This window comes from Lytechinus variegatus, chromosome 6 (genome assembly GCF_018143015.1).
Source record: "Lytechinus variegatus isolate NC3 chromosome 6, Lvar_3.0, whole genome shotgun sequence".
In the NCBI taxonomy this organism is placed as follows: Eukaryota; Metazoa; Echinodermata; class Echinoidea; order Temnopleuroida; family Toxopneustidae; genus Lytechinus; species Lytechinus variegatus.
The window spans coordinates 15,742,914-15,878,795 of record NC_054745.1 but is presented as its reverse complement, the minus strand read 5'-3'; the positions used below and the strand labels follow the sequence as shown (position 1 = coordinate 15,878,795).

Below are 135,882 nucleotides of genomic sequence, written 5' to 3'. Positions count from 1 at the left end.
CCCAGAGCTCAACACAAACTGCCGAAAGTACATCGACACTGTACTTCAACAACCGAATTGTCCTTTCTTAGCTCTATGTATAAATTTGAATATTGGTATGTATAGACTTAAAGAAAAAGTTTACAAAATTCCAATGTTATATACATAGATAATTGTCATTGTAGATGACCAGGGGCCCCCCTAACACAAAGCTTAGCAATGATTGTAGAATGTTTTTCTATGATTGATTGCATAGATTACAATGTACAATCAATCGTGAGAATGAAGCGTACGAGTAATTGCTAACATTTGTGTTACGGGACCAAGATGTAAGTTTCTTTATGTAATTATAAATGGTAATCATATCTAAGTGCAATTGATACGTGCATTGTGTGTATTTGCAAGATTCTTGACCAGACTATTTTCATAGATTATAAAACATGTCTTAGTTGTAAAAAAGTATATACTCAAATGTGCTCTCAAGAATAACCAATAACCTGTGACTTCTGTTTCTGTTTGTGGTAACTCCCGTAGGAACTCGGCAGGACAGCATTTTGCTGGTAAACGCCAAGCTGGTATAAAACCAATTACCTATGAAACATTTTACGTCTAGGTTAATCAGTCATAGTGCCTGACGTTATAGACGACAGATATCACTCTAGGGCCTTTTTATCAAAGTGGAGACAATGGCAGAGTTGGGATTCGAACTCACAACCTTACGATTATGAGTCCTATGCTCTAACCACTGGACCACACGACCCTTGACTTGAAAGTCAAAGTCTAATAATTTGGTGGATTCACAATACGGTGCGCCACTTGACGGTTGTAAGGGACAGGACAATATTTGCAATGCATCATGGGAAAAGTCAAAATCGGTTGAGCGCGCTAGCATAGTGCATGCATGTGATAATGCTATGCTGTCCGACGTGGCTTGGCTGGCTTGCATAAAATTATGCTGCTTTATCAGGATCTACGAGATGGGAGCGAAATTTGCCACATACTCAAGACCATTTTCGATGAATACTCCCTCCGCTGTTGCCATATGGTTTTCGTTTTTGAAGCATCGCAGTCACATTACAGTACACTAGCACTGTGCGCTGCCTCCACCTGCACGCGATGTTGACCCCATATTTAGAAATTGGCCTATCCGTTGCAACCAATAGATGGCGCATCATCGGGCCTGATGATGGGAAATCATATGATTCAATATGGACTATAAATATAGTCAATGATTTTAACTGGCTGTTGGTATAAGCTACCAACATTGTTGCAGATCTAAATGCTCAGAGCAATTTTTTTTTCTCTCATTGAAAAATGAATGACATTGTTCCATGAAACACTTGACAGATTTCTGTGTATTTTGCAATACATAAGATTTTTTTTGTTTTTTTGTCAAATTAGTAAAAAAAAACTTTGGAGCCATGTAAAATATTTGTGTGATTCTTTATACAACCATTGTTTATTTTAACCTCTTTTCCTCTTAACCCTTTGAACCTGAACCACCAACGCGCGTATACCGCAAAAGCCGGAATACTGGCTTCAAGTCATGTGATTCAAAAAGCAAGGGTTTTAGATATCAGGTGACCTTTTAGAAATGATGTCAGTTAAGAGATATTCAGTCGATAACTACAGTTTGTGATTTCATTAACGATTGGCTTTCATTTGTAAGGTTTTAGCATGAAAAATGACCAAAATATACTCCCCTACAAAGGAGGCCCGTGCGATAATACATGGCAGGTCGTATACTGACTATGCGTATAAGCTATTGATGAATTTTACTTCTGTCAAACCGGTGATTTTGAGATAAAATTTGAGATAATCGTTTGTATGATAAGGTACACAACATCAGCCGAGCAAGGCCTGGTACCAGTACCAGCAGAGAAAGGTGCCACTTGCATGACTGGGCTTGAATCATGAGAATAGGAGATCATTTAATTAAAATGTCATGTATTTCTTGATTTGCCGATAATTATGATATCTGCAAATGATTCAGGGTGAGGGTCACGACCTTCCTAAATAATTCAGGGTTCAAAGGGTTAATAAATATATATACAACTGGAATAGGAAAGAAATATATTGGAGGATTAAAAAGATGTACTTAATGAATGAGAAAGTGGCATAGATTACCAACTTATTCATGTTTACCGTAATTTTTTTATCTAAGACCCAAATTCACAAAAGATGTTTAAACGGCTACATAGTTGTTTATAAGTGTGTATAGATACTGATAATGATCCAATAACGCAGGATCTCTAGGTACACTCTTGGGGATCCTGCACATCATTTAGTATGCTTGAAAATATAATGGGTTTTGTACCGTTAGTTTAACCTCTTGTTAATTTGGGTCCCAAATTTTTTTGTTTAATTTATTTTCGATGCAACTCATACATAGAAATGTATCTTATGTTTTGATGTTAATACATATATTTATACTTCTTGGGAATATGGGGTTCTTTACATATTAATGTAAAGGAGAGCTTCGTTTAAAAAATGATGTCTAAATAAATAACAAAGACTATACATGTATGTATTTTTTTTCAGGTGTCTGCATTTTTATTGCATCTCTTTCAAATGTCATTTTCAGATTAGCAATAAGCATATTTCTGCCGTATGATTTATCATCCCATAGAAATATGCTGTAAAGAAATCATTGAGCCTTGTCCATTGAAGAGTTGCTATTAATCTGAAAAATTTATCTTTACCTTCGGGAGCAAAGCTAAATCCAGCGTAATTTAATAGTGGTTTCACAGGCCTAATTCATTCCCCATAGACTCATGTGTTAAATTGGCACTTTAAAAAATTCATAAAAAATAAGGATGAAATTCGGGGGTCGAATGTTTACTACCAGTGGATAGGATTTATATCTGGCAATCCATATCTGACCAGAAAAGGGTCCCTCGACCGGCTCATTTTAAAAATAAATTGGCGTGTTTGAAGACACCGTCGGGGGGAGCAGATTCATCACCTCAAACAGCAAAATAGCCCTAATCCTTCCGCCAGTCAAAATATAGTCCAAAATTGGTGATATTTCTTCCCAATTTGGGAAAAGGAAGTTCAGTAATTACCAAAAATAGAATCAGTGTTAGATGGACAATCATATGCATCCACTTTGTCAATCAGCCATATCAAAATAAAAAAAATAGCAATGGGTTGGCTCAAATGAATATTTATGGCCTGCCACTAGTGATTAGGCCCGTGAAACCTAGTGTGCCTCTGAATTTCTAGATAGATGGCGCTATTTAAATGCCGCCTATTTATATAGAGGATGATATCTAACATACAAACACCCTTAGGAAAATTCTGTGACATAACCTGTCCCTTTATATGTATATTAAAAATTCAAAACTTTCTCAGTTTGTCTGATTTTATCAAAATTTTCCATTTACTTGTCTGATTTTTCGTCAGATATTTTTATTTGGGTTGGATTCCCCTTTAAGGATGACACCTACCATACATACACTCTCTCTGAGGAAAATACCATGAAATAACCTTTTTTTTACACCTGACCCACATTTTTCTTTGACTTCATGATATTAAAGGGGAATCCAGCCTTGGCCATAAAATGGTATGTTGGGAAGGAGAAAAATAAATCAAACAGAATGGTGAAAGTTTGAAAGAAATCGGACAAGCAATAAGAAAGTTATTGCTGTTTTAAAATTGAGATCACTAATACTATGTAGATTTCAAATTGGCAACTTGGTAAGTAAATTATGACAAGGGGCAAGGACAACTTTCCCATAGGCCATGTACTTTATTATCAGTGATTTGTGGTTTTCTCGTAAAGTACCCATCCCCTGGGGTAGTAATCTAAATATAACTCAGATAGTATATTGTTTTATGTCCTCATGAAAGAAAAATATAATTTGAAATTAAACTTTTGGGAAAAATGACAATTTAGCCATAATATGTATTGGAGTACATGGAAGAGTAGTCCTTGCCTTACATCACTATGACATCCCATATGTGGCCAATTTGAAGTCTCCATGGGTATAGAAGAAATTCTTAACTTTCTTGTTGTTTGTCCAATATTGTTCAAACTTTCAGCTATCAACTTGTCTGATTTTTCTTTTCCTTATAAAAACAAATTTTTATTTGGGTTGGATTCCCCTTTAATAGCCATGATAAATTGGAAGTATCGCAACTATTCATAAGAACCAAAAAACAAGCAACACGTCATTTCAGGAACGTTCCAGTGTTGCTCAGGTTAGTGAACCCTACCAGAACAAGAACATATTTCACCCTTAGAGTGCCATAGACACATTTTCGTGCAATTGTATGTACTACATGTATCTGTGCAATTGTAATTCATTTTCTCTTAAATGACGACAGTACAATCTTTCCAAAACAACAATGCCTCTTGTGTTGTGTATGTTCATTAGTTTCCAGTCAATCACACAAGGCAAGGCTTTTCCATATTTTCCTAAACTTCAAACAGAAAATTTACTTTTTTCGATAGAAATTATAATATAGCACGTCAAGAGTTAATGGCCTGTATTCTGATAGCAGGCTTAACTTAAACTCGGGTTTAAAGTTGTGGTTAAGTATGGACAGCCAATTGTTACATAAATCACAACAGTAGAGATATCATATTTCAGCTCATTTGGCTCTCAAATCATTCATAATTGTCTAGGAAGTGTAATTAGATGATCGTCTTCACCATCGATGAATCAGGAAAGAGCACACTAAACCTAAGAAACATACATCTTAATAAAAATTTTGATATTTATGGCTTCCCATACTTAAACCACAACTTTAAACCAGAGTTTAAGTTACACCCGACTTCAGAATACGTGCCAATGTGTTCAAGTTCTGCCATGTGTTAGATACATATATTTCACTGGGAAGTTGGGTGAGCATTGTAGTGTTGTCATCTACATTCAACACTCGACATGAAGGAGTGCATTTTGTGGTAGGGTTCAGTAACTATGGAGCACTTTGGGGGGCGACCATTTAGTCCACACACACCGCAATCAATAACAAACCACAACATAATAAAATGTTTTGATTCTTATATTTTATTATCATAGCAATGAAAAGGAAGCAATTGAAGAAACTAAAGATGATAAAATATCAAAGAAAATGATAGAATTATTGAAGGTAAATTAACTATTTCATGGTAATCTATTTTCTGTACATGTACATCAATATGTTAAATGCATTATTTGATGTGCAATTAAAAGGGCCAAGTACAAGTACATGTAAGTGTACAACAGCAAAAGTCATGAGCAAATAAAAAAGAATAATTTTTTACCAACAAAATTACAAACCTCAGATAGCCTAAATACAAGGTTAATCAATACAATCTATTTCTTTCATTATATGTATATAATAACAAAATAAATGCATTTATAAGATTTTTCAGAAGTTATTTACAGCCATAATCTCTTTTTATCCAACTAATCACTGTACATAAAGTGGAAATCACCTATTTTCTGATATATATGCAAAGAGCTGATGCACCAAATGAACTGCTATACAGACTATAAATCTAATGGATATTGTGTAGATAAAATATACAATACCAATGCATCAATCTGGGTATGAAGTAAGCTAGCACATGTAAGGACATGCTCAAGTTTTTTTAAAGGCTATTTGAGAAATACATTCATGTTTGTCGTACATGCAAAAAAAAAGTTAAGATGTCATTCATCGTGTTCATGAGAAAACAAAAACTTAATTTGAAAGGAAGGTCTAAAAACAATCGTATTCGCATATTGTGAATGAATACAACGAAAATGTATAGTTTTCTATTTTTCTCGCTGGCTAGTGAGCAGTTGTTAAAGGAAAATATAATCTTTGGAACAAGATAGCTTGTGCAAAAACAGATAAATCAAAGAAACAGATCAACGAAAGTTTGAGAAAAATTGAATAGAGAATCAGAAAGTTGAGCATTTGAAGTTCAGATCATTATTGTAATGTAGATCCGCCCATTGGCAATGTGACAAAAATGTGTGATGTCACATTGTGAACAACTTTCCCATTACTTTTCAATACATTAAGTATGCCTCTTTTACCACATCAGTAGATTCAAAGATCAGTTGATCTTACCCTTTGATTTTCTGTTCCAAAACAAGCACACTTGTTCCAAAGGTTTCATTCCCCTTTAATGAAATAGTGAGATTAGAAAGTCAATCATGTAAACGCTCTCAATAATAAGAAAATGAAACAAACTTTTTCTTCCAAGGATAAGAGTAAAAGCAAATGATAATTACGCTGAATGTACATCTAACAGCTCAAATTGAATAAAAATTAACAAGTGGAAATTCAGCTAAATATGACAAAAACTCTTCAGGTGAAAATTTTTCTTTTTGGTCACTCCAACAAATTCATATATAAATATTTTCATTTACTTAGATACAGGTTTTGCGTATGAATAATTCCCTCCTATAATTGCAACCCTTAAAAAAGCAAACTAACTAAATCTTTTTTGAAAAATAAGCTTGAAATGTCTGTCCCAATAAAAACAACGATCATATATACATAGAACATGTTTGTACTTGAAATTATTCCTCATTAAGTATTGATGCTGGTATTTTTACGAAGAATAAAAAGAATGATTTTTTATAAAAGAATTATTGAAACAAAATATAAACACTGAAATTTATGTTTAATTGCCATTATTTCGCACCATAATAATAAAAAAGCACAATAATCCAAATCTTCATGATCAGAAGTGTAAATCTAGCACATCTACTTTTTTTAAGCAAAAATCAATGGCCCATTCCAAGTCCAAACGCTAATTAAAGTGTACCTATTTCACAAAATCTGAATTGTTCAAGGTCTACATTTGATGATGATGATGCACAGCATTTGTATAGCGTCATATATCTGTCACAGACATTCAAAGGCGCACTGGAGGAGCCAGCCAATCTGGGTTTAAACCACCTTTATGAATTTCAACCTTCAGATTTATGCCGCCTGCAACCCATACTTCGATGCCTATTCCAGGTTTTCTGCAGAAATATAAACTATTCTCAGAACCTAACCAAAACTTCGTGCCATGGCTGAGTACAATAGTCTTAATTATATGAAATATCACAATATGCCTTCAACAAACTCACGATTTTATGATCGATGTACCGATTGATGATTAGTACTTAAGAAATAAGACACCTGTTATAAGACTGTATTCACACACAGTAATTAATCATGCATACAATATTCATTCAAAGGCAAATTTAATGAGGATTAATAGAAATCTGATGTATACATATCTTATTGAGCAAGAAATGTGACTTGCACAGAAAATATGCACAGTTGATTGATGGGTGGGGATTTTTTTACCTGATTGCTAAAGACCACCGCGCACCTTACGACTGTTCGCGATCCGATTTTGGAACAAATCGCACTTTGCTCATTTTCTGAAGATGTGAATGGAACATATCATTTTATTTGAGGTTGAAATTAATTGAAAGAATAATATTATAACCATTTTGAAAGTTTTCACGCCTTTATTTTGGAGTACAGGCCAAATTAGTTTAAAATCGTAGCCAATCGTATGACTGCTATGACGTCATTACGACTAACTTAAGTTAGATATTAAATTCGCTTTTATTCTAAGAAGGGTGATACCATAGTCACAGATTTGAACATAGGTATTTGTACGATTATTTAGAACATTACACAGTAAGATATTCCAAGTCTCAATATTAGCATCAAATTCTACTACATTTTATTCTGAAATCGGGTCACAGACCAGTCGTAAGGTGTGCTGTCGCCTTAAGAAAGCATAAATGATAGTAAGCAAGCAACCAGAGGACCAATGGCTTAAGGTCCTCTCTGATGGACCTGGTAATGAGCATTAATGCCTTACCAAAGCGCACTAGCCCACCAAGTGGGAATCGAACCCGGGTCACCGGAATACGAATCCCCCGCTCTACCGACTGAGCTATCGCGCCTCCACAGCCGATTTGTTAAGTCTGTCGTAAGTCACACTGTCATAAATACATGCAGGCATAGTATCTGCACAATCTTTCGTTTCAGGAAGGGTTAAAAATCTTGAGGGCCCTGACAGAAAGACCAATCATATATTTGAAGCCCTGTGATTAGAAGCCAGCGAAATGTATAACTAATCACATGCCAATTGATGTGGGAGAACTACACCACACGATACCCCTCAATGCAAATCTGAAATTGTACGTTCACATAGATAGGGCGCCCTCTATTTCTGAAAGAAGATAATGGGGCAATAGTACTTGCTATGCCACAGGAATGTAACATCCCCCAAATATCTTCTCATCTATGAGAGGGACTACATAAATGTCATAGCAGTCAGATTTCATAAACTTACGTGTACATCCATTCTTCACAGATTACATGTATACAAGGAGTAATTCAGAGGACATGAATTGAATTTTTTTGCAATACATATTCATATTTTACAAATTCTAATTTGTGACTGACTTTAATCCGTTTGATACCATGAGAGTACAATACCCAAGGAAATGAATAAAACCAATGTTACAAGATTGTAGACATTCAATAGTGTAGTTCAAATACCAAAAAGATATTTTTTTTCTACTTGGTATCTTTGGACACATCATGAAGACTGTGTTTGATGCAATGCCTTTTTCGACACAAAATGTGATGGCCTTTCAGGTAATTAGCATATCCGCACATTACATACATGTATTAAAATTAATAACAAAAATAATAGTCAGTTCTTGTATAGCACATAACACATTATGTAGAAAGTCTCTATGTGCTTCCAAAGGACTTAGATATTGTTACCCTGGCTGTAGCTCAAGCAGCTTTTACGCACTCAGCATTTTAAGGAAAAAAGTCCTGCCAGGTACCCATTCACCTCACCTGGGTTAAGTGCAGCACAACGTGGATTAATCTATTTTATTAATTTGAAATGTGTGGAGCGTTGTGGCCCAGTGGATTAGTCTCCGGACTTTGAAACAGAGGGGCGTGGGTTCGAATCCCAGCCATGGCGTAATTTCCTTCAGCAAGAAATTTATCCACATTGTGCTGCACTCGACCCAGGTGAATGGGTACCCGGTAGGATTTTTCCTTGAACGCTTTATATGGCAGCTCAGCTACAGCCGGGGTAATAATATGATACCAAGTATCAAAGCGCAGTTGAGTATATGCACATAGTAACTGCGCTATATAAATGGACATATTATTATTTAATTCCAGTACCACTGTTTTCTTCTCTTTATTTATTTTACATATATAATAATTTCTTAATGCACCATCAATATAAACTCAGCATCCATTGAAATCAAAACTCACCAGTTTACAATAATAGTAATTACCATGGTAATAGTGCTAAGAAGCCAATTGAATTCAAGGTTTCCATGGTAATTTCAATACCAATTGTGTCAAAGTTACCAAAATAGTAAGCTTTGATGCATTCATTCCACTTTTTCTTTCCTTTCATATCAAACATTAGAACACCATATATATCATATTGGACAAGTTACATGTAATATTACATTGGATACATTTACTGCTTCAACCAAACTGATCTATCCCCATATATATGATAGAAAAAAGGTGAGTACATATCCAAGTACTGCAATTAATTATTAAGAAATTATTCAAATTATTTCATCTAACACTAACAAAGGCTGCAGGGAAGAAACAAAAAAAAGGTGGAAAAATAGTACTTATTCATGATCCATAGTTTGAATTTGTAGAAAAATATCTATAATTAATTATAACTTCGTATTGTCATATACAACTCTGTTTTGTAATCAAAACAATTACATGCATCGAAAAATCACACTTAATTGAACAGTTAACACACATATTTCAAGAATTTTATTTTTTTATATAGTTTTTACATCTATAGACTGTAAATATTATATTTTTCTATTGCTTAAACTGTGTTCTAAATTTCATATATATATACAGTGCAGTCTATGTCATTCTATATGACTTTACTATTGCTCGAGTACTAAAGGGTACGGGGAACTAAAAACAAAGAACTGGATTTCTGGATTTTTCACAAACACTTTTCATAAAACATTCATAAGTCAAGCAAAACATAATATATAAATGCCTTACATTTACTCATATCTTGCTTTTTAATTTCATAGGCTAATAATATTCACCCCCAAAAATGTCAAAAACTGATTAAATGTGAGGAGAGCTCACTACTCCTATATTCTGATAATCATAAAATTCAGTAGATTGATAGAATTTTAGGCAGACAGAAGTAAAGTCTGTTGAGTAGAGGTAAGATTCCCAAAGTCATGGTAGCAAATATTACCATAGCGCCCTCTACAGTTTCATGCAAGTTCCTAATTACACCAAATGCAAACAGCATGCGATCACCTGTGGCGGCAAACACAAACACGAAGTAATATTTTTTATGCAGATTTGTAGATACAGTACACTCTGCCTAAGTTGACCTTAGGCAACTCTAAAACTTGTATGAGTCGAAAGAAAAGAAAAGTCCCAATTTTCCCCATAGACTCATGTATTTAAGTTCAGTGTATAAGCCGACTTTTTTATGTCGAAAAATCACCTAAGTCGATCAACTTACTGGACAATATACATGTAAATGGCACAGAAAGAATAACTAAAGCATACTAAAATTTCATCAAACAAAAACTGATGTGAAGGACATCGTTCCCGAAGTAGATATGTAAACAAATGGTGCAGAAAGACTAAAGGAAACTAGAATTTCAAACAAAAATTGAGGTGGAAATTGAAAGGAATGCAGTTTTGACACATAATCATGTCTATTTCATTGCTTTTTTTAAGAGGTTTATGTACATTTCAATAGCATGCAGGGTTAAAGTTGCAGGAAACTATGGCCCACATTCTAAACTGAGTTTAATCTCAAGTCTGGTTTTCAAATTGTGGTATGACTATGGATAGCCAATTGTGAAGCACATCGCTGACTGTAGAGGTTAACATTATCAGCTCATCTTTCTCTCAACTCATTCTGAACTATTTCCGAAGGGTAAATAGGATTAAGCCTGAGTCATATCGATTATTTTGAAAACCGGTGTTCGACAGCTCTAATTCGATCGAACATCGATGCATCGAATATTGAAGGCGGGGAAAATTTAGTCTTGTTTTTTTGCGTCGATGCGATGCGCTTTGCATGTGCACTATATACGCACTGACGGTATGCGCTGGCGTTGGCTGGGTGAGCGTTGCACAAGCAGATGACAGAGCAAAGTTCGTTTGTATTTTCCATGATCACAAAAAAAAAAAAGGCTGGGGACCAAAGCAGAATTCTTCCCAAAATATCTTCAACAATGATATTTGCAGATGACAACATATAAGTTTAAAATGAAACAATAATAAAGACATGAATCACGCAGAGTCGATCCGAATGATTTTCGGTCAACTAGCATTCGCAGTCCATTCACCAGCCCCGTCCGCAGCTCCGTACACTACTCAGCTCACTCTCAGCTCCCGAAACGACAGGCGTGCATGACGTCAGCGACAGCAAACAAGTGCAATCAACGGAGAGCGCTGTAACTTGCCTGAGATTGTGTAGTTGGATCCAAAATGAGCTCCAAATAAATTTATGGGAATAAATACGTAATTTTCTCTGGATGGTTATTTGAATTGCTATTCAATGCTGATATAACGATTGTGAGGAAAGATTGTGGAATATGAGTTATGACGATGTTCGAGAATTTATCCTGATAATGACAATCCAGTTTTTTAGACGCAATTGAGCATGCGATCAAAATAAATATGAATGGTTCGAATCGAGCCCTAAATTCATCTAAATTATTACGATTTAACAAGATTTTATGGTCATACTAAGAATATTGACGATGTCAGCAAAGTATGTTATGTTCATATGGAAGAATTAATACTGGGATTATTTCTATGATTCCATTTCTGGATGTCTCCTCCAAGCTCCGAGAAAATAAGTACAATACGCATGCGTGTTCGATGACGTATGACATTTTCCCATTCATGAAATCAGAGCCCAAAGTTGGGCACAAACTAGCTTCAAATTGATGGGAAAAAAAATCAAACGCAATTTTCTCTGTTTTGTCATGTAAAATGTTATTATATGGTGATATTACGAACTTGAACAGAGTTTTTGCATGTACAGTGTTCGAGAATCAATCCTGACGTGATGATTATTTTTTTTAGACAAGTGCACTAGCTCGACTCAAGAAGTCAAGTCGATCGTCATGAGATGTCCGCCATTGAAAATTGAAACGAAATACAAACGTTTCACATCAAGCTCTAAATTTATATTAATGATTATCATATGCAAATTATTGTTAAATATTACGATTAAATAATGTTCTATGGTCATGATATTAATATTGTTCATGAAAGCAAGATTTATTTTACGTTGATCGCGTAAATTTCCGGCCATTTTCTGGTTTGATTAAAGAACAGTACTGCGCATGCACGATCGATGGCCATGACCAATTCCATTCATGAATTCATCGTGCATAAATTATCTCGGCACGAGCAGACGAGTAAGACTCGAACTATGATCGAAATAAACTTCAAATTAATGGTGAATAGCATCATAATTACTCAATCAGTTTCATTTTGGGGGCAATAGAAATCAAGTAAGTAGTAGTAAAGTTGGACATTGCTGATATTTTGATGATTGATTGTGTAAACCAAACGAATCGGCCGGCCTTTTTTTTGTTTTTTTTTCGATGCACCGATTTTGCAAAATCTGCACCGGTGTTCGATGACATCGATCGAACACCGATTTTAAAATCGATTCGACTCAGGCTTAAATAGGATAGCTTTCTTCACCATTCCTGAGTAAAGGTAAGAGCAAAGTAAGCATATGAAACATACAATGTAAGGAAAATGTTGACATTTTTTGGCTTTCCATAATTTTAGCACAAGAGTTAGACCATACTCAAAGTTAAATCTGACTTCAAAATACAGGCCAATGAACTAAAATACAGTACACAGACTAAGGCCAATATTTTTATCTATGTCCATTTCAACTTTATAGCCCGTGATCCAACCCAGTGCTAAAAGTATGGGAAGCCAAATGCTGTCAAGATTTTGATAACGTTTTTTACTTGTTATTCCTTTCACTGTGCTCTCTCTTCACGTTACAATGGCGAAGAAAAACTAATTCAGTAATCATTCCTACACACTTATGAATGACCCGAGTACAAGATAAGCTGACGAATCGAGCCTGTATTGTTGAAGATTTATGTCACAACTGGCTACCCATAATTCAACCACAAATTTAGGCCAGGGTTTAAATTAAACCCAAGTTCAGACCAAGTATGGGGCATTTAATTAAAGATTTTTTTCACATGAATGCTAAAGCAGCAAAGTGTAAACGCGCAACAAGAAAAGCGTGAAAAGATTTGCAAGGCTGATGATCCAGTATTAAATAATATAATAGAAATCACCTCGTAACCAAGTAAAATGCATGTAAAAGAGAAGGGAACTACAGGTACTTTTCATAGATAAAACCTAACGAATGTCATCAAAAGGTTTTGACCCCTAGTCTAGTCATTTGTACAAAGCTCTACATAATAAAACTAAATAGATGTGTATTTCTGACCATCTCCTTTGAATAAAATATGCTGTAAAATAGTTCTCAACTATAATATATAATTCACAACAAGTATGTTTTTAAGTACTGTGATATTGTGTATGATATGTACTAGTTGTAATCTGAATATGATGTACTGGGCCCCATTTCATGAAGCAATTTGCAATAACAGTTAAAAGATACTGAAACCCTTTAATCTGATTGGCTGATACTAAATTTGTTATAGAAATTCTAAATTTGTTACTATAACAAGTCTTTATGAAACAGGGCCCTGGTTTTCTGACAAAAGAGGGCGCTTTTTATCAAAGGGAAATGTTCATTATCAACTAGAGTATAGCAAATCCTGGGGATGGTTTCATCAATATTTTCATCCAACAAGTTGTCAGATCTGACATCTTTCCATGATTTTGATTGGCTGAGAGGCACTGTTCCTTTGGTAACTGTCGGATAAAATGGGACTTGTCGGATAAAACGTCCGACAAGTCCTTTCATGAAACGCCCCCCTGGATCTGTTGACCTCTGTAACATTGATTGTTTGTCATCTGGGTGCCTAAGGAGAATGAAGTGTTGCAATCAATTGCAGCTGGTTCTTCAACCAATCAAATGACTTGGCTTTCACTTCAGGTGACTAGGGATGATCATGTGACTTAATTTTCACATCAGGTGACCATGGATGATCACTTGGCTTAGTTTCTATATCAGATGACTACATGACTTGCTATTCACATCAGATGAACTGGAATGAAAACATGACTTGATTTTCCCATCAGGTGACCGTGGATTAACACATGACTTGATATTCACATCAGGTGACCTGGGATAAGTATGTGACGAGATTATCACATCAAGCATAATGAAATATGACTTGATTTTCATCAGAGGCCCTGGGATGATCATATGACTTGGCTTTCACATCAGGTGGTTTGGGATGATCACATGACTTGGTTTTCACATCAGGTGACCTGGGGTGATCACATGACTTGGCTTTCACATCAGATGAACTGGGATGATTATCACATGACTTGGGTTTCGCATCAGGTGACCTTAGCTGATCATGTGACAAAGTGATCACATGACTTATCGGGAAAAGATGCAGGCAGAGTCGGTGGTGAGCACATAGTGGATGATTGGAAGCATGAAGTTATACACCTATATATACTGTCAAGAAATCAATGAAACAAAATAAAAAGGAAAAGATAAAGATAAAGGCATACATGTTGTACATGAATAAAATATCATTACAAATTAATCTCCTAACCTCTAGTTTTAGGGGTGATTTTTGCTCTGTAGGAAACATTTCCCTTTGGAGTGTAGTATAAAACTAAACAAAAAATAGGGAAATAAAATCCTAAGAAAAGCCGAGAATTATCAAAATGTGATATATTGGTGGTACGTCAAACTAGTTTGGGGGTCTGAAAAAAAAATGAATTCTATAAAACTTAAAAGTATCTGCAGAGTTATTAAATAACTTCAAATATATCTAGCATTTACCTTTAAGACAATAGTGGAGATTTTGGTTCAAAATAATGTAAAAATACGGATTAGGGTTGAATGACAATTGCTCCAATGAAAAATCTGCATGTTAGATCAAACATAAAACATTACCTCCAAAGCAAAATCAAATATAAACGCATGTGCTAAAGGATGTCTGTTTGTATAAATAAAAAGCAGTTATGAACTACATGTAGCCCAGTATGTAGTTCATAACTGCTTAGACACGAGAGTTTGATCCATAAAGCTGTTTGTAATATCTCAGTCACATTTCCCTTACGGCAAGTCGAAAACAGCCGTCTTATTCATTTCAATTCAAACAACCTACATGTACAATATGTAGCTGGTTAAAAAAAAAATTATAAAGGCCGTTTTTGGCTCGCCTTAGGGAAAATGTGACCGTAGTATACATGTATAAGTTACGAGCAACTGTACAAATGCCTGTTGATCCTTTCTTGAGGTAAATTATTAAAAGCAAACCGAATTTTCTATAGTGTAGATATAGCTCCTAAGAGAGGCTCACCGGTTACTTGTAAATTTGTATGTAACTTTATACAAACAACCTATGAAACACCAACCAGGTTTCCATAACACAAAGGTTAGCAATTAATCGTACGCTTGATTTTTACGACTGATTGTACATTGTAGTCATTGCAATCAATCGTAGTAAAATATTCTACGATCATAGCTTGGCTTTGTGTTACGAGTCCAAGGTGGGTGTTTCATAAAGCTGTTCAGAAGATACGAATGACTTTACATACGGCAGGTGATCTTTTGTTGTACTGTATGTGATTTCCCTATATAATTGATTTATGGTCAAGAACATGTTCCAGTCGTATGGAACTTTACCAACATCTTTATGAAAGACCACCTTGGCGTATTGGCACTTATTTCAATGGGGCTAGGATGGTAATCATACAGGACCCTCTTAGGCGCCATGGACCAAATCCGACCAAAATATGGTAGTGGAGGTTTTTCATCATGCTCTGCCAAGATACGATGCCTAAATCGCTGAAATGCAGAAAAGGGTTTTCTTTGTGACACCATCACTTTGAAAAACCTTGGAATGCTTCAAGTACTAACCTGTTACAAAGTACAATTGAAACCACTGCAAACCAACTCCCTATAGATTATTAAACGCTGCAAATTTATCCTCCCAGTTTTTAGCCGACGCCTGCTTCTTCTTCTTCCTCCCTGCGGCCAGTATCCTTGCCTTTTCCATCGTGGAGAGCTCCAGTCCAGACTTGTTGCTATCGACGTTTAGACTAGCTTGCCTTGTAGTGGGTGGGGCGGCGGGTCTGGCTGGAGGCATAGACTCAGACTACACAGGAGAGGAAAAAAAATTATCAAAATTATTTGAAGATAGTGTTTTCACGTAATCAGTCGATAATATATGGTGACACCAGCATCATCATCAGTATCAGCAATATTATGGGTTGTACTAGTAATAACGTTAGGAGTACATGTAGGACCAGTTGAAGTAGTAGTAGTAATAGCAGCAGCAGTAGTAGTAGCTGACGTAGTAGTAGCAGTAGTAGTAGTAGTAGTAGTAGCAGTAGTAGTAGTAGTAGTAGTAGTAGTAGTAGTAGTAGTAGTAGTAGTAGTAGTAGTAGTAGTAGTAGTAGTAGTAGTAGTAGCAGTAGTAGCAGCAGCAGCAGCAGCAGCAGCAGTAGTAGTAGTAGTACATGTAGTAGAGCAGTAGTAGTAGTAGTAGTATTAGCAGTAGTAGTAGTAGTAGTAGTAGTAGTAGTAGTGTAGTAGTAGTAGTAGTAGTAGTAGTAGTAGTAGTAGTAGTAGTAGTAGTAGTAGTAGTAGTAGTAGTAGTAGTAGTAGTAGTAGCAGTAGCAGTAGTAGCAGTAGTAGCAGTAGTAGCAGTAGTAGTAGTAGCAGTAGTAGTAATAACCGCTTTTTATATACATCGAAATAACATGTCTAAGCGCTTTACAGATTATTGTAATTGCTCTTCATCAATAATTCATAATACTCTGAAAATGAATCTGTACTTTCTTCGGTTAATTTGCACATTTGTCCGATATTTTGGAGCTTCTTCTTTCATCATTTGCTTTCCAGGTTGGATGGGGGGATTTTAAACTTACCTATATCTCTTCCAACCGTAGTAATAGCAAGCTCGCGGGGAGAAGAATTTCATCTTTTCATAAATCTCTCTCCCTACCCCAAATAATCACCACCCAAACCCACCACCGTTTGAACCATGACATTTCACATAGGAATGGAGAGGGGGAGGGTTTTTTCAGTCAACTTTGATACTGTATCTATTGAAATGATTTGTGCATTTTCCACACCCAAATAAAAATAAAATGTTTCCCAGACAATCATACCTACAGAAATACACCTCTTTCCTTCACTATGAATACACATACGGTAAAATAATGTTAAACCAATACATTTTCTATTTAGAGCTACAGTATGAATGATATGGTATGTTGATAAAGGGAAATCATGAAATTTCCTTTTCATATACCGCTAAGAATTCATTGAATCATGTCAACAAATGATACACAAATAAGTCTGTTGGACCAACAATGTCATACTTGCTTGTCACACGTATATGAATGAATATTGCTAAAATGTTCCAAACAAAGAACTGTGAAAAACAAATCAAAATAAATATGGAAATTTATTTGTTTCCTTGTAAACGAAGCCGTGTTTACCCATTAACCAACTACGCATCAAATAAAAAAAAGACACAAAAACAATAATGAAGAGACTTCATTGTAATCCCACATCAAAACCAAACTATTAAACAAATAAGACTGATTGACAGTCCTTGATCCCGTAAAACAAAGGATAGTGATTAATCGTCCGTATGATTTTCATGGTTGATTGTACATTGTAGTCGATGCAATCAATTGTAAAAGAAATATCCTACGATGAATGCTAAGCTTTTGTGTTATGGGCCTCCGATGGCTTATCATATCCACATCAGGTGCCCGTAACACAAAACTTCGCAATGATCGTACATGTAGAACATTTTTTTTACGATTGATTCCATTAACTACAATCCACAATCGATCGTAAAAATCAAGCTTACGATCAATTGCTAACCTTTGTGTTACGGGCCCCAGAAGTCAGGGCCATGAACACATACTGTACAAGTTTCATGCAGAAGTTCTGCAAGTTTTTCAAAGCTAATTCCCATTCTTATCAGAGATAAAGATGTATAACACAAATAGGTACAGTGAAAATGGTACTCTGCAACTTTTTAGTCCACAGGCACAGACCTTACACTTTGGTTTTAGCAATTTGCATGGTGAATACTGTATAATGTAGAGTCTGAATTAGTGAGACTAGCTTCATTATGGACTGTTGCACTGCATCTACACTGACAGAGTTTGGTGTCTAGTCTTCACTCCAGACATGGTAGTCTGGGTTTAAAGTGTCAAATTTAAGTCTGTGCATGCAGACTAGCATCTTTTCATCGCAGCTGTCTAGTCTCCTGTGCAAACCCATCACTCGAGCTAATGGTCTGAATGTGTAACCTACTCAGTCATGCCTTGTGTACTGATGGCCTCTCGAATTGAAACAGCAAGTTTTGTATGTGTTAGTCTTTGCATGGAGACACACTTGTTGATTTAATTTTCAATCAGGGTCTGTGCCTGCAGACTAGCAGGTGTACCCATTATTTTGCCTATGACGATGAAAAAGAGGATCACCCATGATTCAATAATGTTTGGATCATCATTCTAAATTGCATATATTCAGAAATGTATAAAATTTCACTGTTTTGTTATTTACTCTTCAATGAAACCAAAAAAATATATAAAGATGCTTATGGGATTCACCAAGTGAAAGACGCTCAATCAAACTTTTGGTATGGAGCCTAAAATGACAAGCATGCATACAAACAATGCATGAAATAAATCATGAATACATGAATATTGTACAGAATACAAACAAATAATGGGGATTCCAGGCAAGCAGAATCACACACATACAATGAATATATGAATGAAATGGAATTTCTCTCAATCCAAAAGTATGACAATATTTTCTGAAAGAAAACTATCCAATGTCATGTAACTGTAATCTGGTTCCATTTCTTCACTTTATCTTTTTCTGAACACATTATGCCTATGATATTGATAACAAATTTGCGATAACACTTAATCTGAAAACCCTCCATTTGATTGGCTGACAGAAATTGTCCATTTGTTATTAAAACAAGTCTTTATCACACGGGATTATTATCATTAATGTTCATTCGTGGTGATCACCCGTAAAATTTTCATTCGCTGCACTGTGTTGTAGGAAATCTTTCATAAATATGATTTTTGATAACAATGAAACCAATACGATGACGGTAAGTGTGACGAAAATAGCTTTAATAACCGGTCCTCTGGTTAAGAATTTCTTCTTTTTAAAAGAACAACAACACTGAGAGATGCATGCACAGTATGAATAAGGAAAAAAAAGAGTAGAGAAAAGGAGAAAAAAATATTACCTTTATATACTTGAAGTAAATATATACATATTAAGTACACAATATTAAGTACACAATAATAAATATTATAAAACGGGTTCAAGGATGTAGCCAATGGTGAGTGCGTATTCAAGTCACGTGTTCATGCTTTAATTATGCGCAACCTTCCAGTCGTGCATTTTTCGTGCAGCACTGTGCATTTTTTGTGCAGCACTATGCAATTTTTGTGCAGCATTAGTTCCAATAGCACGTAAAAACTGATACGCGTTCAGTAAAAGAGGCTGGCTAGGATTTTGATGCGCTTCCTTGGGGGCGCATAGTAGATACGCCTGTGATGTCATAATTGATAGTCTTGTGATCTCTTCGTCTGTGCGATCGTACACAAGTTGGAGGGATTTGAACAAGATTTCCATGAAAAATTATTTTTGCCGACCCGTTTTATATAACAATTAATGCACATTTCAAGATTCGTGATGTTAGTGACGATGCGAGCAACTCTCGGGCATTCACAATATTATGCAAAAGCACTCGGCGCAAGCGCCTCTTGCTTTCGCATAATTGTAAATACCCTCGAGTTTGCTTCATCGTCATAACACACTCATAAATGTGCATTAATTGTATAAAAGAGCATGCATGCTGTAATATGATTGGAGCTTGATATTCTATCAGGGACATCAAGAATTTCTTAATCACATCAAAGAATGCAATGTCAGATATAACAGGGAAACAGAGAATGAATGTAATGTTTTATTCATAGCTCGTAGGAGAAAAGAGTGATCGAGCTATAAGGATACAAGGACCATGAATTACGAATGACAAATCAAACGCAAACACGCTGCATTGTTACTATGGGATAGCATGATTTTTCATCAACGATGATGCTCGTCAATTTCAAGGCATGCCAACATGCATCACTTCTCAGTTTGATCTAGTAGGAATAACTGGTGAACGTGGAATGCTTCCTATCCAAACCAGGGTGACCAGATTTGGAGTCGAAATAAGGACACATCAAGCCAAATCAGTGGCATAGTGAACCAAAAATTTTCAGAGTGTTAAACACAGCATAAGTGGCAACATTTCTATACAGCTGCAAGCAAACGAAGGGTGCGACTATAAAATATTGACCTATTTTTTAGACAATAATTTTAGACTTTGACATGATAAATAGTCGATGTCATATTTCACCTTTTTTCGTACTATGCATATTATGAGAAATAAAAAACTAATGCTTGAATATTCTCACACAAATGTGTTCAAAGTCCTGAAATATGGAACTAAACGGCACCCCGGGCAGGGTCATACGGTAGGGGGGACAAATTACTGAAATACGGGACTGTCCCTTGAAATCCTGGAAGTCTGGTCACCCGATGCGAAACTCCAACTTGAAGCAGCTCAATATGAAGTGATTTCATGGAATTATGAGAGCAAGACTCAGAAACATAAAAGCTTAATGACTGATCATGAAGCCAATGTCTACGATTGATCATACAAAATCATACAATCGATTCAGCACTAGAATCAATCGCTAAAGTTTATGTTACAGGGGCCTGTTGCATAAAAGTTACGTTTATTTTCAAATGGTCTACTGCCAATTCGTCAGATTAAAAACATGTCCACTATCATTTGGTTTACCATCAGTTCGTCCACTATCCAGATGCTTTACTTTCCATTTCGTCCACTCACCATTTCGTCTGCGAATCAGTTGGTCCAATAGCCATTTAGTTGATGTACTATTTGGTCTAATTGGACTAAGTGTTACTTGGGCGAAATGAATGAAAATAACATGAATATTAGACCAACTGGTTACGAGACGAAGTGGTCATAGACGAACTGGTGATTAGATGAAGTGATGATTGGACCAAACGGTTGTTAGACGAAGTGTTGATGGACGGAATGGCATTAGACTAAATGATGGTAGCCCATGTGGGGAGTGGACGAGTTGGCAGTAGACGTATTTACCAAAGTTACCATTACGGTAACTTTGCCATCCATAGGTATCTTTCATGGAATCCTTAAAGATAAATTCCAGTTTTGGTAACGATCTCAAAATGACTTTTTACAGAATCTAATATAATGACCACCCAAGTGTCTGTTTGTATGAATAAAAAATATGTGCCAAAGGATTCTGGCAGAAATTGTGTAATTGCTGAGAAATAAGCAAAATAAGCGCGGATTCGGTCACTTCCGTCGGGTCTTCATTCCAGCAATAATAATACACTGTCCCACGTGTGCCTATCTGTGTTGGTGATCTTCAGTGTGAACATTTTTCAGCGTAGATTTCAAGATTTCACAAAGTTCAGTTTATGTAACTGTACCAGATCTAGATCCTCGATGATATACTGACAATTAAGCCTGGTTTTACAGACTTTCTCATGAAATCAGTGTTTACTGCGACTACTGGCATTTCTCTTTAATTTTAATTGGCAGATGAGCCATGTTACCACATAGTTACCATTGGATGGCAAAGTTACCATGATTATAGTAACTTTTATGCAACAGGGGCCGATTGCACGAAAGGGTCTTTGCAAGGACAGTCTTTCGTGTCGCCCATCTTTTACGATGCGCCATGTGAAACGTATTTTAAATAAATCATCTGCAAACATATTTCATTCGTCCATTAAAATAAACAAAATATTTCTTTGTAAAATGATGTGATATATCATGAAATTGTATAAAATTTGATTTACACGCAAGCTACCGAATCTTATTCTTTATCATAAATTTCAGAAACACCCCGCTTATAGCGTATCATAAAAGATGGGCGACACGAAAGACGGTCCTTGGAAAGACCCTTTTGTGCAATTGGCCCCAGTGTCCTTGATGGTGAATATTACTGAATAACGTGAAGGTGAAATGTCCTTTAGCTGGAAAACTATGGAAGCATCTACCTGTACTGCAGCCAATGTTGCATCCTGTGTTGACCCTTGGACCTATGGGAGATGGACATTCATCGGTTAGTCAAAGGTCAAGTCCATCCCCAAAAAATGTTGATTTGAATGAATAGAGAAAAATCAAACGAGCATAATGCTTGAAAATTTCATCAAAATTGGATGTAAAATAAGAAAGTTATGACTTTTTAAAGTTTTGCTTATTTTTCACAAAACAGGGATATGCACAACTCAGTGACATACATGCAAATGAGCCAGTCGATGATGTCCATCACTCACTATTTCTTTTGTTTTTAATTGGTTGAATTATACAATTTTTCAATGTTTGCAGATTTAAAAATTAGGACTAACTTGACTGAACCATATAGTATTAACAATGCTGGCTACACAAGTTCAGGGAGGAAATAATCATTGTTTCACTTGACAATGATAAAATTTGAAAATTTCATATAATAAAATACAAAAGAAATAGTGAGTGGATGATGTCATTATTCTCCTCATTTGCATACTGACCAGGATGTGAATAAACTGTTTTGTGAAAATTAAGCAAAACTTTAAAATGTCATGATTTTTTTATTTCACATCCGATTTCGAGGATTTTTTTAGTGTTATTATTTTTGGATTTTTGTCTTTTTATTAAAATCAACTATTCGTTGGGGTGGACTTGTTCTTTAATGCAATCACTAGCATGCAACTGACATTGTCCTCTGAATAATATTCTCTTCATATTCAGCTACTTAGTTCCTTGTGAGGTCCGCCGTCAAATAAGCCATGTGTTGAAAGAAGCAGTTCATGTTTTACTTCACAAACTCTATGTGCAGAAGATGATAAAACTCTTCAATCCCGGAAAACCAATGTGCAGTCCTGGTTTTGTACCTTTGAAAAGCTTAGTTCCATGTGTCTTATTTAGAGAAAATGTAGGCATATTTCCAGATAGAGGCAATATTCTGATTGATTGTTAATTATTAACAGAACCATAGAATCTTCCAGGAAATGATAAATAGATCAACTTCAGACATTGCTCTTGATTTCAGCAAACATAAAAATACAAACCAGAGAATGAATACATACCCTCGTAGGTTGATGAGAAGGCTTGGGCTCTGGTTCTGGTGTCGGCTCTCGGACCGGTTCCGGTGTCGGCTCTCGGACAGGCTCCGGCGTTGGCTCTCGGACCGGTTCCGGAGTTGGCTCTCGAACAGGCTCAGGCGTTGGCTCTCGAACAGGCTCTGGCGTCGGCTCTCGAACTGGTTCCGGCGATGGCTCTCTAACCGGTTCCGGTGTCGGTTGGCGCTCTGGCTCCTCAATGAAAGCAGGAGTGTCCGTCTCATCATCAATGGGTGGGGCTGATTCCACATCAGGAACGGTGGCTGCTTCTAAGATTGGTTCAGGTTCTGGCTCAGGAATGTTGACTTCTGGCTCTTCATCTCGATCCATGGGTGGAACCTGATCACCAAGGTCATACGAAATTCATTGAAAATAAAACTTATTTATCTTGACACTTTCAAGTTGAAATGCATGTGGTCTGACTCCAAACCCCAGATCATGGGACATTAATTTTTCTGAGAGCAACATTGCACTTGACCAAAGGGTGAAGCAACATTCGCTCCTGCAACAATTGCTCCGGGTTTAATTTCATCTAAGATGTACATGTAGGATTAGGGTTGCAAAAGAGTTTTATGTTAGGTTTAGGTTAGGTTAAGAGTCGGGTATAGTGATAAACCCACGGATGAAGTTGGTAATTAGATAAGCGCATGGAATTTAGACTGGAGCAATTGTAGCAAATGTCATGGCATCAACAAAAGTGCAGTAGATGCATTCCTGGCAAGAATATCAATTCCCTATAGTGCTTGCACACCCGAGTGGCAACATGGCAATTATGAATAGATATGAGCCATAAAAAATTTCATGACTTTCGCCTGACAAAATATTGTGACCAACATCAGATGAGAACACAGAATCTGAAGTGTAAGCTTGCACACATTCCCATGACCTAGAAACAAAAATACCAAGGCCTAAATTCAGGCTTTGGCACAAAAAATACATTATAAGACTTTCCTCAATAACTACAGCTTGCAAAGAAAATCTAAGGTGCACAAAAATATCCTTGTGGAACCCCATTTATACTATAATCTACTTACTGGAATGCTTTCTTCCACATTGACTTCTTCTGCCTGGACTACTTCATCCTCTACTTCTCTCCTCTCTTCATCTTCTACTGCTGCATCTGCTGACTGCTCTATGACCTCCTCTTCCTCCTCCCGTCTTTGAATCTCAGAATACTGATGCTCCTCCTCTATCTCCGTTTGTCTATCTGGTGCCGATTCCTCCTGCGCTTCCACATTCACCTCAATGACATCATGGTCACCCATCATATCCTTGGCATCCCCATTCATAATGTGCACCTCCCCCTGAACTTCAAGGTGGTCACCGTTTAACCGCGGCGACTCCTTCTCGCCCCTTTCCGCCATACTCTCTTTTATCGTGATTCCATTCCGTCTGCAGTATGCATCGAGTTCTCTATCAACGACGAGTAGACTGGTGGAGCCGCCGCCGGCCTTGATGCGGGCAACGACCTGTGTGTGTGTTTCGCGTTCGATGTTGGTGCCATCTACCTCGATGACTCTGTCTCCTGTTCGCAGGCCAGCTAGTTCAGCTGGTGATCCTGAGGGAGAGAAGATTGAAACAAAGATATATTAGAAAGAAAGTAAAAATCATGAGTGTAGAATGTGATTGTGGCTGGGTTCAGATAAGATCCATAAAAAACATGAGACAGACATACGGATAGAGATACAGCAACAGGGCTCAAATTATTACAGGATTCAAAGGGGCAAGGCTACTTTTTCAAAAAGGCCACTTTAATATCAAAAGGAAAAGGGAAAATTGTGCTTGCTTTAGGGGTTATCCAAAGCCATGAAAACAGGGCACCAATAGTAAAATGAACTTTCAATAGGACACTTGCACTGGATTTCAACAGGGCACCAAGGCCTCATGCAGAAAGGGCACTTATTTTGGCCCTAAATATCAAAATATTTGGAAGGGCAGCAAGGCCTGGGGTCAGTTTCATAAAACTTGTTACAAAAACAAATTTAAAATAGAGTTATAAGCTATTGAAATCCTTCAATCTGATTGGCTGATTGTAAATTTGTTATACAAATTTTGCATTTACAAGTCTTCATGAAACAAGACCCTGGGGAGAGAGAGAGAGAGAAGACAAGAGAAGATCAAGGGAGATGATAACTGATACCTGTGGGTCCCAATTCTTCTCATATTCAATTTTAATGAGAATTTCAGCATCATGCTGGTGATGAGATACTCTAGTTTTGTATCCTTTGTAACTACAGATGCTTGGCGGGTCGCGCAGCCGAGCACATGTATCCCCCGAACCCACCGCGTCATCCGTCATTGCGATATATAAAGCTCACACAGAAATTTGACCAAAAAAATACAATTATCATGGCCGACAATGACCCTAGCATGCAGGTCCCCCAAGTAACCATTATACCTGCCTCCACTTTGACTAGATATAATATAAATTGTATTATGACAAGTTTTGGTGAGGTGTATTTTTAATTACTTGCTTTATTAGTACATTGTCAATAGGGAAACAACCATCAACCCAAAGCTACCAAGTCTCACGCATTGTGCGTGAGACTCACGCATTCAGGGTCCGTCTCACGATCTCACGCATGGCACCCATTTTTCTCACGCATCGGGACCCGACAGAAAAAAAGTAGCATTATTCATCAGATTATACGACTGGCCGACCGCCTTCGCGTCTAGCCCGGCACGCGAGACGAATCGAGAGTGCAGTCAGCGCACAGCTAGTACGTGATACAATGAATCGTTGCGTGCATCGCATGGTTTTGAAGCCCATATCTCATGCGCGCGCTTTTTGCAACGTACGAGTGTAAGTACTGGCCGCGCGCGCACAGAGACGTCGAGTCATGAAAATCTCACGCATAACATTTTTTTTAACTTGGCATCTCTGTCAACCAAAGCTGTGTCAACACACATGGCCAGAGTCTACAAGTGATTTTAAACAAATGTATGAAGTGTCTAAAAAAGGGATTTTGAAAATAGAACGTTTTGAGGAGACTGCCAGTTCATTAAAAATTATTAGTTTAAACTTGAAAGAAATAAAGCGTTTATAAGCACAAATAAAAAGAAAACCACAGCTTCAGGAATTTCATTGGAATTCCTTTGCAATCATTGCCAATAATTAATTTCGAGAATATACTCCATGTTTGTACAGTATACTTGGATAGTCTGTCCTTCTAGAGAGTAGGGATTCTTTCAATGTTATCCATACACACTGTAATCATAATATCTCGTCTTATCTTCTATTATTTCTATCTCCTGTGTTTTTGCATTGTGTGATGATGTGTGAAAGTGTGTGTATGTATGTGTGTATTTGTTTATAACCCTTTTTATCAGTTATGTTTATTTGTAGGGCCCCGGCTATAAGCAGTCTTGCTTCTTAGGGGTCCTGACCATTAAGAAACTTGTAACCTGTTATATTTTGAATATGTTGTATGTTATTTTTGTAAATATTTTTGATGTCTTTTTAATGGTCAATAAATTGAATTGAAATTGAAATTAGATATATAAATAGGTCTCCATAAAGACACATCTACATACATTTATATGTAGTATGCCGGTAATGTTCTGAAGGTGAAAACCTAAACTACAGTATGTAGGCCGAGGTCGACATACTCTACATGTACTGTACAACATACAGGTAGCGTTTCATGTGTGCCAATGTGCACACTTGAGTACAGGTGTGTACACTCAAAATCCATTCGCAGATCTTTATAGCATCTTTTGTGCCATTATTAGTGCTGGAATACATTATCAGTACCTGCACTAAATGTCAATCTACCGAATTATCAAAGGCTTTCATTGCATTAACGTAGCAGGGTAAACTTCTCATGACTACACAGTAATTTTTGTACAAAATAAACATGCACATGTAATATATAATCGATGGCAAATGTTTGTTTGCTGTACAAGTACATGTAAAGTAGGCCTATGTGTGACAAGAAAAATTATTGAATTGAATCGAACTTATTGGCATCTGCAATTGCATAATTTATTTTCCATTTAACATCTAAAAACAGTTTTTAAGAAAATTTGGAAAATGAATTATCACTTGCCACCTTTACATATTTTTTCCTGGTGTCAGAGTGAACTTCCTCTTTGATCATTATTTGCACTTGCACAAGTAGGTCAAGGGATGGATTTCTCTTCATAACAATGCAGTATTGTGTTATATCCCAAAGTGAGAACACAGCCCCTCCAGCAAGTAATGAATACTGTTTGACTAGGATCTCATTGCACTGACTCGTGTAATGAATACCAAGCTCACAATGACCTTGTTCATACTGCATAGTATGTAAATAATCACTACACACTGTGCAGAAATGGGGACTACATTGAACAAGCACTGCCATGTAGATGGAGGGAAAGGGAGGGGGGAGCATTGGACCCCTAACCCCCCCCCCCAAAAAAAAAAAAAAAGTTCCATGATTAAAGACAAAACACAAAATGTAAGTCATGAGAAAAAGAAAGGAGATGAGAAGAATAAAGGTGAAATGTGATGTTGTAAATTTATAATTTTCTGAATATTAATAATTTATCAAAATATTTGATTTTTTTTAAATAGAATGTCAAAATATGTGTATTTTGCTAGCTTGCAAATTTTAGAAGTATTGCCCCCATATGGCAGCTAGGTTGTGCCCTCATTTTTTATTCATTCATTCATTTTATTAGGTTTAACGGAGGGGTCTCCCTTACAAGTTACAGTAAGCAACCTTGCACAGCCTATATAAGCCTACAACTTTTGAATGCATACTATTCATATTTCATGAACATTGTGATTTGAACAAACAAAACATAATTGTAATCTTTCCAAAACAATTGCCTTGTTCTAACAAACAATCCATCCACTCTGTAATGTTCATCACCCTTGTAATTTACCACAGTCCCATTGTACATGTATGAGAACAAAGTGCTTTCTCTATAAGGATTACAAACTAATAGGCTTTTTTACAATGTAGGCCCTATGTGGTGATAGTCGTTTATTTGATATTCTGCTAAAAATAAACAAATAAAACCAAACATACCCTTCAACCCTCATCCTACTATTGAGATTGTAAACAGGTTAGGCCCACTTTGTATACTGTACCAGTACTAAATAATTTGAAGGTCAAAAAACAAGTGATGTGTTGGTTTAAAGAGAAATACCAGTAGTTGCTGTAAGCACTGATTTCATGAGAAAGTCTGGAAAACCAGGCTAATACCCTTTTCATAAACCTATCCTCCAATTAGCCGCCTAAGAGTAATGCGGATAATTCAATAAAAATTGCGTTCATAAACTCCGAAAATAAGCCGCATTATTTTTACGAGCGCCCGTCCTGAAAAAGGCGGATAATCGCCATGACAACTGGACACGCCCCCTCCGATGCGGTTGTGTTGGAAAAGGGTGACCTTGTGACCGCACCATGGCAATTATCCGCATTATTTGGAAATGCGTTCATAAACTCAAAATCTTATCCCGATGCCGCTATTATGCGGATAATAGCAGCATCAGAGTAATGTGGATAACTCTTGTCCTCCTCCAATTTTACGACCAAATTATGCTGCTATTAGCCGCCTAATTCATTTTAATTGGATTTATGAAAGGGGTATTAATTGTCAGTATATCATCGAGGATCTAGATCTGGTACAGTTACATCCACTGAAATTTGTGAAATCTTGAAATCTACGTTGAAAAACGTTCACACTGAAGATCACCAACACAGATAGGCACACGTGGGACAGTGTATTATTATTGCAGGAATAAAGACCCGACGGAAGTGACCGAATCCGCGCTTATTTTGCTTATTTCTCAGCAATTACACCATTTCTCCCAGAATCCTTTGGCACATATTATTTATTCATACAAACAGACACTTCGGTGGTCATTATATTAGATTCTGTAAAAAGTCATTTCAAGATCATTACCAAAACTGGAATTTATCTTTAAGGGAAATGTAGTATTTATGAATGATAGGTAAACTTTCTTTTAATTTTAAACAAGTGTAAACTGTGGACTATAATGACTGGGGGAGTTTCAGTATGATGTACTGGTATCTCCGATTCTCTGCCGATTACGCATCAATTGGTGAAACGTCATTTTCATTTTAAGAATTACGGCCTCGTGGTGTAAGAGCATAATGTGTATTATTTTTTTTTAAGTTTAGCATGTTCCATTCAAAGAACTACACTGTAGCCTGACCACACATTGACCTCCTTCTGCATACTATACACCCTTGTTCTCTTGGGATGTGTTCAATGTTGGTTTCAAAATATATACAGCAACATGAATCATGATTCAAAACGTGGTTATGAAACATGGATATAAATATAATAACAAAGGGTGTGATCAAAGTCCATATTCCCAGTCGTAACAGTAAAGGTCTTTCAAATCACTATTCAGAGGAAAATTTAGACGTTTAAAAAGATGCGTTTGTAAATGTGACCAGCTCAAATTTGACGATCTTGAGCATCGCGAATGCAATATTGAACACAATTGAGTGTTGAAACGTGTTTAAATTTAATCTCACAGAAGAAGCCTACACAAACAGACCTATATGGGTCAAGCTGCGCTATTAAACCAAAGCGGGAAATTTAAAGACAATCAGCATATAAACGGCTTTATATTTTCGACACTGAACAGTGCACCACTGATCGTATTTGTGTTCTACATGTATGTTTCATAATTGAGTTTTCAATCATGATCCATGTTTCCGTTTAAATTTGGAAACCGACACACCCTGGCTCACTCAAGCCCTCATTGGAATGTTCTTACAATACCAATCAAATGATCACTACAAATCAATCATTGGCAAATATGTTTATGTAGACATTCACATTGCATTGTCGTCTCTTCGCTTTAATTCATACATGGTTAATCACTCACAATAGAGGTCTAAATTTCAAGTCAAAGAACAAATACATAATGGTACCTTTACACACCTCTGATTCAACAAGGCAAGGTCAAAGTTCGAAGATGATTCTAACTTGCTAATCACTTGGCGATTGTTTAGGCTCAACAAGTTAGTTTATCTTCATGGAGTAATGGGATCCATGATCTACATGTAGATGTTCACTCTAAATTCCAAAGATCTAAAATAAATCCAGATCGGCTTGAATAGTTACCAGGTGAATATTAATGTAGATTTAGAATTAAAACATGTTGATTTAAAAATATCTCTAAAAGATTTTAATTTATATCTTTTGAGATTTAAACGTTAATCCTAAGATTTAAAATAAATTCAATATTCGGCTGGTCACTATTCACAACCGATCTGGATTTATAATAATTCCTTGGAATTTAGAGTGTAAGAAAAATCAAAAGTATGGGCCGAAGGCCTACTCTGGATTTGGCTTTATCACTCTGCGTATTTTGGGGGAAAAAGCACTTAAAAGTGCAGCACAAACGCTGTGACTTTGTTGAACCATGGACCTAATGGTTGAACTTTCATTCAATATTAAGATTGAAAGTAGCTCTCTCAGTAGAAACACAACCTTCGCAACTTGTAGGTCTGAAGCAATAAAATATCCACAACTATTTTCAATCACAGGGTTTTTAAAAACTTTATAAGCATCCTTATCCCTGAAGTAAATTACCTACAGAAACACTTAATTGTAAAAACACTGTTAAAAATAGCAAGCACATTATCTAAGCCTGTATCTATAACATTTATTGTTTAAAGTTTTAAACAAGTCATTAAATAAGTTTACAATTAAACAAGTGGAATGCCTCTGGCCGTCTCACCTGCATCACGCGGTTCAATATAGCAGCAGTGCTGACTTTGAATACTACTCTAACTCGCACAAGATGTTCAGTGATACATGGTTACTCTTATGTCCTCTTTTTATGAACTAGACCAATAAACTTACAGAGATATGATGGTTATTCAACAAAAAAACCCAACATGGCCAAAGTTCATTGACCTTACATGACCTTTGACCTTGATCATGTGACCTGAAACTCGAACAGGATGTTCAGTGATACTTGATTACTCTTATGTACAAGTTTCATGAATCAGATCCATAAACTTTCAAAGTTATGATGGTAATTCAACAGATACACCCAATTCGGCCAAAGTTCATTGACCTTTGACCTTGGTCATGTGACCTGAAACTCAAACAGGATGTTCAGTGATACTTGATTACTCTAATGTCCAAGTTTAATGAACTAGACCAATAAACTTTCAAAGTTATGATGGTAATTCAACAGATACCCCGATTCGGCCAAAGTTCATTGACCCTAAATGACCTTTGACCTTAATCATGAGACCTGAAACTTGCACAAAAGTTTCAGTGATGCTTGAATACTATTATGTCTAAGTTTCATGAATCAGATCCATAAACTTTCAAAGTTATGATGGGAATTCAACAGATATCCCCAATTCGGCCAAAGTTCATTGACCCTAAATGACCTTTGACCTTGGTCATGTGACGTGAAACTCATGCAGGATGTTCAGTGATACTTGATTAACCTTATGTCCAAGTTTCATGAACTAGGTCCATATATTTTCTAAGTTATGATGACATTTCAAAAACTTAACCTCAGGTTAAGATTTCGATGTTGAATCCTCCAACATGGTCTAAGTTCATTGACCCTAAATGACCTTTGACCTTGGTCATGTGACATCAAACTCTACTAGGATGTTCAGTAATACTTGATTAACCTTATGGCCAAGTTTTATTAACTAGGTCCATATACTTTCTAAGTTATGACGTCATTTCAAAAACTTAACCTCAGGTTAAGATTTGATGTTGACGCCGCCGCCGCCGTCGGAAAAGCGGCGCCTATAGTCTCACTTTGCTTCGCAGGTGAGACAAAAAGGATCAAAACATAGTTTAAAAGTTAGAACATTTTGTTAAAGGACAAGTCCACCCCAACAAAAACTTGATTTTAATAAAAAGAGAAAATTTCAACAAGCACAACACTGAAAATTTCATCAAAATCGGATGTAAAATAATAAAGTTATGGCATTTTAAAGTTTCGCTTATTTTCAACAAAATAGTTATATGAACGAGCCAGTTACATCCAAATGAGAGAGTTGATGACATCACTCACTATTTCTTTTGTATTTTATTATATGAAATATGAAATATTTTGATTTTCTCGTCATTGTCATGTAATATGAAGTTTCATTCCTCCCTAAACATGTGGAATTCCATTATTTTAACATTTTGTGCTTCAGGCAAGGAGGTCCTAATTGTCAAATTCGTAAAAATTTAAATATTGTATAATTTAAACAATAAAAAACAAAAGAAATAGTGAGTGAGTGACATCATCGACTCTCATTTGGATGTAACTGGCTCGTTCATATAACTATTTTGTTGAAAATAAGCGAAACTTTGAAATGTCATAACTTTGTTATTTTACATCCGATTTTGATGAAATTTTCAGCATTGTGCTTGTCTGATTTTCCTCTATTGATTCAAATCAACATTTTTCTGAGGTGGACTTGACCTTTAAACTTGAATCAGGCTTTACAACATGCTATTTTCTCAATGTGTGCTACATGTACATACATGTACACAGTAAACTGTATCTTTCCCTTATACCATTCTCCATTTTAATATGCTTGCACTACCATAAAACCAATATTATTGTTTGGCAACATTTCCCCCTTTGAATGGATGCATGCAGATCTCTCAGTATTCATCATAATATGATTAATTGGCCTCCATAATCCTCCACCATTAGGAGTTTTGAAAGGTCAATAAAAGTTTTGAAGCAGAATGTCTCTGCATGCAGTGCAATTTACAGTCATTACGACCCTTGGCGTGATACTAATCGAACGAAACGCAGTCGGCCCTTTGGATTACGAGGCATATATTAGGACAAATATAGCACATTGTACAGTGTAAATGTATATATGTACAGTACTTGTACATGTATGTTGCCCCGCATTCAGATATTTAAAGGACAAGTCCACCCCAACAAAAACTTGATTTGAATAAAAAGAGAAAAATTCAACAAGCACAACACTGAAAATTTCATCAAAATCGGATGTAAAATAAGAAAGTTATGGCATTTTAAAGTTTCGCTTACTTTCAACAAAATAGTTATATGAACGAGCCAGTTACATCCAAATGAGAGAGTTGATGACATCACTCACTCACTATTTCTTTTGTATTTTATTATATGAAATATTTTGATTTTCTCATCATTGTCATGTAAAATGAAGTTTCATTCCTCCCTAAACACGTGGAATTCCATTATTTTAACATTTTGTGCTTCAGGCAAGGAGGTCCTAATCGTCAAATTCGTAAAAATTGAAATATTGTATAATTCAAACAATAAAAAACAAAAGAAATAATGATTGAGTGATGTCATCAACTCTCTCATTTGGATGTAACTGGCTCGTACTATATTGTTGAAAATAAGCGAAAGGGTAGTGGTTTAACTATATTGTGACACAAATCTTCAACAGTACAAGTTTTTATGGTATCAGCTCATAATGATCATTCATACATTACTTGTCTAGGAACAATAATTTGAATATTGTTCTTTGCCATTATAAAATGTGCGTGTCTGTTTTTCTGCCATATAACTGTATTGTACATGTAAACAGTGTACATGTATGTAGCCCTATATTAAAGTATAATGACTCATAATTACAAAATATTCAAAATTCAAAGTTTTCTATTTATTTGGATGAGGACAATTTGTCTTTTACATCTTGTTTCCTGTGCTAGACCGTGGAAAAGGCTATGATTGTCTCTGATCTAAAAAAATAAGAATCCAAAAAGACCTATAATCTTAACATCAAGACCCCGATGATTTCCGATGCATAGCGCATTCATTCACATTAAATGAGCCATAACGCCACCATAATATGCCAATTTAAAGGTAAATGCTAGTTTTGGTAACGATATCAAAATGAGTTCGTACACAATCCAAAGAAATGACCACTAAAATGTCTGTTTGTACATGTATAAATAAAACGCACGTGCAAAAGGATTCTGGAAGAAATTGCGTAATTGCTGAGAAATCAGCAAATAAGCACGGGATTCGGGTAGGGCGTCGGGCCCGACGCCCTATAAAGCAATAATTATACATTGTCCCACGTGCGCTTATCTGTGTTGGGGATTTTCGGTGTGAACATTTTTCAGCGTAGATTTCAAGATTCCACAAAGTCCAGTTAATGTAACTGTACCAGATCTAGATCCTCGATGATATACTGGCAATTGAGCCTTGTTTTACAGACTTTCTCATGAAATCAGTGTTAACTGCAACTACTGGAATTTCTCTTTAAACTATTAAAGTCTAAGGGTCATTCACATTGCCCAAAAAACAGTGCGTTACAGATCAACAAGGTTTGTGAAACAATGTGTTATAAGCTACTGAAATCCTTGCATCTGAAAGGCCGAGAGTCAAATTGGACAGTGAAAATCGCTGGCAAACTTCTCATGAAATTCTCCCCACAGCATGTGCCTCCATGCAAGCATGGAGGTAGATGATGCATGTGTGTATATATTACAAGCCAGGTGGGTGTTGCTGCTGTTCGTAAAGTTACGAACGACTTTACGCACAACTGGAACATGTTCTTACATGTAGGTCATGACTCTATTACATAGGGATGTCACATAGCACAAGGATCAACAGTCGGGCGTAAAGTCATTCGTATCTTACAAACAGCTATATGAAACACCCCCCATCAGGAGTTATGATGTGCCTTTACTCAGACGATACAAAACACAAATTTAGCTATAAAGGCAGTTATTGTGGTCCACACCAAAACAAACAATTACCACCTCCACCATCCACATGCACTTCTACAGGTACATGTACATGCCTACATGAAATGACAATTAGATCACTATTGTACTTTTTTTGTGTGTTAAAAATGCCTTTATTACTATAAAAATGACATTTCTCCATGTATGTTGTCTATGTTCCCTTGTTTTTAACCCCCTCCCTCCCTTTTCATCCTTCCTTTCTTGGCCAATACATCTCATCCCATTTTAAGTTTTTATGTCATGTCTTCTTTTCTTTTTCCTTTGATTTTTCTTTCACTCTTTCTTTTATCAAATTTTTCTTCATCTCTTGATTATTCTCTTTAAACTGTTATTTTCTAGTGTTCTTGCATTGTTATGAAGTATCAATACATGTACTCTTGCAGGATACACAAATAATTAATGACATCTACATTCATCGCCACCACCACCACCATTTTTATCATCATCATCATAATCATGAGCAGCAGCAGTATGCTCATAGCCATAATCATCATCAACATCTTCAATGTCATTGCAATTTACACTCTTCATCATCTCCACCGCCACCACTGCCACCATATCATCATCATCACCATTACCATCATCTTAATCATGATCATCATCATCATCATCACCATCATCAACACCATCACTATCGTCATCATCATCATCACCATCATCATCATCATAATCAACATCATCAGCATCATCACCATCATCATCATCACCATCATCATCATCACCATCATCATCATCATCATCACCATCATCACCATCATCAGCAGCAGCATCATTATCACCATCATCAGCATCATCATCAATTCATCACCATCATCATCATCACCATCATCATCACCACGATCATCATCATCACCATCATCATCAGCAGCAGCATCATTATCACCATCATCAGCAGCAGCATCCATTCATCACCATCATCATCATCACCATCATCACCATCAGCATCATCACCATCATCAGCTTCATCAGCATCATCATCAATTCATCATCATCATCGTTTTCCTAATTTTCATCACTATCATCTTCACCATCAACATCATCATCAATCATCAAAATAATCATCATCATCATAATCATCATCACCATTATCATCCCGTTTATCCAAATCGTCACCACTCACCACCATAATAGTCATCATAATTTGGAACAAATTACATCACTGTCCCTGGTACACTGTAGATTACAGGTATTAAAGGTAAATGCTAGTTTTGGTAACGATATCAAAATGAGTTCGTACAGAATCCAATGAAATGACCACCAAAGTGTCTGTTTGTATAAATAAAACGCATGTGCCAGAGAATTCTGGAAGAAATTGTGTAATTGCTGAGAAATCACCAAATAAGCACAGGAATCGGGTAGGGCGTCGGGCCCGACGCCCTAAGCAATAATTATACATTGTCCCACGTGCGCTTATCTGTGTTGGGGATCTTCGGTGTGAACATTTTTCAGCGTAGATTTCAAGATTTCACAAAGTTCAGTTAATGTAACTGTACCAGATCTAGATCCTCGATGATATACTGACAATTAAGCCTTGTTTTACAGACTTTCTCATGAAATCAGTGTTTACTGCAAATACTGGAATTTCTCTTTAAAATAAAGCTTCGGCAATACTACCAAATCCCTTTTGACTGGAGTACATCAGCTTTGATCTACCCAAGTGATGCGATCCCTGAAAAAATAAAAAGATGACCCGTCTGCTGCAGAGATTGGAAGATGGGCGGGCTGGAAATGAACAGGAAATCATCGCAGGAAATTCAATCTGGTTATAAGCAGATTATGTATGAACCGTACTATCATGGTCAGGGATGGGACAACGCATCAAATGAAAGTGAGAAGCGAACAACCGATTTGATATCATGCCTTCATAGCATAAAATGCTAATGCATGTACATCAAAAGTATTAAAAAGAAAACATACAACATGTATCAACACACAATTACAAATAAACAAAATAAAGAAATGTAACATGTACAGGTATTTTATTCACAACAAAACACAATCAACTTTTGTAAGTGACACATGTATACTGTAATCAAGTTTTCTTTCTATTTTGGTCAGTACATGGAGGAACTTTAACTTGCAGTATTTATAAAAATAGATCTATGGTCATTACAGCGATTCAGTGGAGTAAAGTTTCATTTGACATTTATGTAAAATTATCAGTAAATCAGGTATTGATAATTATCAATTCCTTTGTTTCAAGTTAAAATGGGAGTTTATCACATGATAAGGAAACAATGTCATCCCATATTTCTTTCAAACGTTTCCTTTATCAAACCATGGACCTACTCTAGTCTGCAGGCACAGACCCCGATTGGAACTTTGATCAACAAGTGTGCCTCCACGCAAAGACTAGTACATACAAAACTTGCTGTTCCAATACACAAGGCATGAGTAGGCTGCACATTCAGACCCTTAAACTCGAGCGAAGGGTTTGCCCAGCAGACTAGACCTACTCCATGATCAGACTATCAACTACACAATTATTCTTCCAACAAGGGATAATGGGAATTATAATACTTTGTTCTCATATCAAACTACTGTGTCTACAGAGCCAACGGGGTGTAATTGAGCAGAACAAACAGGACTTTGTCATTCTGGCACTCGGAAGGTCATAAATATACATGTAGAAAACAATATATAGTTTTGTGTCTTTCTCTGTTATAAAGACCAGCCCTCAAATGTATCTGTCAGCAAGCAGTCTGCAAGCACAGACTCATATTTGACAATTTATCCAATTATACCATGCCTGCAGTGAAGACTAGATACCAAACTCTCTGTGTCAAATGTGGTATACAATGTAGCCAGCCACAGTACATAGTGAATCTAGTCTCACTACTTCAGACTCTTCATAACATACATGTATATGCAAATTGCAGACACCAAGGGGTCTGTTGACAGACTAGTCAGCAAGTGGGTGTCAATCAAAAAGTGAATGAGAGATACATGTACGGGGTGGGGGAGGTTCATAGAGTTATTAATATAGTCCGTGGTTTTCAGTCATTTGTTCTTCATGAACCACTCAGATGCCTGGATTTCAGTAGCTTATAACAGGTGACTGGTGTCAGTGACAATCACAGACTGATCTTTTTGATGAAAAAACTCCATTCCATGAACTTTTGAAGCAATAAGTAGTTTTCTTGACTACGTTATCATAAATTTAAAGCTACATGTGCACATGGTGATTGTACATGTACAATGTACTGCAAGTCCTTGTGTCCGATTGACTAAAAACAAAATTGTTCAGTGAAATCTCTGAATGTACTTTTTTTATGAAAACCTCCCAGGGGAGTGTTCCATCATGGACCCTACCAGTAGGGTACATGGGGGTTCATGAAGAAAATTGTGATTTTCTCTCAAAGAGAAATGTTATAAGCTACTAAATTCCTTGCATCTGATTGGCTCAAACTAAGCAACAAAATCTTTGCTTCATGAAACATCATTGACCAGTAGCCTACTGGCAGAGTGAACGAGGTAAGCAGGCCCCACCACAAAATGCACTCCCTAAATGCATAGGAGGGTACCATAATCATTCTATCAGCGGAATTTCACCCAATTTTGCATCATGTGAAAAGGCATCTACATACATGTATACATGTACTTTGGTACCATGACAAGAATGATTCCATATCATTTGGAGTGACATACCTGAACATGTCAGTATTTTTTTCACAAAAAAATTCCCCTGCAAACAGTCCTGCAGACTACTATAAAAACTGTGATTCCACAACCGCGCTCGCTCCAGTGAGCAAAGAATTCAATATTGATTTCAGTTCATAAAGCGAACCCATTGAAAAGCGAATCTGCACGGCACCGCATGATGCCAATTTTTTAAAAGCTATTGGAAAAGTCATGTTAAGAAATCAAGCAGCCTTCGACGTCTTATAATTAAATCAATGGTCGGGCCATTGTTCCATTCACAGAGGTTATAGCGAGAATGCAGACAGCATTTTAGGCCCAGTCAAATTCACCTTATCTAGACAAAAGTTGTTGACAGGGACTTGCCAGATATAAAAAAGAAAATGTTGCTAAACTCATACAAAATACCACAGCAAACTTCAGTTCAAGTTCTTAGCTCTATCATGGACCTATTACGAAATAAGTCCATGGCTCTATGGAATCTGAGGATACATGTAGATGCAAGGTATAGGCCTATCATTTAATAAATTATCATTAATACCACTTTGAAGGAAATTTCTTGAATCCCAGGAATGTATGTATATTGGCTTTTGAAAAAATAATTCTAGCCTCTAGAAAACTTACAACCCAAGGAAAATCCTAGAAAACCTACATGTATGACATGATGGGCATCTTACTATCTTTTCATGTTTTAATACAAGAATCAAAATTCATTACAGAGTTACATGCCAACTTTTTGTAACTTTGTCTCTAGCATTATGATTAATCTTGTTCAGTTATTTCAAGAGGGGCAAGAATAAAAGAAGTAATGAATTTCATTATTTCTGGACAATATGCTTACTGCAGTCGTATTAATGTATCATAATCTAAAGTTTGTCTTTGTCATTTTCCAAGAAATACCAATGAATTTATAAAGATTTTGGGGAATTGGTTTCTGGGGGAAAGATACATAGTTGCATATTTCAACACTGTAGGCCTACATGTATGTACATCTACTTGTATGCCTCCAAAACCTGATATCATATTGTCTCGTTAAAGGAAGCCAGAGTAAATATGCTTCAATTTAGGCACCCAGGGGGCCATTTCATAAAGCTGTTCATTAAGAGCGACTTTAAGAGTGACTGGTGAACCCTTCTTATGGGCTAAATAATCACCAATGACCAGTATCGGTGAATATCATTTACCATTCATTCTTAAAGTCACTCTAAACTTACGTATAGCTTTATGAAACAGCCGCCTGGAAAGCAAAACCATGCATGTACAGTATAGATTAAGGCCAAAATTCTGAATTTTCATTTCAATCACGGATAAAAAAACAATGGTCACTTTATGTACCCTTGTAAATGTAATATTGAAATATGATATAGGCCTACTCACTACTGTCTCAAGTGTTCATATCGTTGACCATTGTAGATATTCAATGACCAGTAGAAATACAATGGTCACTTTATTTCTGTATGATTGGAATGTACAAGGGCCTACAGGTATACATTTCCAGTATATATATATACTCTAGTATTAATATCACTAACCATTTACATGTACCAATGCTTTGGATATGATTTATACAAAATGTCAGGTTTGTAAAGATGCCTACATGTATAAACTGGGTGTGGGCGCCGTAGCTGGCACATCCAGAAGTGTTCCTGCGCAGCCTGTTCATACCCGTGTAAGACCATTAGGATATATAACTGGAGTGTGAAAGCTAAACGCAGAAAGACTACTGGCACTGGACGCATCAGGCATCTCAGGGCAGTCAACAGGAGATTCCGCAATGGATTCCGTGAAGGCACCAAAGCCAAACCCAGAGCCCGAGGAGCAGCTTCATCTTAAGATGTTAATCTCACATGGCCCACTACCGGTTATTACCAAGCACATGTACAGCAAGCAGTAGACAATATCTCTCCAAAAAAAAATGCAAAAGACTCTTCAAAGAACTATTCCCTTCGTAAGATGTGAATAAATCCTCACAGAATCACCAAAAAAAAAATAATAAAATATATATATATTACAGTGTGAACACTGCCAGTGCACTGTGGGTAAAACTCCTTTCACACTTGACTGACCAGATCTTCTTTACGCTGCCTGTAAAGGTCAAGGCTTTGAACAGTGCACCTTATTGCTAGCTTCATTTTCAACACTGAATTATAAACATGAGTTTTCATTTAAAGATAAATACCAGCTGTAATAATGATCTCACAATGAACAGAATGCGATGTAATTGCCACCAAAAATTATGTGCCAAAAAGCTCTGGAAGAAAATGTGCAAATGTTGAGAAATGAGCAAAATACATCTGGTAAGCACGAAATTCCATCAAATGTCTGGCATTTTTCGGAGCAAAATTAATACACTGTCCCACATATGCTTTTCTGTGTTAGTGATCATCAAAATTATCAATTTTGAGCTAAGATTTCATGCTTTTACAAAGATAAGTAAAGTTTACATTAAAATGTACATGTACCAGATCTAGATGTATGATATTTTGACAATTAAACTTTACTTTCTCATGAATTGTTTGCTGCAACTACTGTCTTTTTTAAGTCCCAATAAGATTTTGCACGATGGACATCCTCAAGGATTGTATTAAGAATTATCAAAATTATTCCTTGCAAGTTTCAATACATACTAACTACAAGAAAATTTGTCTTTAAGTTATTGAGAGGGATGTTACATGTAAATGAATCATCAGCAGTGACAGTAGAAGTAATATGCAACATTTGGATGTACATATAGTGCTAAAAGGGGTACCCAAGGCTGAAAATATTAGGATTTGAACTGATGAATCAGGCAAGTATGATTTTGATGAAAGCTTTCAGCACTTTGCCTGGTGAATTTTACTATAAAATGTAATTACTTTCAGCCCTGAGAAGCCCTTTAATACAGTGTAGCTGGCTTTATTTAGCACGGCTACCTGATCTGGGGCCCGTTGCAGAAAGAGTTGCAATCGATCGCAACTCTAAAAATCATGCGCAACTTGATTTTCAACCAATCAACAGCGCGCATTTGGGACTTACGATTGATTTTTTGACTTGCGTTTAAACGCAACTCTTTCTGCAACGGACCCCAGGTGTTTGAGCATTATAGGGACTCCTTCCTTACAGGAACCCCTTTACTATGCATGTACATCTGGGTTGGGAGTGGCAAATGTAAATAAATGCCTTGCCAAAGGACATGAGTGCCATGGTGGGATTTGAACCATGTGTGTTTCATAGTACAGAGACTCATCCATTGAGCCACAGACACAGTAGTCTCCAGGCACAGACCCTGATTGAAACTTTGATCAGCAAAAGTGTCTCCCTGCAAAGACTAGCATGTACAAACCTTGCTATTTCAATTCCTGAGCGAGAGGGCCTTCAGTACAAAAGGCATGAGTAGGCTGCACATTCAGACCCTTATTACTCGAGTGAAGGGTTTGCATAGCAGACTAAAGGCACAGCACCCATTGGCTTAAAGAACAAGCTACATATGAGATTACAAAACAACCCCCCCCCCCTCCCCTCCCCATCATCAATTAATCATTTGATTCTCAATTGCTAACCATCACACCCTTCCTTCAGTATTCCCAGGGAACTACATGTATATAGATTATAGAGGCTGCCAGAGGTTTCAGAGTCCCTCTGTCAACGCACTATAAAGAAGCAATAGACATGAAGGAGGGCCAATGCCAGAGTACTGTACAAGGTGGATGCCGTACATGTATAGTGTAATACCGGGTTTGTCCAATGTGGGGGGGGGGGGGGCTCAGAAAGAAAGTCATTTCTAGAGATCTATCCGACAAATAGACTGATATAGAAAGAGTGAATACAAACTGGTAGGCCCTTTGTTTTTTGGTCTTCACTCTTCACAGAGCACAGGACAGCCAATTTCAACATTGATGGCCAATTAAACATTGAACTCACACACTGATAGGTTTGTTTTTCAGATGTGAACTGGCATTCTCTAGAATTTTCAGTCTATTTCTTTTTGGCTTATAACATAATACCCTGGATGGACAGCCAACCTCAACTTTTTTAATAATATCACTTACATTGAGCCCCTTCCTTATGGTTTACTTTTCAGACGTGAAGAGGTACATGTATGTATCCTTAAAGCACTTTCAGCCCAAGGTATCATTGATTTCAAATTGCATTGGACGACCAACCTTGGGTCAAGCTGCATACTGTATGTCTGATGTCTCATTGTATTTTTTAGCCCCTAGCATAAATTTTTTTTAGATGTGAACAGGCATTTTCAGCTCCATCATGCTGATTTCACAGCAAAATTCACAACCAATACTCATATAATAGGCCTAGTAATAGTTGTCTTCCTTCATTAATTTTAGATTTCTTTTCTGATGTGAACAGGTATCATTTGAGCCATGGTATCACCAATTTCATCCATTTCACAGTGCAATGGCGTCAGCCAACCCAAACCAATACTCAATATGCTTAAGTTATATTCCTTCATTAAAATTAGAATTGAATTTCAAATGTGAACAGACTTAAGCCGTGGTATCACCAATTTCACAGTTAACAACAGGCATCCAACCTTAAGCTTGTTTAGATAGGCTTCTTTTTCAGATGTAAACGGGGACTTTTAAAGCACTTTCATCCCGTAGTGTATCATCGATTTCACAGCGCACTGGACAAGCTTATGAGATAGCCAAGGTATTAGGACCATCCTGCAGTGTCTATGATAATAACATTGAAATGGGATACCGCTGTAACACGATAGGGCGCTAACCGGAGATCTGCTTGTGTGAGCCGGACTGCTTCCATTTCTGAGAAGAATTTCATTAAAAAAATATTGGTTAAAATAAAAGATTTTGAAGGAAAAAAAACACATCAACCGGTGATGGGGATTGAGGAGATCTTCTTCGCTGATTTTCGCCATTTGTTATTGTTATAAGCTACTGAATTCCTTGCATCCCATTGGCTTATAGTCAGTAATAGACGAAATCATCATTCATTTTATCTTTAAAGTAAAAAGGGCTTTTGATCATTAAAGCCACCTTCAGAATTGAAATAAGTTGGATTGCTAATTTGCTATAACTCACTTTGAGATATAGATTTTATTAATAAACTGCAGGGTGCCTTTGTAAAGCAGTTTTAAGACCTGAACAGGCCTACCCTGCAGTATAAAATAAATAAAACAAAATAAATAAATAAATAAACAAAAATGGGTTTGAAAATGTTGTTAAATCCTAAGGGGTCCTTATCATTCAATGTCTCTTTTTTTTGCTCTCTATATACCCTTTCACCAGCCCCAGACTACTCTATAAGCCTCAGGTGTCTTTGAATGTTAATGATATTACAACTAGGGTATCTTCAAATAATATCCAGGTCTGCTCTTGTCAGGTGAGGTCACATGGAATATCCATGGACTGTGAAGATATTATCTCTGTGTATTAAAGGGATACTCCAGGCTGAAAAATTATACATGAAAATAAACAGAGAAAAATTCAGAGCAATGTAAAAATCCTATACAAATAAACAAAGCTATTCAATTTTTGAAGTTGCAATATTTAGTGAAAATAGTTATATTCCACTCAATGTTTGTGTCTCTCAAAGGGGGAGGGGGCACAGGCCAGATGGGCCCCTATGTAGATCTTCTAATGATCCCATTATTGATATCATGAAAATATGTCATAAACAACCAAAACTATCAAGAATTCAATTTTTTATAAGGAAATAATCTTGAGCTGAATAACAATAGGTAAATTCATAAAGAAATGGACTTTAAATATCAAAGAAAATGGGTTGCCACACACAAGTGTGAACTTAGGCAAACTTGTACATAAAATCGCTCATGGAATTTAGTTAATTGTCTCCTATTGACCTTTGCGAATGCAGTTAGTTCTTGAACTGTTTGTTTTGAATGTGCTTTAGAGCTTTGTGTTCAAATTTTACGAAAAAATTCATTAAAATTGACATTTTTTAAAGCGAGGGAGGAAACAAATTGAAAAGTCTAAACTGGACAATATGACCCTGAATACATTAAAGTTGGATTCATCGTGACAAAATGATAAGCAATGTGTGTCGAGGTATTCAGCATTCTTGTTATTAAGTTTTTATGTTGTCATGGTTGTATACTGTTTGAAAGAGGGGCTCAAATGCCGGGCTACTGAAAGTTATATGCACTAATATGCCCATTATAATCATTGTCTTTGAGTCGAGACAAGTACATGTACATGTAGTCATATCGCTTTCTTAAAATTTTGGTAGGTGGGCCTCGAAAAAAATTTGAGAGTCAAAAGTGGCCCTCGAGTAGAAAAGGGTTGAGAAGCGCTGTCCTAGATGTACTTCAGACCCTGCATATTTTGTAATATCCGCTCTTAGGGTCTGTGCGTGCAGACTACCACCAGCAATGATGATTACACATTTATGTGCTTACGTAATATACATGTACATGTAGCTCTATTAATAGAGAGAGTGAAAAAAAAACAGATATCATATTCATACATTATGTGTATCCCACTACACAGGTACAGGTCAATTACACAAGAGAGGTGTCCAATTTATATTCAAATGAGTAGTAATAATGAAATATGTATGTACCAGCAAGAAATTTATTACAACAATCTTAATAAATTGAACTTTGAAGCTATTAATGTGTATGTAATACAGTATGTAACTTGATACGAGGATTTTTTTTTGTTGCAGGTAAATTTGGAATCGACACCAAGAAAAAGCGTTTGTGTTCTCAAGGAATCCAATGTACTGTGTCAATACAGTCAAGCGGTACAGGAGATTTTGTACAAGAAATGTTCAAAACATCCCTTGAAAATAAAACAAGCACCCTGAAAATCCCATTTGTTGCAATGCGATTCAAGCTTTCCATGTATGTATTCAGTGTTGTAAATTTATGCAGACTTTTGTATGTGAAAACTGAAAAGTAGCCCCCACCAAAAAAAAATGATTTTCCGCCTGCAGTCAACATATACTGTGCACCATGCAAATGACAGACATTTGGTAGCCAATAAAGACAGATTTTTGCTATCTAGATCTAGGTGGCCACAATTATTGACAGGGTTCTGCAGTTTAAAAAAAAGGCTATAATTAGAAAGTCAGTGTTTGGCATTTCCATGCACTTCATACAGTGTACACTTTCCAGTCACAAACTGAGAATAGCAAACAATGGGATCTGAAGGTACATTGTTTGAACAATTACAGACGGAGAATAGGATCCATGGTGTTATGGAATGCTTGGATAAGCTTGGCATTACTTTTTGGAGAAGGATTAGGAAAGCGAGGGCTTTTGATGGCAATGACACTATGACAGTGCTTTTTAAAATCTATGTAGCACCCTGTCTACTGTTCTTGAAATCAAGAGATGGAAGCCCAAACTTGGTCTGCTGTGCAAACCCTTCACTCAAGTAAAGGGTCTGAATTGCAGCCCAATCATGCCTTGTGGATGCCTTGAAGCCCCTCTTGTACATGGGCTAGTGCGTGGAGACACACTTTTTGATCAAAGTTTCAATCAGGGTCTGTGCCTGCAGACTAGCCAAAACTCGGAGTCCCAGACAGGCATAGCATCAACCAGCATGTTCCAGTCCTCCACACGACTACTGTACCCCAGTTGGTAGTAGTACACTACTATTGAAAAGTCCCACTTGAAGATGTGATTATTTTGGAACCTTAGAGGGATTACCTTCATGAAGACAACAGCTACAATCCTATTCTGTGAACACACAGCACAATGTATGCGTAGTGCTGTTTGTGATTGGCTTTTTTTCCATGAAGCTTTTTACAATAGACCTAATCTATAATTTATGTTTTTTGTACCATAAAAGAGAAAATAATGAAAGCCTACTCTGTTGAGGGTTGGTCTGTGGAGGTGCACATCTTTGTTTCGTTTTGCTTTTGTTTAATTTTTTTCCATTTTAATCTGAGATTTGGTGGAGATTTATTCATTTATTGATTACACTTCTATTTTTCACAATCTTGGACAAGTCCATGTAATTAATTATTTATGAAAAACAGAACATTTAGAAACAAAGATTAATAAACACCTTATTCTCAGCAAATGGGTTGTGACCGGTTAGAACTACATCACCCCGGGGGCGGGGGGGCACGTACATTGACGAGTGGATACCGTGCGAGACCAAAAAACATGTTAAAAAGATGTCTTTTTCAAGAAAGGGCATGTTACGTACGTAACGTGATAAAGGTGTCAAGAACACAAAAATAATGAAAAAAAGGGTATCCATTTTGCTAGGAAAGCTACAAATTTAGGGACATACATGTATGTGCAGGGATGATAAAACAAAATTTTATGAAGGATGTCCTTTTTGCCCCAACACTACGTGTTTAGAGTCTGATTTGTGCAAGGTGTGGAAGCTGGTGCCGTACTAAACCGAATGGTGTGTAAAGGTAAAACCGCCGGCCGGACACCTGACAATAAAATATCGCTGTACTTGTTTCATGCCCTTTTTACACAGGATTTTCTCAACCCCCGACTATCGCTAACCCCGTACTATCCTTAACCTCGTACTATTTTTTTTCCTTTTCACACATGCCAAATTGTTATTGCTATCCCCGGATAAGGAATGCTTGCTTTTCACACACGAAACTCGCTAACCCCGGACTAGTGGTTTTTTTCGATCATTCGTAGTACAAGCACTTCACTAATACACTTTTTACACCCGCTACAATTTCCTTAACCCCGTACTATAGGTGGGGCCAAATTGCCATTTAGCCCCACCTATAGTACGGGGTTAAGCTTAGCCCACTTTCGTTTTACACATGCGATCTTAACCCCGTACTATTGTTCTTAGCACCGCAATTGGTGGGATAACCCTGCTTTTTTGCAGGGCCAAATAATCCCCTACTATAGGTGGGGTTAGCCCACTTTGCAAAAATGCTGTGTAAAAAGAAAGTGGGCTAAGCTTAACCCCGTACTATAGGTGGGGCTAAATTGCCATTTAGCCCCACCTATAGTACGGGGTTAAGGAAATTTTAGCCTGTGTAAAAAGGGTATAAGAGGTTCATTTCAGGGAATACTTGCCAAGAGTATCGTTTTGCTTCCAATACTTGTTAATGGTAGGGTTTCAGATGCCAATACTTGTTAAGGGGTGTGTTTAGGGTGCGTTTCAAGACCCCATGGTCGCGCATGGTATCCACTCGTCAATGGAAGTGCCCCCCTGGGCATCACCCCCTCCACCTACCCCCCCCCCATACACATGCTGAAGAATTCAATATAAAACAGAATCAGAAGTACCCTATGGTCATTTCAGTAAAGGCCTGGTTACATGTACATACATATTCATCAGTACAAGTATCCATGCCAGGACCAAAGCCAGACTTTAGACTTTCACATAAAATACAGTTATAGGATTCATGGGGCCCGTTGCAGAAAGAGTTGCAATCAAACGCAACTCTAAAAATCATGCGCAACTTGATTTTCAACCAATCAACAGCGCGCATTTGGGACTTGCGATTGATTTTTTGAGTTGCGTTTAAACGCAACTCTTTCTGCAACGGACCCCTGATTTGAAAAATCCATTTTATATGTGTAGATCTAGACTATAGAACTGGGAAGCACAGTTCTGTGCACAGTATTGTCCATGGAATGGCATGGATACTACAATAAATAATAGGGAACTCCCCCTATAAGGCTACATGCTTAAAGAGAAATTCCAGTAGTTGCAGTAAACACTGATTTCATGAGAAAGTCTGTAAAAACAAGGCTTAATTGTCAGTATATCATCGAGGATCTAGATCTGGTAAAGTTACATAAACTGAACTTTGTGAAATCTTGAAATCTATGCTGAAAAATGTTCACACTGAAGATCACCAACACAGATAGGCACACGTGGGACAGTGTATTATTTTTGCTGGAATAAAGACCCGACGGAAGTGACCGAATCCGCGCTTATTTTGCTTATTTCTCAGCAATTACGCAATTTCTTCCAGAATCCTTTGGCACATATTTTTTATTCATACAAACAGACACTTGGGTGGTCATTATATTAGATTCTGTAAAAAGTCATTTTGAGATCATTACCAATACTGGGATTTATCTTTAAGGGCAGGTCCAAGCTATTGTCCCCTCTGAAGCCAAAATTAAATCTTTGACTAAATCTAGCATATTGTATGTCATTTTAAAGCTTATACATGTACTCTGAAGTTTTTTGCCCTATATTTTTTTTTCTTCTGAAAACGTAAAGTTAATGAATGCCAAGGTCACGATTCCAAGAAATCATTAATTAGCGTGACGTACGGGACATCACATTTTTTGATCTGCAGATAATGCAAATTATATATTTGAAAATATTTCTGTGGGGACATGTTGTGCTAAGTTCATGCAAACATTTGAAAAAAAAAATGATTTTGAAAACTAATTAATTAAGTTAATTATCTGGTGTCCAACAGGCAGTGTCCCGTACGTCACGATTTAGCATATGTTTTTTTAGATTCTAATTAAGAAAAAGTTGAACAGTTTTCTTCAAACTTTGGAGAGTTCTAATTTATATTACTATACATCCAAAAATTAAAGTGAATTTACTGAATTAATTTCATGTTTAATTATATCAGCTAATTAAGTTTTGTGACGTACGGGACAAATGTGTGACGTACGGGACACACCATAGGATTTCTATGTAATTTTAATTAGGATTATTTTTCAATAAGGAGCAAAGATAATGTAAATTGAGATAAAATTATATCAGTGGTTGAATATTGTTAAAAGGCTGATAATAAAGTTACAATTTGTAACTAGAATTTAATTCGTCATGCGGACGAATTAGGTGGTCTGTCTTTATTATTGCCATCATGATCACAATTACCATGTTCATGCAGATCAATATGATATTCATGAAGACAACGGAATGCTCATTATGGATGGAATACTTGTGAAAGACAGGAGATGATAAAACACTGTGAAAAGGGTCTCTTTGATGTATGACAATACATGTGATATGAAAAAAGCAATTATAATCTGTTTTATCTTGCTAAATTTAAACTTTTATGCCTTTTAATTATCATAAAGGATCATGTAAGAGGTGGCAAAAAGAAAAAAAAATTGAAAAAAAATCATCTTGTTCACCCCAGGACTCGAACCTCCGCCCTCGAGAAAGCAAGTCAAATGCGTTATCCATTGAGCCACGATATTCCCCATAGAGAATACACGTAAGCAATTTTGAGAATTACAAGTCCAATTTTGCAAGTGAAATACGGGCATGATCCCGGCATCTGATCAAAAAATGAAGGGCACACTAGCGAAAGCTCAGAATCTCAGCTACAACATACTAAAAGCTTAAAGAAAACTGACCAGAAAAAATGGAGATATGGCTCACGAAATAGAGGAATGTCGAATCTAGTTTTGAGAAAAAATCATGTCCCATAGAGATTACACGCAAAATGAGGAAAAATGACAGGCCTCTTTTCATCGCTGTTTTACGCAATGATGCGTTTCTCAAAACGAAGATTCATGTTAACTGAGGAGAAAGAGTACATTATAAACTACAACATATTGAAATCTGGGCGAAAAATGATCTATATTCGAGAAGTTACTGCCAAATTTGCATAAATTTGATGACGTCATTTTTGAAAAAATGAAATTTTTAGTTTAGGCGCCATTTTGATGACGTCACGATATAATTTAGGGACAATGGTGACATGAAATCAAATTTACAACTAATACTCTATCGATATATGAAAAAAAAGTTTGGGGTCAACTGACTTTTTAAAGAGCTACAGTAAATTTACAATAGGCATGTTTTTGCCCATATATGGCCTATAGTGAGAGCTCGCGCGCACACGTGCTGCAAACTTTAATGGGTGTTAATTTCTATATTAATGGTTGTAGAAGGTTGATCAAGGTATCAAATTGCTCAGAATTTTATTAGCAATGCAATGATATTAAAAGAAACGTTTTTTCTGCGTTGCGTTAAGGTGTAACGCGCGGAAACGCGCGCGCATACGTGCGCGCGCGCAAATTTTTGAAATGCTTAAAATGACCTGAAACGTACCCAAAAAATTTTATAGGTCATTTGGACGATTTTTTTACCTTTGACGCGCGCGTCATGACCTCTACATGACCTTTGATGACATTGAGAGTTGACTCTTGACATGAAGTTAATGTCATGTAAACATTGTTAATTTTTGATAATTGATAATGAAGATATGATCAAATGAAGAATTTTACAAAATGGCGCGTAGATGACGTCATCATGACCATATGACCTTCAAAAGCTTATTTTGCCGTCTCTATGATAGATTCTATATATGACGAAAAAATCAGCAAAATTGATTCAGCCAATTTCGAGAAAAGTTGGCGACAAACATAGGTGCCAAGAATAAAGAAATAAAGAAAATTCTGACGAAATCAATACATGTAGGTGATCTGTCATAGACAGACCACCTAATAAATAACATTAATTAGTATTAATTAGTTACATGTATGTTATTAATTAAATCTTTCATAATTATAAGGTAATAAAAGTTTTTTGTTTTGTTTAATCATATACTATAATAGAAATATATATAAATCATACTAATCCATGTGAAACTTACTTACTTTGGTTTACATCCAGTTAATTATAAATTTTTATGAAATTTCAATTTCCCCATTCGTTTAACACATGGAATTATTTGCAAGACATCTTTCATAATATTTATAAGGTCGTAAATGTTTGCAATGTTTTGTTTCAGTGTTTGCTATTAAGGAAATATATATCAATCATGATTATTGATAATCCATGTAAAAATTAACTTACTTTGGTTTCCATCAGGTTAATTATAAATTTTGATGAAATTTCACTTTCCCCATTCGTTTTACACAAGGACAAATGTCCCATACGTCACATGTCCCGTACGTCACAGCGCGGTTGTTTATATTTTGAGCTATTACATAATGACACCAATGAGTTCTATCATTTCTTTCATTGCTAATGAAACTTGGTTAGATACAAGATGAAAACATGATAATGAGAGATTTCCAGCTTATTCCAATTCACAGAGTTTTAATGACAAACTTTTTTCAACAAAATCAACTTTCGTCTGGTCCCGTACGTCACAGTTCATACATGTATTAATCAAAATATTACATCGTTAAAGGAATTGTAGATCACTAATTTTTTTCATGAATAAAGAGGGCATGACTGGTCTTCCAAAATCCATAAAAGATTCTCTGTTGTGCATTTATTTCTTATGTTACACAACTTTAAAATCTCTAAATGTCCGTACGTCACAAGTCAAATAGCTTGGACCTGCCCTTAAATGAGTGTGAAATGTACATGTACAGCAATACCACGTACATGTAATATAGTATACTACATGTATACTACAAGATTTCATGTACAATGTACAGTAATAGGAAGCCCTTACATGTATGTTGAAATGATACATGTCCATTTGTATGTACAGTAACACAAAAAGTTCGCCAAGAATTCCCATTTCATTTCTGGCCAGGTTTCAATATCCATTATTGTATGATTTCAAAACCAAGTACCACTTACCAGTTTTCTAAACAAATCAAGCTCTCTTTAGTACTATCATGATCTCTAATTTGGTTTCAGTTTGGTGATCATTTCAAGTATTCTGACTAAACATGTGTACATGTAAATGCTCAGAGTCTGCCTTTTTTATTATTATTAACTAACATGATTTCTCTTTCAATTATAGTTGAAGCACATGTTAATCATTTACAGATACTTAAAGGACAAGTCCACCCCAACAAAAAGTTGATTCAATTAAAAAGAGAAAAATCCAACAAGCATAACACTGAAAATTTCATCAAAATCGGTTGTAAAATAAGTTATGACATTTTAAAAATTTGCTTAATTGAACAAAACAATCTTGGTCGGTATGCAAACGAGGGAACTGACGTTATCCACCCACTGTTTGAAATATTCTAATATTTCTAAGCTGAAGAGTGTTAAGGCTTTAAATAGAAAAAGCTCCCATACATACTATAAGCACAGAGGAAAGTAAAAAATAAGCTGAAAATCAAAACAACAAAATCTGAAATCCGCTAAAAATCTTAACCCTCACACCCCTGCTGATTTAAAGAGTAAAAAAAAGATGGTTCGAATCCAAGCCATGGTGTAATTTCCTTCAGCAAGAAATTCATCCTCGTAGTGCTGCACTCAACCCAGGTGAGGTGAATGGGCACCCGGCAGGATTAATTCCTTGAATGCATGAGCGCTGAAAGGCAGCTTGAGCTATAAAGGCCGGGGTAATAATAATAACAACACACCTCGGAATAGAATATTTCTAGGTCTATAGATGGCGCTATGTATGCCTATTATTATCATCATTAAACAATGAAACCATTAAAAAAAGTAGATCTATTGTAGATCCATTACATCATAGGATCTTAGTTTACAAAAAAATCCCATCACGTTTTGGGCCAGTGATTATCCGTCATTCGTTTCAGCGCGACACTGTCATCTGTCAAGCGTTCCCATAATGTAAAAAACTTGCTGTTGGGCCAGTAACTTTTAAGAAATAGCCAGATTTACTGGTCCGGCATGACTATTGAACATATATCAAACTATTACAAAATTATACTTTCTTCTCTTTCGAAAATTATTGAAAGTGATGAAGAAATGACATAGAAGCATTTTTTGTGATCTATGAATAAATTTTGTATACCAGTAAATTAGTTTTGCATATCAGAGGTATGCGTCATGTAGCTTGGCTTGGCGAAGAACAAAAAGAAACAAGATGGTGACATAAACAACGTAGCAGGTTTTCTTGTCTTTTCATAATTTTTTTTTCCTGTTTTATTTATGAATTCTTGTTTAATAATGAAATCAAAGTCGTACAAATGTCAGAAATGAAGTTGTATCCCGTTTACATGATTTAGGGCTAGATCTTTTAGAAGTAGAAATCTTGGGGGCGAAAATTTCAGTTTTTTCACGGTACACGCACGTGAATGGGACGCAATCCCTGGCTCCATGGACAGTAAGCACACATATAGTATGATTTTTACTCTCTAGGAGCCTCCTGGATATACTCTCTCGCAAAGATAACTGTAAAAGTTGACTAGCTATTAATTAATTCCACCATGATGAATTTAGTTTAAGGACTCCCTGAATATCTGCAATACAATTACTACCCCTTGCTTCACCCCCCCCCCCCCTTCCCATCTCTCGTCTTGTCCTCCTCCAAAAGACCACTAAGGGCACAGGCAAAGTATCTCCCTTCACCTCGCTAGATCCCTTCTTCTCTCAATTAACTCTTTGCATGCTGAATTAATTTTGAGAGTCAAAATGGGCCTAAGCTTTCGATCCTAGCAGAATCTTCTTCTGTGGCAAAATGACCACAAAAAAAATGAATTAATTTTGGAGGGATAATAATGAAAATCGTTTCCATGGTATTTTCTTTCATTGAAGATTTCCATATTGCACCACTGATACTTATCATTAGATGTTATTCAAGAACTATTGCCTTTTTTTTAGCTTATCTAATCTGAAGTTAGGGGAAAAAACTAATTACTGTGCAAAATTGCAACATTAAAAATCAGCGCACAAAAATAAAGGGTTAATATGATAAAAATTCTGATCAGAGTCTGACTTGACTGTCGACACTGGCCTTGCCCTTAGTTTGCTTCTTTACTTTCATAACTTTAAACAGTCGGAAAGAGTTCCATATGCACCCCCACTAAAATAACAAAAGATTGTTGAGACTTCCAGTTCATTCACTTCAGATTTTTTTATCACTGTTGCTTACCTTGGGGTTGGGACTCGAACTCATCTCGATTTATCTGCAGTCGAGACCTTTCCCGCTATGCTAGCAAGAAGCGCTGATACCGGAAGGGGTATTTTAACAATTATCAGCCGATAGTTTGACTAGTCTTTGACTCACAGACCCTTTACTGACAAAAAAAAAACGATGTCTACGGACAATATGCATTAGATCCTGCTCGAAATTTGACGGAATAAAGCCATATTATTTTTGGTATGGACATGTTTTTCCACTTCCCCATCATAGCCAGGGCAGCTAGCTAGATATATTATTATTCTGAATCTTCTCCATGTTTTTATTTTCAATTTTAGTTGGGGGTGCATATGGAACTCTTACAAAACAGTCACTTCACTTGTCCCATAATTCATTACACAATAATCACAATATACTTACCCTCATCAACTGCACGTATATACTGCCCATGTTGTCCCTTTTCCCCGTGCAGATTGAAGCCGTACCCGTCGGCCCCGCGTACCAACGCACATAACCTCGGCTTCCCGGGCGGATCCATGGTTTCGGCTTGTTTCAGTTTCGCGTTTGACTTTGAGATCCCCTTCTTCGATCAACTTTCCGACGAAATAATCAAAATGACACCTCCTATATTCCACTTAGAGAGATTCCTGTGATATTTTTCCACACGAATTACACTTTATTTCCTCTTTCGCCAAAAAGCAAAAGCGAAAAATGAGGTGGAAATGTCGCAGACCCGCTTGGCTATCCTTCGTAACTTCTCCTTTTTAGAACAGGTGCCTCAGTCCCGAACACAGAATTGCATGTACGTTTACCGCACGCTTGCCAATCAATTATCTTTGTTATACGTAATGTGAATGGGTTCCTTGTGTGTTGTTGGATGCGATGGGTAATATACAGTCTACTGATCACATGACCTCGAAAAGCCAAACAAACTATTATGGGCGTACACGTTTTAGCATACCAACACATCGCAGAACGCGTGGACGGAGGACTTTGAATGAGTGATAATTTTGTCAGTCCAGGAACGCCCTTTTTTTCCAAGTTGAGGGCCGGGGTTAGGGTAAAAATAGAATATTCTACTATTATCAAAAGCCAACCCTCGTAAACAAAATAAGACAGAATAATCATAAAACACTCCGAGTATTAGAATTAATTTATTCATTGATCTATTTACAGTACAGCGTTTTGGGGTTTTTTTTATTCTTGGTCGTGAACAATTTGGAAGGGCAAGAGCCCAAAGCCCCCCCCCCCCATCTTTACGTCATTAAGAAATGAAGAAAATCCAATTCCTGCTTGTTTTTCTCCATTTTTTTTTTATTTAGCGTACATGCACACCCCCCCCCCGGGTCGGGCGCGGTTTTAGACTATACGGGGTGGGGGGGGGGACTTCTGGCTGCTTGAGAAATTTTCGACATTGGTTTATTCTAATACAATGAAAATGGCCTATTGTGGGTTGCCGGTTATACTGACCAAGCAGCTACCCTCCCCCCCCCCCCGTACAAAGATATTTCTAATATCGTGCGAGCGAGCGTAGCCACCGAGCTAGAAAAAAACATATGTCGATCATCTAGCCTATAACATGCTTCGGGGCCTGATGGGTGCATGTAGATATGAGGGCATTGGGAGGTATAGGGCTAGGTATCAAGAAATAGGTTTGTGTTAGGCGTTTATTCTCAAAGTTTAGACTTCGAACGTTAAAGGGTAAAATAGAACATGGCAAGAAAAAATATTACGATGGAATGTGTTGAATAGGGACAAAATGTTGGAAGTGAAACCTGCGTGTGGAGCACTTTATGAAGTTTAGTTTAAAAAAAAAACATCTGAATGCGCTTGCACACCCTGCAGGCATACCTTCCTCCTACGAAAAAAAATGAATAAAACAAAAAACAGCACGTACACAATCAAATTCTATGATCGAAATAATGGGGGAGGGGTGGGTCTAGACGTCGCCCCCGCACTGGGCCTCCGCAATCTTGTCGCCGACCCCTGTCTCTCGGGCGCGCCGTAGCCAGCGAAGCGGAAAGAGAAATGACTGCCTCCCAGTGTTCGTGTTGCCTGCCTGTCATCTGTGATGCGTTGCCATGGAGATTACAATGTGGTAATTTTGTTTGAACCAACGAGACAGCTGCTTATATCACGAGATATGATTATAGTAAGCGGAAATATACGAAGGTTACTGTGAATTTGAATCAATTATTAAATAAAAATACAAGTTATATTCTTATAGGCACTACATATGTGAAACCCTTCTGAGACACTGGAATAAGACACATGAGGATTAATTAAATCCATCGCAGCTTGAGCAATCTATCAAATTGAATTGTTAAAGATTTTTTTTTTTTAATCTTAACTGTTATAGATTCAAATCTTATAGGGGGCATAGAACCAGGGACGGGCTTCGTCCAGCTTCAGCTCACCAATTTATATTTTTCAACATGTTTTATTAAGTATTTCGTTCAAATTAATTACATAAACTGCAGATAAATACAATAAAATATAAAATTTACACACACACACCATCCCACACCCTCACACCAGGGGCCGCGGAACCGGGGGGGGGGCTGGGGGGCTTCAGCCCCCCCCCCCCCACTTTTTTCCAAAACCGTGTACAAAAACGTAAAAATGACCATATAATTGTGATTTTTGGCATGGTCAGCCCCCCCCCCCCACTTTGAAAACCGTTCCGCGGCCCCTGCACACCCCATCACACACACACTTGATGGAATAAATTTTAAAGACTAAACCATCTGATTGTGATGATCACCCCCTGCCCCTCCTAAAACTTTCGACGGCCCCTGACTTTAATAAGGCCCAATTATCAGGCAAATAATATATATAATATATAATAATTCGTGGTTCTTATACATTTATTTTAATGGATATGTTTGATATCTATCTTTTATTATCAATTTATGATAATTTTAAACAGTTGTCACTTTAAAGGGTATGGATTGAGGCCTATATTATAATCATGCAGAGACATAAAAAAATCACGATGTATTAATTCATCAGAATTTTGCGAAAAAGAACTTTTTAAATGCTATACTTCTTGTACAGATACCGAAATTTTCTTCATCAACTCATCAATAAGTACTATGACTCATCGGCTGCTAAAAGCGCTGGTCTGGATTACGCCTCTTTAGAGGGAGTCCTTTTCAAAGGCGATTTGTAACATTGTCAAAGATGACCTTGCTTATGATCTGTTAAATCTTTGTTAGGGTTGTTAAGCCGAGGTAATTGGGCAGTAGGCCTATTTTTCCATGCACTATCATTACAATTAGGTATAGAAACTTATTTGCAACAGTGAATGTGACTTCTCCGACGTTGAAGTGACCTATTGATTAGAGATTACATACGATTCGTCAAACTAAACTTCAGGAATAAGAGATAATGAGCTTGGATACGCGATTGTGATTAGGAAATTTTCAGGGGTGGGGGACGCGCAATACTCGTTACAAGCAATAGTTTAAGTGGAGGTGTGGAAACACCCCCCCCCCCACGATAATGTAGCGATTGTCATTTTTTATATTTTTTTTCCTAATGCAAATCATTTAGAAGTGGGAACTTTTTCATTGTTGATTTGAATAAATGAAAAAAAAACTAGCATAATGCTTAAAATTTCATCAAAATTGGATGTAACGACTTTTTAAAGTTTCGCGTATTTCCACAAAATATTTAAAAGGCACAACTGAGTGACATGCAAATTAGAGAATCGATGATGTACCTCACTCACTATTTTTTTTTATTCAGGGTTTTAATTATAAAATATTTCATTTTTTACAGATTTGGGACCAACTTGACTAAACCATATTAATAGCCTACGTTGTCATTCTCTGATCGTTACCATAGAAACAATCAGAGACGATTACTTCTCATCCGATTAAAACAAAATATTTCACTAGATTGGACTGAAGAACCAACAATCAAATTGCATTCTGATTGATTTCATGACACCCCCACCTCCCCTAAAAATTCATGATTTTGAAAAAAATAGTACCGTATGTGAACCTTCAGGGTCCCGTCCTATACAAAGAGTTACGATTGATCCGATCAACTTCAGCTTTATAGACCTATATGGAAATCCATCAATGTCATAATTTCTACTACAGGAAATTTGCACGATGTTTGTAAATAAAGAGATACACGCTGAATTTTCAAGAAAACAACGAATGTATGAATATTGAATATACATAATAATCTGAAAGATTGAACACACACACATTATATATGATTGCATTGCTAGCTTTCCATAGTTGTGGTTGATGGGATCGATAGCAACTCTTTGTAAGACGGGACCCACGAGTATTTCTTGTAGGATGAAATGGGGCAATCAAAACCAAAGATTGCGCCGAATGGAACAGAGCTGATAATCGAATTTTGTGCTAAAACGACACCCTATAAATGAGGTACAATAAAAAAAAGAAAAAAAAAAAGTTTACCCAATATTGGGTAAAAGGGGAACATGCATGTTTGTTGGGTAAAAGATATCAAATATTTTGTAAATTTTACTCAATGTTGCGTTGAAATTTACCCTTCAAACACGTATTTATCAAACATGCATGTCCCTTTTTACCCAATATATTGGGTAAGTTTTTACTCTCTGTTTTAGAGTGCCTTATATGAAATTGAATGGGTTTTTTTTCAGCGATGGAATGAGATGGCCTATCTCAAGAACAAAAGTGGATGAAGGGGATGGGGTGGGTCGAATGGAACGGCCTGAGAGAAGGAGGGCAATTCGGGAAAGTGGACAAAAAATACTTAAAGGGGAAGTTCACCCTGACAAAAAGTTTATTGTAAAAATAGCAGAAAAAATTATAAAAAATATTGCCAAAGGTTTGAGACAAATACAACAAGTAATTAAGAAGATATTAGAATTTCAATTATTTGATTTGTGACGTCATATGCGAGCAGTATTCCTACATAGCGAATGGTAAAAAATCAATAAAATATCATTTTCTCAGAAATTCAAAATGGTTTTCACTGTATACCTTTTGTATATCAATAGACAAATCATTTCACACCCGATAATGAATAGAAAACAAAATTAAGTCATCGGGAACCATACAAAATTTGAAATTCATGCATTTTATATTACATAACACATGGGGCAGCTGCTCGTTTATGACGTCACAAATCCAAAACTTTGAACTCTAATAACTTTCTTACTCTTTAACGGATTATCCTCAAACCTTCACCAATATTTTTTATTATTTTTTCTGCTATTTTTACAACAAAGTTTTCTTTAGGGTGAACTTCCCCTTTAAAGGGATGGTCCGGGCTGAAAGTACTTATAACTTTAAAAATACATAGAGTAGAATTCACTAAGCAAAATGCCGAAAATTTCATCAAAATCGGATAACAAATAACAAAGTTATTGATTTTTTATTAGCAATATTTTGTGAAAAAAGTCGTCATGAATATTTATTAGGTGGACGGATGATGTCACATCTCCACTTGTTCTTTTGTATTTTATTATATGAAATTAGGTTTATTCATTTTTTTCCTCCAAGAACGAGAAAAATTGGATTGACAACTGATTTAGTGCATTAGATATGTATTACTGTAACTTATTTCATTATAAGGGAGACATTATTATTCACACAAAATATGATTTTATGTAATAACACAAGAAAACAAAAAGTGGAGATGTGACATCATCAGCTCACCTAATGAATATTCATGACAACTGTTTTCACTAAATATTGCTAAACTTTAAACTTCAATAACTTTATTATTTGTTATCTGATTTTGGTGAAATATTTGGCATTTTGCTCAGTGAATTCTACTTTATGTATTAACATGTAAATATTTTCAGCCTGGACCATCCCTTTAAGTCTTATATTTCATCTCCTTTGTAAAGTTCTCAGGAATGGAAAAAATATGTAGAACTGAAAATATTGAAGTTATTCATGGTAATATGAATACGAAATCAATGCAGAACTGCTATTTGTTTTTAGCTTATCCATAAAAATAAGTCTCGAAGGCCTTGGTCTAATACAGGACATTTCCTAAGAATGAATGCCCTTTGCATAGAAGATGATGAAAAAGAGAGGGAAAACATTTGCACACACAAAAATAAAACTATACCACAAAGTATTTTTGTGCGTGTGTATTTTCATGATAGAAACATACACATGAAAAAGATAATTGGAAAATGAATGAATTATCATCAATTTTCGGTGGGCCGAACCTTATCAGACGAAGAAGAAGAAAAAAATAGATAAATAAAACAAAGCAATACTATCAAAGATGGGGGGGGGGGCAGGTTTTCAAAAATGTTTTGAAATGTATATTCTTTGCTCACAGATAGATGGCGCTATAATTATAATACAATATCGACTTCATCAAGTTTTTCCACTGAAGTTTTTCGCACCGATCTCTCCTCTCAGTATATAGGGCACACATGAGTATTACAGACCCCCATTCACTCACGTGTTATATCATAGCTCATCAAAAAATCATTAAAAATCAATCCCTCGATAGATTTTGCTTTAATTCACTGACATTAGTCACAATTAACAGTACATTAAGACTTGATATGTTAATCAGGTACTTGACCAGCTCAATCAAAAGTTAAATGGCCTGAAATAAGACTAACCATAATTTCGGCCAGTTCATCGCCACAAAAACCAGAACTGCATTGTGGGTAATAATAATTAAAATGAAATACAAAAATGCAGTCTAGCCTCCCCAAACGCCTTGATTATGAAAGAGTATGAACATAGCATTATGTCTATCGTTTTTCTTTTGATATACAAACATTTGATCTATTTTTAATGAATTATTTTAATTAATAAAGTCATGTGATCTTTACTTACGCCTGTCCGGCATGCTTTGCGCGCGGTTGAATTACTCTCATGTGCCCTATATTAGTTTTCAGTATCGGAATATAAACCTATAATCAACAGAGGGCATCCCGAATAAAAAAACAACGAAGAGGATTTATCATAACGGTAACAAATATAATTGACAAACAGCATATTAAGAAGAACGACTTGAAAAGATACGGCGGATCACTCTAGTCAGAAAAGCTGCTAAAAATAAACGATCTCCATCTGTTTCACTCAGGTAGATTTATAGTCCGGCAGCCAAACCCTGATTTGGGGGGTTAGGTTGCATTGGAATGTCATAGTTTTTTTTTGACTGATTTTGACTGGTGAGACCTTCTATTTGAAGAATCTACACGCTGGAGCTCTGTCAGCATTGAGCAATTTGAGATATACGCAAAAATCCAAAATGGCCGCCGGCAGCCATCTTGGATTTTCTGTTTACTCACTTTAGCATACCAAGATGTTTAAAAACTTGGGAGTTAAAGGTTTTAGGGGGCGGAGAATCCAAATCTGAAGTTATTTTGAGGAAAAAACCATGCATTGATGTCAAAATATACAGATAGCGGCCATTTTTCAAGATGGCCGCCATATAACATGCATTATATTGTTTATTTCCTGTATAGGATACCTAGAATTTTCAAAACATGGAATATACTGGTTAAAGGGGATGGAGAGTCCAAATCTGAGGTTTATTTGGGGATATAACCATGCTTCGATGTCGAAATATACAAATAGTGGCCATTTTCCAAGATGGCCGCCATATTACATGAATTATATTGTTTATTTCTTGTAAAGGGTAGGCCTACCTAGAATTTTCAAAACATGGAATATACTGGTTTTAGGGGATGGAGAGTCCAAATCTGAGGTTATTTTTGGGGATATAATCATGCTTCGATGTCGAAATATACAAAGAATGTCCATTTTCCAAGATGGCCGCCATATACGTACATGCATTATATTGTTTATTTCCTGCATAGGGTTCCTATAGAATTTTGAAAACATGGAATATACTGGTTTTAGGGGATGGAGAGTCCAAATCTGAGGTTTATTTGGGGATTTAACCATGCTTCGATATCAAAATATACAAGTAGCGGCCATTTTTGAAGATGGCCGCCATATACGTACATGCATTATATTGTTTATTTCCTGTATAGGGTACCTAGAATTTTCAAAACATGGAATATACTGATTTTAGGGGATGGAGAGTCCAAATCTAAGGTTTGTTTGGGGATATGACCATGCTTTGATGTCGAAACATACTTGTAAATATTCCTCATCGCCATTCTGGGCAAGGAGATTTTTTTACTTAACTGCTCCCGATGTGTAATTATGATTCAGCCACAAAATTACTAGCAGGGTCCCGACCTTTGCAGGCCCTGGTGGAAACTTGGCTCAACATTCTCCTTTTCCCACTTTATCCAATTCAGCTAAAGAAGCGCTAAGGTTCTGTCAGGAGGCCCCACTTTGCGATCTGTTGACCATCAGCCTTTTGACATTGCACCACTCTAATCCATGGCATGCCAACCTCATACTTCCTTGTCCTGGATAACACTCTGTAGGTCTCATCTTGATGCAGGTGTCACTTTAAGTTGTCTGTCTTTGCTGGCCATTCAGCAGCGGGGTCAATATCCCAGGACTTCAGATTTTCCACCGGCTGAGAGACATCATGTTAGGGGCTGTGTGGTGATTGCTTGCTCTGTCTGTGCTCATTACATAGTTCCTCAATTAACAAAGAAGTTCGAGAGGTAAAGATATCTTGCCTACATAAAGGAATCAGTTGAGTGCTAGATATGGTAAGCCGTTGTGTTCAGGCTACTGTCTGGAAAAGAGCTACAGGAGAACGATTCATGCTCTTCATAGTGCAATACAGCCTGATGGTACCAAGTAATTGACTAGATAAACAGTTTTGGCGTTTTTCATTATTGGTGTTGATAGTCCTAAGAAATAATTCAGGGCTGCAGTCGATAGGAATCAGTGTTGCTGACGTGATGATGCCATACGTGAACTGAGTAAACTAGAGCTTTCAATTGGCTCATTGCTAGTGGCCAAATTAGAGATTTTTTCAGTGGTCCCGTAAATGGAGATTAATATTGAAACATGATTTTTCTTTTTTTATTTTCTCAAATGAAGACAGTCAGTTGTTTCAAGCATTTTCTTTCAGCATACAAGTCTAATCCTGTTACGACAACAGTGTCTGTGCAATGCATATGTGATATTTAACTGTATAGTTGCAGTGATATGCAAAATAATCAAGCATTTGAAACTAAATTTATTTTACAGCAAATTTGGCAATGTGGTAATCACTTCAGGAGGATTAAAATATTGTTGTGTCAAGGTCAAGCCATTACTTCAGACAGTAGCGGACCGTGACCCGGACGAGACAAAGCATGGGGGGCACTGCATTGTCTGTGAACAATGCTGTGCCCCCCCCCAATGCTTTGTCTCGTCCGGGTCACGGTCCGCCACTGACTTCAGAAGAGGATAAACAGCCCACCCCTTCCCATATACTTTAGGTTACTCTAAGTTATCTTAAGGAGTAATTATATTATATTGCATCATCACAGTGATATATGTAAAAACCATACAACCATCAAAATAGTCATTCAAGAGATATAATTTGGAAATGATTCAGATGATTAATATGCCTCATCATACATGTAGTGATAACAACTAAGATATCCTACTTTTTGCACTTAATCTTGATATTTCAATTACTGCCTCATTCAATTGAAGTCTAAATATTGTTCATTATCCTAATCCTTCCACCTAGTCCAAAAAGAAAAAAGAAAATGACTGATAAATAAGGAATCTGCTTGTATATAATTACGGTAGGCCTACTGTAATACTTGTTCTATGGTGGCCATCTTCTTCATATATTTGTACATTTTGACATCAACGCATGGTCCTATCCTCAAAATAACCACAGATTTTTACTCTCTGGCCCCTAAAACCATTATATTCCATGTTTTGAAAATTATAGATTTGTAAGTAAACGAAATAGTGCATATTCCAAGGCGGAAATCTTGGAAAATGGCCGCTATTTATATTTTGAGAGCAAAACATGATCAAATTCCTTAAACACCATCAGGTTTGGATTTTCCATCCCCCGAAATCTTCATATTCCAAGGCTTGAAAATTGCACGTATGGTAAAGTAAGTGAACAATATAATGCATACATGTTCTATGGCAGCCATCTTGGAAAATGGCCGCTATTTGTATGTTTCGACACCAAAGCATGGTCATATCCCCAAATAAACCTCAGATTTGGACTCTCCATCCCCTAAAACCAGTATATTACATGTTTTGAAAATTCTAAGTACAGGAAATAAACAATATAATACATGTTATATGGCGGCCATCTTGGAAAATGGCCGCTATCTGTATATTTTGACATCAATGCATTGTTTTTTCCCCAAAATAACTTCAGATTTGGATTCTCCGCCCCCTAAAACCTGTAAATCCCAAGTTTCTAAACTTCTAGGTATGCTAAAGTCAGTAAACAGAAAATCCAAGATGGCTGCCGGCGGCCATTTTGGATTTTCGCGTATATCTCAAATTGCTCAATGCTGACAGAGCTCCAGCATGTAGATTCTTCAAATAGAAGGTCTCACCAGTCAAAATCAGTTAAAAAAAAAAACTATGACATTCCAATGCAACCTTACCCCCCTTGGCTGCCGGACTACTATGGTTAAATACAACAACAATGTAATGTTGGTGTGATATCAAAAGTAAGATATTTCTTACCTCAACGAACATTGGTTTCTTTATATATAATGCTCTAATTATACCACATTTAATGTATTGCAATATTGCTTGGGGACATACATACAGGACTCATGTACATAAACTACAAGTTCTTCAAAAGAAAGCTATAAGATATGTCACAAATTCAAATTATCTGGCTCCAAGTTCCCCACTTTTTTTGCAGTTGAATATGTTACCACTTAATGAAATGGTCTCGCTGAATTGTGTTATTTTCATGTATAAATACCAATCCCTGCATTGTTCTTTCTTACAAGAAACTTTTGTGGTTAATTCTAAGATTCATAATTATAACACACGTCAGAGACATCTTATTCACCAACCCTTTGCTAGAATTAATGCTACGTTGAATTCATTCAGAACAAATTGTGTTAAAGAATGGAATATGTGTCCTGCTGATATAAGAAATAGCAGTACCCTGTCTCGGTTTAGGAAATTATGTCATAAATATCTACTTATCCAGGGGCCCCTGATTACAAGCTGTGCTTCTTTGGGGTCCCAAACCTGTCATTTTCATCAGTTCTTTGTAATGTAACCATTTTATTTTGTTTGTACTTTTTGTACTTTGTACTTGTTTTTGACTGGTTTGAATAAATTCAATTCAATTCAAAAAAAAAAATAATTCACTTCCTCTCGTATTTGATTCAATGTTCCCTCAAAATCGTTCATTTCATCATCATCCTAGTCTGCTGTGCATGTGCAAATCCATCACTCGAGTTAAAGGTCTGAACGTGCAGCCTACTCATGCCTACCGCAGTATTGACGGCAAGTTTTGTATGTGCTAGGTCTTTGCGTGGAGACACACTTGTTGATCAAAGTTTCAATCAGGGTCTGTGCCCGCAGACTATCATTGTGCAGCCCTACAGAAATGTCCAACGCGAGTTTTATTTACCTCTTTTTAGAACATTGTTAGCTATAGAAAAAAAATATGTATGTATGATGGCCAAAGATTCTGAAACTCTCTGAATGAAGAGATCATTAATAACCCATCCCTCGATGAGTTCTTAAAAATATCCTTCAAAATAATTTTCTTTAATCACTCAGCTCACCATTTCCTCAATAATTATATCACTGGCGGATCCAGGGGAGGGGGGGGGGAGGTGGCTCAGCCAGCCTGTGCCCTCCCCCCCCCCCCTTTGAGAGGCACAATCAAAAATTGTAATGTAAAAATGCCGTGAAAACACAAGTGTGCCCCTCCTTCCCCTGTCTCTTTTGGAAGTGAAGACCTTTTTTTTTTGCTTGTCAAATTTTCCCCAAGAAAATATGCTCCACCCTATTGGAAGATCCTGGGTCCGCCCCTGAATCATATTATAAAATTCACCATTTGATGCATGCTTAACTTATCTTCATTTTTACAGTTTTGAAGTCCTGCTTTTATATTATCTTTATTTCTTTTCCATTTTATTTTCATTTCCGATCGCTCGTAGGTCCCCTTTTCCTTGTTTGTCATTTTTTCTCTACACACTAAGAAATAAAGGTTCAAAATTGAACCCCAAAAGGTTGATGCAAAATCAGCACCCTATGGGTTCAAAAATTGAACAACTGATTTGGGGTTCAAAAATTGAACCCTGCGGTTAGGGTACATTTTTGCACCATGTGGGTTCAAAACTGCACCCCTAGGGGTTCAATTTAAATTTAGGGTGCAGTTTTGAAACCGCAGGGTGCAAAAATGAACCCCAATCACAGGGTTCAATTTTTGAACCCCAAATCAGGGGTTGAATTTTTGAACCCATAGGGTGCTGATTTTGCATAGACCTTTCGGGGTTCAATTTTGAACCTTTATTTCTTAGTGTGTATTCTGTCACGATACTGTGTCCGTCTTTGTAGGCAATTTTACAATAATTACTTTAACGGGTCCACACTCTACAAGCATTTGCTTTTTTAGTGGATTCCTCCTTGTACTTAGATTTTTATAATGTTTATAATTTGCTTATATGTAATACTTTGTTTTAGTTATGGAAAAAATATCATATATATGTTACTCACCTCAATTCATATTGTTTGTATAAGTTTCATTTGCATTATACGACAACTTTATATTGGACTGTTGAAAATGATACAACTATAATTGAATTGAATAAAAAAAAAATACAATTAGGAAAATATTAATAACAAGTATATGAATGATTACAATTTCAAAAATAATCATAATCAAAAAACGGGTGACAAACGAACAAAAGTTTGCGATCTATCAAAAGGCAGCAAAGGGTAATTGTCATTACAAAAACATATTTCCTTTTGTAACTTGATTGGTCAGTAAGTCTGTAGTAAAGAGCGAAATCTTTCGAGGTCTACATGCACAGTCTGCAATAAAAATCCAATTAACCATACGAAAAATATCCTTGCATCATCAAACTTGGCTTTATAGGAAATGAGTTTGATTTACCTTCATGTAAAGACAAAGCCAAAAGGTGTAATAAGAGTGCGTCAATACTCTCTGATTGTTCTACCCGTGGCGGGGGGGGGGGGGTGATTTCCGGCCCGAACCCCCCCCCCCCTTAGAGTCATAGTCAATGTCGTTCATACACAAGTGAGGACTTTTTTTTGCTTGTCAAATCTTCCTTGGAAAATTCCCCCCCCCCTTTTTTTAAATCTTGGATCAGCCCCTGGTTTACACGTGTTTACCCAGTAAAAAAATATTAGTAAAAAAAAATCGATTAGTAATGATAATCATAATGATAATATTTGTGATGATAATTATAATGACAATAATGATGATGATGATAATAATAATAAAATAATAGTAATGATAATGAAAAAAAAAATAATGTCAATGATAATAGTAATAACAGTAATAATCCTAACGATAAGAAAATCATATATTTACCCAGGGTAGCCAAAGAATTTTGATTAAAAAAAATTGTAATTATAAAATATACTCTCATCGCTTTCGGGTCCATAATTATGATCGTTAATTCGATCGTTAAAAATTAAGTGAAATCACATTCTGTATCAATCCAGCAATCAATCAACCATCCATCCATCCAGCCATGGGTGTCGATCGGTATTCTTGGTTGGGGGCATGATTGACACAAATGTTCTTGTGGATAGGGATCTTTCAACATTACCCCCACTAAAATCACAAGTTAGGACATTTGGGAGTGGTTGATATGCATGGTGTTCTTGGAAATTCCTTCGTTTTCTTCTTCCAAAATAAGAAAGAATCAATCAAGTTTAGTTATTCAAGTCCATAACTATAACAAGAATAACATTTTTTTAAAATCCAATGTTCATATCCGAAGATACGCTTTAGAGAGAAATGAATGATTATTCTTTCTGAAACCATTGATTGATTTCACTTATTAAAAAATTGTAAAAATATGATCATATTATATTGAGCTCACTGAACCTCAATATTTTCATGAGAAATATCTGATGGGGTCACATGATAAAATGTTTAATATTAATTACATACAACCGCATACAACAAAAGCACCATACATATGAGCTACTGATCACCAAACGATCATCATGACTTTTTAGAAGTGAATTTCTTGCATTTGTATGGGCTCACTCTTTCATGACTATAGGCATCTCATTTCCGCATTAATAGGTAATGAGGACATCAATGCTCTCCTGCAAAATATTATTGACCAAATCTTATCGTTCAAGTCAAGGTATTTGGATAAACAAGTAGGAGTGACTTTAGTTTTGTGGACATCTTCCTTTTGGTATATTTTCTTGTTCAAAGGTTTACTGAATGCCAAACTTAATACATACATCGGTAAAGTGTGTATAACCAGGCAAATTGATTAGCCTATACTTTTTAGAAACGCAAAGATATGTTCTTATGCACTAGGATATGGGGAGGGGTAAATCTGAGAAATGTTATTTGTACTTTTTCAAGATCTACCCCTCTGGGATTTACGTCCATGGGGTTTTCCCCGTTTATTTGGCATGTTTGGACCCTGTGAAAGAACAGTACTGTCTGGTGTCCTTCCGATTTCACTATTTCTCATGTCTATTTGATGTTGTTTGTTTGTATATATCTGTTCTTCCCTGTTGTGAATTTCGGTAAATAAATAAATGCAAATACAAATCTTGCCACCCTTTTACTCCCGTTTATTTTTCCACCCTTTTGAAGTAATTGATTTATTAAAATTAATTAACTCACCACTAGTGGGATGGAAGTCCCTATCAACAAAAGTTGGTTTTCGTCGGGGTCCTTTTATGTCATGTGTTTAAAAATATCATACACATAAACATTTCATTCTTTTTCATCTTGAACCTCCACCCATCTGTTTAAAAGTCCTGGAAAGAATATTTTTATTTAATAACAATATACAGAAATTGCGATAAAAACAAACTGATTGATGGCATACTATAATCATCACTATAATCATCATGATCAAGTTTTTCATTTTTTCATCATCATTATTATATTTTTGTCTACCCTAAATTATTGGGGGATGATAATACAGGCCATCCCCCGCTTGAAATATGAGGGGATATATCCCCCACCCCCCCCCTGATCACCCATGCATCCAGCCATCAATCAATCAATCAATCAAGCAATCAATCAATCAATCAAGCAAGCAAGCAAGCAACCAACCAATCGATCAATCAATCAGTGAATCAATCAATTCTTCCATCCATCCATCCATCAATCAATCGATCGATCAATCAATCAATCAATCAGTCAGTCAATCAATCAATTAATCACTAATCAATCAATCAATAATCAATCGATCAACAACACATCGAATGTAGATTGCTCATATTAAATCAATGAACTGATGAATACACTGAATTCAATAATTTTCATTTGTTTACATTATTTCAACGAGTGTTATATATAAGAACTGTAAGAGCTATTACATTCATTTATTTAGTTATTTCCTCTTTATAGGATATTTATAGCTTGGAACGATAAAGAATGTTCCAGTGCAGCTTTGTTAGACATGAGTAATCTTTGTTATTTTTTAATAGAGACTGCAACACAAAGAAATTCCAGTAGCAGTGAAAAGAACAATAGGATTAGTTATGTTGTTGACATGCTAATTTCACTGAGGTCATTCGAGAATATTTCAGAATTTGACTGCTCCTGAAAGGAGAATATTCCTTTTGTAGACAATACTAGAAGCCTCTGGAATAGTAAATACTAGAACCTTTCATAGTAGTGAATAATTTGTATACAAGCAAGTACATCATCAGATCACATCACATCAGAGCTAAGAGTTCCACACCAGACTTTATGTCAGAGCAGACTTTATTTCTACCTGGAATATTTATCTTCTGTGGAATTATTTGCCCGCCATCAATTAACTGTTTGCAGTTACTTTGAGAGAGGAATTCTCATCGCGCTTCAACATTTACGGAATCTTCGCCAACCAACTAGGATTAAATACTGGACTATCATAAACTGGATATTATAATTTGGAATGAATTCAGAACTGTCACTTCAAGAGATGTAAGATATTTTGTTTTAATTTTGTTGATTAATCTACATGTACTTCCTGTAATAAAAAGGAAATCAAATTCAAAATTATATCATTGGTATTTGTTGCAGTATCGTTACACAAGGGGTATAGTCCAATCTAGTAAAGGGAAGGAGTTGAAGAAGAGGGAGAGAAAGAAAAAAAAGAAGATGAAGATGTTCATGATGATGATGCTGACGATGACTGGATTGTATTGATATACATGTAACAATGATATATATTTACAATTTCCAAGAACAAATCAGTAAACGTACGGAGGGATTGCCCTACTCAGCGTTGATAGCGTATCGAAGCTGTCTTATATGATGATGGTGATGAGGCCCATGGTACACTGTTAGAAAATTTGTCCTTATAATAAAAGAAGTTCCTGCAGCCAGGGGCGTAGATAGCGGGGGGGATGGGGGGATGCATCCCCCTTGAATTTTAGGTGGGGGGGATGGTGTGTACAATCATCCCCCCCCCGGTTTCTGTGGGGGGAAGAAGCAAAACTATACAGTATAAAGCAATGAATGCTAGTTAAAATCAATCAATAATAATAGCAGTAATAATCATAACGTACAGCAATGACAAACATGATCAAAATTGGACTTTTATTCAGAGTCAATCATCTTATATGCATTTACAACTTGCAAGTTTTAAGTAATAACAACTGTCTTGCGTCGTCATATACATTTAAGGATCGTTATTCAGAGTTTCACCAAGTACATTTCCTTATAATTATTATGTATTTGCAAAGGAGATAAGTTCAAAATATTTCATTACAGATTTAAGAAAGTGTCGCTTAATCACTCCCTTTCAGAGCAATTGCTTTCATAACACATTAACACTGTTCAAACGAATTAATAAGAAATTACCTATACACATACACTGACCCTTTTCCCTGCTGGTCATGTCCTCAACCCCTACTTTGCAAAGGAAAGGTGAAAATTTTCAGTCTCTAAGGAGCGAATTAGTAAATGAATGATTTTGGAATGAAAGTGCAAATTTTGGATGGCCTCAGTGATATCCGAGGGTTTTTTTTCACTCAATATTCACTCTTTCATATATTCACCCTTAAAGAGTGAACTATTTCACTAATTTTTTTCAGAGTATACTTTGCGCTTTTCAAAGAAGGTAGAATCATCCAATATATAGACATGCCTTAATTCACGAAGGCAGATTGAATCAATCCATGGATAAGATTAATTTATGGTCTAAGATCACAGAACAAGCCTTACTCGACCCTCAGCGTGTTCATTGTCGGACCTTTGACAAAAAACATACTCATCTCGCGCATTTACGCGATAAATATTTGACTAATTTCTAGACAAGATTCAATTCAACCTTGTGAATCAATGTAATGACGTGAAATTGTCCAAGCATGTCGCAAGCAAAGCGTTTGAAAACGTATTTTTTATATATATATATATATATATATATATATATATATATATATATATATATATATATATATATATATATATATATATATATATACATATATATATATAAAGTATGACCCAGCTAGGGATCACCCCCCCCCCCCAGGTCTAAGGACCTGTCTACGCCACTGCCTGCAGCAGAGTCTCGAGAACACCTGTAATCTTACCAAATTGCGTAATCTTACAGGAAATTGGTATTGGGTGTATGGAACCTTACAAATTTCCTTTAATAAAACACCCTTTTCCCCTTTTTAAACAGACCTGGGGCCCGTTGCAGAAAGAGTTGCGTTTAAACGCAAGTCAAAAAATCAAGCGCAAATAAAAAATGCGCGCTGTTGATTGGTTGAAAACAAAGTTGCGCATGATTTTTGGAGTTGCAATTGATTGCAACTCTTTCTGCAACGGGCCCCAGATCTATTAAATTGCAGAAAAATTCCTGTTTTATGAATTTACAGAATGATTCTGTGATTGCTCTTTGCAAAATAGTCTTTATTTTTTTTGTAAAATCAGGGCATTTTTTAACAGTGTAGTTAGGATAATGTTGCTGTTGCTGCTGATGCTACTGCTGCTGATGTTGATTCTGTGATGGTGGTGATGATGATGTTAATGATGAAGAACATTAATTTTCTATAGTGCCGTTTACATAATCGGATTGTGACGTTTTAGAACGTTCATGTATTAAATGTTGCTGTTGCTGCTGATGCTACTGCTGCTGATGTTGCTACTGTGATGGTGGTGATGATGATGTTAATGATGAAGAACATTACTTTTCTATAGTGCCGTTTACATAATCGGATTGTGACGTTTTAGAACGTACATGTATTAGTTAACTGGTTTATACCTCCTAATCTCCATCCATTTCCACAAAACATGTAAAATATTCTAATATTACACCAACTATTTATTTTGTAACAGGACAATGATACAACTGCTCCATTATCATTCATTACTCTGTCTGCTTGCAAAGCTGAACCAAAATATTCAAAATTCTTTTACTAATACATCATTCAATTTATTCTCTCTTTCCCACATATCTCAGGAGCTCTATCTCAAAATATCAGCCTTCACGTAGTCTTCGCTTATCATCTGATACTCTATTGCTCCAGACACCCAGAACAAAACACAAATGGGGGGACCATGCATTCTCTGTTATAGGACCAAAGCTATGGAATCAACTGCCTATCCAATTACGTCAAATTTCATCTACAGAAACATTCAAGTCCCAGCTAAAAACTTATTTAATCTCCCATTAACAGTTTAATATTGTGTTTTTCAGGAAAATTGAAATTCTATTCTTGTTTGTTTTATATTACTGTTGTGTTTTCTGTTTATTTTCCTTGAAGCGCTATGAGCACCGAAAGGTGGACCTGTGCGCTATATAAGCTAGTAGCCACCATTATTATTAATATATATTTAGGATAGAATCATTTAACAGTGACTGTTGGGGATAGACCGTGACTACACCGATGATAAATAATCAATCATGACACAGGTTGTATTGGCCCAGTATGAGACCACGCTAACAGCACATCTGTACATATCAGCACGGTTCAATCTGTAATTGAACAAAAAACAAACAAACAACCAATCAATATTGGAATACTTGAACACATCTGCATATTCATACAATGTTACAATTATAATACTTGTCTGTCTAGCTGGTCTCAATTAATAAAAATTCATATCTGAATATGAACTGATTAGTTTGACTTTGAGTATTATGTCATACATCAAGGTAACTTCTAAACTATAAACTCTGAATCCAAAAGACATTACTTGAAACATGCGATTATCTTCTTTCCTATCGTTAGCTGTAAAGTATCTAAATCGGTAAACTCAATGCTCTCAAGCATTCAAAACCAAGTCATAAATCTTTTTTTATCTCATCCAAAAAGCTTGTAAAACTTATCTTTTATTTATCTAGGTATACTGTCATAGATACCTGAAATTCCTTGAAATTACTCAACTTATTCATGTACATCACTATTCTTCATTAAGTACTTAATAAACACATATGTGGTCCTTTATATCAATATTTTCAAACACCATAATAACCAAACTGTAATCAAAAGCCCTATTACGGCTCACATGTATAAATCCAATTAGTCCAAAAGACGTAACTAATTCCGGTCACTAAATTTGCACGTGACGGCCCTATGGCTATGCAATACTAAACTGTATTACTCGTGCAACAAAACTTCTCTCGATACATTTCTTTCTCATCAATTTTTACCCTTTAACATCAACATAATTAATAAATCTTATCACCTATCATCATACAACATATTATTAAGGGAATAACTTCATAATTGTCTACTTACAACGTTGGGCTCATCAAAAACAATCAATTTATCATCATAAACTTTCGGTCATCCGACCATTTCAAAACACGGAAAATCAGTTGCATGCCTAGAAAAAACGCCCTCAAACATCCATTACGAGCCATTCTCCTGGAACCTCGTCTATGACGTCATTTCTAGTACTTTCACTCTAAGGACTTTCTAAAGAAAACTTTTTATCATTAACAGTGACCACGGAGTACTCGTCCGGAGAAATAGTGCTTCATATATTATATGTCAAATAAATTATTACCTGATTACTGTTGAGAAAAAAAAACTGCGGATACACTGCAAAAGCTCCGGTGTTGATTTAACACCAGCCCGGAATCTATATAACGTCCGCACCAGAGAAGTATTGATACAACACCAGTTTGGAATCAAACCGATGCTGTTTTAATACTAATTGGTGTTGTATAAACACCTTTCTGGTGTTAGACCAAAACGAAACTGGTGTTGTTTAACACTTTTCTGGTGTGGACATTATAGGTTCCAGGCTGGTGTTAAATCAACACCGGAGTTTTTGCAGTGTAAGTCAGGTTGATTTTAGACCCCTTACAAGCGGTCTCTTTTATGATTGCACAAGCCACTTTTCTTTTATATAGATTTGACTCTTTTTTTTCGATTTCCTCAGTTGTTGTGAATTCGATGTTTTCGTTTTAGATTTGTTCTTTGAATGAAGCAATCAAACTCCAAATCACGTCAAAGGCAAAACGCACTGTCAGCGAAAAATCCCCAATGCCCTGTATAACAAAAATTTCAGTGAAAACGACTGTTATACAAGGCAACGATCTGACATTGCAACGAAGAGAATTAAGCACCAGTCCGGGCTTGCAGGGGGGGGGGGGCTTACAGATTGATATACAAACCACATCAAATCCTTTGAGCATGAAATGTACCAGAACGAAACCAAACTCTCAAAATACATATGATGGCTTTTGAAAGACGAAAACATCGAATTCACAATAACTTGGGTCAATGAGAATATTGGGAAATATAAATATTTGTTTATATATCTGTTATTATGTTGCTGCACAGTTACTCGTCCACGCAGTTCTATCCTATCCCCTTTGAGTTTTCAAAATGAAACAAAATTGAAAGATAAATAACAAGTTTTTTTTTGGACTTTCCCTGATGTAATGGTTTGGGTTGCAAAACAATGATTTAACACAATGCGGTTCAAAATTACGTTGATCAGAAGCCAGAATTACTATTTGTATAGGCCTCGGCCTATATTGACACTACTGAATGCATTTACAGCGATAGAGAAACGGAGAGAGATGCACACGCGCATGTGCAGCGTGTGAGGGGCGCGCACACACACACACACACACACACACACTCACCCCACACACCTCACACACCTCAGATACACAGAGAAGGAGAGGGAGGGAGAGAAAAGGAAACTAGTACAAATGATAATCGTGTATAGGTGTTACCCACTATTGACTTAGGACATTATATAGGAGTTCCCATGTTCCCAGCAGCGCCTTTTGTAACTTGCACGAACCTTGCAAAAATAAGCCTCATTTCTGTCACAGAAAAGTCACAGAGGAACTCACCACATCACTCTTGAGAAAACATTTGGACTTTTGAAAGGTATGTTACTTCTAATCTTTTCATCTTTATAACCTTGTAGCATCTTCAGCTCTAACTTTAACAAGTATGATACTGTCAAAGAGCTCTTAATAGTGTTGTTTAAAGTACAAGTCCACACCATTGAACAGTTGATTTGGATAAAAAGAGGAAAATCAAGCAAGTTCAACACTGAAAATTTCATCAAAATCGGACGTACAAAAAGGAAGTTATGACATTCAAAGTTTCGCTTATTTTTTCACAAAACAGTTATATGCACATCTTTGTCGGTATGCATATGAGGAGAATGGTGGCGACGTCGTCCACTCCCTATTTCTTTTGTACTTTATTACATGAAATACGAAAGATTCTTATTTCCTCCTCATTGTCAAGTGTTACAATGATTAATTCCATCCTGAACATGTTGAATTAGCATTGTTTAATACTATATGGTTCAGTCAAGTTGGACCTTATTGTCAAATCTGAAAAAAAGAAATATCGTATAATTCAAACAATAAAAAACCTAAAGAAATAGTGAGGGATATCATCAATTGTCTCATTTGCATGTCACTGAATTGTGCATATCACTGTTTTGTGAAAAATTAGCGAAATTTTAAAATGTCACAACTTTCGTATTTTATATCCGATTTTGATGCAATTTTCAGCATTCTGCCTCGCTGTTAGAAAATTTATCCTTGAAGGTCAAGTCCACCTCAGAAAAATGTTGATTTGAATCAATAAAGAAAAATCAGACAAGCACAACGCTGAAAATTTCATTAAAATCGGATGTAAAATAAGAAAGTTATGACATTTCAAAGTTTCGCTTATTTTCAACAAAATAGTTATTTGAACGAGCCAGTGACATCCAAATGAGAGAGTCGATGATGTCACTCACTCACTATTTTGTTTTTTATTGTTTGAATTATACAATATTTCAATTTTTACGAATTTGACGATTAGGACCTCCTTGCCTGAAGCACAAAATGTTAAAATAATGGAATTCCACGTGTTCAGGGAGGAATGAAACTTCATTTCACATGACAATGACAAGAAAATAAAAATATTTCATATTTCATTTAATAAAATACAAAAGAAATAGTGAGTGAGTGATGTCATCAACTCTCTCATTTGGATGAAACTGGCTCGTTCATATAAATATTTTGTTGAAAATAAGCGAAATTTTAAAATGCCATAACTTTCTTATTTTACATCCGATTTTGATGAAATTTTCAGTGTTATGCTTGTTGAATTTTTCTCTTTTTATTCAAATCAAGTTTTTGTTGGGGTGGAAGAAGTTCCTGCTGCAAAGTCTCGAGAACACCTGTAATCTTACCGAATTGAGTAATCTTACAGGAAATTGGTATTTGGTGTATGGAATCTTACAAATTTCCTTGAATAAAACACCCCTTTCCCCTTTTTAAACAAACCTGTTCTGTTAAATTGCAGAAAATGCCTGTTTTATGAATTTACAGAATGATTCTGTTATCGCTTTCTGCAAAATCTTCTGTTTATTTTCTGTAAAATCACGGGTTTTTAACAGTGTAGTTTGATTTTCTCTATTTAAATCAACATATTTTCCGGGGTGGTCTTGACCTTTAACATTTATAGTTTTGAATAGCAATGATTTTAAATAATATCCATGTAGTGATCAACGATAATCTACCATTATGGAATATAAAACTTAAAGGGAGTACCCCAGGCTAAATATAATGTGATTTGAACAGATAAAGACATTTCAGACAAAACAGTGAAGATGTGACCCAAATCGGAAATGAATAACAACGTTATGACATTCTCAACATTTCCATTATTTCGGTGAAACAGTTCTACGTGTATGCATGTCTTCATGAATATTAAATGAGCAAACTGATGATTTCATATCCCCACTCAGTCTTGCTCTATTATTTTTTTACATGAAATTATTCAAAATTATTCCTTTAATAACTAAAAGTTGTATTGACAATTAAGTTAATGCAATTTACATCAATTGCTGCAAGTATTTCATCATAAGTGAGGCATATCACTCACACACACACACACACACACATATATCAAAAAAGTGAAATAATTATTATTGCATGAAATAAGATAAGAAAAGGAAAGTAGGGGAAGTGACATCATCAGCCCGGCTAATGAACAAAATATTTCCAAACGTTTAAATTCAATAACCTGGTTATTTGTTATCCGATGTTGATGAAGTTTTCAGCATTTTGCTCCGTGTATTTTACTCCACTTATTCGGATGTAATTTTTTTCAGCCCAGCGTACCCCTTATCTGAATTGTCAAGTACGAGTCGTACTTTTGGTAGTCCTTTAGTTTCTCTCAATTAGTCACTTTGGTGTCAACATTCTTTTTTGATTTCATAATTTTTATTGGTGTTTGTTTTTAATAATTACAAATGAATGAATTAGTCTTTGATTTTCTTGATTAAAATTAAACTCAAAGTGCAATAATTCCGCAACACTTTGCAATTGAATATTAAAAACTAAAAATGTGTCTTTGCATTAACTTGATTTTTTATTTTAATATGTGATGAACACTTAAAAAAAATCAAGTAATTCTGGCTTAATTTGATTAAATGAATTCAATTCTAAGTAGATACATTTAAACGACTTCTATGTATGTGTGTGTGAGGCTGTGTGTGTGTGTGAGTGTGTGCGTTTGTATTGTGGTGCTCGATAATTAGTGAACCCCGCCAGGAAATGAATATATCTTTTAGTCTTCAAGATCTGCAATGTTTAAGATAAAGTGTGAAGTCAGCGGATAAATATTGATTCACATTCAATAAAATATAGTTTCTCTAGACTAGAACTAGACTACAACGTTAACTCTATTGTTGTTGTCGACATTCAACACACGGCATGAAGGAGTACATTTCATGGTGGGGTTCCCTAACTTTTGAGCACAACTGTACATAAACCCCTCAAAAAAGTTTGGAAATCTGAGTTTCACCATTAATTTCTCCCGACTCCCAATTTTACACAATGCATATTTGATATCATTCAAAAGATCATTTAATTCTCTTTTAAAAGATATCATGATTGTTATGATCATGCCATCACAAAAAGGGCAAGATTAAAAAGTGTTGGATGAGGTCCGAATTGAAAAGCTGCAAAACGAGCAGAAAAAGTCATGAAGGGTCAATGAAGAACATGATTCTTTTGTCTGTGTCAATAGAGATGAAAATCCATTCAAATCAACCACTGCTTCTTGATTTGTTTTGTTTATTGTTGAGGTTTATGCCGGGTTTATGGAGTGGTGGTTCTGTGAGATAACAGGGTTTGAGTCGTGGTTTGAAATGCCCATGCATGTTTATTTGATTGTCATGTGTTTGCTTTTGCAGAGGTGTGTTTGATTCCATGTTCATGTTGATGTTATGGTGCATGAAAACAAAAGAAACCGCTGAGAAACTCACTTATCACCTCAGAAATAAAGATCAGTGACTTTCAATATTGTGTCATTTTGCAACTATGGGACCTTGCCCCATATTTCAAGGCACTGCACCTCCTTATGAACCATAATCATATCAAGTAGGGTATCATTTTAAAGAGAATTAAATTATTTATTCATTGGTTACACATTAATATTCACTCAAACTGTGGAGGGATTATCAATCAAAGTCAGTTTTTTTAGGAGTTTATAACCCCACCCCTTTAAACGCACACACACACCAGGTGGAGTTATAAAGGTCTCTTTACATGAGCGTGTAGGTAATATTATAAGCTACCCTGTGAGTAGATATTACTGACATATTTTATATTATGCTCCAGTGAGAACCACCAGAAGGCAAAATCATCACTTTTTCCAAAGTCACAAGCCAAATATCATGACTTTGATTCCATTATGTTGGGACGAATTAGATATATTCTCATCATAAAAATCTTCAGAAGGCTTGTGAAAGGTACTTTCTAAAAGACGATACAACTGTTTTTTGCTCAATTTCGCGGTTGAATAAACATAAATCGAAATTCTTTATAATTAGATTATTTTTTTTACACATTTCTGTTAAAAAAATGAGCGAATATGACGACATTTTTTAGAATATGTTGACAAATTTTTTCTCGGAATCTTTTACAATATTCATAATTTTACGGTTCAATGAACATTTAATAATAAAAAAAGAAGATTCCAAATATCCTAGGCAAGTATTGTTTCATTTTGGGAATTGAAATTATCATTTTTTTCATAATTTTCACAACCTTTTTTCGATATTCCATATCTTATTGCAATATTATTTGGGGATCCTGCAAGCAACACTTTACTGAACCGCATCTTTCTTCTTCACAAGAGAGCAGTTCGTATAATATGCCATAAACCTTTTCTAAGTCATAGCAGACCTCTTTTCTTGAAATTAAATATACTCCCAATTTACATGATTTTCAATTATCTGTTTTTATGTATTCCTATTATAAAAACCTTTGCCTAATAATTTTGACATTTTGTTCAAACCAATCGAGATATACATAGACATAATACCAGAAATTCAGCTGATACTCGAGCAATATATATGGTCATCATTCTTTCTTAAACTACATATTTTTCTGTAGGGGTCCCATTACATGGAATAAGCTCCCTTAAAATATTAAGCAGTGCCAAACCCTTCTAAGCTTTAACAAACATTTTAAAAATACATTTAATGCAGAGTCTAATAGTAATACTGATATAGATACAATTGTATACTTGTTATGTTTGTTTGTTCTGTATTTCCTTACTGCATTTGTTTTTTAATTGTGTTGATTCGTGTTAATTTCAGGATCACTAATTATAAGTTCCTTGTAACTTTTCGGTGATCCCTCCACTGTTCTTAAATATACTTATCTGTGTTATAATTTATTTTATTGAAATATTCATACTTCTTGATTTTTATGTTTTCTTTATAAAGATTGTGGAAAACTAATTTTCAATTTTAATATGTTCATGGCCAATTACCATGCTTCAATGATTCTAAGGCTTTTAGCGTTCACGCATGAATGAACATTTGGAATGTGATTAGCTCTTTTTACGTCATTACGTTACGTTATTGGAAAAATGCAATTGCTTACTATGGATATCTGTCACAATCCTTCTTCATGAAAAATAGTCAGATGGCTTTTAAAAGCGACTTTCTAAAAGACTATACAACATTTTGGTAAATTTCACGGTTGAATAAACTATAGTTGGATTTTTACACATTCATCAACAAAATGATAGAATATGATAACAGTTATTTGGGGGAATGATATATTCAACAATATTCATCCTTTCACGATTCAATGAACATTTATTGAAAACCAAAAATACGATTTTCAAATATAGGCAAGTATTGTTTCATTTTGGTAACCATGGTAACAGAAAATGATCTTTTCTCAACTTTTTCGTTATTTTCATGACCAATTAACATGCTTTAATGATTCAAAGGCGTTTAATTAAACATTCATGGTTGAATGTAAATGTGGAATGTGATCAGCTCCTTTTTTACGTTATTGGAAAAAATGCAATTTGTAACTATGGATGTCTGTCACAAACCTCCTTGCATAGTTCATTTGATATGATTTTTACGAAAATCCCTATGTCTTATGCTTCAGTGAGCACACAATATCCGAAAATATGCAAATGAGAAGAAAGTTCAAGGCCTTTGACTCCACTTTGTGCCGTATCGAATGGTTATTATGGTGTGCGCACCTATTGGATAGTGTCACTCTGAAGCAATTTCCGAAGCTTCATGGAAAAAATGAAGACAGAAGTGACAAAAATCGTCCATGAAACAGATCCTCATTTCATTCCATGTAAAGAATTTGATTTCCTCTCTCGCAGACATTGTGTATACCACGTGTGCATATGTTTAAGGATAATTAACTCCTTAATCAATATGGTGGAACTTTTTCTTCAAAAATGTCTTTAGCTTAATCATTTGGCAGTAATGTTTATCAACCTATGGGCGGAATTCTGTGCAATAATGAAATTGATTTGTTTATTTATGGATAAGTGTTATGTTTTATCCCCTGATTTACAACTGAATATCTAAAATATGGCAGAAATTGTACATTTTAGATTAAAATCTAAATTGTTAGCACCACTGCATACTGTATCAGCACCACTATTGTAGCCAATTTGAAATATAATATTTTTCATTTGTATGGATGTATAGTTGCATACGATTGTAGACATATAGAATATATAAATACTAGTATAGATAAATGAATACAAATTGAATATGCGTTGTATTTTTTTTCAAATCTAATATTTTTTCTTTTAATTTTATCTTCGTTTGTTATGTATATGAAGAAACAGGTTTATCGCCTTCCTTTCAATCTCCGACGAGAAAAAAACATGACAAGTTTGTACTTCCAGCGGTCGGTTGCGGTGTGTGTGCTTCTCCATTTGACTCATGGCGAGTATTGACTTTTGACTTCTTTTTCAAACTTTCTCAAAAGTGATAAATTCAAGACATTTAACAAAAATGATACCCCTAAAATATCAGATATTAAAATAGGGACGAGAAAGGGTGCTACAAACGTTACAAGCGCATGCAAGCAGAACGCTTTCAGATACCTAAATTGATTATTGAATCATGTATGGTGGTTTTCAGGGTTGAGACAGACCTGCCTACCTTACTTGTGAAAAAAAATCACATTATTTTGAAATTGTATTCTCTATTCAAGTCTGAAATCATATTTTTCTTACAATTTTTGAAAAACCCACCAAAACCGTCATTCTTACAAGTTTCAAAAAGTCTATTTCGGAGGGGGGGGGGGGGGGCGTAAGGTTTTCCCCTTAAAAATCCTATTGAATAGGATACGCTCCTCCTAATAGACCAGTTCGTAGTTACTTCATGGACAATTTTGGTCAAATGACCTTTCATTTCTTTCATCATGATAGGCAGATTTCAAAGCAAGATATTACGTAGGCTTGCCTTACATAGCAGGATGAAGAAATTGAGTAGACCAGGTGACTAGAATAGCACACAAATGAACACCTAATGAAGGCATTTGTTGCATCCCTTCTTTGCATGCATATCTTAGCATGTTGCACAATGTACTTTGCAAACTGTGAAATACCAGTCGTTCGTGGAAGTATTGTTGTTTTTGTGGATGTAAATGAAAACGACAATTCAAAAGAATATATGAATAATCAAGACATCAAAGTTGGTGCTTATCTCATTAGATTTTAAAGCGCCATGTCACTTAAGTACAAATGACCTTCTTCTGATCATGCGTAGAATCTTTTGATCAGGTGCAGAAAGGAACTACGAACTGGCTTATTGGCAGCTCTGGTGAGGCTATTTTCTTTGAATATTTCGAAAATAACCTTTTAAATCTCTTTTCACATATCATTTGTGGCTACATTCACACTTTACTCGATATGCCCGATGTCTTAATTGTTTCATTTTGACCGGATGAAAGACTAATGTGCATGTGGCGACCAAGACGGTTGTCAGAAGACAAATTAAATAAAATTTGATGGCTTACGTATATTTCAGTTAAATAATAGGAATTTTAAAAAATGGTATATAGTTTTTAAAAAAGTGTTCATAGGATATATTTGACAAGCACTTTTGAATCAATCTGTGGCGCATGCGCAAGGCATCTAGGTCCCTATACTTAAATATCTAGATTACCTTCTTACATATATTGCTTACGACGGAACACGTTTTGGATACATATATTGTGTCTATATGACATTGCATATTTTTAGGTGTATTGATAAAAATATCTATTATATAAAACTTTTGTCATTTCAAGGTTGTGTATTTGCTGCGCCTTATCAAATAAATGACGTCACTGAGAGCAATATACTGTCGCCAGTAGTCTCATCTACAGACCCGTTACCGAATGTTGGCGTCCCTGTTTATACGCCAATATTTAACGAAGGTATGTCTTTGAATTCAACTGACTATTATAATATTACCATTAGTGTAATGCTTTATTGGATGAATATCAGATAGAACATATATATGGCTTATTTTCATGTTTATTAAACAAAATATTCTAAGGAAATTTATGCCTGCAAAAAATCATATTTTTAATGCACTGGCGGATCCAAGCCCCCCCCCCCCACACAATTAACATCTGTAATGTAGAAATGCCATTGAAAACAAAAGTGTGCCACCTTTAAAAGTGAAGGCTATTTTTTTTTATGCTTGTCAAATTTGATCATGAACGAAATAACCATAATTTTTGGTTGGAACCCCTTTTTGGCTGGTCACATTTTTTCGTGGACGAACTACCCTTAATTTCGGGTTGAAACCCTTTTTTTGTTTATTTTTATTTATCATTATTATTATTATTATTTGGAAAATCCTGGATTGGCTCCTGCTTTAGAGCCTCTTCACAACCCAATAGGAGAAAGGTGGCGAGATTGTACGTTGGCCTTTGGATTACACTGTACTGTAACCAAATATAAAGTGTTACAATGGGCTAGAGAGAGAGAGAGAAAAACCTAAAAATTACATTTATAATCTTTTAAAAATTCTAATTTTAAATCTTTTAAAATCATTTAAAATTTTACATTTTTACAAATGATAATTCACCCTTTCACCTCTCCCAACATTTTTTCCCCAATTGTCCTCTTTCTCCCACCTCACTTAAATTCTGGTGTATGGAGATCTATCTACTGGACTACTAAAATAAATGAAATTACTGAATCAGTAACAAAATTGATTCTGGCTGCTTTTATATCAATTAAGGGAGTAATAATTTGCAAAATATGCAACCTAAGAACGACCTTTTCTTTCTTTATTTGAATTGTATGGTAGCTAAATTTTAATCTGATATGTTTATATAGCTAGAAAGCGAGAATCATCATCCAGATTGAACATTCATAAGTTTATGCTACAATGAATTAATCAGACTATTCTTTCTTAAATGATAGTCTCGAATTTATCCAGATTTTGTTTGAAATCACAATATCGCCAATCTTTCTTACAGATGCAGATAAGCAATGGCAATGGACGCGAACATTTCCACGAGTTTCTTTCGACGATGAGTCCGGCTCGGTAAATATGAATTGGGTTTCTATAAATACACAAGTTTTCTAACGTATTCCCCCTTTTTTACATAGATTTGCATTGTATAATTACTTTTTATATCTAATGATGATAGACTATTTCGCGAATTCATCATTTTCAAGCTTAACCGCTCACGATGGCGGTCTCCTGCATTCATTTAATCTGTTATTTTCTTTCGATCGAATATTGCTTCTTGTTGATATTTATTTTTCATTGCTTTATTATGACTATTGCTTTATTACTTTGTGAAACTGAATTGTATCACCTTGTTGTTATGTTGCATATATTATATTGAATGCAGAAATAAATAAAATAAAATGAAATTCAGAGTGGACGTAAAGAATTTAACATAAATGTCATATACACTGGTAAACTCCGGTGTTGATTTAACACCAGCCCGGAATCTATGTATGTCTACACCAGAGAAGTATTGAAACAACACCAGTTTGAAATCAAACCGATTTTCTTTTAATACCTATATGGTGTTGTACCAACACCTATCTGGTGGTAGACCAAAACGAAACTGGTGTTGTTTAACACTTCTCTGGTGTGGACATATACAGATTCCGGACTGGTGTTAAATCAACACCAGAGTTTTGCAGTGTAGCAACAGCAAATTGCTCAGTCTGAAATCTGTGGCGGCATTAATCCCGCGATCTACAGTATGCGTCCACGAACTGGACGGTCAAGATGACGCACCGCCAGTATTTCCATACCACAAAAGTATGTATCCACAACAAAAAAAGTAATTCCCCCCTTAAACAAACATCAATAATTTCCGAACCAATGCGAGTTTTTAATATATTTTTACATGGGTGTTTAGGTAATTTCATAAGCTACCCTCTGAGTGAATGTTATGGACGTATTTTACGTCATGCTTTAGTGAGCACCTTCAGAAGGCAAAAATGTCACTTTTCAAAAGTCTATAATTGGATTTTTATACACATTTTCTATCAATAAAAACTATAGAATATGATGACAGTTATTTTGGGGAAGAGTATCTGCAACAATATTCATCTTTTCAAGGATCAATGAACATTTATTGAAAACCAAAAATACGATTTTCAAATATCATAGGCAAGTATTGTTTCATTTTGGTAACTGAAAATGATCTTTTTTCAACTTTTCAAACAGTGGTGGATCCAGAATTTTAAAATTTGGGGAGGGGCCTATGATTCGGGAGCCACCAATATTTTCAAACTTTAATATGATCTAACAAGTTGTAGAGGATACTTCCATAAACACATATGATACGTCACAATACAGGGGCCACGGAACGGTTTTCAAAGTGGGGAGGCTGACCATGCAAGAAATCACAATCGTATGGTCATTTTAACATTTTTGTACATGCTTTTGGAAAAAAAATTATGGGGGATGAAGACCCCCCCCCCCCCCCGCTTCCACTCCCCCGCAATACATTGTGCTCACTCAACCATGAACATAAGATTTCAAAATTGTGTGTGGAGTGGCTAAATGATGGATAGTAAAACAGCTTAACACCATAAAATTTACCTAAAAAAAACTTTTGCCCAACTTTATATTGGCAAAATCTGAAAAACGACTCTTGTGACTTTCAGAAATTGTCATTTTTAATTCAATCTTTAATTACTCAAGCATGACTCAACCGATCAATCCCCTTTTTGCCCAGGAGTTGCTGAGTGTAGAAAACCACCTACGAAATATCATATCTCAAAATAATCCCGTTCAAAAGTTACAGCAATTTGATTGAGGGGGGGTACTTTTTTTTGTTGTGTACATATCAGGCATACTCGATACGTAGATCGCCCTGTTTCACTCTACCAACTGAAGGGGAAGGCGGGGTAAGTTGAGCCATTATTTGCCTTTTCCCTGATAAAAGTTATATCATGGAAATAAGCACCTTGACTTAGATTTTAATTCTGGGAAAGACGTTTACCTATATGAAACGTTTTAATATTCAATTGACCAAGTTAATATTCCAAGAAAAATGTTGTTTTTATTCCTAAATACCTACAGGCTCGCATATCATGCCGTACTTTTACAAACATGACACAGAAGCGAATCTATGAGGTTTTTCGTCATTTCTACGTTTACGATGCTTTTGTGAGAGACGTGCAGACTGGGACACGAGCAATGTTGCAGTCAAGCTTTTCGCGGGAAGAGGGTCTCCAGCGAGTGACAAAAGCTTTGATTGACAGGCTTATATCTACAGGACAGATGACAGGTACTAATTGTATTGTTCTATTTATTATCATTTAGAATTTAGCCCTATACCAAAATGCAGACGGCCATCTAGACCTCTTCAAAATTCAATTCGACCAGAGACAAAATTTAAAAACTGCTCGGCAGCGACCATCTTTGGCTCTTTTCTCTCTGCTTTTATCTTAAAACATGTTTTATCGACATTAATCTATATTTTGTATGTTTGTTCTTCCATCATGATTTTTATATCGAGAGAATTTTTTGTAGTACGCGTTTTTCGCTTGTGTTTATCCTGTTCTTTATTTCATGCCCCTTTTGCTAAAACCTCGGTAGGCCTATACCCCATACCACACGCGGAAAGGACTGAGAGTGGGGTTGTAAGTTATTACAGAAACTTAATTGTTTATTTTGTTTCGATAATAATTTAGGTTTATTTAAAAGCCATTGGTCCATTAATGGACCAATGAAAAACTATCTTACATTTATCTTATCTATAAACAAAAAAATATTTATCTCTTAATCGGCAGAATCGTCATCATGCTTGGTGCCCGCTTACTCATCGCCTCTCCTGCTCATCCAAGGAGCTTGCCCGCCAAAACATGGAATCGAATGCGACACGGTATGCGAGTTTGCTTGCAGTGACAGCAGCTACACATTGCTGGGGAGTTCTACAATAAAATGCCAGCCAAATGGAACCCTCTCTGATGAATTTCCCCGCTGTAAAGGTACGTTTGTTAGCTTGATCTAAGTGCACTCTTATAACAGTTGGGCAAAAATGCCCAACTTTTAACCAACCCTGTGCAACAATCTTGGTTAAAATCTGCCCAAATTTGGGTAATGAATAATTTGGTAATTTGCTCAATTGGATTATGATTTATATATATATATATATATATCTATATATATATATATATATATAACAAAAAGAGTTGCCAAAGCTGTAGGAAATGTATAACTTCACACATATATATACATAGCTTAAATCAAAAAGAGCTATTCCTTTGGAAAAATTGGTGATGCCGAAAAATGTCTCTGCCGGGAATCGAGCCCGGGCCCCCAGCTTTGAACGCCGGTGCATTAACCACTAGACCACAGAGACGTGTTAGTGGCTAGGGCAACCCCGATCCGATTGATTGACCGTCAGATAGACAGATTTTCGACACTATACCAACTACAATTTCCTTTGTCGGGTGTAGGTGGGTTTTGACCACTGACAAGCCGCCATGGCTCAGCTGGATCAAAGCTATTGCTTTGATGCAGTACACGTATGGGATAAAGTATACAAATGTGTGAAGTTATTCATGTACAACAGCTTTGGCGACTCTTTTATTTAAATATTGTGTGAAAGAAATTGATAAAGAGAACAAAAGAGGTGCCAAAGCTGTTGCACATGTATAACTTCACACATTTAACACATTTATATATACAGTGCGTCCAACAAAAACCGAAACCGAGATTTAGCGATGATTTATCATAACTTAATCGTAAATAAAATAGACCAATGACATACCAGCGTAAAGCTTAGAATCTCCTCTTTCATCTAATACTAGTAAGAATATTCCTCATTCACGCATGAGTGAGCAAACACAATTCGAAGAATGGATGCCAAATTTCAAAAAGTAAGTCACATGACTAAAAAGTTCAATATCTGCTCTTTTATTTGATACCTTAATCACAGAAAATGATCAAGAAGTTAAAAAGTTATGATCCCTCTAAATAATGCTTGTATTTCGATAATTTTATTAAACGTGTTTTCACCGGTTTCCCGCAGAAGCTAGAAGACTTATGCATGGCTGATCGTCAACAAAACGGAGTGTCGAGTGAGTTCGAACGCTAGCCTCTAAAACTTCTTCATTTTATGAAATTATTGAAAATCAAGCCTTGTTTGAAATAAACAGAATTTTCTTATTTCTTGACCATTTTCTGTAATTGAGGTATCAGTTAAATGCAGATATTGAACTTTTTAGTCATGTGGCTTTCTTTTTAAAATTCAGATACCCCTGGTAAATTCGAATTTCAGTCTTACGGATCGTAAAGCCCTTGTGAAGCACTAGCTTTTAAGGACACTGACGCCGGGGTTTGATTAAAAACGCATTTGTTTTCACTGAAAAACAAATCAAGCTATCAAACATTACAGTTCCCAATAACGTTTCACCCATTCCCTTTGTCATTGTTGGCCAATGTTATATCGTAGACGAATCCTCAAGATTAGATCTTATGTCCGATAATTTCCTTTATTTTCCTCATTATCTCATTAAACAGCAAATGGGGAACATACCACACAGGTCACCACGACAAAGTCAAGTACTCCACATCATGTTGTACACACCACTTCACCGTCCACGACAACATCCACCACAACAAATACACGATTTACCACAAGAACGGCACAACCTGAAAATGGCACTACATCGGGAAGTCACACAGATCATACTACACCTTCGACAACAGGAATCCCTAGTACGACTGATTCATCAACTACCAACGAAGATAGCCATACAACCACAACAAGTTCTCCCACCAAGAATGGCCCGACGTCAAAAGCAGTACCTCCCACGTCTACCAAGGCGGATAGACCTACAGACGAGGGTTCTTCTACTGTACCTTCTACAAGTTCTGTTCCTGGCTTGCCGCATAGTAAGTCCTGCAATGTTCAGAAAACGACAAATTCTCGACCCGTTTCTCATCCTATGTTTCTACCCCCCCCCCGACGCATTATGCAAGGTATATGCCCCCCCCCTTTCCTCCCAAAATCCTGGATCCGCCCCGTCTTCATCACACTCTCACCTCCAAAACATTTTTGCCGACAGATCTTAAAGAAATGATGAGTGAATACATTTTTCTTATATATGTGGTGGTATTCTGCGCTATACAAATGGAACATTTTATCTCGGATAGAATAAAATATTCAATCTCCGTTAAAATCAGTGAGATAGATACCCTCAAAATCTCTCTCAAATAGCACTCTGCTGAGCTTGATACTTGATATCATATCATTTACCCCGGCTGTAGTTGAGGCGCCGTATTGGCGCTATAGCATTCAAGGAATAAATCCCAGCGGGTACCCATTCACCTCACCTGGGTCGAGTGCAGCACAATGTGGGTATAACTAAATGTCTTGCTGAAGGAAAACACGCCATGGCTGGGATTCGAACCCTGTCCCTCTGATTGAAAGACGAGAGTCGTAACCACTCGAACACGACGCCCCACATTTTTTTTTCTTTTTAACAAATGCAAGCTGAAATAAATGTCACGCGTACTACTATTTGAAATTACCATAAGATAACATCACAATAATTAACCGTTAAACATATATTGTAGCCGGGTTCTGTTTTAAATCCAACTGACAAAGCTCTAACAATTACAACACCCACCCCCGCTAAATAAATTACTTCGATCCATGTCGTTTCCTTTTTCGTTTAGGATTCAGTTCGTTGGCATTTATTGGTTTATTGGGAGTTCCTCTACTTCTTCTGCCAGCGATTTTCGCAATATATAAATTTGTTTTCAGGCACCGCAGGAAAAAGGTAACCGTTCAATACATTTTGAATAATTTTCTGTTAAAATGACTTTTATTTACCCCCTCCTCGCTCGAAACTGATATTTTTGGTCTAATACATTTAATTACAGAAGTAACGAATGCATGCGTTGTATATGATCTCGTCAAATTATTCCAATGTGTATATGTTTGATAATAGTATACTATACAATTAGGGTGTGGCTATTGTAGCATTTTGGTTTTGAACTTAAATGATGAAGATAATAGTATATTATGCAGTCAGTAATGCATTTGCCGGAAAGTAATCAACTTTTTCTTTCCTTCCTCCCCCCCCCCCCCCCCCCATTTACAAACCCCTAAACCCTAACCATTAAATAAAGCAACAGAACGTAAAAAATGGATATCCTCCTAGTTTTTAGTAAACGGTGTTTTTATTTTTCTTGTGATATTTACAGAACACGAACACTGAAATCGATTACTGTTAATAATGTTAATAATTAGTAAAATTTCCACCTTTATTTGCAGTATTTGATACTTGATGAAACTTCGGGAGATGATGATTTAGATGGTGAGTACCGCATACATTCGTAAATCCGAAGCTTCGTTATTCCGAAGCTTCGGATATTTCGAAGGTTCGTTATTTCGAAGGTTCGTATTTCCGAAGGTTCGTAATTCCAATGCTTCGTAAGTCCGAAAACGAAATGAGGTTGTAATTCCGAAGGTTCGTTAGTCCAAAAACATAATGATTAACGAACCTTGTTTCGTATTCGGACTAACGAACCTTCGGAACAACGAACCTTATTTCGTTTTCGGATTATCGAACCTTCGGAATAACCCTGCAAATGTTCGGATTAACGAACCCTTTTACGTTTTCGGATTAACAAACATCGAGGTATAGGCAATTTACGTGTTTCGGAATCAGGAACCTTCGGAATTACGAAGTGTAACCGGTGAGTACAACAGTGACGTAGCTATGGGGGGGCAGTGGGGGCACGTGCCCCCCCCCCCTGAGATTTGGTGTCCCCCCCCCAGGTGCTCCCCAGAAAAAATTGGCAGAGCAATAAAAAAAAAAGAAAAAAGGGAGAAAGAAAAGAAAAAAGGAAAAGAAGAAGAAAGACAGAAGAAAAAAGAAGAGGAAAATAAGAGGAAGAAGACGAGTGAATGAAATAATGTGAGGGGAAGAGTTGAAATTTAAAAAAAAATCTTTCATGTTACTATATAAAATTTTTGCTTGCGCTTTGCGCCAGAATTGCCTGTTCGATGAGATTCATATCTTGCTCAATAGGCTGATATCGAGCAAGTTTTGAAGTCAATATACAAAACATATGTTAGCTCGGAAATCGAGCTTTCATTATTTTCTTTTTCACAAATTTAAGTGTTCTGTAAAATGTCCGTTTTATGGTCTACATATCAGCATTTTAAGCTCACGCTGCGTGGTAACATTGTTTCATTTGCCAAGTTCATATTGTCTACGTGTATTCCATAATGTTCCATTAAACAAATGTATTCAGAATGCCCAGATTTTAGGTCTAAATCTAAAACATGCGCGATAGCCTGCATGTTCTTTATTTAAAATGTACTTAAATGATCCAGTTTCACATCAGAATATCAATAATTGTCTGCTCACTCTTCACGATCGCATTCTTAATTATACCCAATTGACTATATCATATTTATGATTTACAAAATAGTAATAGAAAGACCCGATTTTAGGTCTAAAATCTCAATTTTCTTCCTCTCGCGCTCGCATCAATTGTTTAGTTTAATACCTATCCTATTTATTAATACAAAAAGTGCTTAGAATGACCATTTCTTAGGTCGGAATATCTAAAAAAATTTGCTCGCGATTCGCGCTCGCATTATTCAAATATATACCACCTTCGTAGGTAACTGTAAGCAGTCCTTAACTTTTCCTCCCTTTTCGATAATGCTCGAACAGTTGATAAAAAATTCTGCTCGCGCTTGGCGTTCGCAATAACCATCTGGTTACATACGAATCTTGTTCAGGATCACACATAACATTGCCCAGAAAATTAAATTTTCAGGAAAAAATACATGAAAGTAAAAAAAAAAATTGCTCGCGCTTCGCGCTCGCATTTTTTATAAGGGTTATGAGATTATTTCATGTTTATGTTGTTTTATAAGAATAAAACTAAGAAGTGACTGATCGGGGAAAATATAGGATAATTTCGAGCACTTTCCTCTATTGGCGAAAGTCGGATCCGCCCTTGTGACACATACACACGCACCCCGGAGAAATGGCCGGTAACCCCCTGAAAAAGTAAGGACCCCCAAGTGCCCCACGGGGAAAAATCCTAGCTACGCCACTGGAGTACAACGATGTAAAAAAATGGATAAAGCAACAACGCACTCCTTTGAGGCCACCGGAAACGCTAAAAAAAGTTAAATGGTTTTTTGTCTCACCTGCGAAGCAAAGTGAGACTATAGGCGCCGCTTTTCCGACGGCGGCGGCGGCGGCGGCGGCGACGGCGGCGGCGGCGTCAACATCAAATCTTAACCTGAGGTTAAGTTTTTGAAATGACATCATAACTTAGAAAGTATATGGACCTAGTTCATGAAACTTGGCCATAAGGTTAATCAAGTATTACTGAACATCCTATTAGAGTTTCATGTCACATGACCAAGGTCAAAGGTCATTTAGGGTCAATGAACTTAGACCATGTTGGAGGAATCAACATCGAAATCTTAACCTGTGGTTAAGTTTTTGTAATGTCATCATAACTTAGAAAATATATGGACCTAGTTCATGAAACTTGGACATAAGGTTAATCAAGTATCACTGAACATCCTGCATGAGTTTCACGTCACATGACCAAGGTCAAAGGTCATTTAGGGTCAATGAACTTTGGCCGAATTGGGGATATCTGTTGAATTCCCATCATAACTTTGAAAGTTTATGGATCTGATTCATGAAACTTGGACATAATAGTAATCAAGCATCACTGAAAATTTTGTGCAAGTTTCAGGTCTCATGATTAAGGTCAAAGGTCATTTAGGGTCAATGAACTTTGGCCGAATCAGGGGTATCTGTTGAATTACCATCATAACTTTGATAGTTTATTGGTCTAGTTCATTAAACTTGGACATTAGAGTAATCAAGTATCACTGAACATCCTGTGCACGTTTCAGGTCACATGACCAAGGTCAAAGGTCAATGAACTTTGGCCGAATTGGGTGTATCTGTTGAATTACCATCATAACTTTGAAAGTTTATGGATCTGATTCATGAAACTTGTACATAAGAGTAATCAAGTATCACTGAATATCCTGTTTGAGTTTCAGGTCACATGATCAAGGTCAAAGGTCATGTAAGGTCAATGAACTTTGGCCATGTTGGGGTTTTTTGGTGAATCTCTGTAAGTTTATTGGTCTAGTTCATAAAAAGTGGACATAAGAGTAACCATGTATCACTGAACATCTTGTGCGAGTTAGAGTAGTATTCAAAGTCAGCACTGCTGCTATATTGAATCGCGTGATGCAGGTGAGACGGCCAGAGGCATTCCACTTGTTCAAGTCGTTACGCACCTAACGATTTGAGTTCACAAAATCTATCAGTTGATAATGATTCTTGTATTACTATTAGTGTGCCAAATATAAAATTTTGAAAGAAAAATATGATTTTCTTGGGGAAAAACCTCGGGCAGTCATTTTCAGATTGAACAAAAAAATAGTGCCCCATTTCTGCACATCCATTCACTTGTACGCGACTCGGGGATTTTGATTAAAGGCTCCATTTTAGAAAGCGTCACATGTATATAAAATGCCCCAAATTAATTATTTTCCACCATTTCGAGTAGGATTTTTAAGTAAATATCTGTCTATAAATTGCAAGTATATATAGTTTGTGTTCGTTGCGAATGATTTTTAACTAGAATCACGCAGATACGCGTACGCTCACATAAGGGGGACTGCACAGACTTGGGAACTCGCCAGAATAAAAAAAAAGTCAAGCGCGCTCGAAGTTTCACACTTCCCAGAAGGAAAAACCAGTTCCACTGGACCAGTTAGACCAGTATAATTTTAACTGGTAACTCTGAAAATTGGAACATCGGTTTACTGAGCTAACTGGTCATACTGGTCCAGTTAAAATTTTACTGGTCCAGTTAAAAATTAAACTGGTCTTGAAGTACTGTAATTTTATACTGGTCTTGTTTCTGGTGGCTTTTACTGGTCTTCATACTGCTCTTACTGGTCTTCATACAGGTCTTACTGGTCTTCATGGTCCTCAAACTGGTCGAACTGGTCCTCGTACTGGTCTTACTGGATCAGTTTATTACATGCATTTGTTTTTTTTATATACCATGGCCAGTGAAATGTGATGGAAAAGATAGTTAGTAAATTAACCTTTCTGCTGTTAATTATTTTGAATGTGATATATGAAATTACACATTTTCATTGTGAATTAGTTCACACACTTATTTGGAAGGTTTTCAAACAACAATGAGTGCTATTGCAAGGATATTCCATTATAAATCCTGATTTTTCTTTAAAAACAGGAAATATGCAAATGAGGTAAACCACGTGATCAGCATCATCAGAATTACTGGTATTACTGGTCTTGACCAGTTTAATTTCAGACATTGAATTACTTTAGACCAGTTGACTATATTTCAGAGGAATACATCTTGCTTTCATCTTAATCATAATTAGAGGAAATAATTATTTTAATGTTAATATCAATACTTGATAATTATGATATTAATAATAATAATTACAATATCAATAACAATAATAACAGTAATAAGAATGATTACAACAATGATCATAATAATCACAATAATAATAATTGTGATAATCATAAGAGCAATTAAGATAACCATGATAAATGATAACGATAATAAGTTTGTCTGAATTGCAAGATTCATTTTTCATAATTTGTTAAATGATCATTATTTATTGGACCAGTAACCAGAATGCAATTGTTTGAACTGGTCTCCAGTTCATTTTTACTGGTCCAGTTAAAAATGAATTGGTCCAGTAAACATGTACTGGAAACCAGTAAAAATCTACTGGAAACCATTTATTGGACCAGTAACACCAGTTTAATGAAAAACAATTTAACTGGTATTACTAATTGCTTCAACTGGAATGCAATTGTTGGAACTGGTCTCCAGTTGATTTTTACTGGTCCAGTTAAAAATCAACTGGCCCAGTAAAAATAAACTGGAAACCAGTAAAATTATACTGGAAACCAGTAAAATTATACTGGAAACCAGTAAAAAAAAATTACTGGTCTTACCATAGGCGGCGGAAGCGGGGGGGACGTGTCCCCCCCCCCCCTAAATTTTAGGTGGGGGGACGGTCCCCCCTAAATTTTATTTTGATAACCTTTTTTTTTTTTTTTTTTTTGCTTGTCATTTTTTTTGGGGGCGCTTGTCCTATTTTTTACATGTGTCCATCCAAAAATTTCAGGTGGACACCCCCTAAATTTATTGGCTTCCGCCGCCAATGGGTCTTACTGGTTTTTCTTTCTGGGTTTTCACTTCCATGTGCATTTTTTTTAATAGCGTTGGCATGGTCCCATATGCTGTTGATCGTGTCATGGAGTAGGCCTGTAGCTTCAAGGTTGTGTGCGCATTTGCATACTACGGGCTCTATCCATTTTGTTTTAATCGATGGGTAAAATTTTGTTCTCGCTCTCATATACCACCGAGCCAAATGATTCCCTTATTTCACTCCTCACTTAAAACGGATTTGAATTGAGTTTAATTGAACTGGTTCATCAAAACCAACATAAGGAGGCAACTCTCAGGCTGAAAATGTTCTACTATAATAACAAAATCACAAGAAATTCTATGATTACAAAAAGGTATGACACAAATCATGAAACAAGTTACTTTAAATGATATTTTAGAAATGCAAAATGCTAAAGAAATAATAAATGAATAATTCGTTGAGTTTTTTATTAGAGAGTTTGATATCAAAATACAGAAACTGAAAAATGGAGCGAATTGAACAATAAGATATAGATATATCATACAAAAAGAGTATGAATGGTCAGTTAATACATAAATAAGTGGAATTTATTTAAATGTATAATAAAGAAAACGTTGAGAGATTAAATTGAATCCCAATTGGAGCTCAGTTTTCGGAAAATGCGGTTCTACTCTGTCCAATACTTAAAACAAAATAATTAAAGGATATATTCCTTTGAATCCTACGATTACCATCATACTGTAGGAACCATAATTATAACAGAGTATAAAATCAACTATGTCGTAATTTCAAGTAGAACGTATAGAGTAGTAGGCCATGTGTGTCTTTCCCTCTCTCCCTTTCCTCTCTGCACATCTCTCTCTCTCACACACACACACACCATCACACACACACACATGCCTACATTTTCTCGAGCTTGCTTGTGCTTTCTATTTTTTCTTGTCTTGTTCACACAGACGTTGTTCACACAGACGTTCCATTTGATTGCGACGGATATTATTCAGCCCAAGAAATGAAGCAAGCCATCCTGACAGATACGTCTATAGAACTAAACAGGGAAATGGTGATTCATTTTTATTTTGTATCATATGTTTCTTTTCTGTTCTCATTATTAGATGATCTGTCAATCGACAGATACTAATTGTAAAAATGAAATTGAAATGTAAAAAAGTGCGTTGCGAATGGGCTATCCCCCATTGTAAGTATTTTCTTGATTTTCATGTATTTCATTTATGATTTTATATGGTGATAAACTCGGACAAAATGGTTATAGAAAATAGGTGTCAAAATTGGTGTCATGTTGATCAGGGGCCCGTTGCAGAAAGAGTTGCAATCAATCACAACTCTAAAAATCATGCGCAACTTGATTTTCAACCAATCAACAGCGCGCATTTGGGACTTGCGGTTGATTTCGCCTTCTGGAACGGGCCCCAGATCCATAGGCGGCGGAAGCGGGGGGGACGTGTCCCCCCTAAATTTGAGGAGGGGGGACGGTCCCCCCTAAATTTTTTGTTGATGAATTTTTTTTGTCTTTTTTTTTTGCTTTGCTTTGCTTTGTCAATTTATTTTCCTACCTCCCCCCTAAATTTTTTGGGTTGAGAACCTTTTTTTTTTGTTTGTCAAATTTTTTTTGGTTGTCCCCTCCTAAAATTTTTGGCTTCCGCCGCCAATGCCCAGATCATGTTAAAATGAGTGATTACTTGTAATATTTGTGGTTTATTTGATTATTCTTTTTAACTTCTGGTACCGTCTGGCCTCTTATTACATCATACTATCTTTTAGTGCTACCCTATGGACAAACCGGACAAAGGAATTGCTTTCATTTTGAACAACTACCTGTTTAAAGCAGACAGAGCGATTGAAAGGAAGGGCTCTGATATTGATTTGTTCAATGTTAAGCACGTCTTTAAGGAGATTGGCTATTCACCTAAAGAAGCTCAAAATCTAACTGCTGAGGTAATACTTTTTGGCATATGAATTATGTGATTATTCAATTTCCCCCACCCCCCTCCCCATCAAGTTACAATTGCTGATCCAATAGACACACCTTCTTACATCTTACGTACAACACGCTCCCTGCTCTCTCAGTGACCCACATACGTTACTTAATCGTTTTAAATAAGATGTATTCAGTGCGTCCCACAAATAATGAAACCTGTTTTCAGAGGTAGATTTCACAATTATTAAATGTATTGTTTGCTGTAAATTTGATTCTCATGGCAAAATTGGAATCTCATCCCGATTTTGAAACCAACAGCCAAGCACATCGTTCACGCATGGCAGATTACAGGGGCGGATCCAGCTTTCGCCAACAGGGGGGGGGGCGAAAAATATTTTGATCAACATTTTTCTCGATTGGCCGCTACAATCTGGCTTTTTTTGTTGGTTTTTCAGGGGGTAGTCCTAACTAAAGACTGAAGGTTTAAGTATATGTTAGTTTTTATTGCTATAAACAATATAAGATATCTCATGTGGTCTTAATATATAATGCGAGCGCGAAGCGCGAGCTAAAAATCTTTGATATTTTATGTCCTTAGAACTGAAGATTCAGAGCAGTTTTTATAATCATGAACAAAGATAAGTATCCAACTAAACAATGCGAGCGCGAAGCGCGAGCCTTAATTTTATCATATATAACGTGAAGAGTGACTCAATTAGGACTGTTTTTAGTGATTAATGAAGAGGATACAAGTATCACCAATTAAATAATGATAGTGCGAAGCGCGAGTTCAAAATTTCTGATATTCCGACCTGAAAAAATGAACAGTCTCAGCGTGTTTTTATTTAAATAAACAAGCTGTGTGTCTCAAACAATTAAATGCGAGCGCGAAGCATGAGCTTAATTTTTTATATACTGAGATGATAAAGGAGCATTTTGACAAATTTTGGTAAGAATTTCCAAAGAGCATAGGTTTCTTACAAATCAAACAATGCGAGCGCACAGCGCGAGCTGAACGTTTTGATACACATTAACAATTTGTGTAAATCAAACAAAATAATGAAAGCTTGATGTGCGAGCTAAAAAATTGTGTGCAAATTGATATCAGAACTGGATATATTGTATATTGTATATATATTGGTTATATAGTAGTGTTATTTAACCCTCTTGAATGGGCTTAATTACACAGGCAATGCGAGCGCGAAGCGCGAGTGAAAATTTTTATATAAAGTCTATTTTCCAATTCTTCCCCTCACCTTTTTTTTTGTTTCCTTCGGGGTCGGGCCGGTCGTTACGAGGCTGTAAATTACACATCATGGGTAAAATACCTCTTTCTTACTTTTCTTTCTGTTTTTCGTAGTTTCTATCAAGGTAAAGAGTACACTTTTTTCTGCAGGTTGTCGAAAAATAGGGGGGCGGGGCCGGCTCGGCCCCCTCCTGGATCCGCGCCTGGATTACAAACAATACAGCGTAGAAAAAATTATTGAGGCTTATTAGAAACGATTTGCGCAGAAACTTACATGTGAATCCTTATCCACTCTCATTTTAAGGATCAGTGAGAATCCTAACAAAGAATACAAAGGAAATGCTAGGGAGCAATTCCTCGAACAAGCACGGTCGTCGTATCTTGAAGAAAAATAAATGAATTATACGAATTTATAAATAAAATATCATAATTTATTTACCTTTGAAGAAAAAAAATGAAGAAAGAAGACATGACAATCCCGGTTTCCCTTTTTTGAGACGCACTGTAAACATACACACCCACACCAACACCCATAAATATATATATAGAGAGAGGATAGCGTTGTTGCCCAGTGGACTAGTCTTTGGACTTTAAAACAGAGGGTCGTGGGTTCGAATCCCAGCCATGGCGTAATGTCCTTTGGCAAGAAATTTATCCACATTGTGCCGCACTCGACTCAGGTGAGGTGAATGGGTACCCGATAGGATTTATTCTTTATACTGAATGTTTGATGTGAATGTCTGGAGAGTCTGTGGCTGATTCGCCAAGGAGATATTGATATTTACCTTCATATTAATTTGTCATTCTTTCAAAGGGAATAAGAATGGAGCTAAATAGCTTAAAAAAGAACATCTTGCACTCCCACACCTCAGTCGTCTTAGTGTTCATGAGCCACGGGGTTCCAGAAGGAATTCTTGGTACTGACCAGAAAGTCGTAACCGTCGAGGAAATCAAGAACATCTTCTCGGGGAACAACTGTCCTGCCTTGATCGGAAAACCAAAGATCATGTTCTTCCAGGCCTGCAGAGGAGGTAATGGCAAGTAAGGGCCCCTGCCACCCCCCCCCCCCCGCCCCATAAAAAAAAATGTATTTCCCCCTGCAATAATTCAAACATCTCATATATTTCCTCATGTAGGATGTGAACTTATCAATTTATTTCGATTTAGTGGAGGCTTATCATGCAAAAAAGTTTATATTTTATATGATAAAATACAAAAAGTGTGTAGGCCTATGTGATATTAGCTCCCTTGTTTATGTCAGTTGCATACTGACTTATAATATGTGTACATAATCACTCCCGGATATAACTGCTTTATAAAATTAAGCGGGAAAAAAAAGGGGGGGGATCAGTTACATGTTTGACTCTCGTTTCCCTATATTATTTGTTAAAATAATCCGATTAATTGTTTATGGGATTATAGCTTTTAAGATTTTGGAGACAAGGAACATTCGATTGGCAAATCGATAATATTAAACCTATATTCAATTTCAACCAATAAGATATCGTATATGTTCATGTGTAGGCATTTGCCACCTACCGTGGACCTGTACAACGGCACACCATCAAACTGAGGACGTTAATTTGGTAATACGTGGACAGTCCTCAATTCTGTAGACATTCCAATTGCTTCAAATCCAGTTCAGACGGCGCTACAACACAGTAGAATAGTAGATTGTATTCTCCCCTAGCATCCCCGGGTGCAACCCACAAGCGTCCAATCTTGTAAGAGTATGTGTCCTCGCTTTCCTATACGTTATGGAAGGGTGCATTTTGTACCTTTTGGTCTTTCTTTACAGATAAAGTGACTCCATGTGCTTCCCCAAATAACAAACGCCCTGAAGAAGGTCCCGAAAATAGCAATGACATCGTGAGCACTGATGGGTCAACGCGAGATGGAAGAGTTGAACTGGCCACAGACGAAGGGGAAAGCTCGAAACCAGATAGGTCCATGGTCAAAGCATCACCTGATAACATAGAAGGAAGTGAGGTGGATACCGACGGTGGGGTACCAGATAATGCCGATGTCTACATTGCTCATGCTACTCCAGAAGGTAAGCGTGGTGGTTTGTTTCCATTTGGTCCAATGTTAATTCTTCCAATTCCCCTCTCGTCTACTATCATTTGTCTACCATCAGCTCGTCGAATATCATGGTCTAATAGCTAGTTGGTCCAGTATCCATTTAGTAGTCTGTACTTTCGGTCTAATTCGATTAAGTATTAATTGGGCAAACTGAATGAAAATAAAATGGATATTAGACTAACTGATTTCGAGACGAAATTGTCATAGACAAAATGGTGATTCGACGAATTGATGACTGGACAGTGGACGAATTGGCAATTTACCAGCGTGGTAAGGGAGAAAAGAAAGAGAGGTAGAGTGGAGTTTCGAGATATTTGCTCTTACCGTACGTGCTTCCAAAAGAGTAGACCTCTCAAGGCTTATGTGAGATTGTAAAGATATGTGTGTGAGATGGAGAGAGGGAGGGGAAGGTAGAGAAATATGGTGTATCAGTTTAGGGGAGATGTCCAGGGGGCACTAGCTGGGTTAGGCGTGTACGTGTTGCCCCCCCCCCCATCTGAAAATATACCCTTAATTGAGAACGGACTTCGAAAGGCTCTTTGGCCCTCTGCAAACGGGGGTGAACTGGAATTTAACATGAAATGAGGGTCTTGAGAACTGACGACTGAAATCGGCTAAAGACCGGGTGAGAACGTGATCGTCAATACAAAGAGATGAAAATTATATGCTTGGGAACTGCTATAGCAAGGAGTTAAAAGGGGGTCATAATTGCAAAAACAAAAACCAACGGTGTCGCTATACGTGAGTCCCGCCCTCCCAAGGCCCACGGGTGAGATGAGTGACAGGTCTCGTGTAGGGGTCGTAAAGATATGTGGGAGAGGGGGGGGGGGTAAAGATGTGTGTTGTGGTGGGCGTGATCGGTGTGCCATACTGATTTTCTACATATTCTATAATAAACAGAAATGGTATTGCAAAGTGAGAACCAGATAGTATTATTTCGAGAGGTGCAGCCAGTAAATAATTACACTTAGGAACACATTCAGGATGATATGACGTAGAATATGAGCTCACTCTGTGAAAGGAGAGGGGGAAGGGGGCTAATGTGGCATTCCAAGAAGTGGCGGAGAAAAGTAGACGCACATCCGGGGAGCGTTTCATGAAAGGACTTGTCGGACGGTTTATCCAACAAGTCCAATTTTATCCGACAGTTACTATAGTTACAGTGACTCTCAGACAATCATAATCAAGGAAAGATGTCAGATCTGACTACATGTCGGACAAAAATGTTGATGAAACGGTCCCGGGGGAGCGTTTCATGAAAGGACTTGTCGGACGTTTTATCCGACAAGTCCCATTTTATCCGACAGTTACTATAGTAACAGTGCCTCTCAGCCAATTAGAATCAAGGAAAGATGTCAGATCTGACAACTTGTCAGACAAAAATGTTGATGAAACGGTCCCCCAGACCGAGTCCATACCTCTTTTTTAGAGGCACATATATGCATTTTTTTATGCTTGTGTTTTTTTCCTTAACAAAACGACCTGCATTTTGGGGTGAAAACTTTTATTTATATTTTGTTAACATTTTGTATATCCTCTGCATATATATGTATTTTTTTTTGCTTGTCATTTGTTTCGTTTAACAAAATGACCTGCATTTTGGGATGATAAACTTTTATTTATTTTTTTGTAAACATTTTGTCCTCTGCATTCTCAAAAAATTTGGTGTTGATAAGAATGATGTCGTAAATATCTACAAAGTGTATATTCGTCCACTGTTGGAGTTTGGTATTCCGGTTTGGGGGTCTGCAATCACTAAAACACAAAGTGACAAAAACGAGCTCTTCGTATGATTTTGTATCCGTCATCTCTTTCATACTCACAACAACTCACTCTTTTTGGGCTCGAGTGCAATATTTAATCTTACTATTATATTTTGTTAATTCTTACGTATATACAATAATATAATGTATTTTCCCTTTTTCTGTTAACTTTGTATGTGCCAGTCTTCGGACTGTTTTACAATGTCTTTTCATAATAAGCCGAATTGAATTGAAAAAAAAATAATTTATTTCCTTCCATAAATCACTATTAGTTGGCGATGAAGACCTTTTGGTGGGAAGTTATCATTGTTCTTCGTACAAAATCCCCAACCCCCCCCCAACTTTGTAAAATCCTTGTTCCTCACCTCACCCCCCCCCCCGTCCGATTATTTTAAATTTAATCACAAGTCTTGAATTAATTGCAAACTTTACAATTGATTGCTGGTCTGCCACAAGTTAAAATTGATTTGCTTTAGTTACGATTTACGTATCACTTTTATATTTTCAACTGAAGGTTGCAATTGATTGCAAAAAATGGTTTCTTGCAGCACTTCCTACGGAAGAAAAAATAACAGGTGTGAGAAGAGGCAGATAGAGAGTTGGTAAAGGAGAAACTATGAAAAGGGAAGCACAAATGAACGTTTAAGTCAATGAATACCATCGTATTTCTTATGTAACGAGATCATAAGCTCAGAACTCCGTCTTAAAAAGATTGATCTGATCAATCTTAACTGAATAGAAATCCATCAATGTCATATTATTTTATGCAGGAAATATGCACAATGTATTTTTGTAAACAAAGGCCATGCATAACGATCAAGAAAACAATAAAAGTATGAAACATACATCATATCTAAATATACATATATTTCTAACATGAATTCTAGTTTTTGACGTTGCTGGCTTTCCATACTTGTGGCTGATCAGATCAATCCTAACTCTTTATAAGGCATGGGGCCCGTTGCAGAAAGAGTTGCAATCAATCGCAACTCTGAAAATTTAGGCGCAACTTGATTTTCAACCAATCAACAGCGCGCATTTTGGACTTGCGATTGATTTTTTGGCTTGCGTTTAAACGCAACTCTTTCTGCAACGGACCCCAGGTCCTGGTTAACTTTGCAAAATGTTCTTCGATTGACAGGCTATTTCTCGCTACGTGACAAGCAAAACGGATCGTGGTTCATCCAAGCCCTTTGTGAGGAGTTAATCGCTAGTGCGCATGCCCATCATCTTGATGACATCATGATGAAGGTGAGATGTCTATCAATATTTTGTCTGCTTTTATCAAACCTATATTTTGGGTGCATCTCTATAATAATTACAATTGGTAATAATTATATATCTTTATATAGCGCTAACCACATAAATGCAACATAACAATGATCAAGTATGGCATATTATTGTTTGTTTTATTCAATCAATAAAGCATTGGTTATTTTTAGAGAAAAAACATGAATAATTTTGAACTGTTTGAATTTTGAAATACGTTTCCACTGTTATTTGTCGTAGAGACTATCACATTATTTGTAAGGTTTACATTAAAACAGATCCTTTTATTAAGATGCTGATAAACGTGAGATAAAGGCGGGAAAGAGATACTTCAATGAATAACAAAAATATCTTTATGAAATATTATTCATGCAGGTAACAGATAGAGTAAAGCTACACGAAGGTAATATTATGATAAGAGGAAAACGACGACTCACTCTACAGACCCCGCAGATTGTCAAACAAGGGATCGGAAAGAAGATATATTTTTTACCAAAATATCAACCGGTGCACCCACAAAACAAGACCACTGAACTTAAAGGGGAATCCAGCCTTGGCCATAAAATGTTGTGTTGGGAAGGAGAAAAATAAATTAAACAGAATGGTGAAAGTTTGAAAGAAATTGGACAAGCAATAAGAAAGTTATGGCTGCTTTAAAATTGAGATCACTAATACTATGTAGATTTCAAATTGGCAACTGGGTAAGTAAATTATGACAAGGGGCAAGGACAACTTTCCCATAGGCCATGTACTTTATTATCAGGGATTTGTGGTTTTCTCCTAAGTAACCATTCCCCTGGGGCAGTAATCTTAATATAACCCATGTAGTATATTGTTTTATGTCCTCATGAAAGAAAAATATAATTTGAAATAAAACTTTTGGGAAAAATGACATTTTAGCCATAATATGTATTGGAGTACATGGAAGAGTAGTCCTTGCCTTACATCACTATGACATCCCATATGCGGCCAATTTGAAATCTCCATGGGTATAGTGATTACCAATATTTACAACTTTTAAAAATTCATATCTTTCTTTTTGCTTGTCCAATATTGTTCAAACTTTCACCTATCAACTTGTCTGATTTTTCTTTTCCTTATAAAAACAAGTTTTTATTTGGGTTGGATTCCCCTTTAAGTCTCAATTGTGAGCTTGCAGTTTAAAGAGAAATGCAAGTAGTTGCAGTAAACACTGATTTCTTGAGAAAGTTTGTAAAACAAGGCTTAATTTTCAATATATCATCGAGGATCTAGATCTGGTACAGTTACATAAACTGAACTTCGTAAAATCTTGAAATCTACGCTGAAAAATGTTCAACGCAGAAGATCACCAACACAGATAAGCGCACGTGCGACAGTGTACGTATAGTCATTGCTTTGAATGTCGGGCCCGACGCCTTGACCCGAATCCTGTGCTTATTTGCTGATTTCTCAGCAATTACACAATTTCTTTCAGAATCCTTTGGCACATACGTTTTATTTATACAAACAGACACTTTGGTGGTCAGTTCATTGGATTCTGTACGAACTCATTTTGATATCGTTACCAAAACTGGCATTTACCTTTCAGGAATGCCCGGCGTATGTCAGGAACAGTGAAGGGTCAAATCAAATGTTGAAGGAATCGATCTTGTCCAAACTACCCAGTACATAATCAAGCTCTTTTTCTGCCACTGTTACGTTTAATTTCTCTATAATACGCAGTAAAATGCTGTCTACTGTATTATGAACTATAGGCCTAGATGTTAATTATTTCAAACAATTGGAAACAACTAAGGAAATCTAATAGTTAAAGCTGTTAAATAAATTTAGTTACATAGTATTTCAAACAAGTGATTAAAAATTTAAACGATTATGCTTGATATCTATTGAAATTAAGTGTTAAAAATTCAACTTTATGATAAGTGTTTAAGATTTCAAACACTTGGTAAAACTGTTAAGCAACTACTGAACAGCTGTTATAAGAATGACTTGTTGTTTTACTAGGGTTCTACATTTAAATAATGCTGCATTATTCAAATGTAGAACCCTAGTAAAACAACAAATCATGCATTTATTAATCCATGCAGAACAACAAACGTGAACACAGAAAATCTGAAGTATGAGCATGAAAGAAAAATTAGGTTCTGAGCATTGGAAACATTTGCCACAGAAGATATGTGGGCTGCAGAACACAAATAGTGGACAATGAACGTCAGGATCAAGAGCTTAGTATGTACAATGTCCACCACGTAGAGGTCCCGTTTCATAAAGACTTGTTATGATAACACATTCCCAATTTCTATAACGAGTGTACTATATCAGCCAATCAAATCGATGGATTTCCCTTGCTTTAAACTGTTATTGCAATTTTGTTATTATAACACGTTGCATGGAACTGGCTCCTGTAGTACACAGGATGTAAAGTAATCACTATTATCAACGTTTGTCAAAAATATCACTTATTTACATACATGTGTATATTTGAAATGAAATTAGGTATTCTACAATATAAATGTCTCTCATTGTTCTCCTTAAGGTCCACGAACTTTGGTCATGTTCTTGGAGGTATTTGTTGAATTGCCATCAAAACTTTGAAAGGTGAAGATCATTTTCATGGAACTTATAGACATTAGAGTAATGAAGTATCATTTAACATTCTGCTTGAGATTCTGGTCACAAGACCAAGGTCAAATTTTAGGGTCAATGAACATAACATTTTTATCGTATGAATTGTGGGGGTTTCCTGTAAATGACTTTTCAAGAGTTGTTTTTCAAAGTCAGCACTACTGCTGCTATATTAAATTGCGTAATGCAGGCGAGACCTCCAAGTGGCAATCCACTTGTTATGTAACATGAGAGCACCACATATGCTGTGAGTAAAGTTGTCTGTTGAAATAAATTAACAAATATAGTGCAATTTCAGCGCTTTAGATTATTTTTTGTATCTTTGGGGTTTAAAAATCCATTTCATTATCATTATTAACCTATCTGGGGTTATCACCAGCAAATACGCATCAACCTGAAGTACGGGGTTGCTCTCTAAAATAAAGAGTGGCCATGACGTTATCATGCCCTTAAGATATCCCGATGCCTCCCTGCTTATTCTGCCTGAATTTTAATAATTCTCATTTCGGAATAATTTTTATCATACCTAATTTTTGTCGTTACGGGCATTACACTATCGGGACATGGATATTCGCTTATCATTGCTTTTGCAAGAATTTTCGTTTAAGGATAAATCTATACATGAATACATTATTAAGCATAAAAGAAGGAATATGATAAAACAAAATTTAAAATTCAACTGATGATGAGCGGATTAAGAAGGGTAAGTGAGATCGGAAACTAGCATAAAAGAAAGAGTGGTGAAAAGAGTAGATGGAGGGGAGTTCCAATGCCGTAATCCCTGTTGCAATGGAGAGAAGGATAAGGCCACGAGTAATACTGAGGCCGAACCGGGGGTCCACAAGGTGTATTTCTATTTCATTTTCCCTATGATATGTTGTTGAATAACTACAACTAAGCCACGTGGTCTTGTGTGGGTGTCGATCAAGGGGATATATGATGTACCTCCCCCTTCTCCCATATTCAAGGTGAGTGCTGGACTGTGTTATCTTCCCCATAATTTACGGTCAAACATCATAATAAATCATGACTAGTATGATCATGTTTAAAACGATGGTATACCGGATGATCGTGATCATTACTATTGTAGAATCGATTGTTGTATGCATATTTTTTTTCTCTCTTATCATGTCATATATTTTGTTAATATTTCATTTTGTAATTGCTGAAACGCATTAGTATTAATTTCTAGTATCTTTGAAGTTTGATGTATAATTTGTATAATTAAATTGTAATGGATTTATTGTATAATTTATAATTATGTTTCAATAGTTTGTACAAATTGTTTATAGAATCTGATTGTGTATTTTGATTTGAGAGAATATAATAAAACATCCTTAAGAAAAAAAATATATATATAATGACCATCGTTTGTTTGTTTTTTCTCGTTAGTTTCTTACGTATATTGTTTAGAAGGATATTATCCATTTCAGAAATTGTTAGAGAATGCTATTCAAGGGTGGAAATGATTACATGTTGTTTATAAATAACATTACCTTTTTCTTTTTAAGTTTGTCATTTCCGCTTGCAACTAAAGCGAAATTGAAGTTCGAATTTGGAGGGCGCCGATGCTCAAACGAGCGGCGCAAAAGTAAAAATTCGAAAAAGGGGGCCTAAAGGAGCCGAATTGATATTTTAACTAGGGGCGCCAAATAGATGTTCGAACAAGGGGGCCCCCATCTGATATTCGAACAAGAGGTCGCCGAATCGATGTTTGAACTAGGGAGCGTAAAATCGATGTTCGTACTAGGGGGTGCCAAAGTGATGTTCTACTTATAGGGGGCACCATACTGATGTTCGAACTAGGGGCCTTGACGTTTAAGCTGGGGGCGCCAAATTACTGTTAATACTATGGGACGCAAAATTAACGTTCGAGCTGGGGGACGCCAATGTGATGTTTGAACAAGTGGGGCGTCAAATAATATCATGTTCGAAGTAGAGGGCATCAAATTGATGTTGAAACTAGAGGGCATCATGTTGATGTTCGAGCTATGGGGCACCAAATTGAAGTTCACTCTAAGGGGGGGGGGGTCAGACTGATGGTCGAACTAGGCTGCGCCAAAGTTATGTTTTACCTAGGTGGCACCAAATTGATGTTCGAACTAAGGGCCTTAGGGGAGCTGAATTGATCTTTGAACTAGAGGACACTGAATCGATATTCAAACTAGGGGGGCGCGGCCAAATTGATGTTCGAGCTAGGGACCCCGAATGACATTCGAACGAGGGGGACCAAATCAATATTCCAAGTAGGAGGCCCTAGGGGGCGCCAAATTCATTTACAAACTAAGGGCGCCAAATTGATGTTTGAACTAGGCAAGGGAATGCCGAATAGATGTTCAATTAGAGGGGCGCCGAATTAATGTTCCAAGTTGGAAGAGCCGAAGGGGGACGGGGCGCACAAAAATGAAGTTCGAATTAGGGGAGTGCCAAACTGATGTTCGAACTAAGGGGCCCAAGGGAGGGGGTGCTGAATTAATGTTTGAACTAGTGGGAGCCGAATTGATGTTCAAAGTAGGGGGCACAGAATGGAAGTTTTAAATAGGCGGCGCCAAACTGATGTTTGAACTAGTGGGAGCCGAATTGATGTTAAAAGTAGGGGGCACAGAATGGAAGTTTTAAATAGGCGGCGCCAAACTGATGTTTGAACTAGAAAAGCTCCGAATCGACGTTCTAATGAGAAGGCGTCGAATTGATATTAGAACTAGGGGGGCGTCAAACTGATGTTCGACGTAGGGGGCGCCAAGTTGATGTTCGACCTCGGGGTGCCACTTTTTTTCGACCTAGGGGGCGCCGAATCTATGTTCGTGCATTGATCACATGAAGTTAGACCGAGATTGGCGGAAAATTAATGTACGAACTACGAGGCACCTAATTGATGTTCGAACTAGGGGGCGGCCCCAAATTGATGTTAGAACTAGGGGCGCTGGATTGGTTTGTGAACTATATAGGGGGGGAGCGATGATGAATTGATGTTCGAATTAGGTGGCCCTAGGGGTGCAAAACTGTTGTTCGAACTTGACAGGCGCTGAATTGACGTTCGAATGAGCGGACGACGAATTGTTGTTCGAACAAGGGGGCATAAAATTGATGTTCGAATTAGGGGGCGCCAAAGTGATGCTCGACTTGCAGGAGCCAAATTGATGTTGGACATCATAGGGTGTGCCAAATTGATGGTCGAACTGGTGGACACAGAAACGATGTTCGAGCTGGGGGCCGTAGGGGGCCTCGAATTGAGGTTTGAACGAGGCAGCGCCAATTTGATGTTCGAAGTAGCAGAGGTCCTAAATCGATGTTCAAACTATATAGTGGGCGCAAAATTGATGTTCGAACGAGGGAACGCCGAATCAATTTTCGAACTATGAGGGGTCGGGGCGGTGCCAAATTAATGTTCGAACGGGGGGGGGGTCAGATTGATGTTTGAACTAGGGAACACCGAATCAATGTTCGAACTAAGAGGGGAGTGCCAAACTGATGTTCGAACTAGGGGGTGCCAAACTGATGTTCGAACTAGGTGGCACCAAATTGATGTTCGAACTAAGGGCCTTAGGGGAGCTGAATTAATGTTTGAACCAGGGGGCACCGAATCGATATTCAAACTAGGGGGCGCGGCCAAATTGATGTTCGAGCTAGGGACCCCGAATGACATTCGAACGAGGGGGAACCAAATCAATGTTCCAAGTAGGAGGCCCTAGGGGGCGCCAAATTCATGTACAAACTAAGGGCGCCAAATTGATGTTTGAACTAGGCTAGGGGATGCCGAATAGATGTTCGAACTAGAGGGGCGCCGTATTAATGTTCCAAGTTGGAAGAGTCGAAGGGGGACGGGGCGCACCAAATTGAAGTTCGAATTAGGGGAGTGCCAAACTGATGTTCGAACTAAGGGGCCCTAGGGAGGGGGTGCTGAATTGATGTTTGAACTAGTGTAGTCCGGCAGCCCAGGAGGTTTATTCAACCGAAAGCCGGACAAGCAAATGACCCCATAGCTGGATGGCATGGACCTTGAAGTTTACAAAAATGCATTGCTGCCGGGTTCTATGCGTGGTCTTCCCTCCGAAATGACGTAATATATGACGTCACTACAAAATGGCCCTATTTCACCATTTTTCAGACATTGTACACATAGCATGAAGTCAAGGGAGAATATCTCAGCCAAATCATGCTTGTTTTGTATGAAACTTTCACAATGTATTGTTCGAGTAGTGCACAAGAGATATGCAAAATTTCACGAACAGAAATTATTGTTTACATATGCAAATTACGTAATGAAATTTGCATATCATTAGTTTTGGAGATTTCTCGCATAAAAAATTGTCAAAAATCGATTTAGAAATTTATTTTCTTTTGTAGTGTACTTTATTTGATATTTTTTCTCTCAAGTATAATATCATTGTCTTCATCTATATCTCTACTTTAAGAAAATATATAACAGTAATTGAAAAAGACATTATAGACTGGGATTTCAGCCCCCTTTCCAATATGGTGCGCACGTAGAAATCGTGCGTTTTTGGCCTATTTTCACCATATGGCTGACGTGTGCGAACGATATGCCTACTTTATTGATGTTTCCTGCATTTTGCATGATATTAAATCTTCCAAACAACATATTTTCTTCTTTATTATGGCTCTGGTGATCAATCAATGATTTCAGCAAAAATTGATTGCCCACTGGGCAGTCTATAGGCTACGTTTTCAGCCTAGTTTTCAACAACGAACCTATACAATGTAAGACTGCATCGTTGTAGTCGAGTCGGATAAGAGGTTCCTGTGTACCATCAAAATACTTTTCACTCAATTTTTCAATCAACGTTTTGGTATTTGTCTAAACTGTCTCGTTAATGAATCTTGATGTTCCCTTCCCAAAATCGTGTCCAACGGGGTTCAAAATTGATATCTTTGGCGGCCCTCTTGGACTTTTTTAAAATGAAAATCAATTATTTTCATATTTTATTGCACAGAGTCTGACAATGGGACAATATTTTAATCAATACGCATTTCTCTATGATTGGGATAGTAGAAATCGATTTAATTCGTTTTCTGATGATATATTTTGAAATAAAATTTATCCCGAAATGGGCATGATTTTGGTCAAAAATTTGCATGTGCATTGATATCTATCTGTTCAATCATTAACATCAACAACTATTTCAAAATATCAGCATTCGACACGAAAGAGGATATAATATACCGATAATACTGTAACGCTTCATGACAATATGTATGTCTTTATTTGCTTAGTTAAAGGGCAAATACCATTATTACCCATTTATTGGAAAATATGCCACTTTGGAGCCCATATTAAGGCAAAAAACGTTTCTGATATGGAATAAAGCCACTTTCATTCTTTTTAAACTACATGGAGATAAGAAGGGTAGAGTTTCCTCTATCTGCTACTAGCATACTGAAGCATACCCCTTCAGAAAGCGTCGAAATCACCCACCCTTTTTCATATTTTACCTATTTGTGGGAAAATATGCTTTTTCAAGCCCCCATTGAGGCAAAAAGTGTTGCTGCTATGTAGTAAAACTACTTTTATTGCTTTTAAACTATATGGAGACGAAAGAGTAGAGTTTCCTCTATCTGATGCATATAAAGAGGTGTTGGCATATTGGAACATACCCCCCTTATGGGGTCGCCGAAATCACCTACCCTTTTCCATATTTACCTATTTATGGGAAAATATGCTATTTTCGAGCCCCCATTGAGGCAAAAGGTGTTTCTGCTATGTAGTAAAACTACTCTTAGTGCTTTAAAACTATATGGAGACGAGAGAGTAGAGTTTCCTCTATCTGCTACATATAAAGAAGTGCTGGTACCATAAAGCCTACCCCCTTTAGGAACTGCCAAAGTTACCCGCCCCTTTTACGTAATTTGCAAAATCATGGGAAAATATGCTATTTTCGAGCCCCCATTGAGGCAAAAAACGTTTCTGATATGGAATAAAGCCACTTTCTTTCTTTTTAAACTACATGGAGATAAGAAGGGTAGAGTTTCCTCTATCTGCTACTAGCATACTGAAGCATACCCCTTCAGGGAGCGTCGAAATCACCCACCCTTTTTCATATTTTACCTATTTGTGGGAAAATATGCTTTTTCAAGCCCCCATTGAGGCAAAAAGTGTTGCTGCTATGTAATACGGCCACTTTCATTGTTTTTAAACTATGTGAAGACAAGAGTAGAGTTTTCTCTATCTGCTACAAAAAAGGTGTGCTGTTACAGCAAAGCCTACCCCCTCTGAGGACTGCTAAAGTTACCCGATAATTATACGTATTTTGCCCATTAATGGGAAAATATGCTATTTTCGAGCCCCCATTTGGGCAAAACGTGCTTCTGCTATTTAGTAAAACCACGTTTATTATTTTCAAACTATATGGAGACGAAAGAGTAGAGTTTCCTCTATCTGCTACATATAAAGAGGTGTTGGCATATTGGAACATACCCCCTTAGGGGGTCTCCGAAATCACCTACCCTTTTTCCATATTTTACCTATTTATGGGAAAATATGCTATTTTCGAGCCCCCATTGAGGCAAAATGTGTTTCTGCTATGTAGTAAAACTACTTTTATTGCTTTTAAACTATATGGAGACAAAAGAATAGAGTTTCCTCTATCTGCTACATATAAAGAAGTGCTGGTACCATAAAGCCTTCCCCCTTTGGGAACTGCCAAAGTTACCCGCCCCTTTTACGTAATTTGCAAAATCATGGGAAAATATGCTATTTTCGAGCCCCCATTAAGGCACAAAGTGTTTCTGCTATGTGGTAAAACTACTCTTATTGCTTTTAAACTATATGGAGACAAAAGAGTAGAGTTTCCTCTATCTGCTACATATAAAGAGGTGTTGGCATATTGGAACATACCTCCCTTGGGGGGTCGCCAAATTCAACTACCCTATTTCATATTTTAATTATTTATGGGAAAATATGCTATTTTCGAGCCCCCGTTGAGGCAAAAGGGGTTTCTGCTATGTAGTAAAACTACTCTTATTGCTTTTAAACTATATGGAGACGAAAGAGTAGAGTTTCCTCTATCTGCTGCATATAAAGAGGTGTTGGCATATTGGAACATACCCCCCTTATCGGGTCGCCGAAATCACCTACCCTTTTTCCATACTTTACCTGTTTATGGGAAAATGTGCTATTTTCGAGCCCCCATTCAGGCAAAAAGCGTTTCTGCTATATGGTGAAGCCAGTTTCATTCTTTTGAAACTACATGGAATTAAAGGAGTAGACTTTCTTCAATCTGCTGCTAATAAATGGTTGCACAGCAAAGTCTATCCCCTCCGGGGGTTCCGAAAGTCACCCACCCCTTTTCCATATTTTTTCCAATATGGGGAAAATCTGCCAATCTTGGAGCCTCTGAAGAAGGTAGCAGTCGATGTACCGCACTTTTTTTTACATGTAGCTGATAGAAAAAAATGCCTCTTCTTTTATTTCAAAGTGGTTTCCAAAATCAAAGCTAGCTTTACTATATAGCAGAAATGCCCTTTTGTCTGATTGGGGGCTCAAACATTGCATTTTTTTACAATAAAGAATGAAAATAGACATATGTAACTGATAAAGAAGATCCTACTTTGTCATCTTTATGTGGTTACAAAACAAAAACAAGGGCTTTACCGCAAGGCAGAAACACTGTTTGCCTCAAAATGACTAATTTTCCGAGAAACTGGCAAGATACGAAAAAAAAGATTGGGTGACTTTGGCAGCCCCCTGAGGGTTAGGCTTTGCTATGCCCCAATTTCTTTATATGTAGCTGATAGAGAAAAGTGATTTAAAGGAAAAAATTACATACTCAAAACAAAATGTTACCACATTGGGGGCTCCGAAAAGCACGATATCATAATAGTCAAGCTATGGATAATGGTATGGTACTGTATGTAACATTTTACTGGTTCTTGTGGGACTATGCTTTAAGGTGCCCGAGAGTAATTGCATGCAAAATGAAAATGCAGAGCAATGCCTCGAACTTCTATCTTTTTCAAGAGATTTAATCATCATAAAAATTGCTTTGTGTAGAAAATGCCTTTTACCCTCATACACATGATACAAGTAATACATACCTTTCTATCGATCGCTAAGTACGTTATTTTCTGCATGTTAGGCACATCAACAAAGGCGATCGGATGCAAGATGAAACAGATAGATGTCAATGCACTTGAACATTTTGGTTCAAAATTTTTGATGAATTCTTTTTTTAATATATTAACCGGACTATTCAGAAAACAATTTCAACCGATTTCTACTATCCAAATCCTAGTGAAATGCGTATTGATTTAAAATTTCCCATTGTCAGACTTTGTGCAATAAAATATGAAAATAATTGATTTTCATTAAAAATGTCCAAGAGGGCCGCCAAAGATATCAATTTTGAACTCCGTTGGACACGATTTTGGGAAGGGAACATCAAGTTTTATTAACTAGACACTTTAGGCAAATACCAAAACATTGAGTGAAAAATGTTTTGATGGTACATAGAAACCCCCTTATCCGACTCGACTACAACGATGCAGTCATACATGGTATAGGTTCGTTGTTGAAAACTAGGCTGAAAACGTAGCCTATAGACTGCCCAGTGGGCAATCAAATTTTGCTGAAATCATTGATTGATCACCAGAGACATAATGAAGAAGAAAATATGTTGTTTGGAAGATTTAATATCATGCAAAATGCAGGAAACATCAATAAAGTAGGCATATCGTTCGCACACGTCAGCCATATGGTGAAAATAGGCCAAAAACGCACGATTTCTACGTGCGCACCATATTGGAAAGGGGGCTGAAATCCCAGTCTATAATGTCTTTTTCAATTACTGTTATATATTTTCTTAAAGTAGAGATATAGATGAAGACAATGATATTATGCTTGAGAGAAAAAATATCAAATAAAGTACACTACAAAAGAAAATAAATTTCTAAATCGATTTTTGACAATTTTTTATGCGAGAAATCTCCAAAACTAATGATATGCAAATTTCATTACGTAATTTGCATATGTAAACAATAATTTCTGTTCGTGAAATTTTGCATATCTCTTGTGCACTACTCGAACAATACATTGTGAAAGTTTCATACAAAACAAGCATGATTTGGCTGAGATATTCTTCCTTGATTTCATGCTATGTGTACAATGTCTGAAAAATGGTGAAATAGGGCCATTTTGTAGTGACGTCATATATTACGTCATTTCGGAGGGAAGACCACGCATAGAACCCGGCAGCAATGCATTTTTGTAAACTTCAAGGTCCATGCCATCCAGCTATGGGGTCATTTGCTTGTCCGGCTTTCGGTTGAATAAACCTCCTGGGCTGCCGGACTAGTGGGAGCCGAATTGATGTTCAAAGTAGGGGGCACAGAATGGAAGTTTCAAATAGGCGGCGTCAAACTGATATTTGAACTAGAGAAGCTCCGAATCGACGTTCTAATGAGAAGGCGTCGAATTGATATTAGAACTAGGGGGGACGTCAAACTGATGTTCGACGTAGGGGGTGTCACATTGTTTTCGACCTAGGGGTCGCCGAATCTATGTTCGTGCATTGATCACATGAAGTTAGACCGAGATTGGCGGAAAATTAATGTACGAACTACGAGGCACCTAATTGATGTTCGAACTAGGGGGCGGCCCCAAATTGATGTTAGAACTAGGGGCGCTGGATTGGTTTGTGAACTATATAGGGGGGAGCGATGATGAATTGATGTTCGAATTAGGTGGCCCTAGGGGTGCAAAACTGTTGTTCGAACTTGACAGGCGCTGAATTGACGTTCGAATGAGCGGACGACGAATTGTTGTTCGAACAAGGGGGCATAAAATTGATGTTCGAATTAGGGGGCGCCAAAGTGATGCTCGACTTGCAGGAGCCAAATTGATGTTGGACATCATAGGGTGTGCCAAATTGATGGTCGAACTGGTGGACACAGAAACGATGTTCGAGCTGGGGGCCGTAGGGGGCCTCGAATTGAGGTTTGAACGAGGCAGCGCCAATTTGATGTTCGAAGTAGCAGAGGTCCTAAATCGATGTTCAAACTATATAGTGGGCGCAAAATTGATGTTCGAACGAGGGAACGCCGAATCAATTTTCGAACTATGAGGGGTCGGGGCGGTGCCAAATTAATGTTCGAACTGGGGGGGGGGGTCAGATTGATGTTTGAACTAGGGAGCACCGAATCAATGTTCGAACTAAGAGGGGAGTGCCAAACTGATGTTCGAACTAGGGGGCGCCAAACTGATGTTCTACCTAGGTGGCATCAAATTGATGTTCGAACTAAAGGGCCCTAGGGGAGCTGAATTGATGTTTGAACTAGGGGACACCGAATCGATATTCAATCTAGGGGGGCGCAGCCAAATTGATGTTCGAGCTAGGGACCCCGAATGACATTCGAACGACGGGGACCAAATCAATGTTCCAAATAGGAGGCCCTAGGGGGCGCCAAATTCATGTACAAACTAAGGGCGCCGAATTGATGTTTGAACTAGGGGGGATGCCGAATAGATGTTCGAAATGGGGGGGGGGGGTCATAATGATGTTCGAACTAGGGAACACCGAATCAATGTTCGAACTAAGAGGGGAGTGCCAAACTGATGTTCGAACTAGGGGGTGCCAAACTGATGTTCGAACTAGGTGGCACCAAATTGATGTTCGAACTAAGGGCCTTAGGGGAGCTGAATTAATGTTTGAACCAGGGGGCACCGAATCGATATTCAAACTAGGGGGCGCGGCCAAATTGATGTTCGAGCTAGGGACCCCGAATGACATTCGAACGAGGGGGAACCAAATCAATGTTCCAAGTAGGAGGCCCTAGGGGGCGCCAAATTCATGTACAAACTAAGGGCGCCAAATTGATGTTTGAACTAGGCTAGGGGATGCCGAATAGATGTTCGAACTAGAGGGGCGCCGTATTAATGTTCCAAGTTGGAAGAGTCGAAGGGGGACGGGGCGCACCAAATTGAAGTTCGAATTAGGGGAGTGCCAAACTGATGTTCGAACTAAGGGGCCCTAGGGAGGGGGTGCTGAATTGATGTTTGAACTAGTGGGAGCCGAATTGATGTTCAAAGTAGGGGGCACAGAATGGAAGTTTCAAATAGGCGGCGTCAAACTGATATTTGAACTAGAGAAGCTCCGAATCGACGTTCTAATGAGAAGGCGTCGAATTGATATTAGAACTAGGGGGGACGTCAAACTGATGTTCGACGTAGGGGGTGTCACATTGTTTTCGACCTAGGGGGCGCCGAATCTATGTTCGTGCTTGGATCACCGCATTGAAGTTAGACCGAGATTGGCGGAAAATTAATGTACGAACTACGAGGCACCTAATTGATGTTCGAACTAGGGGGCGGCCCCAAATTGATGTTAGAACTAGGGGCGCTGGATTGGTTTGTGAACTATATAGGGGGGGAGCGATGATGAATTGATGTTCGAATTAGGTGGCCCTAGGGGTGCAAAACTGTTGTTCGAACTTGACAGGCGCTGAATTGACGTTCGAATGAGCGGACGACGAATTGTTGTTCGAACAAGGGGGCATAAAATTGATGTTCGAATTAGGGGGCGCCAAAGTGATGCTCGACTTGCAGGAGCCAAATTGATGTTGGACATCATAGGGTGTGCCAAATTGATGGTCGAACTGGTGGACACAGAAACGATGTTCGAGCTGGGGGCCGTAGGGGGCCTCGAATTGAGGTTTGAACGAGGCAGCGCCAATTTGATGTTCGAAGTAGCAGAGGTCCTAAATCGATGTTCAAACTATATAGTGGGCGCAAAATTGATGTTCGAACGAGGGAACGCCGAATCAATTTTCGAACTATGAGGGGTCGGGGCGGTGCCAAATTAATGTTCGAACTGGGGGGGGGGTCAGATTGATGTTTGAACTAGGGAACACCGAATCAATGTTCGAACTAAGAGGGGAGTGCCAAACTGATGTTCGAACTAGGGGGCGCCAAACTGATGTTCTACCTAGGTGGCATCAAATTGATGTTCGAACTAAAGGGCCCTAGGGGAGCTGAATTGATGTTTGAACTAGGGGACACCGAATCGATATTCAATCTAGGGGGGCGCAGCCAAATTGATGTTCGAGCTAGGGACCCCGAATGACATTCGAACGAGGGGGAACCAAATCAATGTTCCAAGTAGGAGGCCCTAGGGGGCGCCAAATTCATGTACAAACTAAGGGCGCCAAATTGATGTTTGAACTAGGCTAGGGGATGCCGAATAGATGTTCGAACTAGAGGGGCGCCGTATTAATGTTCCAAGTTGGAAGAGTCGAAGGGGGACGGGGCGCACCAAATTGAAGTTCGAATTAGGGGAGTGCCAAACTGATGTTCAACTAAGGGGCCCTAGGGAGGGGGTGCTGAATTGATGTTTGAACTAGTGGGAGCCGAATTGATGTTCAAAGTAGGGGGCACAGAATGGAAGTTTCAAATAGGCGGCGTCAAACTGATATTTGAACTAGAGAAGCTCCGAATCGACGTTCTAATGAGAAGGCGTCGAATTGATATTAGAACTAGGGGGGACGTCAAACTGATGTTCGACGTAGGGGGTGTCACATTGTTTTCGACCTAGGGGGCGCCGAATCTATGTTCGTGCTTGGATCACCGCATTGAAGTTAGACCGAGATTGGCGGAAAATTAATGTACGAACTACGAGGCACCTAATTAATGTTCGAACTAGGGGGCGGCCCCAAATTAATGTTAGAACTAGGGGCGCTGGATTGGTTTGTGAACAATATAGGGGGGGGGGCGATGATGAATTGATGTTCGAATTAGGTGGCCCTAGGGGTGCAAAACTGTTGTTCGAACTTGACAGGCGCTGAATTGACGTTCGAATGAGCGGACGACGAATTGTTGTTCGAACAAGGGGGCATCAAATTAATGTACGAAATAGGGGGGGGGGTCAGATTGATGTTCGAACTGGGGGGGGGGTCAGATTGATGTTCGAACTAGGGAACATCGAATCAATGTTCGAACTAAGAGAGGAGCGCCAAACTGATGTTCGAACTAGGGGGCGCCAAACTGATGTTCTACCTAGGTGGCACCAAATTGATGTTTGAACTAAGGGCCTTAGGGGAGCTGAATTGATGTTTGAACTAGGGGACACCGAATCGATATTCAATCTAGGGGGGCGCGGCCAAATTGATGTTCGAGCTAGGGACCCCGAATGACATTCGAACGAGGGGGACCAAATCAATGTTCCAAGTAGGAGGCCCTAGGGGGCGCCAAATTCATGTACAAACTAAGGGCGCCGAATTGATGTTTGAACTAGGGGATGCCGAATAGATGTTCGAACTAGAGGAGCGCCGAATTAATGTTCCAAGTTGGAAGAGCCGAAGGGGGACGGGGGGCGCACCAAATTGAAGTTCGAATTAGAGGACGCCGAATCAATTTTCGAACTAGGAAGGGGTGGGGCGGTGCCAACTTAATGTTCGAAATAGGGGGGGTCAGATTGATGTTCGAACGGTGGGACAAGGGGGGGGGGGTCAGATTGATGTTTGAACTAGGGGAGGCCCCAAATTGATGTTCAAACTAGAGGGCGCCAGACTGATGTTCGAACTAGAGAACACCGAATCAATGTTCGAACTAAGAGGGGAGTGCCAAACTGATGTTCGAACTAGGGGGCGCAAAATTGATGTTTAAACTAGAAGGGCGCCGAATCGATATTTCATGTAGGGAGAGCTGAATGGGGGGGTTACGAATTTGATGTTCGAACTTAGGGGGGGGGGGTCAGATTGAAGTTCGAAATAGGAAGGCGCCAAAGTGATGGTCTACCTAGGGGGCACTAAATTGTTGTTCCAACTAGCTGGAGGCCTTAGTCGCCACTGAATTGATGTTTGAACAAGGGGGGCGCCCAATAGATGATTGATTTAGAGGGGCGCCGAATTGATTTTCCAAGTAGAGTGGGCCGATTTGATGTTCGAATTAGGGCGCCCTAAGGGGCGCCGAATCGATGTTTGAATTTGAATGCGAACTGAGGGGCGGCGCGAAATTGATGTTCGAACTAGGTGCCCCTAGGGGATGCAAAACTGTTGTTCGAACTTGACAGGTGCTGAATTGACGTTCGACTTGCTGGAGCCAAATTGATTTTTGACTTTGTAGGGGTGCCTAATTGAGGTTCGAACTGGGAGGGGGGGCGTAGGGCATTGTATTGATGTTTGAAAGAGGCAGCGCCAAATTGATGTTCGAACTAGGATGGGTGTGCCAAAAATATGTTCAAACTAAGGGTGCCAAATAGATGTTTGAACTAGCGGGCGCCAAATTAATGTTAAAACTAGGGGGTGCAAGCGAGCTGGGGGACGCCAATGCCATGTTCGAACTACTGGGGCGTCAAATTCATGTTCAAACTACAGAGCGTCAAATTGATGTTCGAACTATGGGGCGCTGAATTGATGTTCGAACTAGGGAGGGACCGAATTGATGTTCCAAGGTGGAAGAGCCGAATGGGGGTCATCAAATTGAAGTTTGAATAAAGGGAGTGCCAAACTGATGTTCGAAGGGAGAGGGGGGAGGTCAAATTCATGTTCGAACTAAGGAGCCCTAGGAGGGGTGCTGAATTGAAGTTTGAATTAGGGGGGGCGCCGAATTTATGCTAGAACTAGGGGCGTTGAATTAATTTTTAACTTTTATAGGGGGTGCTGAATTGATGTTCGAACTAGGAAGGGCGCCAAAGTGATGCTCTACTTGCTGGAGCCAAATTGATGTTCGATTTTATAGGGGTGAAAAATTGATTGTCGAGCTAGTGGACAGCGAAACGATGTTCGAACTGAGGGGGGGGGGCATACGGGGCGTCTTATTGATGTTTGAACGAGGCAGCGCCCAATTGATGTTAGAACAAGGGGGACGCCAAATCGATGTTCGAACTAGAAGGGGTTCAAAATTGATGTTCGAACTAGGAGTGGCGCCAAATATATGTTTGAACTGGAGGGGGCCGAATGGACGTTTCATGTAAGGAGAGCGGAAGGGGGGACGCCAAATGGATGATCGAACAAAGGGGATCAGAATGTTCTACCTAGAGGGCACCAAATTGATGTTCGAACAAGGGGCCTCAGGGGCCCAAAACTGATGTTCGAACTAGATAGGCAATGAGTTGACGTTTGAATGAGGGGACGCCCGCTAGTTGGAACAAGGGGGGCGTAAAATTGATATTCGAAAAAGGGGGCGCCAAATTGATCTTCAACCTGGAGGGAGCCAAACTAATGTTCGACTTAGGGGGTGCCAAATTGTCATCGACCTAGGGGGTGCAGAATTGATGCTAGGACTAATGGGACGCAAAATAATTTGACCAGGGGAGCCGCCGAATTGACCTGAAATGAGGGGGCACCAAATTGAAACTCATAACTCAGGGGGGGCGAATCGGTGTTCGACCTTTCGAGCGCTAATTTGATGTTTGACTGTGGGTGACTGCTCCCTATATGTTTTTTTTTTTCAATTTGGGAAATGGAGGGGAAGAAATAATAAAAAATGGTCATGACGTCTTCATGCCCTCTGTCGAAATATTTATCTTCCTGAATTATTGTTACGATATTGCAACAAAATACAAGGAAGATTTTGATTTTAGATTTTATTTTCTTTTTTATTACAGGAAACAACCATATATACAAACAAATCATAAAATGATAATGATCTTACCGTCGCACGCACCACGAACCGTCCTCTCTGCGCATTTCGATGCGAATGTTAAGCGCACTGTATCTATTCAACGAACCGTACTCTCTGTTACGTTGCCCACTGTGGCGTAAATAATTAACTTCAAAAAATATAAAGATGCGGAATGAAACGTTGGAAACTGAACTTGTTAACGAAGACACTAGTAAATAATTTGCTCTCCTAGTAGGTGCACTTATTGCTGGTTTAAAAAAACTTTTCTTTAAATGCGTTTTCTGCAAAAGTAACTTTCGCATAGAACTGCGCAGAGAGGACGGTTCGTGGTGCGTGCAACGTTACGTCTCTTGAAATCCGTTCTAGTGTTATTCCAAATTTATGATCCAGATAAAAGTCCAAGTTGGCTGGCGAGGATGAAATCGATGTTGAAGCACGATGAATAACAAGAGTTATGTAATGAGTTGAAATGTCCGTGAAGACGATATTGATGATTATTAACAGTCAATTTCAGTAATCCATGGGTTGAAAAGCGTTCATTAAAACAGGTTGATGATCTCGAGGAGAACTGAGAATTCCTCTCTCAAAATAATTGCAAACAGTTCATTGATGGCGGGTAAATAATTCCAGGTGGAAATAAAGTCTGCTCTGACATAAAGTCTGGCGTGAAACTCTGAGTTCTGATCTGATATGATCTGATGAAGTGATCTGGTATGATATGATGATCCTCGAAAAAACTGCCACCATATATATCAAAATTTCAACTAATCGAGAGGCTTCTAGTATTCACTCTTCTGGAAGCTTCTGGTATTGTCTTTAAAAAAGTACATTCTACCCATTTCTAGAGCATTCAAAATTCCAAATCATTCTTGAATGACCTCAGTGAAACATGTCAACAAAATAGCTAAGCCTATTGCTTATTTACACTACCAATACAAGTCTATTGTAGAGCAATCTCTATTCAAAAATCCTTGGCCTTTAAATAGGCGGAGGCCTGCTTAACAAAAGCTTTTACAAAGACATTCTGGAATGTTCTTTATCTATGCTATGAATATCTTTAAAGAAAAGATAAATAAATGAGTGTAATTGCTCTTACAATTCTTCTCATATATAACATTATAATCAGTTATATTCGTAATTTAGATTAATTACCACATAATAGTTATCACATCTAATTGTTGTCCTTACGAGCAATACATTTTGGGGACATGGATATTCACTATCCATTGCGTTTGTCAAAAAATAAAAATATAAAAAATAGATAGATAGGGATCGCACGAAGGACAACCTTTGTTTATGGATGAAATCTATACATGAAGACATTGTTAAGCATAGATAAAGGAAGGTGATCAAGAAAGAAAAAATATGGAATTGAAATATGAGCAGATTAAGGAGTGTAAGTGGGATCGGAAACTGACATAAAAGAAAGAGGGGTGAAAAGAGGAGTAGATGGAGTTACGCTATAATCCCTGTTGCAATGGAGAGAAGGATAAGGCCAAGAGTAATACACAGGCCGCACCGAGGGTCCACAAGGTTACTTTTCCCTTTTCCCTCCTAAATAGTTGTAATGTAACTGCAACTAAGTCAAATGTCCAGTGTGGGTGTCGACCAAGGGAATGTCATAACCCCCCCCCGGTGGTCGGGGGCGGGGACGCTGAATCAATGTTCGAACAAGGAGGCACTTGGGGCGCCAAATTGATGCTCAGATTAGGGGTGCCAAGTTGATGTTCGAACTAGGGGATGCCACATTAATGTTCGAACTAGGGGGACCCAAATTGGTGTTCGAACATGGGGGGCGCCAAATCAATGTTTGAACTAGGAGTGGCGCCAAATCAATGTTCGAACTAGAGGGGCACCGAATCGATGTTTCAAGTAGGGAAGGCCGAATGGGGGGGGGCACTAAATTGATTTTTGCTCTAAGGGGGGGTCAGATTGATGCTCGAACTAGGGAGCGCCAAATTGATGCTCTACTTAGGGGGCCCTAAATCGATTTTTAAACTAATAGGCGAGCTAGGGAACGCTGAATCAAAAAACGTCGGGGGCGCCAAAGTGATGTTTGAACTACGGGAGGCCCCAAATCGATGTTTGAACTAGTGGGCGCCAGATTGACGTTCGAACTAGGAAACACCGAATCGATGTTCGATTTTCGAACTAAAAGGGAGTGCCAAACTGATGTTCGAACGGGGGGGTCAAATTGATGGCGTAGGGCGTCGCATTGATATTTGAACGAGGCAGCGCCAAATTGATGTTCGACCTAGGGAGGTCCTAAATCGATGTTTAAACTAATAGGCGAACTAGGGAACGCTGAATGAAAAAAAAAACTTGGGGGCGCCAAAGTGATGTTTGAACTAGGGGAGGCCCCAAATCGATGTTTGAACTAGTGGGCGCCAGATTGATGTTCGAACTAGGAAACGCTAATCGATGTTCGAACTAAAAGGGGAGTGCCAAACTGATGTTCGAACGGGGGGGGGGGTCAAATTGATGTTAGAACTAGGGGGCCCTAGGAGGATCGCTAAATTTATGTTTGAACTAGGTGGGCGCGGAATCGATGTAAGAACTAGGGGGAGCTGAAATGATTTGTGAACTATATAGAGGGGGTGCTGAATTGATGTTCGAACTAGGAAGGACACCAAAGTGATGTGGGACTTGCTGGAGCAAAATTTATGTTCGACTTTATAGAGGGTACCAAATTAGTGTTCGAACCAGTGGACAGCGAAACGATGTTCGAATTGGGGCCCGTAGGGGGCGTGGAAGTTATGTTTGAACGAGGCAGCGCCAAATTGATGTTCGAACAAGGGGGCGCCAAATTGATGTTCGACCTAGGGAGGCCCTAAATCGATGTTCAAACTAATAGGCGAACTAGGGAACGTCGAATAAAAAAAAACTTGGGGGGGGCGCCAAAGTGATGTTTGGACAAGGGGAGACCACAAATCAATGTTCGAACTAGTGGGCACCAGATTGATGTTCGAATTAGAGAACGCCGAATCCATGTTCGAACTAAAGGGGGGGGGGGGTGCCAAACTGATGTTCGAACGGGGGGGGGGGTTCAAATTGATGTTCGAACTAGGAAGGGTGCAAAAGTGATGTTCGACTTGCTGGAGGCCAAATTTATGTTTGACTTTATTGGGGGTGCCAAATGGTCTTCGAACAGTGGACAGCGAAACGATGTTCGAACTGGGGCCCGTAGGGGGAGTGGAATTGATGTTTGAACGAGGCAGCGCCAAATTGATGGTCAAACTAGGGGAGGTCCTAAATGATGTTAAATCTCGTGGGCGAACGCCGAATCAATGTTCGAACTAGAAGGGGGTGCCAAATTGATGTTCGAACTAGGAAACGCCGAATCAATGTTCAAACTTAAAGGGGAGTGCCAAACTGATGCTCGAACGGGGGGGGGGGCAAATTGATGTTCGAACTAGGGGGCCCTAGGAGGATCGCTGAATTAATGTTCGAACTGGAGGGGCGCCGAATCGATGTTTCAAGTAGGGAAGGCCGAATGGCGGGGGACACTAAATTGATTTTCGCTCTAAGGGGGTGGGGGTCAGATTGATCCTCGAACTAGGGAGCACCAAACTGATGTTCTACCTAGGGGGCGCTAAAGTGATGTTCGAACTAAGAGAGGCCCCAAATCGATGTTTGAACTAGTGGGCGCTAGATTGATGTTCGAACTAGGGAACGCCCAATCAATGTTCGAACTAAAAGGGGAGTGCCAAATTGATGGTCGAACTAGGGAGCGCCGAAATGATTTTCCACGTAGAGGGGGGAGATCTGATGTTCGACATTGTGGGCCCTAGGGGCGCCGAATCGATGCTTAAATTAGGGGGCGCAAAATTGATGTTCGAAGTAGGCGCACCAAATTGATGTTGGACTAGGGGGCACCAAATCAATGTTAAAAGTAGGGGGCACAAAATTAATGTTCGAGCTGGCGGACGCCAATGCAATGTTTGAACAAGGGGGGAGGGCACCGAAATGATAGATGTTCGAACTAGAGGGGCGCCAAATTTATTTTCCAAGTTGGAACAGCCGAATGGGGGGCACCAAATTGGTGTTCGAACTAGGGGGCCCTAGGAGGATCGCTAAATTGATGTTTGAACTGGGTGGGCACGGAATCGATGTTAGAACTAGGGGGCGCTGAAATGATTTGTGAACTATATAGAGGGGGGGTGCTGAATTGATGTTCGAAATAGGAGGGCGCCAAAGTGATGTTTGGACAAGGGAAACCCCAAATTTATGTTCGAACTAGTGGGCACTAGAATGATGTTCGAACTAGGCAACGCCGAATCCATGTTCGAACTAAGAGGGGAGTGCCAAATTGGTGTTCAAACTAGGGTGCGGCGCCAAATTCATGTTAGAACTAGGGGGCGCTGAATTGATTTTTTTACTATAAAGGGCGTGCTGAATTAATGTTCGAATTAGGTGGTCCTAGGATGTGCAAAACTGTTGCTCGAACTTGACAGGGATGACTAAGGAGGGGTCCGAAATCGATGTTTGAACTAGTGGGCGCTAAATTGATATTCTAACTCGGGGGCGCCAAAGTCATGTTCGACCAAGAGGGCGGCAAAATGATGTTCGACCTGGAGAGAACAAATTAAATTTCGACCTAGGGGGTGCCATATTGTCTTCGACCTCGGAGACCATCGAATAGACCTGAAATGAGGGGGCACCAAATTAACATTCATAACTCAAGGGAGGGGGTGCCAAATCGGTGTTCGACCTTTCGAGCGCCAGTCTGATGTTCGACTGGGGGCGACTGCGCGCTATGTGGGGTTTTTCACTTAGGAAATGGAGGGGAAGAGACAATAGCGAATGGTCATGACGTCATCATGCCCTCTGTCGAAATATTTATTTGCCTGAATTTTGATCAGTTATCAGATTAATTACCACATCTAATTTTTGTCCTTACGATTAATACATTTTGGGGACGTGGATATTCGCTATCCATTGCGTTTGTCAAAAAATGAAATAAAATGAATAGCATTGGGCTCGCACGAAGCACAACCTTTGTTTATGGATGAAATCTGTACATGAATACATTATGAAGCATAAATAAAGGAAGATGATTAAGAAAGAAAAAAATATGGAATTGAAATATGAGCGGATTAAGAAGTAAAGTAGGATTGGAAATTGACATAAAAGAAAGAGGGGTGAAAAGAGTCGATGATGTTCCAACGCCATAATCCCTGTTGCAATGGAGAGAAGGATAAGGCCTAGAGCAATACTCAGGCCGCACCGAGGGTCAACAAGGTTGTTTTTCCCTTTTTTTCCCTCCTTATAATTAGTTATTTTTATGTAACTGCAACTAAGTCAAATGTCCAGTGTGGGCGTGGATCAAAGGGATGTCATACCCCCCCCCCGGTGGTCGCTGGAGGGAGCACCGAATCGATGTTCGAACTAGGGGTCCCTTGGGCGCCCTAAATTGATGTTCAGATCAAGGGGTGCCAAATTCAGTTTTGAACTAGGGGGGCGCCACATTGATGTTCGAACTAGGGGATGCCCAAAATTGATGTTCGAGCACGAGGAGCGTCAAAGTGATTTTCGAACTAGAGGACCCCGAAATTGATGTTCGAACAAGGGGGACGCCAAATCAACGTACGAACGAGGAGGGGTGCCAATTTGATGTTCGAACTAGATGGGCGCCGAATGGCTATTTCCAGTAGGGTTTGCCGAATAGGGGGGGGGGGCAAAATCGATGTTCGCAATAAGGGGGATCTGATTGATGCTCGAACTAGGGGGCACCAAATTGATGTTCGAACTAGGCGGCATCAAATTGATGTGCGAACTAGGGGGCACCAAATTGATGTTCGAACTAGGGGCCTTTGGGGAGTTAAAATGATGTTTGAACTAGGAGACGCCGAATCAATATTCAAACTAGAGGGCGAGGCCAAATTGATAAATTGATGTTCGAACTAGGGGGGGGGGCGCCGGGTGACATTCAAACGAGGGGGCACCAACTTAATGTTCCAAGTAGGAAGCTCTAGGGTGAGCGAAATTACTGTTAATACTAGGGGACGTAAAATTAATGTTCGAGCTCGGGGGACGCTAATACGTTTGAACTAGTGCGGCGTCAAATTGTTGTTTGAACTATGGGACGCTGAATTGATGTTCGAACTACGGGTGCCAAATTGATGTTCGAACTAGAGGGCACCGAAATGATGTTCGACCAGCTGGGGGGACGCCAATTTGATATTCAAAGTGATATTTCGAGTAGGGTAGGCCAAATAGGGGGGGGGGGGCAAAATCGATGTTCGTTCTAAGGGGAGGGGCTCAGATTGATGTTCGAACTAGGGGGGCGCCAAAGAGATGTTCTATCTAGGGGCACCAAATTGGTGTTCGAACTAGGGACCTTAGGGGAAGCTGAATTAATGTTTGAACAAGGGGGCACCGAATAAATGTTCGAACTAGAGGGGCGCCAAATTGATTTTCCAATAAGGGGGAGACGATTTGATGTTCGAATATGGGGGCCCTCGGGGTGGCGCCGAATCGAAGTTATACATTTTCAAACTATAGGGGGCGTCAAATTGATGTTCGAAATAGGGGTGGCGCCAAAGTGATGTTCGACCTGGAGGAGCAAAATTCTTGTTCGACTTAGAGTGCTAATTTTTGTTCGAGCAAGGGGGGGCAAATTTTTTGTTTGACCCAGGGGCCGCAGAATTCACCTAAAATGAGGGGCACCAAATTTACACTAATAACTGGGTAGATCGAGTGCGGAGTCGGTGTTTGACCTTTCGAGCGCCAATTTGATATTTGATTTTGGGCGACAATTTCAGGTTTCAGGGGGGGGGGAGGGGGGGCGCCAAAGTCATGTTCAACCGAGGGCGCCGAATTGAACTTAAACCTTAGGGGGACTTCATGCAAATTAAATTCCAATTCAAATTGCTCGTATTGCCTGGTTATAAGTTCCGAATAAAAAAATTCTGCTCGCGCTACGTTTGCGGTATTTGATCAGTGAGTTACGTTTCCTCTCCATAGATCCAACGTATATAAGTCCATAAAATGTTAGTTTTTTCAGTTCAGTACACATAAGCGGACCCAGGGGCAAAGCTCCCTACCCCCCCCCCCCCCTATATGGCGGTGTAAGAATGAGGATAAGAAGAAGGGGGAAAATAAGAGAACAAGAAAAAAAATAGAAGAGGAATTAGAGCTTAAGAGTCCTTTATAAGTCTCAGTGTAGAAAGATCAGATCAGAAAATAAAGAAATTTGGGTAGCTCTTCGCTCTGCATGGTTATAAAAAGTACTTAAAGAACAACAATATATCCCAGTCGGAAAATGAAAATTTTCCTCTTAATGATTACGGAAAGTGAGTTTCCACTTTTCTCGTCAGAAAATGGAATGTATAAGCTCGTGCTTCGCGCTCGTGTGATTATTTAGTTAGACACCAATTCTGTTCATGATCTGCTTATTTATTTGTATTAAAAGTGCTTAAAGTCTATAATACTGCTCGCATTTTGCGCTCGCATTATATTTATTGGTGAGATGTATCCTTTCCATTAGTCACTGGAAACAGTCATTATCAGGTCGCTTTTCAGATTATTATATTAGTATTTTCAGCTCGCACTCTTAATATCCTCTTCATGAGTCAATGTAAACTGTTATTATCAAGTCTGTTTTCAGATCAGTGTATTGAATTTTTTAGCTCGCGCTTCGCGCTCGCATTTAATTATTCAGTTACATACGCATCTTGTTCATGATTATGAACATCTGCTCAGAATATTAAATTTTGTATTAATATACATGAAAGATATTTAAAAAAATTAAAAATAGCTCGCACATTGCGCTCACGTTATATACTTATGCCTTAGCCTATTTTGCTATCTTGAGTGTAAGAAAAAACTTGGATGCATTTAAATCCCAGCTACTTCACTGCTGAGGAGATTGGGTCGATTACCTTCGAGATTACATCATTTCCAGCAGGTTATCGATGATTTTCCTCAAGGGTATTGTAAAACGACTTGTACAGTACGTAGTTACAGCTACAATTTTGGTAGGGCCTACTCTGAAATTGAAACCCCCAAATGCTTAAAACAGAAAACGAAAAATTGCTCGCGCTAATCGCGGTCGCATTTATGACGTTGAAATCAATAATACTATGTAGATCCTCCAATTGGCAACTCGTGGGTTGTCACACAACTACCAAATCTTCCCTTGGTAAAAATAAGTATAAGATCAATGAAAGTTCGAGAACAATTGAACAAAGTGCTATGATAGCATTTTGTTCAATATTATTGTTCTCGAACTTTCATCGATCTTATCTGTTTCATTCAGCTTAAAAATATATTTAGTATATAATCTTACGAGGGATTTTTGTTTCAAATCTTAAGTTATTTGTCATTGAAAAGGGATTGGAAATATTTATGTTTACGAGCTCATGTAGAATAATGACATCATTGGCATCTGGGGTTCATTCATTGCAGTCATGCCATACTTTGGCCCAAATGAAATTTACATCACTGTATAAAGAATACCTATGCTGTTTATCCAAGCGTGAAGAAATACAACTAAATATGGTATAAAATTATTTGGGAGGAGATACTCTTTCCAACCATATATAGTGGTTATGCTTTCTTGACATATTTTTTTTGTTAAATTGGGGATTTGTGTGGTGTCTCCCGGGGTTTTTTTTTCGTTTTTTTTCTCACACATTAGATTGCGAGCAATTTTAATCATGCTAACGTGCGCGGTTCGTAATTCTACTTACTTGTATGGGAGTTTTCAAATTATGTTATCACTTACTATTTGCGTCTCCAGTGTACACTTGAATCTGGTCCCTTGCTGCGTGTGTCCTCCTAGTTCACCTGATATCAAACCAATCCGCCATCTTCCCATTCTTTCACGAGGTCGCACAGATTCAATATCCACCAAACAAAACAGTAGGCCTACATGCCAAATCATCTTCAACATGTTCAACGACGTGTTCGCAGAATTACGTAACCCGGTGAGACACTTAACACTGGACGTGAAGAATGGGATCCGGTATTACAATAGACCACGTGGTCAGATTAGGAGAACCAATCACGTGCATCGTTCTTCTTATTTTGGGCATACCCTGGGGTAGATCCGTTGCAGAAAGAGTTGCGGTTAAACGCAAGTCAAGAAATCAATCGCATGCACGCTGCTGATTGGCTGAAAATCAAGTTACGCTTGATTTTTAGAGTTGCGTTTGATTGCAACTTTTTCAGCAACGGGCCCTAGCTAGGAGACGAGGAAAATTTGGAATTCCAATATTCCAATTGTGAGAACGAGGGAGTTCGCAAACCAGTTTCTTCTTATTTTGTTGGCGTCAAAGTTATATAGGGGGTTCGGCCGGGGGATCGGGGCACTGGTAAAATAAGGAAGAAAAAATGGGAAAATCAATTAAGAATTGAATGGAAGAAGATGATGAAGAGGAATGAAGATGAGTAGAAAGCAATGTTGCACGTTGCATAATTACATATATCCATATAGAAATGGCGCAATATGAATATATTTTTATCATCATTAGTGATAGTAGTATCATTACTATTTTATTTTATTCAACAAAGAAATGTAATAAAATACAATCAGAGATGATAAGTTCTGTGTAGCTCTTCTTTATAGCCTGTCTGTTGGTCTCTCTTTCTCTCTCTTCCTCCTTCTGTTCTGTTCTTAGAATCAGGTGCACTATTATTATTCTATTGCTATATAAGTAGTAATAGCCTATATATATAGTTTGCTTTTTCCTTTTTCAAACTGATACGTATACGTATTTCCTACAGCAAGAATATCCGTTCTTATTGATTTATTTCCTGTTTAAGGATAACTTATGATTATTACATATACTGTTATCTTAGGGAACTTGCCTTGTAACAAGCTTTGCTTTTTTGCATGTTCCCCCCATATCTGTTCATTATTATTACATGCTTTATCGTTCAGTAACATAAATTGTGTAATTTGTATGTCTGAGTTATATTATATACTTTGTGATATCATGGATATGGAAATAAAATAATAAAATGAAAATGATTTTTTTTCAGAAAAAAATAATATTTTGTTTCACCTTACCCTGTTTAGTCTCGACAATGCTCATCTTCGCAGCTCCATGGTTTATCTTTTGGGGCGTATGTCCAATCCTACTAGGGCCGGGGTGATATAATGAGCTGCAAATTCAAATTATCTGGGGAACCCCGGGGACCTGGGATTTTTTTTTTTTTTTTACTGGGGTTGATATAAATTTTAAAAGGGTTTTCACTACATAAAGGAGATCAAATTGGTCCCGATGAATTTGAAAAGGGAGCCGGGTCACTGCAAAATAAAGTTCATTTTGGTGACATTTTTTCAGTTTTTTCACATCTTCCAGAATGAGGGTTGCTGCCTACATATAATAATACTGAGCACCCCCGCTTCCCAGGGCGGGGCGCGTACCCCGGGCCGCGCCACGTAATACTACCATATCTATCACTTTTGGTGATGATGAGAATTGACAACTATTATGCATTTTAATTGGTGGATGTTGAGGGGTCCACATTATACAAGCTTTGCTTTTCAGTGGACCCCTCCATTCTCCTTATGATATATAATTGCATTGATTTAATTATATTTAATGATATTGATTGTATTGACTTGACTTGACATGTATGTTAATTTATATTTAAATTGATTTCAAATATGTATTTTTTTTTCCAATATTTAATTTTGTTCATGCTATTGTTTATTTAAATTGAATCAATCTATCTTGTACTTATTTGTATCATTTTGAAGAATGAAAATAAATTTGAATTGAATTGATGTATGTCAGGTGACACAAACGAGAGAGGGTATTTGTATAGATTTAAATGAGAAGTTCACCCTGAAGTTTGATGTGAAAATCACCAGAAAAGAAATAATGAAAAAAAAATTCGTTTTTCATTAGTGACGTTAATTGAATACGATGAGCAGCTGCATGCCCCAAATAATGTTTCTACTATTCCAAAGAGAGCAATTACCTCTGCATGATAGGAGATTGTGAATTTGTTTGAAGGTTAGTAACTTTAAACCATTATTCTTTTCTGTAGAAAATGACTCTGTTTCATTTATTATTGGGGTTGCTGTTCACATAATTTGACGCTGTGCACAAATAAAAATTAGAATTCTATTAGGCCTATCTTTAAACTTTGAAGATCAATCTTTAACCAATGATGAGTTTACCATACACTTTTTGTCGGGGGAGGGGACTTCTTTGATACGTGTATCAGTCCTCCACTAGTACCTCCTTTCCTTGGATATATTCCCAGCCAAAACTATAGAGCTCACATGATTTCAATATTTGCCCCCCCCCCCCCCATGCAGTCCGACGAGCGACGTGGCACGCGTGTGAATATTGATAGCAAAAAAGAAAAAACCCTTGGTCTTTGCAGGTTAAACTAGTCTTATTCTGCAAGTTAAACATGATTCGCTAATGAATAAATTTGGTGAGGATATTACATGTATCCAACAAAATAATTTGAAATCAATGAATTGATGATTACTTTTTAATCAAAATCAATGGAAAACATCTTAATTATTGAAAATAATGAAATAAAACTCATTTTAACGCAACAAATTTTTACATGTAAATAAGAGTCTTCTGAAAATAGACTATTGTATTTAAAGGTCAAAACTGTTTTGATGCACCACGCAATAAGGTACAAAGTTCTTCAGCTCAGCGCAGGTTATTTCGTTACTGAAATCGCCTTTTTATACCAACTGCTAATGTGTAGCAGCTGTTTCTATAATTCTCACATTTGCATCTAAGACTAGACATATTTTCTCTAGCTTCTTCGAACGTTTCGGGCCAAAACACAAGCAATAATGTCGGAAGACCATTTTGACGAACTGGAACATTACAACTACGACCCTCCCATCCACAGCGGAGCCAGCGGTAAGGGGCTGACGAAGAAGGAGAAAGCTACCAAAGAACACGGGAACCCTCACACGACCAAGGAGGCCCGCCTTGTTGAAGATCAAATAACGAACTCGGAGCAGAAAAAGAAAGATAAAGTCAAGAAACAGGGCAGCAAAGAATAGAGCTGAAAACGGTAACAACGGGTATAAGAAGATGATAGGTGAGAAAAAAAGTGAAATTGACTGAGTCTTGCTCGAGTCGAGACGGAATGAGCAGCATTTCTCTGCCTTAGTTAGAGTTAGACTGTGTAGACTGTAGTTAGGAAATGGACACACACAAATCCAAATTTTTAGCTTCTGAGAGCTGTTATAAATTTATTATTAATGCCAAAAACTTGTCCATAATGAGTTCAATGGGATTATATGCTCTTTCTGATGTGATGGTATTGGTATGATTTTTATAAGGATTTGGAAACTAGATCACAATGAAAAATTACGACAAAGTGAAAAAAATTGTGCAAAACAGAAATTTCATTTTCCCTCAGAAAACGCATGGGGAAATGGCAATCTCAACACACACACAAATAAGGGTTTGCAAATTATCTCTAAATCCTTATTTCAAATAATCCTATAAAATTGTCCTTACTGTAAAAAGATGACCCTGAATTTTCTCTTTCTAATACATGCCAAACACAAGTTAATAATGAATTGAGATCACATTTTTCTAGCAGCCCGAATTTCCCGAAAAAATGTGCCATATTTTCCCCTAAATCGGCCTGTTTTATGCTGACACTTTTCAGCGTGGCTTCTATGCCAATGTTCCATTTATTATAATAATATTTCTGTCTTTTCATTCTTTGATGTTATGAACTCCAGGTTTAGAATGACGATGGATTTGTGACGAGAAAATGGGATATGGTGTCTGCGAAAAAAAGGATCGGAGCCAGGACTTGCAATCATGAATCAAAATAAAGGAAGGGAGGAACCAGAAGAGTGCCCTCTACTGCCTGCTTCTCGCAATGTTTAAGGCATTTCTCAGCTAGAGGGACTTTGAACAGGAGACGATGAATGAAAATCAACTCATTTGTGAACACCTTTTTTTTCTTGTCCTTTAAAAAATTAGATGTCTTCTCTTTTTCTGTGCTAAGTAATAGAGCCAGTGGGTCATATCAATTACATATTTTGGGTTATTTCTTAGCTGGACAGAATTTGAATGGTAGACGGTGAAAATAAACTAATTTCGTGAACATTTTTGTTTCTAATTTCTTATACTACTTTGAAAATTAGATGTATTTTTTTCTGTGCTTATAGAGCTAGATGATCATATCAATTACATGGTTTGTGTAACTTACCCTCATGTAAAATGTATTCACTCAAATGGGAGATAATGCTGAGGCCTTGTATGAACACCATTGCTATTTTTTAGATGGGAGTAAACATTAGGTCGGAATTTCCGCATTTGTAATTCTGAAGCTTCGTTATTCCGAAGGTTCAGATATTCCGAAAGTTCGTTAGTCCGAAAACAAAATGAGGTTTGTAATTCCGAAGGTTCGGTAGTCTGAAAACAAAGTGAGGTTCGTTAATCAGAAAACGAAATGAGGTTCGTAATGCCGAATGTTCGTTACTCCAGAAAACGAAATAATTAACGAACCTTATTTCGTTTTCGGACTAATAAACCTTATTTCTTTTTCGGATTGACGAACCTTTGGAACATCCAACCTCATTTCTTTTTCGGATTATA

At 37.4% G+C, this 135,882-nt stretch overlaps 2 protein-coding genes across 2 annotated transcripts; one reads left to right on the top strand and one right to left on the bottom strand.

Annotated features, from left to right (window-relative positions):
- Positions 1 to 14,414: 14,414 nt before the first annotated feature.
- LOC121417092 (Na(+)/H(+) exchange regulatory cofactor NHE-RF1-like) lies at positions 14,415 to 55,268 on the bottom strand. Its single transcript, XM_041610661.1, has 5 exons — positions 54,785 to 55,268; positions 24,415 to 24,938; positions 23,348 to 23,719; positions 16,031 to 16,268; positions 14,415 to 14,614 (listed from the first exon to the last, which is right to left on the bottom strand). The coding sequence occupies exons 1-4, from the start codon at positions 54,900 to 54,902 to the stop codon at positions 16,071 to 16,073; spliced, it is 1,212 nt and encodes a 403-aa protein (XP_041466595.1). The 5' UTR covers positions 54,903 to 55,268; the 3' UTR covers positions 14,415 to 14,614; positions 16,031 to 16,070.
- A 28,188-nt stretch (positions 55,269 to 83,456) lies between these two features.
- On the top strand, positions 83,457 to 134,324 carry LOC121417581. The gene is made up of 15 exons (XM_041611316.1): positions 83,457 to 83,576; positions 84,633 to 84,700; positions 86,708 to 86,915; positions 87,421 to 87,618; positions 89,156 to 89,530; positions 90,317 to 90,420; positions 90,918 to 90,960; positions 96,806 to 96,912; positions 97,632 to 97,805; positions 99,849 to 100,065; positions 100,833 to 101,087; positions 104,021 to 104,130; positions 104,524 to 104,698; positions 106,667 to 106,695; positions 134,073 to 134,324. The coding sequence occupies exons 3-15, from the start codon at positions 86,738 to 86,740 to the stop codon at positions 134,322 to 134,324; spliced, it is 2,217 nt and encodes a 738-aa protein (XP_041467250.1). The 5' UTR covers positions 83,457 to 83,576; positions 84,633 to 84,700; positions 86,708 to 86,737.
- The last annotated feature ends 1,558 nt before the right edge of the window (positions 134,325 to 135,882 follow it).

Coding starts and splice junctions, on each gene's coding strand:
- LOC121417092 (XM_041610661.1), bottom strand. CDS start 54,902: ATGGATCCGCCCGGGAAGCCGAGGTTATGTGCGTTGGTACGCGGGGCC. Junction 24,939..54,784: donor TATACGTGCAGTTGATGAGG/GTAAGTATATTG, acceptor TCTCTCCCTCAG/GATCACCAGCTGAACTAGCT. Junction 16,269..23,347: donor CTTCTCATCAACCTACGAGG/GTATGTATTCAT, acceptor TCTCCTGTGTAG/TCTGAGTCTATGCCTCCAGC.
- LOC121417581 (XM_041611316.1), top strand. CDS start 86,738: ATGACACAGAAGCGAATCTATGAGGTTTTTCGTCATTTCTACGTTTAC. Junction 96,913..97,631: donor TAGAACTAAACAGGGAAATG/GTGATTCATTTT, acceptor ACTATCTTTTAG/TGCTACCCTATGGACAAACC. Junction 106,696..134,072: donor CTTTGGTCATGTTCTTGGAG/GTATTTGTTGAA, acceptor TATTTTCTCTAG/CTTCTTCGAACGTTTCGGGC.